The sequence below is a fragment of the Phalacrocorax aristotelis genome, chromosome 2 (assembly GCF_949628215.1).
Source record: "Phalacrocorax aristotelis chromosome 2, bGulAri2.1, whole genome shotgun sequence".
NCBI lineage: Eukaryota > Metazoa > Chordata > Aves > Suliformes > Phalacrocoracidae > Phalacrocorax > Phalacrocorax aristotelis.
In genome coordinates this window covers 141,954,492-142,092,006 of record NC_134277.1, presented here as the reverse complement: position 1 = coordinate 142,092,006, position 137,515 = coordinate 141,954,492, and the positions used below count along the sequence as shown (strand labels likewise).

The 137,515-nt window shown below is 40.7% G+C and overlaps 4 protein-coding genes across 12 annotated transcripts; 3 read left to right on the top strand and 1 right to left on the bottom strand.

The window, feature by feature from the left end:
* The first annotated feature begins 3,180 nt into the window (after positions 1–3,180).
* Positions 3,181–29,406, top strand: VIRMA (vir like m6A methyltransferase associated). Its single transcript, XM_075085409.1, has 24 exons — positions 3,181–3,288; positions 5,870–5,985; positions 6,226–6,312; positions 6,703–6,751; positions 7,368–7,536; positions 8,273–8,395; positions 8,939–9,226; positions 9,878–11,030; positions 11,946–12,437; positions 13,227–13,381; positions 14,825–14,907; positions 15,368–15,461; positions 15,573–16,117; positions 16,704–16,939; positions 17,677–17,929; positions 19,111–19,328; positions 20,572–20,704; positions 21,300–21,452; positions 23,348–23,508; positions 23,763–23,859; positions 24,903–25,069; positions 25,234–25,565; positions 26,442–26,585; positions 27,048–29,406. The coding sequence occupies exons 1-24, from the start codon at positions 3,226–3,228 to the stop codon at positions 27,203–27,205; spliced, it is 5,469 nt and encodes a 1,822-aa protein (XP_074941510.1). The 5' UTR covers positions 3,181–3,225; the 3' UTR covers positions 27,206–29,406.
* Positions 29,407–30,395: 989 nt separating this feature from the next.
* On the bottom strand, positions 30,396–46,733 carry LOC142053581 (RING finger protein 151-like). 6 transcript variants are annotated; one of them, XM_075085411.1, is made up of 10 exons: positions 46,698–46,733; positions 45,404–45,487; positions 44,602–44,703; positions 42,039–42,154; positions 40,890–41,115; positions 39,547–39,686; positions 37,566–37,728; positions 36,112–36,232; positions 34,948–35,190; positions 30,396–34,063 (listed from the first exon to the last, which is right to left on the bottom strand). In XM_075085411.1, the coding sequence occupies exons 5-9, from the start codon at positions 41,093–41,095 to the stop codon at positions 34,954–34,956; spliced, it is 867 nt and encodes a 288-aa protein (XP_074941512.1). In that variant the 5' UTR covers positions 41,096–41,115; positions 42,039–42,154; positions 44,602–44,703; positions 45,404–45,487; positions 46,698–46,733; the 3' UTR covers positions 30,396–34,063; positions 34,948–34,953. The 6 variants fall into 6 exon arrangements, with proteins under 6 accessions (XP_074941512.1, XP_074941513.1, XP_074941511.1 ...); XM_075085412.1 differs by lacking the exon at positions 46,698–46,733 and adding an exon at positions 46,406–46,622 and having other exon boundaries at positions 44,592–44,703; XM_075085410.1 differs by lacking the exon at positions 46,698–46,733 and adding an exon at positions 46,406–46,607.
* A 196-nt stretch (positions 46,734–46,929) lies between these two features.
* On the top strand, positions 46,930–114,726 carry RAD54B (RAD54 homolog B). 4 transcript variants are annotated; one of them, XR_012659266.1, is made up of 15 exons: positions 46,930–47,022; positions 49,943–50,096; positions 50,783–50,957; positions 90,102–90,302; positions 93,392–93,679; positions 95,769–95,931; positions 96,655–96,880; positions 101,744–101,951; positions 102,494–102,633; positions 103,812–104,102; positions 105,494–105,669; positions 107,881–108,142; positions 109,494–109,560; positions 109,844–110,049; positions 114,290–114,726. XR_012659266.1 is itself a non-coding variant. In XM_075085403.1 (15 exons), exons 2-15 carry the CDS (start codon positions 49,959–49,961, stop codon positions 114,505–114,507), a joined length of 2,754 nt encoding a protein of 917 aa, XP_074941504.1. In that variant the 5' UTR covers positions 46,930–47,022; positions 49,943–49,958; the 3' UTR covers positions 114,508–114,726. The 4 variants fall into 4 exon arrangements, 3 of the variants coding, with proteins under 3 accessions (XP_074941504.1, XP_074941505.1, XP_074941506.1); XM_075085403.1 differs by having other exon boundaries at positions 109,849–110,049; XM_075085404.1 differs by having other exon boundaries at positions 46,949–47,033; positions 109,849–110,049.
* On the top strand, positions 66,350–73,479 carry FSBP (fibrinogen silencer binding protein). The gene is made up of 2 exons (XM_075085406.1): positions 66,350–67,503; positions 71,971–73,479. Exons 1-2 carry the CDS (start codon positions 67,133–67,135, stop codon positions 72,494–72,496), a joined length of 897 nt encoding a protein of 298 aa, XP_074941507.1. The 5' UTR covers positions 66,350–67,132; the 3' UTR covers positions 72,497–73,479.
* Positions 114,727–137,515: the final 22,789 nt, after the last annotated feature.

The window sequence follows — 137,515 nt, the reverse complement described above, 5'->3', positions numbered from 1 at the left end:
ACTGTCTTTATCTCAACCCACAAGTTTTCTCACTTTTACCCTTCCGATTCTCTCCCCCATCCCACTGGGGGGGGAGTGAGCGAGTGGCTAGGTGGGGCATAGTAGCCAGCTGGGGTTAAACTGCAACAGTACCCTGAAAGTATTTTTAATTCCCATTATGTCTTTTGGGTTCTTGATCAGCCCCCACCTGGTTTCTTTTTTTTGGAAGCTGCTCATCGCTAACTGCTACTGTAGTGCCATTACCTTTTATTTTTCTCTTTCTTGGGTTATGCATTCCCCAAAATGCCTGTTTTCCAGACACAGTTGCCATTCCACCCTTTCTTTCATGCCCTCAGTATCTGGTCTGACAACATGCACCAGTCATTCAGGTTCCTGTGCTGGGTTGCCCAGGCTCCTGGCGTTTGTGCACTCCCATTCCAGTTGCTTCTCCCCAGCCTCTTGTTATCCCCGGCCTGGTTAAGCACAGTCTTTGCATGAAGTGTCATCTTCCACATGACATCAGTGTTGTTTCCTACAGGAATGTACTAGGGTGCTTTGGGGCACAATGACCTCCCAAGGCTCCTCCCAGCACCTTGTTGCTGTATTTCTCTCTGCTGATATCCCTTCTGTTTCCTGCCTGCTGTCTGTCTGTCTAGTTTCCAGTCCCTTTGTTAATCTCAGAGTAACTGTTTCTCTCTCCTCTTTGTATTAGTTCTGGTTTCCCACCACGTGTTCTTTTGTGTCACTTTCTGTTTCAGGACATTTCTGAAACTACTCACACCCGCCATTACGCCAGGGACCTGATTTTAATGCCACCCCCGACCACAGCAGCAGCCTTACGCGCCCTCTTGTTTATTTCCCCCATGTTCCTGAAACTTCCTCCTCTCACCCATCGACCCCCTTCCTCCCCATTTCTTTTGAACAAACCTGTGACTTTGCACTTCTCGCTATCTCCAGATTTTTCCTGCAAGTTCTGCACCTCCCACCCTGCTTTATTCCTCTACAGGAGGGTCTTCGATTCACCCCAATGCCACCTGTAACTCTGTTACCCTTCCTTTCACAGACCCTTGGTCTGTGCCAGGTCTCCCACCTGTATCACTCTTCCCTGTCACTGCTCATGTTTTCTTTCAGCATATCAACTTTTTACAACTGGAATGGGAAAATCAGCAGAGCTGTAACATTTTGTTGCAACGTGTTAATGCACCAACTGCTAACTGAATTCCGTTTTCTCCACTTTCATCAGCCACTATATATCTCTCTACCAATACCCAAATTGTCCCCTGAAATCGTGCATCTGGGTGTGACATTCAAATACGGCTGCTTTACCTTGCAGCAAAGAAACACCACTGCCTTCCAAGCCCAGCCATGTGCTGAAATCAATGATGTCACATTCAGAGCCATCTGAATTTAATCCTGCAAAGCTGATTCTTCTCACGTTCAGAGCCGTAGCTGTTACCAGCAGCGAGGGAGTCACTGCAGATAAAAACGCAGGGCTGGAATTCCCCCGCTAGTTACTGAAACTACTTGCATTAGCTGACCTGGTTGCAGTACTGTTCCAGGCTGTCCCAGGAGAGGAGCCATCTGCCCAGGACTGCGTTCCTCTGGCACAATGGTACATGCGATGATGCCCATGTTTGGAGTAGATCTGCAAAGCTACTTTTGCATAGAAGTCTCCAAAGAGCCCATAAACATAACCAAAATAAGCCACGTCAAGTGTCACTAGCAGCTGTAAGGATAAATTTATGCTGCTTTAGCAAAATGCATGCACATTCAAGTTTTGTTTTTCTACATATAAGATTTATATTTAATTCCAGGAGTTTAGATCTGTTTATCTACCAGGGCAAGAGGGTCCCAGCTCAGGGCAAGAATGAGAGTGGGCAAACCTGCCAGCATGGCCAAGGAGGCCCCTTGACCGTCAAATTCCAAAATGTTTCTGTGAAGGGATCTGCAGTATTTTAACCTGTTGGAAGGTTATGGAAGGTTATGGAGCTCTGTTGGAAGGGTATGAGGAGGCAGTACTGCATTTTCAGTGGATTCAGAAGCAATTCCAGCCGACGAGGCTCCCTGCACTGCCACAAAACACCTCTTCAGGTGCGCCAATAAAACTGGCTGTGGAACGGCACGCTGCGGCCCAGCTCCCCAGCGTGCCGTGTGGGGATGGGAACTTCCTGAACTCGTTTCACCACTGAAAATGGATCTATCGAACCACACCCTTGTTTAAACTGATGCAATGTTTCCATGCAAAGTCCAACCTAGAGGACTGCCGCTCCTGGTGGAAGGGAAACTCTGGAGTGTTGCGAGAGCAGCAAGGTTAGCTACCGAAAGAAAAAAGGGGCTCGCCAATTCCCAGTGCACACACAAAACAGCTTATTTTATTAAGCTGCTGTTCCAGAAACAAGTCATGGATAAGGTATAATTATCACCATTAAGGAAAGCACAGGGATGCGGCTGACGCTCCAGTTGGCCGTTCAGAGAGGTTATACAACCTTTTCTAGGCTTCCTCTAAAGGCACATGGCGCAGCTTTGCTATTACTGGTGTTATAAACGTAGAGCTTGTACACAAAGCTTGTGTAACCACCCACCACTTGGCTAAGATCAGTTCCACATCGTTCTCCTGGCCGTGGCTGACTTTGGCTTCATGGCATCCCTAAGGCACGTACAATTTGGCTGCTGTTGCAGAAGGGCACTGGATGATCAACGAGAACATCAGGAGCTGCCGAAGGGTTGCAAGAAATTGCTCTACCCGTACTTGAGAGACTTGCTTACATCTGAAAAGGGTTAGTTTTAAATACGGAAAGGCTGCGGAGGAAACCTCTCAAGCAGGACCGCAGTTAGTCAGCGTTGAGCTGGAGTTGTGAAACCGAGCAGAAGCCAGCCTTGGAGCGGACCGCGGTGGCGCACAGCCGACTTCACGGCGATGCACCCCGGGCTCCGGAGGGCAGGGGCACGGCCCGGGGGGCGGCACCCCCTGCCCACAAACTCCAACCCGCTCCCGCCCGCAGACGGCAGCCGTGGCTCACGGAAAGCCGGCTGGGCCTCTCCGCTCTCCCCCGTCCCGGTGCGCTCCGCAGCGCCGCCTGCCCCGGCCCTGCTCCCCTTATGGCGCGGAGGACAACGGGTCCCGCGCGGGCGCGGTAACGGCCAGCGCCCGCCTCGCGCCACCGCCCTGCTCCGCCCCGGGCTCGGCGGCGCCCCGGAAGCGCTCGCCGCGCCGCCCGGAAGCCCTTCCCCCTCGGCCGAGCCAAGATGGCGGTGGACACCGCGACTGAGCTCCTGTTTTTAGACACGTTCAAGCACCAGAGCGCGGAGGTGAGGCAAGGCGGGGAGTGGCGGGGCTGCCGCTTGCCTCGCATCCCTTCTTCTCAGTTACCGCCGGGGCCTCCCTGGGCGGCGGTGGCGGCAGCTGCGGGACGGGGGCAGGCCCCGGCGGCTGTGGCCATCGCCTCAGGGCGGGGTGCGAGCCCGCCCCGGCCGGGTGCCCTCCGGAGCCTTGCTCGTAAGGTAGAGGCCCGTACCTGTCCGCTTGAGGGGTGCCTAATGCTTCTCTGCAGCCAGTGAGGATGGGTGTTTGTGTGCATGCGAGGCGCTGCCTTAGATCTATGCAGCCTGCACGCATCGTGAGCAAAAGGACTATTTCAGGCTTCCTTTGACGGTGGGAGTTCGTATAAATATTCCACCTTGAGGCTGTTGGGATCCTGAGTATCCTCGAAGCTGCTTGTGTTGCAGCAGGTTTGCTCAGGGCTCTGTGTTCTTCAGGGCGGAAGAAGGGGACCACGAGCGGGAAAACATAAAATGTAATGTAACCTGAGAAAGATGGTGTGCTCCTAGACAGGTGTCAGGGAAAAAAAATGAAGCATTTTGAGCTGATGCTGCAATTAAAAACAAACGCGAAGCTATTCTGGAGCCCTTTCTAGCTGCCAGGATCAGGGGGACCCACATGTATTTTTAATTTTAGTGTTTAAGACCGTACTGGGCAGGAAATGCTAGCCACTGCTGTTCCCCTGGATAGGAAGCACTAGCCACTCCTCTTCCCCTCCTGGACAGTACGTTCTCTTACTAAAGGTTTTTAATTGTGTATAATGTTTTCTGGTGCTTTCATTGTTGCCAGTGACATTTTCCAAATCTGAACTATATTGAATTTTCATCAAACAAATGTATTTTACATGTTGCAGGAAAGCCTTCTTTATGTTATAGAAATTCTTCAGCTAAATGTAATGTGAGTCTTGCCTTGGAGCTTGTAGTTCTTGAAAAGTACTGCTGAGTTTTCTAATAAAATTATTTGGCTTAGCTATGCAGTTTAACATGTACAGCAGCTCTGATGTAGGGTTTTTTTTTTAATGTTTTGGAGGGAAGGTGGAATGGATCCACTTGCCATTCTGATGATGTTGAGGTATGGCTGTCAGGGCATAATCTCTTACCATTTAAGCAGGAATTTGCCTTTCTTTGTGCAGTGCTGCTGGGGATGCAGCCTCCTCAGCAGCAGCCCTTCCTCCAGAAGTCTGAGTACATGACACATGTACCTCTTTTAAAGGTGAAGCAAAGAGCTCCCACCGCACATCATTCCTCACAGGCTACAGTCACCTCAATCCTGCAAATAAAGCTATGCTCCTGTTGTGGTGGGGTTCCTTTCGTTCTACCATCCTGCTTGTAATATGTCAGCCCTTAGGGTGACATGTTGTGTTTGTGTGCTAAAGGATGTACGCATAGATTTCTTATTAAATGACAGTAGTATGTGCCCAAAAGCCCACACTTAAATATTCTTTTTAAAACTTTACTTGCTTTGTTTATTAGTTTTCTAAAAATCTTAGTATTTTGTTGCCTTATGGTGGTAATTTAGGGGTTTATTTTGCTTTCTGATTATGTTGAAAGTTATATGACTTTTGACTGCAGATCAGTTTGGTTTTTAATCTTAATTTTTTAGCTATGTTGGTAGACACTTAGATCAGTTGTTTTTTTTTGTGTTGTGGTGTGGTTTTTTTGGTTGTTTTTTTTTTTCTAGTGCAGTCTCTGCTAATCCAATTTAGTAAATGGAAACATTCAGCAAGAAATGTGACTCTGAGCTTCTGTTCAAGAAAGTATTTATATGCTTACAGTTGGACATGTAGTTGATCCATGTTTACTATTTTGTAAGTGCATGTATGATAGAGATGATGTATAAATTTAATAAGACAGTATAATGAATCTAGCGACAGGAGACTTTCAGCATTAATTTGGTGGCTGCTATGTGGGAAGTCACTGTGACTATGATTAATTCCTAGTTTGCTCAAACATCTTTTAGGAGTGCTGAAGCATAACGTTTCTTTATACTTGCTATTTCTGTGTGGTAAACAGAAATGCTCTCTGCAGAAGGTTTTTAGGTGTTGTTGCAGAATTGGAGGAATAAGCATCATACAGCATTTTTGTACTGGTCTAGTAAAACAGATTTACAGTATCATAATTTCTAATATTATGTTTGAAATAGAAGGTTTGCTAATGTTTAAAATTAAAACACTTTTTCTTTTTTCTTTAATTATAAAATTAATGTTTTATTAAAAGGGACCGTATACGCAGTCTTCAATAATTTAAGTTCCAGTTTTTACCTTTAACAACATACCTTCTGTTAGAAAAAAAACCTGTTACTGTTTAAAAAATTCTCACAAATAAAGGGAATAAATTTTGTAAATAAACCAGTAATGCTTTCTATTAAAAAGTGTTAAGTATATGAAAGGTGCCAGAAGATGATAATAAACCCCCCTTTTCTTTCTAAGTGTTTCACAGTGTTTAGCATTTTACAGAATTGAATTTTGTAATTATTAGGATTGCAACCTTAATTTGGTTAATAAAGAATATGAGTACGTTATGTTGTTTGCATTTTACATTTCTTAGACTTCCTTCATTCTTTGTTTTGTAGCAAAGTACCAATATAGATGTGGTTCGTTTTCCATGCGTGGTCTACATAAATGAAGTACGTGTCATTCCTCCAGGAGTGAGAGCTCACACAAGTTTGCCTGACAATAGGGCTTATGGGTAAGTGAAAGATTCTCCATATCTGATTAGGAGCCCCTTCCTGTTGTTTTTTCTTGAACTTGTGTATCTCAATAGAACTGCCTCTATAAAAAGGTAAAATGCATTTGTGTGTCTGCTGAACTTGTAATTATTTTGGAATTATTTACACAGTGTAATTTAAAGGTGTTTTTCCCTTGTTAGTCCTACTTACTCTGATAAGGAGCTTGAGCGATTTAATTTTTATTTTTATTCTGTTTCCAGAGAGACATCCCCACATACGTTTCAACTAGACTTGTTTTTCAACAATGTCAGCAAGCCAAGTGCCCCTGTTTTTGATAGGCTGGGGAGGTAAGTACTTTCAAGATTAGTGTGGGACTTCATTTTCTTCCTGAGAATATTTTAGTGCAGAAAATGCACAACAGAATATCTGTGTCTCCCGTGACTTTCATGTTTGGTCTGGTTTTTGCTAGTTTGCATTCTTGTGCTTTTCTTCCAGTCTGTGGGAGGACAGAGGTTCATGCTTAAAAGAAAAAAAGTTTCTGTTATTTTTAAACTTGCAGAGCTCATAGATATTAATTAAAAATATTGTGTAGAAATAAGTGATTTTGCACTTTCGCTTTTAAGAGCATGTATTTATTCAGTGTTTTATTATTGGCTTGTGTTAAGCACTGCTGTGTTTCATTTCTGTAAACATGCTTTATACTAATGGAAAAATAACTTTGTAATTTTATTTAACAGCCTTGAATATGATGAAAACACTTCAATTATTTTTAGACCCAATGCAAAGGTAATGCAATGTGATTTAAACCTCCTTTTCTACATGTCTGTCATTTAAATATAAAGGTGGTTTTGTGCGGTGTGTTACACAATAAATGCTTTACACAGTGCTAAGATCTTATTCTAAAACCTGCCTGTACTAAAGATACTCATTACTTTAGAGTCTGCATCTGTAATGGTCTGAGTTGTAGAAGATTTGGTTGCTTGACAATTCCTATGGAGACTAACAGCAGAACTATCCACTACTTATGAGCAAAGATGAATCAGAATGTTGTGGCTGCAGGCCACAGCTAAGCATGTCATTTTCGGTTCTGTTTGGGTTTATTTCATTCAGATTAGTGTTTATGTGACTCATGGTAATAGTTTTTTTTTATTAGTAGTAGGCTGTAGTAGATTAGGCAATATATTGGAAGGAATTTAATGCTTTTAGAGAAAGATTACTTGTTGTAATGACTGATATATTTAAAGTCTTCTCAGTTTTCAAAATGTAGGGTAAAGAGATACTCTAACGTTCAGTAGTTCTTTCTTGCTTTTATGCCATTGCTGATACAGTGATATTAAAATAAAATAACTTTTCTGAAGGTCTCGTGTTGTTTTTAAGTGCTTTTTCTTTTTAACAAAAACAGGTCAACACGGATGGATTGGTTCTAAGAGGGTGGTACAACTGTCTGACTTTGGCAATATATGGCTCAGTTGACAGGGTAATAAGTCATGAGAGAGAGTCACCTCCTCCACCCCCACCTCCACCACCACCTCCCCAGCAACAGCCTGGCTTGAAGAGAAACCCGAAACACGGTAAGCCTTATGAGAAGACATAGATCTCGTTGTTTTTTTTTTTTTAATCAACATTATAGTATTCCATCTTGAAAAAAAACCACTAGTTATTTTACATTTTAGATATCAGTGACTTCATTTTTCTAGCATTCTGCCTTTGTCCTTTAGTTTTGTATTTTCTTTTAGATTTATATTGAATGGTTCTAAGCAGATTCTTGTCTAGTGCTTTTTTGAGAGTGGGTTCCTTATACTGGTATTAGAGTGGCCTTGAATGGAACCCATGAGCAAGTTTCTGCTTCAGTTTTGGTTTTAGATTTAAAATTAGAACTGTCGTGTCCAAGGTACAGCTGTTGGGCTGCAGAATTTTAAATACTCTGTGTGGTAAAAAACAGTTGTAAACTGTAAAAAACAGTTGATTAAAGTGTAAACTTGTTTTTTTAAAGTAACTCAGATATTGGTAGAGTTACAGTATCGTGTCAAAGCCAAAAATAGCAATTACCCATGTTAATTTTAACCCAGTATTATATTAAAAAGCATCAATAGTGTTAATAAGCTTGCTTATTGATGTAGTTCTTGTTTACATCAAAAGTTACTTTAGAAAACTGCCTCGTATACTGTAGATGCAGAATATGGATCAAACAACAGCTGGGAAATGAAGGTGTTCCCTAGTCAAAAGCAGCACTGAAAAACTAAAACGTCCTGCTTCTATTCCTGTGATTCCATTAAATGCAAGTTTTTATTTTCACAATAAATATAGTTGATGGAGAGAAAGAAGACCAGTTCAATGGCAGCCCTCCAAGACCACAACCTAGGGGACCAAGGACACCTCCAGGCCCTCCTCCTCCTGATGATGATGAGGATGAACCTATGCCAGTGTCAGGTAGAATGAGAACAGATTCTGTTTTATCTGCTACACATCGCTGCTTAGCTTGGAGGAGGCAGAATTTTGTGTTCCTGCCCAGTGTGAAGTTTCCTGTCTGCTGTGGCTCCTGCTGGACAGATTCAGTTTTAGGAAAGGGATTTGAAAGAAAATCTGTTTGATATGTTAAATCTATCAATTTAAAAGTTAGTAGATTTGAGAATATCAGCTGTTGACCAATACACTGCTTGAACATGCTGCTCATATTTTATGTAAACGTTCTCATGACTCAGGTATTCATTGGCCTTCTCTTCCATCCCTCTGCAGCATCTGCCGAGTTCTCTGGTCTCCTCCTGGGTTAAAAGTGCCAAGAACTCTACATATTTCTTTATAGTCTTACTGAAATAAGTGATTGTTGCTTGTGTTCAGTCAAATCACCTGAAGATTTTCTTCAAGATGCTTTTTTTGTATCTCCACTATGCATAATGCAAAATTCTAAAACGTTTTTGAGCATTGGATTTCAGAGAAGTACTCTTGTTTCTTAAACTTTGTATATATTTTTAGTTGTTGGGGAAAAAGAAGATGATGTGGACCATAGGGAGGATTACTTTGAGCCCATCTCTCCTGATCGAACATCCATTCATCAAGAGAGCCAGTATTCTGATGATGGAGAAGTGGAGGAAGATCAACCAGAAGAAGGAGATGATGATGATGATGTGGATGTTGAGGAGGAGGATGACGATGATGATGATGACGATGGGCATACAGTAGAGAGTATTGCTGACGAGGAAGAGGAAGAAGAGGAGGAAGATGAAGATGAAGAAGAGGGTGAAGAGGAGGAGGAGGGTGAAGGTAAGTGAAGTTGTAAAAAGTTAAGGAAGAGAAATCAGGTTTATGAAATTTTGATAGCACTACCATTCTGATGAGTAGGTGTGAAAAGAACTGGATCTTTTTCCTTTGATCAGTGCACCGTTGCCTGACTTACTTATGGTTCTGCCATCTCTCAAGAACAGTGTTTTGCTGTGGAGCGTTTATGCCTTTATAGTAAATCTTCCTGTTACTTTCTATAAATAGAGGAAAATAGGTACAGCTTTTATAGGTGAGAATGAGCATTTGATCTTGTTATTTGTTTCGTTTAAAAATGTAGGAAAGCGGTGAAAGAAATTACATCTTAATTAAAAATCAGGAAAAGTTGTGTATGTAGTAATGTCAGTAGTCATCTTCTTATATTGAAGTTCCCACCCATGCCTGTGCACTCTAGTGAAACTTTTTGCTTTATACATTCTTTAAAATGTCTCCATTATTGCATAAAATAATCTGTCAACTGGGGCTTTCACTTGTACCTGGAGAGAGAAAGCTTTCTCTATGCTAGCATATGATTGTTCTCTAACCATTAATATTTGTATAAATAAATTATTACTTTTTTATTTTGAGCAGATTCTCAGCAGTTATGAACTGGTTATTCATTGCTGATTTTATTTCATAACTGAATCTTCTTTTTAGGAGATGATGGATATGAGCAGATTTCAAGTGATGAAGATGGAATTGCTGATCTGGAACGTGAAACGTTTAAGTATCCAAGCTTTGATATTGAATATACTCCCGAGGATCTGGCATCTGTGCCTCCTGTGACATATGAACCTTTTGAAAGGGAGCTTGGACCTCTTTTGTACTTCAATTGCCCTTACAAGACTGTATTTGAAAACGAAGTTGGTAAAATAAAGGACCAAGACCCTGAAAAAGAAAATTCAGGGGCAGTGGAAGCCTCAGTTAAATTAACTGAACTGTTGGAATTATACCAAGAGGAAAGGGGTGCAAAGTGGGTCACTGCATTAGAAGAAGTTCCAAGTTTAATAGTAAAAGGATTGAGCTACCTGCAGGTGAAAGACACAAAGCAAGACTATATTACCCAGCTGGTAGACTGGACCCTGCAAGCTTTAAACCTTCAGGTAGCTCTCAAACAGCCCATTGCTTTGAATGTCCGACAACTGAAGGCTGGGACAAAATTGGTGTCGTCGTTAGGAGAATGTGGGACTCAAGGAATAACAGCACTCTTGCAGGCAGGAGTTATTAATGTGTTATTTGAACTGTTGTTTGCAGATCATGTGTCATCCTCCCTTAAACTTAATGCTTTTAAAGCTCTGGATAGTGTTATTAGTATGACTGAGGGAATGGAAATGTTTCTAAGGGGTGGTGTAGATGTACATGAAAAAAGTGGTTATCAGAAACTCCTGGAACTCATACTGTTAGATCAGACTGTGAGAGTAGTTACTGCTGGTTCTGCAATTCTCCAGAAATGTCACTTCTATGAGATTCTGTCAGATATTAAAAAGGTGGTTGATCAGTTAGCAGAGAACACTCCTTCTCTTCCTAATCACACGGAGCCAGAACAGGACCAGGACTTGGCAGGACTTGAAAGAACGAACCAAGAATATGAGAATGATGTGGAGGCTCCTATGGACATGGACCATCTTTTGGAGTCTTCTAACATAAGCGAAGGAGAGATGGAAAAACTTGTTAGTCTTCTTGAAGAAATCTTCCATTTGATGGAAACTGCTCCTCATACAATGATTCAACCGCCTGTGAAATCTTTCCCAACCATGGCACGCATTACAGGCCCGCCAGAAAGGGATGATCCTTACCCTGTCCTGTTTAGGTACGGCAGCTGCAAGCTCACTTACTCGAGTGTATTTCTGTCAGGTTGATATAGGGTTGGTTTTGTTGTTTTTTTTTTTTTTTTTTTAAGGATGACCTTGCTGTCTTAATGCTTTTCTAGATGTTTCTCTTTGTACTTTATTGGAGGATTCTTTACAGGTCCATATTTGAAAACTGTTATAGATCTAGAGTGTTTTCCCCTTGTTGTCTTGGAACATGTCTGTGCATATAGATAAAACAAGTCTGGAATACCTCTGTCTATGCTGAGCTGGTGGGGATATAAGCCAGCCATGGTTAGGAGTCGTGCAGTGGTGTCAGAGTAGCTCACTGTTTTACAGCACAGGCAGAGGAGTCGAGGCCTGCCTGCCTTCAGCCATTTAAAGGATCCCATGGGTTATTTCTCTGTTAGCAATTTTCTGTCTAGAAAGTATTTCTCTAAATGCTAACAGGTTTCTTTGATAGTAGTGGTGTAGGTCATGGCTGAATATAAGTATCTACATGCAAAGAGTCTTCAAATCACCTCTTACATGTGCTAAGAAATCAATCATTATAGCATATTTGAAACATTTCATGCATGATTGATGATTCAGATACAGCAAATTTAATAAAATATAAAGCGTTATTTTATTTGTAGGTAAGGTGAGGGGTTTTTTGTTTTTGTTTTTTTCTTTTGAGGTCAGAACTTTGTATTTAGGGATTTATTTCCTGTAAATATTACAGCAATTATGTTTTGCAAGATTTGAATATTGTACTACTTCATAATTAGTTATTATTTCTCATAGTCCACAGAGCGATAAGTCCTGAAGCTAGGAGGCATGTAATTTTATAGAGTGGTATTATGCAGTGTTGGCAAATGATTGTAACGTTACTGATTACTTCCCTGTTTTGTGTTTGTTTCTTTTTTTCCAACCCCCAGATATCTTCATAGTCACCATTTCTTGGAATGCATTACTTTGCTACTGTCTATTCCAGTGACAGGTGCACATCCAGGTGTGCTTCAAGCTATACGAGATATATTGCGCTTCCTGGCACAGTCACAGAAGGGTCTTCTTTTCTTTATTTCCGAGTATGAAGCAACAAACTTGTTGATCAGAGCACTTTGCCAGTTTTCTGATCCGGATCAAGAGGAAGGTCTCCAGTCAGATGGTGCCAATGAGGATACTTTTGCCCTGTGGCTCCTGCATTCAACACAGACGTTACAGTGCATTTCAGAATTGTTCTGCCACTTCCAGCGGTGCACAGCCAGTGAGGAGACTGACCACTCGGATCTGCTGGGAACACTTCACAACCTTTACTTGATTACCTTTAACCCGGTGGGAAGATCTGCTGTGGCTCATGTATTCAGTCTGGAGAAAAATCTCCAAAGTCTTATTACTTTAATGGAGTACTATTCCAAAGAAGCTTTAGGGTAATTTAAGCATTATTTATATTCTTGAGATTTTTACATTTTACAAGTATTGTATGTTTTATAAATAATTCAGTAAATCTAAAATATTTTTTTCTTTTAAATCATGATCTTTTTGTTTAAAAACAAAATAAAACAACTTTTTAAGTAGAAGAAAGTAATAGAAAAATCAGGCCTGTCATCTGTGATCAAGTACTTAATGCCCAGAATCTGTGTAGGTCATTGTCAAAGGTGTTGTGACATAGGTCAGACTTTTGGCTATGTGAAAAAAAATCAGTAAGTAGGCAGTTCTCATTCAAGCATAAAATTTGACTGTGAAATGAGCAAAATATTTGAGTGGGGAAATGGCACTGGACACTTTTCTGGTGTAGGACTCTCTCAGTTCTGCAAGTTCTTATAATGTTAGAAACAGTCATCATTTCCTCTGGACAGGCATTTTACTACTTCAGCTAGCAGTGCTTTTAAAGCAAGATTTGTAAAAACAGACAAAGTAATGGAAAAATCTGTTTGCTACTTGACTCCAGTCAGTGGTTTCAGCTCTCATCTTTTGTGGATGCTGAAATAAATGTGAAGTAAATGTGAAAAAAACCTTTAAGTTTTCAAAAAGCATAGGAGAACATTTTTTGGCATTTGGGTTTTTGGTTTTGTTTGCTTTTTTTTTTGTTAACTATATGGGGCAAGTATTGGTGATGGTAAAAGTTCTGAAGGTAGGTTTTTAGGGATCAGAGAATGAAAATCTAACAAAACCCAGTTGCATTAGTTGAGATCTAAAGAAAATCCTTCTTGTTCCAGAGACTCAAAGTCTAAGAAGTCAGTTGCTTATAATTATGCCTGCATCCTTGTTTTGCTGGTGGTTCAGTCTTCCAGTGATGTCCAAATGCTGGAACAGCACTCAGTGCCTTTGCTGAAGCTCTGTAAGGCAGATGAAAATAACACGAAATTGCAAGGTACAGTATGTGCCATTATCCGCTGAATATTTTGAATGTGTAGAAGAAACATTTTACATGTGAGTAATTGGTGCTTCAGAATCATCTGGTTTGGATAATGTATATAATGAAATTCCTTTTCCAGCTCTGTCTGATTAGTTGAGTCACTGAGATAATGTGTAATTTTTTTTTGTTAATGAGAGTTAAATAGGAAATTCTTTACAGTTAAATTATTTTTCAAGTAATATTGGCTACCATAACTTCTGGATAATTACAGGAAGTTTGAAATTATTTCTGTGTTGAAAATAGAGCAAATTTTAGTAAAAATGGACTAAACTAGTTGGTGAGCTGATTGTTACTTTTGTTGTTTCCTTTAGTGATGTAGCCTTTTAGGGTCTGTGTATACTAATAAATAATCCTGGGACTGTTCTCTGGCACTTAGGCCAGCTGGCATGGAATAGTCCTTGTTACCCTATTACTAAATCTTTTGAACTCCAAACTGCATCTCAGGGTGTTCCCTGGCTTGTTTTGACTGACAGATGAGGCCCAGGTCATTTGGAATGGAGCCGATGGTCACAAGCCTGCTGAGGACTATTCTGACAACTGAATGTTGAAGCACTGGTGTCCAGAGTTGTGCTCTGCACTGCTTAACTGACTCGTGTAGACATACCAATAATTTCTTCCAAAACTTAAAAGCACTTAAAGAAATCAGAATTCTTCAAAATTTTAGTTTAATTCCCTGCTCTGCCATGCTTTTCTTTCTTTTCTCCTCAGCTGATCATCAGACAGTTTCATGAGAAACGGGGCTAGTTTATTAAACCAAATAATGAAATCAGTCTGGGAAGAGTTGTCAATTCATATCCAGTTGACCTTTGAACCTTCACATTCTTTCAAATATTTTCAGGAACAATGGGTTTTAAAACTTTAAATCTCTTGTCCCAAAAAATTATGACTTCCAGGTTATTCTGGACTAAGAGAGACCCTGTTAATCTATAAGGACTTCCAGAGGGAATATGTGTTACTCGTGCAGAGATTGGCTCCATTTGGGCATTTAATAGGAGTTTTATATTCACTTTGTAATAACCAGTTATGTACATTACGGGGAACGTGCTTTGGTCCTTGCTCTTCATGGCTTTTTCTTTAGCTGACAGTGGGACCCTTAGTGTCTTTTATAAAATACGTTTAATTGCAAATAATACAAGTAATAAGATGAAAATTATCTGAGTGCTCAGGTTGACTTGAGCTGAACTTTGTCCATGTAAGTGAGGTGTGTTGACTGTTCTGAAGTCTTATTTTTGTTGATGCTTTTCAGCTGGCTACAGCTGCAATGTGTGCCTTGCAAATTTCACACTTGGACTTAGTACCTGTTATGTAAATTAAGTATGTTTTTATTGCAAGAATCTTATGTTCATAAATGCACATAAATATTACTTGTTTAACTCTTCTTTTTTTTCTCCCCTCCAGAGCTGAGCAAGTGGCTTGAACCTTTGAAAAATCTTAGATTTGAAATAAATTGTATTCCAAATCTCATTGAATATATCAAACAGGTTAGTAAAATACAGCTAGATGCTATCTTTTTAGTTGTGCTCTATGAGCTTAGACCTTTTTGTAGTTTGGTATCTTATCTTAGGTGTGTATTAACGTATGGTATTTAAAAATATACACTATTATAAAAAATAGAAGTTTTTGTTAAAGCTTATGATCTAGGCCAATTCTTACTCTCAGTTATATTTATTGAAACAAAGTCTAAGGTAACTATGTGATGCAGAGATCCAACCTTTTAAATCTTTTAGCATACCATAAAACCACAACACAAACGTTGACCCTCCCTTTTTTTGCTTCCACATTATTTGTGACTGCTTTCCAAAAGGTGGAATAATTGAACTTAAATTTTGCAGAATGCTTAGAGTAACTAAATACAGAATCTGAATGCTAAGCTAGTGATATACTTGTTGTAAAGTTCTTCCTTGCAATACAGGTTTTTTTTTTTTGTTTTGTTTTTTTAAGAACATTGACAGTTTGATGACCCCAGATGGAGTTGGTCTTCCCACTGCACTTCGTGTTCTTTGTCATGTTGCATGTCCACCGCCTCTGGTAGAAGGTATGGTTGATATATTTGTATGGCTTAACATAGAAATCTTAGGTTTCTGAGTCTTCTACTTAAACATGTCTCAAGTTAGACATACAGAAATGTTATTTCTTTTCCGTACAGGTCAACAGAAAGACCTTAAATGGAATCTTGCAGTTATTCAGCTCTTTTCTTCTGAGGGAATGGACACCTTCATTCGGGTATTACAGAAGCTGAACAGTGTACTTATTCAGCCTTGGCGACTCCATGTCAACATGGGCACCACACTTCACAGAGTTACTACTATTTCTATGGCCCGCTGTACACTTACTCTACTTAAAACAATGCTAACAGAACTGCTGAGGGGTGGATCTTTTGAATTCAAAGACATGCGTGTTCCATCAGCACTTGTTTCTTTACACATGCTCCTGTGTTCTATTCCTCTCTCAGGCCGCTTAGATAGCGATGAACAAAAAATTCAGAATGACATTGTTGATATCTTACTGACTTTTACACAAGGTGTTAATGAAAAGCTTACCATTTCGGAAGAAACTTTGGCGAACAATACTTGGTCTTTAATGCTGAAGGAAGTTCTCTCTTCAATTTTGAGAATTCCTGAAGGCTTTTTCTCTGGACTTATACTGCTTTCAGAACTGTTGCCTCTTCCCCTGCCCATGCAGACGACTCAGGTATAATTCAGATTTACTTAGTTTTTAAAGAATTGTAATTATGTATAACTCTTAGATCGTTTTCATAGCTGCAGAAAAAAACAGATATGTGAAAGGATGAATTGAAAGTTTCTGTGAAGCACGTGTTCCTGTATCTTCAAAGAATCTACATCTTTTTCACCAGAAACAAAATTGTTCTTATTTGGTACATCTTGTTAAATTAGCGATCTTATGTTGTTCTTTTGTCCCTTGTGAAATTATCTAGACTCCCATTCTATTACTTAAATGATTAGCTATGAAGCCTTTGGATTTAACCCTGAATGCCAAACTCTCAGTGTATTAAGGCTCTCCTTTCTTTTGGCATGGATCTTGAATTTGTGATCTTTCATAAGTAAGCATAAAAGGTGTGTGGCAACCCATGCTCCTGAAGGCACACCTAGTTTGCTGCAATTGTGCCCTGTCATTCAGTGATAATAATGAAAATGGCATTGCATGTTTTTGATGAGGATAGTATTAGTACTTAGTCTTTGTTTATACCTTGTGGTAGAATTCAGGTTTTATGATACAAGTTGAAAGGAAAAAACCTCCTGTTCTTCTGTTCCTGCAGGTAATTGAACCACATGATATTTCAGTGGCACTCAACACCAGGAAGCTGTGGAGTATGCATCTTCATGTTCAAGCCAAACTGATACAAGAGATAGTTCGATCTTTCTCTGGTTCATCGTGCCAGCCTATTCAGCATATGTTGAGACGTATTTGTGTTCAGTTGTGTGACTTGGCTTCACCTACTGCTCTTCTTATCATGAGGACTGTATTGGATCTGATTGTAGAAGACCTACAGAGGTATCTTTGTTTTCCATTGCAAATATTTCTTTAATGGACTGTTAAACTCACCTTGGTTCTGTACAGTAGATTTAGCAGGAGGAAAATACCTTCAGAAATATTACTTATTCATTATGAACTGAACCAATTCTCAGACAAGTACTATATACTCTGTCCTGATAATGCTTAGCATTGCCAAGGAACCGTGTCATACTTTTAAGTTTTGATGTAGACAGTTTCACACTCTGTTTATGGGAAGCATTTTAGGAAGGTTTTCTTCAGGTTGTCCCTTATGTTGTATGTGAATTTCTTCTAAAGGGCCTATCTGATATAAATAACAAAAGTAGGCCAGTAAAGGTTGCTATACTGATATTTGCGTGCTAACAGGAAACTGTGTAGATGTTTGTAAGCTGGAGGAAGTTGAATGCTACCATTTCAGAGGGTTTTGAAACAATGAGTACTGTTTATTTAAAAGCATGATTATTCACGTAGCAGTAGATACTGTTTGTGTAAACGCATATCAATATACAATTAGGTGCCCTATAGTATGTTAAATGCATAGTAGACTAATTAATTTATTATGGAACCAGAAGTCATTTGGTGAAGTCAAGGAGTTTTTGAAAAGTAAGTTAAACTGTAAGTTTAAGTACAGGTGCTTTTTCAAAAATGCAGAGTTATATGACTCCTGTAGTGGTGGTTTTCATAGTTTTTAAGATCACTTCAAAACAGCTTTTCAAAGCAGATTGATATCCTTTCAGCAACACAGAAGATAAAGAGAAACAGTACACTGGACAGACCACTCGACTGCTTGCCTTATTGGATGCCCTGGCTTCACACAAAGCTTGTAAATTGGCTATTTTGCATCTTATCAATGGAACTACTAAAGGTGATGAAAAGTATGCAGAGGTTTTCCAGGAGCTATTGGCTTTAATGCGATCAGCTGGGGACAATGTCACTCATCAACAGAGCGCTGAATATGTAACTTCCCTTTTGCAGTCCCTCTGCGATCAGGTATTTTCTATATTTAATGCATAACGCGTGTTGATAATTGTGGGAGACAAATTAAATGAGGCTATTTCTTAGGTGTCTATTTTTTTCCAAAATAATAAAAAAAAAATCAACATTGTTAAAACACAAAAAGAAAAAAATGTGTATGGTTGGCTGCTTTGACAGACTTGCTGTCTTGTTGCTCTTGAGTGTAGATTCTTTCATTTTATGATACCTTTTTTACATTATGTGCACTATTCTGGTAGCTCATTAGAGACCAAAAACTGAACGCGGTAAGATTGGCTATCGCCTCAGCTCAAAGAGGGATATAATTTCTCCCTGTGGGAAGGTTTTTGGAACATGGGCCACTGGCAGAATTTGAGTTCTCACTATGCAGTTTTCACCTAGTTGAGTAAATATGTATCTCTGTTGTCTAGCTGAAACTCTTAAAAATGTATTCCAAATACAAAGATATATATGATATGCTGCTACCATAGACCTACACCATTAAAAAAAAGCATGTTACTAGAGCAAAGTAAGAAATGTTATCTGAAAACTGATTCATAGACTAGCCCCTGTAGTTTTAGTAGTGTGCATAGATTTGCATGTCATTATTTGTGTTACTAGTTGCATGTATTGATTTGCTTTAGTGCTTACCCATTTATGCAAAAGACATTTGGGCGTTGTTGGTCAGTAGAGATCAGTCAGGAATTTGCATGTAAACAAGAGCTCTTTGCCCACGCAAATTCATTGTGAAAGTCAGTCTTGTTTTATTTTATGCAAAACATGGAGAGGGTGTTAGATCTTAAACTTCTTATGGTCTAACAGGTGTCTGCAGCCTCTTAATTTTGATGAATGTTTTGAGATTAAGGGGCACTGTGACTACCTCGGCAAGAAACTGTGTGCAAGTAGAAGATATTATCCACTGACTGTTTGGCTTTTGGTTGTGGCTCTGCTATTGATTTTCACCCTTTGAAGCTTTTATGTTTTTAAGGGTTACACGCCATGATTGATTTTTAACAGAACCAATTTTAAAAAGGTACACTGGATTAATGGTTTACTGGTCAGTAACAACTGTGAAATACTGGAAAATGATAAAAGGGTAGTGAAAGAACCTAGTGTTTCTGACTTAATGTATGATTTATCTTATTGATGGTATACAGAATGCATTTTTTTACTATGTGTATAATAATAACTTTTTGTAGGATATTGCACTCATTTTACCAAGTTCAGCAGAAGGCTCAGTGTCTGAATTGGAGCAGCTTTCAAACTCCTTACCAAGCAAAGAGCTGATGCCCTTAATTTGTGACTCTCTGATGGAAACGTTAACTAATTCTGAGAGCAGTTACAGTTGTCTGCTGACATGTATCCGAACAATGATGTTCCTTACAGAGCATGACTATGGCTTCTATCACTTAAAGAGGTATGGTATTTTAAGGTATCTCTGACAGCTTAAAATGAATGAAAAACTTCTGCAATGTGAAATAATTTCCTACTCATCTAGTAGGAAATGTGGAGGGTATGCTACCTGAACTTTCTTTTCTCTTTGGGGCTTCCATGTTTTACTCAGTATTTTGCTCTTCCTTCACTTGAGATTTTACCTCTGAATCAGTCCTGCAGTATGCACAAAGGAGCACTTTCTTTCAAGAAAGAAACAAAGGATTGAAAAAAGGTTTGTACCCTCCATTTCCCCGCTCTGGAGGATTAGAATGAGATCTAGTGCTCATATCCTTCCCTTCTGAGTCACTCGGTAGTTAGAGACTGGGGACATCTGGGACGTTGGAGAGCTGTCTGTCATTCCCTCTGTTTTGAGGGGATTCAGTTTGAACTTCACCAGGGTGTTCTGACCTCCAAGCAATCAGGGCATTTTGAAATGAGGAGATAGATATATTTTTAACTACTTTTATTGACTCCTCTCCCTTTTGAACAGAATAGAGACATGAATTGGACAGTATTGTGTTGTTTTGACACTTAATTCCTTGTCCTGTCTTTGGACCTGTTTCTGTCCACTGAAGGTGAGGTGCAGAGAGGCAGGAAAGTTGTAAGGTTCCCAAAGACAAAAAGGTAGTACCTGGAGCCTTGTCAATAAAAGGTTGTTCAAAACACTCTTCTAAGCAGTGCTACAGAACTGTGCTGCTCAGACTGCAGGAAGCTATACAACCCGCAGATGAAAAATAAGTAGGTTAAAGATGCTGTTGTTTCTATGATCCCATATGTCTAGCTGTTAGCTTCAAGGTACAGCCTTGCTATTTCTGTGTCGATTACCTTCCTGGTTAGTTCCTGCAGTTAGGCACCGTGGGATGCAGTGAAATTGTGACAGCAAGCTTCATATGTACAGCCCTTGCGCAAGCAAAATTTCTTCTGTCCTATCCCGTTTCTCCCAAAGATGAAAATGTAATTTCCTGGAGGTTGTAGAGGTACTGCTGCAGTACGTGTAGCTGTATATGTGCAGTCTGAAATACCTGCAGACAGCACTGGTGAAAGCAACAGTTTAGTACAGAGAAAATAGTGAAGCTCCAGCTTTGTAACCAAAACTCAACCTGATAATTATAAAATTTACCAAATTTATTTTGCATATATGTTGTTTTCTTGCAACAAGTTACAGTGGAATGGTCACAATGTAGGCACTAATAAAGTATTTTCTCTCTTTTTCGTTATAAAAACAGCTCTCTAAGAAAACACAGCAGTGCTCTGTACACGGTATTAAAACGAGTAATAACTAGTTTTAGCAAAGACACAGGTGAACTGGCCTCTTCTTTTTTGGATTTTATGCGACAGATTCTAAACTCTGATACGCTGGTAAGTGAGTGTTTTGAATACTTAGACAAACTCAACTTAGTTTCCTTGAGACCTGCAGCGTGAGAAATCTTCAGGAACAATTATTTCAGAAAGCAGCTGACTACGCAGATTGCCGCATGAGGCTTTTCCATCAGTAGTGTTAGTGCCATCTTTAGTTTTTAATGACATTTGTGAAAGCTGGGCAGAATACATGTTTAATAAACGAGGGGTTTTAGTAGGAGGAATGGCATATTAATTCCTATTGATTTCTTAAGTGAATACCATGCTGTTGCTTCCAGGTTTTAGATTCATGGTATTCTGTTAAGAGAGTTGCTGTGTTGATATGTAGTATCGAAAGAAATTGAAAATACTTGTTAATTCTGTGATGCAAACCTCAGCTTATATAGGAAAGGATTGCATTCATCTTGATGCAGCATCTAAACTTGCCTATTGAAGTGTACTTCAATAAAGTATTTAGCATAACGTTTTTAAATCAAGAGACTACTATTGTTTTGCTAGATTTGCTCTAACGTGCATTTGAATTCTAAGGGCTTTGCAGTCCAGAAGTATATTGAGTATTTAAGTATACTTACTTCCCACTTGTCAAATATTTCAGGGATGTTGTGGAGATGATGGAAGCCTTATGGAAGCAGATGGATCTCATCCAGGCAGAACACTAGGTCTAACTACTGCAGAGTTAAAACATCTACTGCAGAACAAAGAAGAAACGCCAGAGAGCCTGCTGCTTGATCTGGAGAAACATGTTATGGTAAAAGAATTTAAATAAGCAAGTTGATGTTGCGGTCTTGTACCTGAACGTGCTTTTAAAAAAGTATAGACTGTCCCTCCTTGGTGAGAAGGGTGCGCAATTCTGTGGCGTACCTTGCGGAATTGGTAATAGCTGTTGCCATTATTTTAATACTGATGTCCAAAATCACCTATTCTGACTTTATTGTTTGTATTGTGGTAATAGTAAGAAGTTTCAGGTAGGGTTGGGATCCCCTTGTGCTGAGAGTATTCGCACACCAGAAGAGCATAGGCAGTTAATTGTGTGATGAAAAGCAGTGAGTGCATACAACAGAGCACAGTGGATAGTGGTGAGCAGATTGTTAATGTAATAAGCAACAGGAACCGCTGCTTAGCAGTGGCTTGGTGTTACTGGTGACCAGTAACCAGTGGAATACCCAGGAGTCAATAGTGGGGCTGATACTGTTGGAGGTTTTCATCAGAGACCTGAATGATCAATAATTTATGGCTGACAGTAAGCTGGGGGAGTGACTAATGTGGCAAAGAGCAAAGCCTCAATCCGGAGGGACCTCAATAAACTTTTCAGGATTGATTTAGCAGAAAGCTTGTGTGGATTGTTAGGAAGGACACAAAGTTCTGCAGTGAGAGCAGGATAACCCTGTACCTTGATGCGGCTGGGCTGAAAAGGGCTGCGTGGTTCTGGTGGATGTTAGTTTGAACATGGGCCAACAGCGCATGGTCACTACAAACAAGGCAGACTGTGTTCTAAGCTATCCTGGAAGGAGGATGGTCAGCAAATCAAGCAGCCTTACTGCCTCCCTCCATTGGATGTTGGTGAGCTCTCATGTGGAGTGTTGCCTTCACCTTTGGCCAGCTTTGCCCTCTCACCAGTTCTAGAGACATCTAGGGAAACTGAAGAGGGTTCTACCAAGGTGGTCAGGGACCTAGAGGACATGTGCTATAGAAAACAGCAGGAGGAAGCTGGGCTTGTTTAGCCTGGTGAAGAGCGCTAAGAAGCTATCTCAGAGCAGCTTAGAGCTGTTTCAGGGATAGTTACGAAGGCGGTGGAATCAAACTCCCTTTGATAATTCCAGATGATAAAACAAGGGGCATTGGTCCCAGATTGTGGGTTCAGAGGTTCAGGTTGACATTAGCGCGGTGGGGGTGGGGAAATTACTGTGAGAGAAGTGCAGCACTGGAGCAGGTTGCTCAGAGTAGCTATGCGCTCTCTGTCACTGGGGCTTTTTCAGAGGTGGCTAGATAAAGTTATGGCTGACCTGACTTGGCTTTGATGATAGTCCTGCTTCAAGCAGGGGGTGATTGGACTAGAGAACTTGGAGAAGTCGGTGCACCCAATGCTTCTGTGATTCTAATTGCAAACTTAACTCTAATATTTAAATCTAACCCTACATAATTGATGGCAGCCGTGCAGTAGATGGTTAATTTAGAGGAGTCCCTAAAACAGCTGCTCCACAGCCTGTTGGTTGCAAATGGCTTTCCAGTGCTATGCTCCCTCCTGTCCCTTCCCTAGCTGCCTGCATCTGTGGTAAAAGATTAAAAGCCACAACTGCGCTGAAGGAGAAATAGCAGATATTTAAAATGTTGGACTGCTCTAGCAGAGAGCTTGTTAGCTGAAACCTGGGATGATGCCTTCTTTGGGACTATGGGACTATGTTATGGAGGTTATTGCATCAACTGGAAATGGAGACTAGAATGTGCGTGGTTTGTTTTATAGCATACTGAGAAGCTCTCTGCTGTTGTTTGTGTCCTTGGGTGTCTTGGTTTCACTACTAGTGGATGAATAGACTGTTCTGTGTAGTGCCCCCACCCCTTCTTTTTTTTTAAATTTAACTAACAGAAGCATATTTCCTTCTCTGCGGAGGGGAAAAAGTTCTGACTTGTGCCGTGTTGACTTAGGATCGTTCTAAGGAAGATGATGGCCTTGAATCCTTGCTGGACAACATCATTGGAGTGAGGCAGATGTTGGAATCGGCAGGTGATTCTTGTCCGCTGAGTGACCAAGATGTAGAGCCTATTCTTTCTGCACCAGACTCTCTTCAGAATTTGTTTAACAACAGGTAAAATGGTTAAGTGTGTGATCATACTACCTGTGATTTACTTAAGAAAATGCAATGATTTATGCATGAGTATATTATGAAGAGGAGCTAAGCAGCACTGTTGTCACTACTACCTACTAGGCCCAGTGTATTCAATTTCAAGCAAGTATCAAGGGTAAGGCAATAGCATTCACCTCAGGTTCTGTAATGCTGCGTACACTTGCAGTTGGTTGTAGTTCATAATCAAGTAGGCATTTGACATTGTTTTATTGCAGGACTACCTACGTGTTGGCAGATGTGATGGATGACCAGCTGAAGTCCATGTGGTTCTCACCCTTTCAGGCTGAAGAAATAGACACTGATCTGGATATGGTAAAGAGCTTCATTAACATGACCGAAGTGGATTTAAAAATGGGGGTGAAGCTGAGCTAGTAGCATCAGAAATTCATGTAGTCAAAACGGTTTGTTTTCCTGAGCTCACCCTTGTAAATTGACCCAGATACAGGGGTTGGTATTTGTTAAAGTCTGTTACCAAATACCTTCAGGTTCACTCAGAAGCAGCCACAAAATTGGCACCTTCTGCAGTGCTCTAATGCAGAAGTAATCTCCTTTAGAGGAACAGTTGTTGTGTCAGTCCTAACCTGCTTTTGTCTACGTTTAACACAAACTGCTGAAAAGCCGCAGCAGTGATGCAATGTGGTTTATTTTCTTTTCCTTGCTTCTCTTCTGTCATAGCAGTAATATCCAAAGAGCCTGATAGCTGCCTTTTTTTTTTATAAAAAACCTTCGCTCTGATGTGACGTAAGTGGAAAAGATGGCAGTAGTAAATTAAACTACTTGCACAAAAGCTTTTCACAGTATTTGATACTTGATTTTTATAATCCAAGCTTTAAAAGTGATTTTGAAAAATATACAATAACTTTTTTTTTTAACTAAGCAGTTGGCAGTGTCTTAACTTCTTACATGAGAAATAATCACTTTCTGTTGAATTAATTGCCTTCATTCTTTTATAGTTTTACTCTTTTAAAATTTACATGCAAAGGTACTTGTGTTTTAATTTTTTAAGCAAAACCAAACCTGTTGATTCCTATATGGAAGCAGCATTAATAAATTTATAGGACTGTAGCTTAAGCAAAAGAGTGCCTCACTGTAGGTTAGTTAGTGGCAGGACAGGTGTTCATACTTTAAATACTCGACTTTGTTGAGATTCAGAAGCTACAGCTCTGCTGCTTTTTTGTTTTGTTACTGCTGCTTTTTGTTTTGAGCCACACTGCTGCATTAAAAGGTAGAGGATGGAGCTCTTTTGCTCTAGCAGAATGACCCTAGCTGAATCTCATCCATCCTGGTGAAGCCTGTCTTTTTTCTTCAGAGGAGCTAGTAAAGATTGTTGTGATAAAGCTAAACTATCATTGCAGGTAAAAGTTGACTTAATTGAACTGTCAGAGAAGGGCTGCAGTGACTTTGACTTGCAAGCTGAACTGGAGAGGTCATTTTTGTCAGAACCATCATCTCCTGGCCGTACAAAAACCACAAAAGGGTTCAAACTGGGCAAGCACAAGCATGAGACCTTCATAACTTCCAGGTAAGATGAGTTTAATGAGTGAGCAGTTAGTGTGTTCGGCACTGTTTTGTGTATTCTCGGAATGTCAGACACTTTCAAATTGCATCTCCGATATGGAGAATGCCTGACCTTCGGCATGAACATGTTCTTACGTTAACTAAATAAATCATGTTTTGTCATGACAGTGGAAAATCTGAATACATAGAGCCTGCAAAGAGAGCTCATGTTGTGCCACCACCAAGAGGAAGAGGCAGGGGAGGATTTGGACAAGGAATTCGACCGCATGATATCTTCCGTCAGAGGAAACAGAATACGAGCAGGCCACCCTCCATGCACGTGGATGATTTTGTCGCTGCAGAGAGCAAAGAAGTGGTTGCTCCAGATGGGATACCGCCAGCCAAAAGGCCACCAAAAGTGTCACAGAAGATTTCTTCACGTGGTGGGTTCTCAGGGAATCGTGGCGGACGAGGAGCTTTTCACAGTCAGAACAGGTTCTTTACACCACCTGCTTCAAAAGGTATGTGGTCTCCTGTGTTAGAATTGAAGTAAATGAATGATAAAAATGCTTCAGTAATACTAATGCAATTTACTAGCAATTAATCATCCCTGGTGTGAGATGCCCCTGAAGCAGTGTTGTTGAAATAAGTTGCTTGGCACTAGAAGGGGTTCTCTCTCGAGCAGAATTTGAACCAAGGCTGCCGAGTTCCTGTGTTGCCTCTCTCCCCCTCTCTGTTACAAAATGAGTTAGCTTTTTTCTTTTAGCAACTGTTGGAGTGCTTCAGAGATGCAGTCAGAAAAATAAAAAGCCCTGTCTACCATTTGTGATGTGGTAGTTCCTGAAATCAAACATCACAATATATCTCTGGGTTTACATGAGGCTTTTGAATAAAAGGATGGAAGAGCTTGACAGGAATAAGATGCAATTTTCAGTGAATCTAGAGAGTCTAGCTCTACAGAGTGTTAAGTTTCTCTCATACATAGACAAGGTTGCACTCCCTTCCCTTCAACTCTGTAATTAGGGCAAGTTGTCCTTGCAAAGTAGAAACAGAAAATACTTCCATTTAATAAAGTTGTAAATACTAGGATTTATTTTACAACGAAAACTTAGAGTATAGGAGTCTACCTTAATGCACTAGGTAATGTAATTTTTTTTAAAAAAACTTGAGTTCATGTCTGGAAAACAGATATTTTCCCCTGATTCTGTGTATAATACAGTAACTTGTAGCTTTTGAGTTAGAGTACTGAGGGTATGTTGATGCAGAGTAGCTTTATCTATTTGAATTATGCAAATACTATGTTTACCACCCTGAGTATTGTGAAAATTGAAAGGGGGGGGGGGGGGGAAAAAGTGATGTTCGCTCAACAGCGTGTGGGTTTTTCTCTCCCTGTCCAGGAAATTACAGTCGTCGTGAAGGTGCTCGAGGCTCAAGCTGGAGTGCACAGAGTACACCCAGGGGAACCTACAATGACAGTAGAGGTGGTCAAAGCAATTTTAACAGGGGTCCACTGCCACCATTGAGACCATTAAGTTCCGCAGGTACATGGTATTCATATGGGCATCGAACCGTAGAAAATTCCTTGAATTTCATTTTCGCTTTACAAATGAAACCATGCAAGGATGCTGCAGACACCTTGAAATTCAGCAAATGTTTTAAGCATATATGAACAGTTGTCACTGAGACTGTGTCAAATACATGCTTTCGTACGAACTGCCCTGTAATCCATAAAACTTGCTGAATTGAACACTCGATCGCAGAATCTTAAGTTTGCATTCAGATTTTTGCAATTCAGTTGTCTTCGTACCTACACGGTAATTATAGAGCAAATCAAAGCAAAAAATGCTTGCCTAAGAGAAAAGTGAGAATTAAAAGGAGAAAACAGACCCCGTTTGTGTCTCATCTTGTTTTTGTTTCTTATGCTTTCACAGCAGCTACTCCGCCTAGGGCTTTTTTTTTTTTTTTTTTTTTTTCCAACTGAGTATACTTTTCTTTGCTTTAAGGCTACCGACCGAGTCCTCGCGATCGTGCTTCCAGAGGCCGGGGAGGAATTGGACCGTCTTGGACAAGTGCTAATAGTAGTAGCAGTGGTGGCTCAAGAGGAAAGTTTGTTAGTGGAGGCAGTGGAAGAGGTCGACATGTACGTTCCTTCACACGATAAAATGAGGCCTCATGGGACAGCCCAACCATGTGGACTTCTGTGAAGATGACAAAGAAAGTGGCGGCACTAAAGGACCAATTCAGAGTTACTGGTATCTGGAGGACACCAAGAGAATATTTTTGTCTGAAGAAAAGTTTTTGTTTGATACAAGACTTGAAATTTCAATAAAATTCAAGACTTTTTGTGTACAATTGTAAATTTTTTGTTCCTTTTGAAAGAATGTTTCAATTTTTTTTGTGGACTTCAGTAGACAATACTCAGTAAAGAACCTCTTTGAGTTAAGACTTGAAGGACGTGTAAAATGTTCATTGTGCCAAAAGAGAGGTACAGGTGTTTTGTGTGTGATTTATTTACTGCAAGAAAATGAAAAAAAAAAAAAAAAAAATTATGTAAGGCAATTTTAGTTTTTTCTCTCAGGTTTAGAGCTATTAGCCCTTTTTTTTTAGCCAGTCTGAGTTATTAATGAATGAGGTCTGTCTGAGAGCAGTTGAAGTAGCAGGTGATAGAAGATTGACTGAAATGAATTAACCTGTGAAAGAATACAAATATAAATGTAATTTATGTAGGTTTTTGTTGTACATCTTTGGTAATGTGATTAGACACTTAAATAAGATCCCACACCTGTTAAAATGACTAGAAAATCTGTCATTGCCTTCAGGGAGAATAAGATCACGTTCTAGCATTTACTTTGTAACTCCAGCTCATGCGTTGGGAGCGCAGGAGTCATTGGAGAACACGAGTATGCTTTGAAGTTAAAAGGCGAGGTACCTGTACCCTGGGAGAGCCTGGAGTTAATGAGTTGCCTGCCTCTCTGCTGGCTCACGTGGGTGAGGAGAGGGTGTAGAGACAGATGTAGAAATGGAACACCTACACAGTGAAGCAGTAATACTAAACCTTCCCTTTGCATAAATGGTTTGGATTTTTGTTTCTGTAATTAGACTGAGATACAGTGCAAAAAGAAAGCATTCATAAGGAAATGTTACCACTAGAGTCACCTCTAAATTTATTTTCATATTAAATTCAGTGATCGAAGAAAGCTTTTTACATGTTTGCATTCCTTTGGGCTCCAAGGGACTTCGTGGAATTAACCAATTCTCAATAACCTTTTATTGCGTTTTTGGATGGGGTGAGGAGTGGTAGCTTTTTCTAAAGGCCGCATACAACTTTTACAAATGAGGTCCGCTATCAGACTCAGCTGAGCTCATTTTTCACTTATGCTTTGGTCTCTTGACATTATGAAAGTGCTATAAAGGGGTCTTCATCTACTTAAAGAAGGCCCAGTCGTAACATTCTTGTTTTATGTATTCTTAACTTACTTTGGTCAGCTCGTCTGCCTAGAATCGTAAACTTTAAGACCTTATTTTAAGTGTTTCTGAAGTATGATAATGCTTTAAATTGATATTTTTTTAAGCTTTATGCTGCCTGGCTAAATCAAGGAACAACAGAAGGCCCCTTTATGTGTACTTTCTCTGTGTGGAGACCCTGGGGCAGCGTCCCACTGGTCTGAGAGGTGATGAGTTTGCACAAAGTCAATTGACATAACCTGTGAAAGTGGTGAACTTCTTTTAATTGACTGGGTGCAGTTAAAGGGAGTGGTATCGGTTCATAAAGGTACGCGTTTTAATGTTGTCAAAAATAACACGAACAAAAATTTGCATTGGAAGCCAAACAACTTTCTGAATGGTAAAATAAGAGGGAGATGTAATTTTACTAATAATGCAGTTGTAATGAGTAAAATGGGTAGAGCTCTCACAGCCATTACAGGTATTAATGCTATTTTTTTAAGGAGCACTGCATAAATATTTTTAAAGCTGAATAGCTCCTTTAGACCATGTGTTTAAGGTTGGTTTATTTTTTTAAAAACTTTACTGTGTTGGAAACTAGCAGGGATATGAACGATTTGTTTTCTGTCAGGGAATTTGAAATGAAAAGTAAAGTGTCGAGCATGGAATAATATATAAATATTCAGTACTGGTTCTTGAAAGTTTAAAATATACGGCATGTCACACTAGTTGTTTTCAAACTAGGAGGAAATAAAGGGTTGGTTAAATTGTTTGATGTATGCAAGCTCTGTAAATTTAGTTAAGCTTGAAAAAGTATATGTTTTGTTGTTTTTTGTTTTTTTTTTTTTAAATTACTTTAGTTCTGTGACCCTTCAATGCAAAGTGGTTCCCTTCTTGGATAAATTCAACTTGAAATAATGCTGTTTAAAACTTGGAGTTATTTGGTCTGAGCTTTTAAACTGGATGCCTACCATAAGTAAATGACACATTAAGTATTAAATTTTGCTGCTTATACGCTGCCCAAAAAGAAACTTTCAAGGTTGGTTTCCTGACTGGAGCAGCAGAACACTGGGAGTGTTTGTGTATGGGATAAGGATGAGACAAGTTGTGTGCCCTTTTTGTTTACTTCCAAAATCTTCAGCAGCTACGCGGTCTTTAGTATTGCATGCTGGCTGAAGGCCAGATGCAGATGGATAGGTCTAAGAGGATGAACAGGTTATCTACAAGCTCTGTGCTGCTCTCTGTACTCGTGACAGGCAAGCTTTCAGCCTTTCTTCTCCCACTGAGTTCCCCTCAGGTAAGAGAATATGCTTGAGAGTGTTAATGCAGAGCACCACATGCAGCAAATTCGTGCCCTAGTGTGCCCTGTGTCCACATTGCTCACGTTCAGGCTAATGCAGCCCTTGATTACAACTCCTGAAGTACAAAATGCTAAAAACACTCTTTTTCCTGTTCTTACTTGTTCATATCCCCTGTGGGCTCTTGTAGTGTGTACGAAAAACCTGCGTTGCCAATGCCGTCCCTTTAGTTGATGGCCAGGGAATTATTTTTTCCCCTTCTTGCCAGTCTATTAATCTGCTGTCTGTGCACAACTGGACAGACAAAATGGCTCAAAATGGCTGCTCATCCCATCCCATTCTCAAACTCCCAGCTCTGAGGCAGGAGAAAAAAAGTCCTTGAGAAGGGATACTGCTTGATCAAATGCCCACCCTGCTCATTGCTACATATCCCCCGTTTGGCAAACTTGGGCAACAAGCGCGCAGCCTTACCTGCTCCAGTGCACCCACCCCCCCAGTGCAGTTCATTCATGGCTGTGCAGCCAGCATATATACAGTACGCTATTTCATCCCATAAAGGGGATACTCAAACTTCACAGGACCAAGAAGCGAAACAAACTGCATCACAGCTAAGGTACAGACCCTTTATTAGTTCAACTTTTATACAAAGTGTACTTCAAAGTGATACAAATAATGTTACTGTTTCTTTTACAGACTAGAGATTAAGGTCTGTCAAGCACTGGTTTATCCTTCTTCTGTATATAAAGATAGAAAACGTAAATAGATTGGCAGTGAACCATTATGCTGGAAGACAGTTCAATGTTTATTTGTTAATAGAAAGTTGCATAGAATTGTAGGTCTTTATAAAGGCATGTGGTAAAATCTCCCTGACCTACCATACTTCATCCGATAAGCAGTGCGGGAGAAAGGCAAGGCTGGTACTGCTCCTCTTAAATACCATCCAGCACTCCCAGGTACGCGGGCTGTAGGAAAGCACCATGCCAGAAACATCCGAGGGGACAGCACATGGAAAATTTAATTTGCAAGGCTACCCCTTCTACATCTCTCAGGAACTGTTTGCCACCTGGGATCTAGGAATGTGTTAAGCTTCCCAAGAACGTTTGAGAGAAAACCACTTTTGGCCAAAATTCTTCACCATATTAGGTATTTTGCTTGATCATGTAACTCCGTTCCCTTCTGTGCTGGCAAGAAACTCTTGTACATTCAGATAAATAAATTAATTTATCTTGTATGAGACTGTTAATCAAGTATTAGGATAATTCTAATTAAAAACTGCCACCTCAATTAGGAAGTCCAGCAAAATTCTTCTTTGCCACCCCTGCACCTGACTCAGACGCACGGTTCTCAGTTCCATCCCTTTTGTTGAATCTCATTAAATCTACTGGGAGTTCTCCCCAGAATCACTGTTCCCATTCCAAATAAAGTAACATGAGCAGCAGTGCTCAGCGCTGGCCAAGACCACTGACAATTTTTTGCTTTGGAAGGAGTGCAGGAGAACAGGAGAACACAGCTTTAATGCTGAAGGAAACAGAGGAAACAATATTTTGTCTTGAATTTGACTTCTTAAGTGGAGAAGTCAGTTAAGGGAACTAGTTTTAATGTATTTGTAATTGGCCTCTCAGGTCATCAGAATAAATATGTAAATGTTTGTTTTCTTTCAAAGACAAACTTTCCACTCACTTTAAAATACTCATTTCTCTCCATCCTTCGTGTTACTCTCTTTCACTCACGTCAATGCAGGATAAGGATTTGCTCAACTCCTGTAACACCTTGTAATCTCACATACATAACTTAACACCCTGCTCTCTCTGAGTTTTGCTTGCGAATCTCCCAGTTTTGGTACTATTACATTTAGTATCCGCTTACATGTGGCTGAAGATTTAATCTCTTTTCAATTCTAATGCTGTGTTAATCGCAGCCCCTTACACTGGTAAGCTTGCTGGTGCACAGGCTGGTGCAGCTGCACCGCTGCTCTCGTGCTGAGGGAAGACAGTCGGACCACACTTAGTCTTTCTCTCCAGTCTCCCTGCTCCACAGTCTTTGCTCTCCCTTTTGTAGCTGCAAAGTGCTATTAGAAGCAACTAGAAATACAACTGCTTGCGTGGTTACTGGTCCACCTGAGCAGACTCAGCACAGTTCCACCTGTGAGGAAACGGAACTGATCGAAGTGTGATTTAGTATGAGAATACTAATACCAGTAATTCAGTGCTGGAACCCTCCCGTAATGCACTTTTAGCAGTATCTCTCATATAATCTTAAGATATGATCATGACTAAGGAAGTAGCATTTCCAAATGAATGTCTTCTCTTACACCAAGTCTACTACAATATTTGGACCCTTAGTTTTTATAAAAAGGTTTAATAGACTATTTGAAAGAAAGAAAAAAATTCCTCGCTTCTGCCAGCTGTTACTAAGAGCTGTGTAATGCATGAGCCTGGAAAAGCTAAAACTAGATAAATATTAACATCATGGACTATTTAATTTCAGCCTAGGTAATTTTAAGACAGGTAAAATGATGACCATACTTAAGCGTACGCCACCCTGTGAGTGGTTCATTAGCAGAGGAAATCTTCAGTGCAGAACAGGTATCAACGTTGAGGAATGGGTCTGAGCTTAAAGTAACTGGAGAGATCCGATGCTCTTAGCTAGTATGTGCCCATCTAAAATACCTCTGCAAGTGCTTCTCTTCTGCCAAAGGAAACCCGAGCCGACAGGCCATTCCAGCAGCAGGTGGGCCCCAAAGCGTTGCCGCATTTCAACACGGGAAGTTCAGACTCTCCAGAGCTGGCAACTAGAAGCTACACAGACTGTGCAGCAGAAAGTCCCTCCTTACCACGTAGGATGCGTTTTCTCACGTGGTTTCATGTCCGTCACTTAGGAGATAGACAGCAGACCAAATGCTAAGTAAATATTAAACAAACCCTCTTTCCTATGCTAGAATGAATTTAGTCATAAGTGGGTGAAATTCCTAGAACAAACAAGTGTAGAGATCCTATTACGGAGAAAGCGCAGAGCTAAGAACTTGCCTTTTTCTCTGGTCAAAACAGAAAAGATTGGGTGATCACTACTGCCCTCCAATGTGGGAAAGATGATCCAGCTCATCTGAGTTCTATAGGATTTTGAAGGAATTTTCTTCTTTCACATTAAGCAAAGTAGATAAAACCACATCACAGAACCACAGTTACAGTACACAGAAAAGCACTTCCTGAAAATATACTGATTCTAATAGCATGAAATCTGGTGTTGCCAAGAAGCTTCAAAAATTAGTGTGAATGCTGAAGTAGGCACGGACCACAGACACTAACAGCTTGCTTACTGAGAACACAATAAAAGCATTCTTACCATCTACCTACAGCTTTAATACGCACACTGACATATGTGAACTGACCACTGAACGTTTAGTGTAAATAAAGATCTTCCCAAATTACAGCTACTGTTTTACTGTTTCAGATTGTTAAATGCGGCTGCTTAAGAGATATGCTATGTCACGAGTTGGTGAGAGAGCTATAGCGACCTAAATACTGTCAATGATTGTAATTTAATCTGGACTATAAGGACTGAGAACAGGTAAGTATTTGGACATAACCCTCCCTATGAGTTTTCTTTCAGAAAAAAACCCCAACCTCTTACAGAAGAGTTATTTCTGTCAGTTTTTAAATGCACGAGACCTGAACCTGTGCATATCTGCTTCAGTGGTACTAAAGAAACAGCAAGTTAAAAGGATTTATTAATGCTGGGAATTAAGACAGCTCTGACCACAAGTCTTTGTAATGTAGTGTATGTGCTAAAGAAGGATGCTGCCTCTCTCTTTGGTTATGCTGTTAATCATAAAAGCACTGCTCTGAGTGACAGCAAGGCATGCACAGTAATGTATTTGCTTTCTAACCTATAAAATTAGCTTATTCAAATTGTTGCACCTGCACACATTTTCCTGAAAGTTCAGAACTGATTTAACACATTCAGTGAACAGGAGACCAGTACTCCCCTAGTTACTCCACTGACAAGCTGCAACAGAGGACAGAATATGGCTTAATTCTAGCACTGAAACCAACATGGACAGGCTGTGTGAGAAGTTTAGAGAAAAGTCTTTGAACCGTACAGATTTCTCATGCAGTCCTTACAGATAAATGCCCCTTTGATTCAGTATTTGTCGGTCTGTTAAAACATCCTAGCTCTGACACCGTTGCAAAATTGAGTACTAATAAAGACGTCTGAAGTCCAAGTGACTGTGCAAATATTCATCTGTTGTGGATATTAATGTTCAAGGAGCGTTAAACCTGCCAAAAGAAAATTAAGGATACTCAAGGTTTTTATATATGCTTTAAAGATACTGAGTACTGAATGGGCTGGTCTTAAGCTTAAAGGACCCTGTAGAAATAGTTGATGCTTTCACATATAAAAGCTTCAAGTTTTTTAATAAAATGCAGATACCCTCCCTCAAACTTCAGGTTACTTGCACATCTATTTAAAGGGTTTTAGATCACCCTATTCTATTACCTTGGGCTTTACTATTAGCCTTATAAGTGTGTATCAGCCTGGGAAATTAGAGAAGCTCTAAAGTAAAAGCCAACCTCACCTGAAGCTGTTACATAGCAGTAGAATTACAATTTAAAGTGCTTTCTTTTCACCTTTAAAATAGACCTTCTACAGACTACAAACAAAACCTATTAGTTTCTATCACTGGCTTACTAATTCTGTTACAGACTTTTCCCAAAATCAAGTGCATCCCAAATATCATTACTGATGATGATGTTTTCTTCCTGTTTCAAGTATAAGCATAAACTAGACTTAAACGGACTTTAATGGACCAGGAAGGAAACAAACTTCAAGTGTCTTTGAATTTAAAAGGTTCTAGATTTCAGGCTTGAAAGACTCTTGTAAATGATGCAGTGAAGAGGTAACAAATCAAGTTCCTTCCCCCTTTTTATAAAAACGTTAGCTAAAAAGTTATTTGCCAACTACTGGTTTTAATGCCCAACGTTCCCTAAAAGAAAATTCCCCCATTTGTTTTTATGCCCTAAGAGGAAATAAAGTAGCAATCTAGATTTAAAAAGAAAGCAAGTAAGTCAGAAGTGATATACAGTTTACCAAACATTCACAGAAAGTAGAAATGTTTGCCAGATCGTCACAGAAATTAGAAGAAAATGCTTTTTGAGCTTACTTCTGCTTAGATAACTGTAACTTCCCTAGGTTTTCGTTTTACACTCTCTAGTCGAGCTAGAGGACGGAAATTTGTTGCCTTCCTGCTTCCTTCCGTAGTAGTTAATCGACAGTCCTTCTGCAGCCCCCTCAGCAGTTCCATTAATTCCCGTTTTTCCAGCTCTGCCTGCTCCAGCTCTTGACGGTGCTGTCTTTCTGCAGCCATCAGAGAGCGTATATCTGACATCATTCGTGACATCTGACTCTGAAACGCAAATACAAATTTACTGCAAGAAACAAACCCTTTTCTAATGATGGTGGTATGAAGCTGAATTGGCCATGCGTGTAGGGTGAGTGATTATAAATAAGAAGCACCAATGATGTAATTTTTTGATAGCGGAACAAATGTAGACAATTTGAGACACAATCCAGCGTTCACCTTCTGGGATGGTCTTGTTTCAAAGATTCCAATACAGTTTTCCTAAAAGTGCAAGAAGTTTCTTATAAAGTATAAGAAACAGTGGATTTATCCAGCTGCTGCTTAAATTTTGTATTTCGAGACCCCAACCAAAATAAGGTTTTGGTTATGTTCAGATACATTCTTCAAGGATTTAACATCAAATCCAGTAAAAATAAATATGTAAATTATAAGGGACATCCATTTCTGTGATACAATAGGAACTGGATAAATTAAAAGATAAGATGGCCTTGCTCGTTACTTAAGTTTACAATGCAACTTCCCAACCTTTTGACCACAGCTGAACCACAGTGTCTGCAGTAAGGCTCTGTGTCAACACAGGATTAAGCCACTTTGGACAGCACTAGAAAAGGAGCTGGATATTTAACTACATCCGATTTGTGATGTACACCCTATGTTTAGACACTGAAAACGAGTTTCAGACTGATTTGCCAACGTGTTAGGTACACACAGAACAACGCAGCCCTGGAACAGGTTAGCTCCAAATGAATTTGAAGTAGAAAAACCACATGAATACAGCACTCAGCCCATTCTCAACAGAGCTGATAAGCCTAGGCAAAGCGTTGTGCTAACATCTGTTTTGCTTCCCATACTTAATGCAGTTCTCACCTGTATGAGACTACATTTACAAAATAAGAGACTACTACAGGGAAAAGCAAAAAGCTAGACGGTTAGGAGAAGGGGAAAAAAGAAAATTATAATATTTACCTTTAGTTCTTCAATTTCATTTTGCAGAATACTCTCTTTTTGGACCATATGCCTTCTCTGTGAATCTAACCTTGATTCCATCTCATGTTTTGCCTCCTCTACTCTGCAGATCATTTCTGACCTAAAAAGTTTATTTTATCTTGTTAGGTCTTGTAAGCACGGAAAAAAAAGATTTTCAAATTCCAGAAAGCCTTCTCGCAGCCAAACAGCCTGCTCCAATTCCCATTATACCCTACAGGACGCTTCTCTAAAGGCATGGCAGTACTATTTATTAATTTAAATAAAACTAGCATAAAAAAGTGCCTTGTGACCATGGACAGCCCATATAGGGAACAACTGTATCACATTCCTGAAATAATCCTGGGAGCTCAAGAGCATGTATTTATGACTTTAAATGATTTACTGCCTTTTACTTATACTATGTGCTTCCTTAGTATTACTAAGCACAGGTAGTCAAGATAAAGAGTGTGAATACTGTAGTATTGCTAAACATGGACTTTCATGGAAGACATTACATGAGAGTCTGCAGTAAATTATTATAACCTAATCCCTCACACAGACTCACAGCCAAAACCCAGCTGTTACTGCACTAGCCTTTTGAGTTCAGAAACTAGGCAGCAGGATCCCTTCTGTCTCAATGCATGTGAAGCAGATTTGAGCCTGACTTCACAGCAATTTTCAACACCACAAGTCTTAGACAGTGAGTTGAAAGACAGAAATGGGAAGGAGCATGAAAAAACCCCATCAAACTGGAACCTCATGGAAAGGGAAAGCTACAGAAACATATATAAAAGGAAAAAGGATGCCGGTAAGAAGAGTTATATTCACCAACTGTTATTAATGTGCCAGGATTTTAATCAAACTTGAAAATTAGATCCTCAGAGGTTAAATCTACCAGTTTGTACCTGCCAAAATAATTAGAGATTTTTATCTTCAGGATCTGTAGAAAAATAAACTAAACATAATTATTAAATAATGTGACTTTGGGTCTATGTCAGGCCAATGGAAAACCGAAATTAACAGCTTAATTCCAGTTTTTGTTGGGTATTTTGTCATTTTATATAGTCAGTTTGCAGTTCAACTGCAAGCAAAGGTATTTTAGGATTTATCAGAGATTCACAGAATGCCCCGAGTTCAAAGGGACCCACAAGAATTATTGAGTCCAACTCCTGTCCCTGCATAGGACAACCCCAAAATTCACACCATGTGCCTGAGGGCGTTGTCCAAGTGCTTCTCGAACGATGGTAACTTGGACAAAAAATAACAGCAAACAAAATCAAAACAGTCAGAATTTAAAGTCTATGCTGACACGTAATAATACTCTGGCCTGTTAGGATCAAGTAATTAACAGACTATTAAACACAGACCGAATCCAGTGCTAGTATTTGAAGTGCTTTATGCAGTGATTTTAGGCCCAGACTAACACAAACATCAAAGAAACAGAAGATTTGTACCGAAGTAACTCCAGCTCGGTTCTTAGCTCTGCTACACAATTATGCTGTGTGTCTTCTGCACTGAGGATGGTGTAACCACAACCGTTGGGGCACTCACGGCTCCGGTACTCACACACTGCCAGGTGACCATCTAAGTTACGTCGTTCAATCTGAACTGTACAACCTGAACAGGGAATAGTAAGGTAAGCCAGTCATTTACAACTAACAAAAGCATTTTAATTAATTCCAAATGAAATCACTCAAGCAAGCAAGCTGCGATATCGGGAGCTACGCAACTGTCAGTCTGTTAAAGTAATGAAAAAAGTTATTTCTTTAGAATGTGAAATGCCATAGTCGTAACATGCTTAACTGGTAATAAAACATTTTAAAAAGTTTTATTAAAGTATTTTTCAATCAACAGAAAACACTGAAAAACTGAAAGTAGGTATTTTCTGTAGTCTTCTACCACTGGTCTGGCATTAAAGCAACCTCAGTAATGACAATACTGATGCCAAGCTAAGACTCTAGCAGCTTGCCTGCACTTCCACCACAGGCTGCAGTGACCGGAACTGAAGAAGAATGCACATCTGTAAAAAAAATTAGATTATCAAATTTAGGAAAAAAGGTCCCAAGACAGATGAGAAAGATGTGGGTGAGACGGAACGTAACCTTGTTCTCCTCACCCTTGGTTTGTCTTGTGCAACATACTATACTGCATAAATAAACAAGAACATTTATTTATCAACATTCAGTAACTGATGCAAAAATAGAAGCATGTCCACATAAATTCTAGGATACAAGATTTACAAATCTGTAGTGATTAAAAGTAAAATGTAGAGAATAGAAAAATGAATGCTATATCAATTATTGCTATATTTAACACTCTAAACTTGAAGTTTGTAGTCTTAATGTTTAATCTTTGAGGCGCTGTTTGCTGTAATACATACCATAGCTCCTTGCGTTTCATTTGAAGATAAAATCGATGTAAGAAAACTGAAACAATGGAGCAACGAAACTTGCCAACAAACCATACCAGAAAATTAAAACAGACAGCCCTCTAGAAGAGCTTTACTAATAATTATATTTAGTTGAGGCACTCAAAATACACTCCAATGTATTCTTGAGAAAGAGTTCAAGAGATGTCAAAGCTCTCGCGCCCTGAATGCCAGACATCAGAGATAAGGTGTGGTAACCATAAATGCTACTGTTTCTGTAGAAAGTAAAACAGGTGAATCTGAAGGATCTGCAGGAGTCACTTAGTGCTGAGAGGAATTATAACTTCCAGTGGAACAATTCTAGCACCTTAATCTTATTATTGATTACAATGGGAGACTTGACTATGCCCTTAGCATCATTAATTAGAAATTAAATTTGTCTAGGAACATATGACATTTTGAATAAAATGGACTGGGAAGTTTTAACAGTATGCTTCTATTTAGCAGTTATGTTTCTTCCTAAGGAGGTGTAGCTTCCTTAGGAATAAATAAAGTTCTTAACATGAACACAACAATTCTAACCAGAATTTAAGTTAAAACAATTCTCATTTCCAAGATATGCTTTTGTTAAAACTATGAGACAGAGCGAGCAGCTACACATGCACCAGGTAACCAGCTGCTTTATAAATAAATTGTGACCCATAAGCGTTCTGTAGGTGCTATTAGAGCTATCAAAACGAACAGTCAAACTTGAAACACAAATTCATAACTGGACAGAAAGCAAACGCACCACTGTATCTTCACAGATTTGAAGTCCATCATTCTCATTCATTTTGGTTAGTTCTTGGGTAATAAATCATTGCTAATGATCATGACTGCCATAAATTGGTAACAAATTTTGTTCAAAAAGACAGCTGTAAAGAGCAGATCATGCGACAGCTTTGAATTTCTGTTTGGAAATAACAGCCATTATTGTCATTCTGTTGACAGAAGATGACAAAACACATGTTTTCTGAAGATAAAGGATTCAACTTCTTTGAATTTGAACAACTTCAACTTCTACTCACCGGCATTGGAGCAAGGTATCTGACTGTATTCACATTCCCTTTCATGCCTGTCTATAGACTCCAGAGAACAAACCATTTCACAGCCATACTCTCTGTTTTTGCAATGTAGCTGAAGACGGTTTAAATCATTTTTCATATATCTAAGTGAAAAAAAAATTAAAAACATTATTGAAAAAATGGTATTTTCAACTTTTGGGGAAAAAAAGTAAGATTCTAATTTCCATTCGGAAGACTTATGAATAATCAGTTTAATCTTCTTTTCTTAGAATTCAAGTGACCATACTGGAAAAGAACAGGCTTCAAAATAAAAACGTTGAAGGAAAACTCAGTCTCCAAAGTTAAACATGCAAATGCAATCTTTATTTTTGAATGATTTTTTAACAGTGTTCTTTCAGTAGCTCAGCAGATACTACCCATAACAAACACTTAGGCCACTCATTCACCATTTAAGCTTTATGTTTCTAACCATGCCAAATCAAACTGACTACACTGAGTACAGACAAAACAATCTATAAATTAAACTCTGGAGCTCTGTACACTATACTTCAATTTTCCATACAGTAAAACCTCCTTAGTAACAAAAATACCAGAAGTACTAATGGAGTTAATTTAACATACTGTGGCTGAAGGTTTTAAACACAACATAACTGTTAATCTGAACAAGATTAGACAACATAGGGGTTAAATAGCAAGGAGTGTCTACTGATGAAACTCTGTGTGCTGCCAATAGCAGGAATTAATAGAACAGAACAGTACAGTTGGAAAGGACCTACAATGATCATCTAGTCCAACTGCCTGACCGATTATGGAAGACACTTGTGAAAACAGCCTGCTTTACATGACAAGGTGGCTCAAGACAGATACTCTCATGGCTAAAAACCTTTTTAAAAAAAGATTTGAAGGTGAGAAGTTTGGTTCATGTCTACAGGAATTATTCATTACAAACCTGACTACAGTATCTAGGCAAGACTGAAAAGAAAACCAAAATATACAGTGTTTACTGACTGTTGCTGTCAAGAGTTGCTTTGCCTGCTTTCTCTAAAAAAGCATGGGAAAGTTTTGGTGCTGTAGGAGACATTCAAAATAATATCCAGGCAGATATCTAGAATCATCACATGGAGAACAAACTAGAGTGTTAGTTCCATTTTGAAATGTTAATACCTTGAAAGTTAGCTATAATAAATAGAAAATGCTAATGCTTTCATGCAAGTGGTCAGTTTCTGCCATAGGCATAATGAGTAAAGACAATTTGAGTGACAAAATGACAAGAGAGGAAGCTGTGCAAGCAAAGATGAGAAATCCTAAATTCATGTATTTCAACAAAGAGCAAGACTATTGTATACCTGTAGAGAGGTCGTAGCAAAGATACATCAATGGTTTGTCTGTCTTCAGGGCAGTTACTGTGATGAATGAGCCACCCATGAATACAAGCAGTACAGAAAGCGTGTTCACAAGGAGCCTGTAATGGATCTTCTAACACATCGCGGCAGATGGAGCATAATAGCCCTTCATTCACGTAGCCAACAAAACGCTCAATATCATAACCCATGCTCTCCACACAGTTTCAACCTATTAAAACAACACAGAGAAATGAAGCAGTCTCTGTGCTGAATCTGTATGGCTAGATCCACAAAAGGGCCTGGAAGCAATCCGAGAAATATGGAGAACTTAACATGAATACAGAGCTTTACAGGTGAGAATTCAAATTCTTACATACTTTGGGGACTTTCAGAATTTGAGGATTGTACTGCTGGATGCCAGACGCCCAATTTTATATCAAGATTCTCTGAATTCTGAAAGCAAAGACTTTAGGAGATATGTGAGCCACTTTTGTTCTGAACTCTGCTATTGTTCTAGCAGCCACTGTGAAACATATAGTTTCTATTTACTTGAATTCTAGCTGAAGCAGAAACATGCAAATGTTTGCTTTCCATTTTAATGCCTTTTCTATAATGCCTAACAAACTTATAAAACAGTGTCCTTGCAGACAACAGCTGTGGTACTCTCAGCCAGCAGATCTTATATTTGTGAACTGCACATCACTTAATATGTTGCTTTCATATTGGAAAAAAAAAAAGGCTAAGATTCTCTACTCGTTGTAGACTTCCATTCCAGAGGGAACAGCATGAAATCTCCACACGCCTAAAGAAATACTTTACATTCAGGAGGCAAAACGGCAGCTAACCCTGAAATCATGAGGAGCTACTGTCTTCTCCTACAGGGTCTATTTTATAAAGCGGGAGTAACCTTTAAATGGATTTGTACATTTTTTTACGAATTAACAGGCAATCTGCCTTCATTAAAATCCCATTGTAAAAAGCCTAGCAGAATTTGGTAAGACTCCACAGAACTCACTTAAACAAAAATGTTTTAGACTTCGCATTCCTCCCTAACATACAAAATTACTTTCGTAACCCCACTGAGACTCATGAAAGAGTTTTCCATTAGTTACGAGGTTTTTTTAAATAAAACCAAAAAGGAAGATATCCTACCTTTTTAGATTTTACTACATATACATGTAGCTTTCCCAAACAATTCAGAAAGTTTTCTGATCAGTAAGACATGTAATGCTTCCTTCCTTCAGTTTCTCTTCGCTGCTTTATTATGCCTATGAGAAAAATTAGAAAGGAAAAGGCTCAGTAGTGTTTCCTAAGTTACTGAGTCCTGTGTCTAACCAGCCAGCTGCTGAATAAATGCTGTCCTACCAGTCCATTAAAACAAAGCTTCCGAAGCAAGACACTGTAAAACTTAAAGTTCAGCAGAGGAGATCTGACTAGCCTGGGGGGGCAGGAATCATCAGTCTCTCAGTTATTACTGATGCAGATACTTATTACAAAACTGAACACCCTGCTGTCATTTAATTTTGAAGTCTTACAGATTTGTTTGTAAGATTGAAGACAACAGTATTCAATATTATTGAAAAGTAGCAACTGAAATCTGGTAAAACAATACTCCTTAAAAAGATGGAAGTTTCTTACCTAACCTGATTTTATACGGGCATGATACACAGTTCATTTTTAAAACAAAAGTATTACAGTCGAGTTCATTGTATTGACAAGTAACATTGCTCTGATGCTCTGATGTGTAGCATGACTAAGGTTGCTCCCTTAAAACAAAAAATTAAAAAGGATGTCATCACTTAAATCGCTTAAATTGATAATCTAGCAATTGCATTATGACATTCAAAGAGAATCTCAACCTGAATTAGAACTGTTTAAGAACAATAAGGATCTCTAAGGACTAATGTAAAATTTTGCTCTAAAGGGAAAAAAGAACTTTGCAATTCCTCTTCATGAATACAGTATAAATCTGGAATTTAGATGATCTTACATATCTGAGTATCAAGTATATCTTCACTGATTATTAAAGGTGCTTGTGTTAAAAGGGTATTTGCTAAGATTAAAGTTAATAAAACATGTAATAAAAGCATACATAACACAAGCAAGCGTGTGTATTACCCAAATACAAACTGCATCATCTGCTACACGGTTTCCACATTGTGTTGTCATTCCACTGGCAGGTTTATTGCGCAGCCAACACCATGGCTTGCAGAGATGCTTGAGCTAGCTTTAGGTTAGCTGGGACACCTACCAGCCAGGTCCTCTAGTGACAGCATTGGCACGGCAGCAGGGAGTGCAATCCACCGAGACTCCTGACAAGGTCCCAGGCAGATTTCACAGGCTACATTTAGCTCTGTGCTTCCGTGGCTACATTGTCACCAAGGCCACAGGCAAATTAAATACACAGGTATCTGGGATATGCTATTCCTTCAGCCACAGCACAGACATTTTATATCTTAGAAGAGCCTGCTCAAGAAGATATGTTATGAAGATGATAGAGTGTTCTTTTCACACTGTTGTTTCCTTGCATGTTTTCACAGGTCTCCTGCAAAGACAGGGAATTCAGGACTTTGCTAGCTCAGCGTGAGCCAAATGAGCATTATGTTCGCACAAAGCTGTGATTGTAAGGACAGCAAGGACCTCCATGGAAAGTTTAAAAAGTGGAGAACAATGCTAATTATCAGTAGCAGAATGGGAAGTCAAGTACTAGTTCCTGATACTGATGAAAGCATTGAAACATATAGTATGCTTATGCTGGAGGACTGTTACACAGCATATATACATTCTATAATTTGAATTGTGAGCCTAAGATTTTGATGTGGCTTGGTGGATGCCAGAGGATTCAGCTTTTAGAAAACTTTCAAAGAGATATAAGATATGTTGACAGAACTGTATTTTTACTGGCCTAGGGTTTCTGCTCCAGTGGAACTGTGGATGCTGTAAGCTACATTTTGCACACACGTTGCTGATCCCTGAGCACTAAGGCTTCAAGACCCTCTTCGGCATATTTTAGCAAGTTTGAAGTCTATCAGAATGCAGGAAAGTATTTTTATAAAGTGGGAAACAAAAACTTTATTGGTGCTCGACAGAAAAATGAATTACAACAAATATATATACTTTTGTATATATAATTACACATATATAGATATTTACATATATATCTATCTCTACAAAGCCCCAGCCAAAACCAGAGTTCAAATGGAGAGTGGTTGGGAACTTTGAGGCAAAAAAATACAATCAAGGGGGTTTCTGATGAGAACTTCAGTATGTTTTCAAGGCTGATGTTGGAGAAGCACTATCCCATGCAGTGACAGAATCCTTGTGGCTTGGAGTCCGAGACCTACAACAACAGTTGCCACTGAACACTGGGACAGACCTCTTCCAGTAGAGGTTTCCTGATCTGAAGAACCAGAGGCGTTTTATCTTCTGCCAACTTCAAGAGATGCTCTTTAGTCAACAGATAAGCAGAGCGAGAGCATCAGAAAAATGCCATGCACCCTAGAAGTACAGATCACTTTACTCAGTACTTCCACCACAGAATGACATAGTTTTCAACCTATGCCCTTCCTCAGAAACTTCTCTCTTCTTGACTTGGCCTCAAAAACTCTTCTTCTATTTCTATTACAATTCACCGTTGTCACATTCCTTTTTTGTTTGCACCTAGAAACTACATTATTTATAACTGCCTTCCCACAATCCACTAACATTTCCAAACCTTTCCTTGTCTTCGGTGTCTCTGGTCCAGAATTTTGCCCATCACCTGTCCATTACCAGTGACACTGTCCACAAAGATATCAGGAATTTGCTGGTGCCAAATCTGGAACGCAGAAAAAACCCAAACTATTAACTGCTATTCTACTTCCATCATTTCACATATATTTTATTTCTCCCCATGGTTTTTGACATGCAAAATTTTCCCCCAGATTTCACAGATATGAAGTCCATTTTAGTAACTGCCATCCCGTGCTGTTTGCCAGGCAGAGGCACACCTAAAACCAGCCTTGAGCTATGGCTTGCACTGCCTTCAAACAGATTTTTTGTGGCTATTAATAGCAGAGAGGATACAGATGGGACGTAGTTCTCAACAACATAATGGGACATCTTGCTAAGTGTCTGGCACCAATCAAAACTATTCCATTGTCAAAATCAGGACAGTGAGATCAGATTAGTGACTTGCAGTTTCATTTCTGCACTTCACTTTCTGATTTTTAAAACTTGTTTCTTTTCCATGTGACAAAATGAGGCAGCGCTCGAGTGAATCACAACAGAATTAGAGATGTGCATCACTAAGCATCTCCCAAAGGGCCACATGGCTGGAAGAACAACCAACCTATGCAGGGCCCAGGGGTGAAGTGACTTTAAAACATGCCATTGCTTCAGCTTCTATTTTCACAAAGATACACTGTGCTTTAAATACTGCTACATAGAAACAAAGTTTTAGGGTGTTTTATGCCATTCTGCCGCAGTCACTGTAAGCCAGTTTAAGTCAGCATCAATGCCCAAAGAGGCAGACTCACCCTCTGTAAGAATGTGACAGTACAAGCTGATTCTACAGCCCCTTGATGTATCACTCTGGGTAACTGACCTGATTTAAGACTGAACTGGAAAAAAAAAAAGGTTTTAACTTAGACAGTTGTCCTGCAGTAGCCCAAGCCAATCTATCCGCTAATTAATGCCCTCCTAGCTGCCTTCTACTTTCTCCCTTGAATCTGTTAGAATGTTTAATTTGGCCCTTTCCTAAACTGGCTCAGACAACTAACCATACAGAAAACTACTCACTGATTTGCTAGGCTAGAATTCCTTGTTAGGTGGCTCAGCAAAAGCTCCAATGACTGTGGAAGTGGGGCAAGACAGCGGATGGGAAACCATAGCCAGGGCAGAAAGGAAAGCAAGACAGCAGCAGTGTCTGTGGCCAAGGCTGCTGTAGAGTTATACCCCCAGCTCAGCTCCCTGGACTGCTACGCTGTGGAGTCTCATCAACGTTTGTGTAAGAGAAGGGAGCAGAAGAGGACAGGAATGGATGGAGAGCAATACCAGCTTACACCGATGTAAAAGAATGACTAAGTCAGCAAAAGCTTCTATAATAACTAGTACAAGATATACAGTTAATTTGAGGCCTACGTTTGTACCAGGAACTACCTAAGAAACTCGAACTATTTGGACAAAGAACATTTTTACACACGCCCCCGCTTGCGGTCCTGCTGCAGAACCACCTCGGAACAGAGGGACAGCTCTCACGGACCACCTTGAGGCGCTGCAGGGCTGGGCTCTGCTGCACAGAGGCAAGGCCGGGGCACAAGAGCTCTCCTCAGAGGCTCTGGCCTTTGCACAGGGAGAAGGAGGGACCCCGGATCGTGCCTGGGCAGGACCTTCAGGATTTTGGTCACAAGGAACAGAACTGGCCTAGCAACACCCGGAGCACAGCCGGGTAACACCAGCCAGCGTTAACTAAGCAGGGTAACACCGAACCGCGGTGTTAAGCACGCCTAGGCGGACTCGCACAGCGAACACACACTTACCGTTATCTCCTCAGGAGGACAGCAAAGCCGCCGCCAGCCCGGCGCACCGGATGAGGGCGCGAGCGCCGGGCCCGCCGGCGGCGAGTGACCCCGGGCGAACGCCGAAGCCCCCGCGCAACGCCTGCCGCCCCACGACCCGGCTCCGCGCAGCCGTCCGCTTCGGTCCCGCCGCAGCACAGCCGCACACAGCCCGCCGATGCCCGGCCCGGCCCGCCCCGCCGCCGGCGGCCCTCACGGCGGCCGCAGCCACCCGCTCACCCCGCCCGCCGCCACCGCCGCCGCCGCCACTCACTGTCGCAAAATAGAGGTTACTTTTACGGCCACTCTTGCCCGACGGCCGCGCGGCACGCCTCGGAGAACGCGGCCCTGCCGCCATGCTGTGTGTGGCATAAAAGCCTCGCGCATGCGCCTCTCCCCAAGGCGCAGAGCATTATCTTCACAGCTCCGCCCTGCGCACGCGCGCCTCAGAGCTTCCCGGGCGGGAGGGCTCGGGCATGCGCAGTTGGGGTTACCCCGCCGGGCGGGAGGGAGCGGCTGCGCAGGGTGCATGCGCGGTGCGGCCAGCGGGCTGACGGGAGCCGGCGGCGGGACAATTGAGTGCGGCGGAGGTGGCTGAGGTGAGGCTGAGGTACGGCCCGGGTGGGCGGTGGGGTCGCTGGCTTCCCCTTACGGGGACGGCGGGTGAGGAACCGGTTGGGTGCTTCCAGCCCCTTTACTCGCCTGTAGGGAGGCCCCCCACCTCCCCGCGGCCGTTACCGGGCGGCTGAGGCGGGGTGGGCCGGGGGTCCGGCTAGTAGCGATTTGAAGGGCATTGCTTTTCGGACCTGCTCCAAATCCTTACGTTTATTACTTATCTGAGGTGGTTTTTCACTAATACTAATATCCAAGGCGATGCAGTTGCTGCCTGTGGTTTAACCGAGTAAAAGTTAATCCTGCCTCGCACCTTTGTAATTGCCTACAGAAACCATCTCGTCTGGTCATCTATGCCGGTAATGTCTCTTCAAGTGTTCAGGAGAGCAGCCTAGCCTGTTAAATATATGCTGAAATGGCTAATGTAGCTATCTTTAACAGGACTCCACGCATACTGTGTTGAGTTGCGCGTGTAAAATTTTTACCTACTCTTTGTATGTGTGTTTTGGTTTAATGCAGCTGTTAAGATACCTTTAAGGAGAGAAATTCAATGCTTGCAAAAACAAATGCGTTCATGAGACGTTTTAGGATGTGGTTTCATGGTACGTTTAATTTGGCCAAGCTAGGTTGCTAATAAAAGGCAGGAGCAGTGTTTTTCTCATTGCCTCCAGCTGTTTCCCTGCAACCATACCTAACGGCATCGCGAGTACAGGGTGATTCAATGTGTTGTTGGTTGTCTCAGAGGAAAGGGCATATTTGCTTGTCAGTTGGTTTAGCTGTAATGTGGAGCTATTCCTTGCCCTAGCTACACCTACTCTGATCCTATTTAAAAGCTCTATCGTCAATCAGTTGTTGCACATCCATAATGGTCTTTTTTCTGTATAGTACTGTAAAGAGACAAAATATAAAGCTTTTTAAAAATTTTATATTTATTATATTTTATAAAATCTTACATTTTGATGACAGAGAGAGAGGTATTGCTGGAAGCAATACTACATTTAAAAAACCACAAACCTCTAATGTGTTTTACTTGCAAGTAAGTAATACTGGTAATGTTCTTACATGTTCTTAAACTTAACGGCAGTCAAGTTACTGAGTCATCAAGGGTCATGTCTTTAAAATTCTTAATAATCCGCAAATCTCTTAATGAGTCTGTTTTTGTGGTTTAAGATCAAATGACAGCATGAAGTCCACGTGGATTTGGAAACCAAAACACTTTAATCACAGATACATGCAATTTATGAATTGCACAACTCGGCTGTTCCACGTGAGACGTGACAAGCTCTAGAAGTGAAGTGGGCAGAGTCAGTTGTAGCAGTTCAGCCATGTAATGCATAGTCCTCATGTAGAGTTGCTGGATGTCCTGGGTTGTCTTCCCAAGCGTTACCAGGCATTACAGCATTGGGTAGAGAACCTGTTCAAAATCACATGGCAACTGAAGCTGGCTGTGGTCAGCGCTGGCACTCACAGTCTGCTCCTCTGGAGGGTTCTTGACACCTTTGCAGCTTTCACAGTGACCATCGGTTGTTTACACTGCAGGTCTCCGGTTATAATAGCTAACCTACTCCTGTATTGCACAGGGTTACTGAAGTTCATACGCTGACACTGTTGCTGAGTAGGCCTAACTTATGTGAACTGCTGTTAAGACAGTTAAGAAACCTCTTTCCCTGTATTTTTAATCACAGCCACCATGGAAGTGACAACAGTTCTGGCCAGTTTGCCATTAAGGTTTACGTCTACTAACAGCATCCTATATATGCTAATCATTCAGATATGAAGGAGATAGCAGTACTCATGTTAGTGTCTGCATGTTTGCAAAGTATTTTAATAGTACTCCATTACTACTTCTGTGCAAACCTTGGAAGGAAAGGTTGTCGTCCCCTAGTAAGCCACTGGAGTGCAGAGTAGCATCAAAGAAGTGCAGAGATGCACTGGCGGCTGCAACAGGATGCAAACATGCTTTCAAGACGTTAGGGAAGTTTGTGTCTGCAATCCCTATCATGGTTTATTTTTACCCAATAGCTGAGAGGATCAATTAGAATAAACAGTCCATGTATGAATGGAGAATTAAACCAAAGTATGTTCCATAAATTGCTGTACCGTGCTTGTCTCCATTGTTCCAGCTGCTGGGTTATTCTATGGGAATGCTTTTTTCTTGTTTTGTTTCTACTACTTTGAATTACTGAGATTATAGCTTGTTATTCTAGTATGCTCTGTCATATTAACATGGCTATATGTTTGGTTTTGTCCTGAGGTTGTTTAGGGGATTAATGGCCTTTTATATTTTGAGGAAAAACCTATAGAACATTCTTTCCACTGTTCAAGTGGATGTAACATGGAGTGATAATCTCCACTGTAATTCTGAGATAATTTTCTGCTGAATTCTATTTTTATTATAGTGAATCCGAATGACCAATACATTTGACTGTTTAATGCAAAATACTCCTCCTGGATATGAAACATATTCAGCATTCGTTGTTCATTGTGCACTAATAACGGGCTTTTCAGAATTGTTTTAAGTGTTTAGAATAGTTAGTCCTGCTTCAAATTGTCTTTCTTTTAATGACCTGGTAAAAGTTTGTTAAGCAGCCCTACGTTGCACATCTCCAGAGTGTTTCTTGCCATTGAGAACTGAAGTATTGGCTTTTCAAATGAAAAAGGACGTGTTCAACTGCAGAATTTGCTATAGTGGATCTTTCTTATTACTTAAACAATGCATTCCAAGGATACTACTTTTTTCTAAGTTGTATTATGCTCATGAATTAAGAGTTATTTGAAAATCTTTTATGCTATCTTTTGTTTTAAAATAGAGCTTATATTGTTATCTATGGATATATTTTTATATTTAAAGACTATTCTGACTACAGTTGTCTTTATCTGCTTCCTTCCTTCCTCTCCACCCTCCAGAGCAGTACAACCAAATATGAGGCGGTCTGCAGCTCCAAGTCAAGTGCTGGGAAATGTAGCCAAAAGGCCAAGGTTTATACCACCAGGAAAAAGTATCACAGCTTGTCTCAAGAATGAAACTAAGGAGATAGACCAAGAAATGAAATTAAAGGAGGTAAACTGAACAGTGCACTAAAAAGTGTATTTGTTTGTATACTATTGTTACTAAAAGATAGCACTCGAGCTCACCACAACAATCTCTGCTTAAATAATCGGTCTGTTAAGAATAGATTTTGATACCTTTGCTCATACTACATTTGATCTTGCTTCGCAGGTGGGTTTCTCTCTTGTGAAGTGGATACAGAAAAATGTTTTTCAGATAAACAGAAGTAATCAGTATTGAGCCCAAATACAATTCTCAGTGTAGCTGAGGTATGGATTGTGTCTTGGCACGGGCTTTGTTGGATTCAAATGTTTGGAATGCTTTGGCAAAAGCAGTTAAAAACACAGATACTTAGTAATTAAATGCCAGTACATCAAGTTGTGGTTCTGCTGTAAAGAACTTCCTCTGAAACCTTTAATATCAACCAAAAAAAGTGTCACAATTTTTGATTTTTAGCTACAAAATTCTATTGAATTCAATTCATAAACTACTTGTGCAAGTGGTGTTTAGTATAGTGTGCGTATGATTTTTATTGTGAACGCTGGGATGCATATATTTGTGTAGGGATGTATATATTTATGTAGATAGTTTGATAAGGAAGATTAGCATCTATTAAGATCCCTTGTTGTTACTCTTTTCTCAAATTCTCTTCAGCTGCACGAAGGAAATGCTGTTGTGAACTTGTTTTTCTTTTGCAGGTAGATGAGAAAGAGGGAAGTGCTTCATTGCTTTCTAAAATGTACAGCCAGAATCAAGATGCAAATTTTATACCATCTGTGGAGTTAAGTGGAAAAATGAAGACTACAAAAGCATGTTTCAGCATTAGTAAGTGTGGCAAGGTGGAAATAAAACCACTAAATATGCCCAAAGCAGGTAAGATGCTCTTTCTTATTTACTGCTGTGCGTCATAGAAGAATTTTAAAGCTTATGAGTGAAATGCTACTTACTAAACTTTCAGGAAATAATAATACAAGAGTCATGCAATGGTGGCATTATTTGGTGTTCTACTGGGTAGAGAGTGAAAGAAACTAACTTTAAATGGTTGTTTTTAAGTAGAAAAGGAAAAAAAAAGGTTGTAATTTTAGAAGCCAGTTGGTAGTGCTGCTATTCAGGTGTGTGTCTTCCAGAAGATTGCTATAGTCAACTCGCTCTAATCCACAGTAGTATCAAGATGAGGGTTGAGATACCCTAGAGGAAAAGTGTTGCAATTTGGAGACCTTGTTGCCCTCGTGCAGAGAATGCTAACCACTCTGAGCGGATTCACATTTTTCAGATTTCATGAGGGTTTTTTTCTTCAGTGCCTCCAGTGGGCACTCAAGGTTCAAGCGTGGGCTGCTAACTCTAGTGTAGCATCAGAGCAGAACTGGCTTTTTTTAATTCATGCATGTGCACTTACTCATTTGTGCACTTACTCATGTTACTCTGAAAAGCTAGGTAGTGAGCACTGCAAAGATACTGAAGTGTCTGAACTGTAGCAAATGCACTTTGATGGACCTGAATGACCCTGGGGTTGAGTGTCTTCGTTTACCACTCTTCATGTGCCCTGACCACAGATAGGGCACAGGGATGTTCTGCCTTGTGTGAATGCAGGTGTGTGACCTCAGGAGCCAAGTGCATCTTGAAAGCGGTGAACTTGAACTGGGTTACTAACACAGCTGGATGAAAATCACTCTTAGACCAGCTCAGGCATTTCAACATTTGCCTTACAGTTAATTCACTGTTGTTTCCTCATAATTAATTGCATTGATAATGATCTTTCTTTTTGGTTTTGGGTTCATTTAATTGATAATTATTTTTTTTTAAAAAACTCCAGACTCATTACACAGAGCACTTCATGACTCCTTATCACCTTGATTCCATAATGGCTGGAATTATAATTCAGAAGGCTTTAACAAAGTTGTATTTAATTTTGTTTCTGATAAGAGTTGCTAAATCTGGAAGCCTGATAGAAGCAAAGTTGCCATAGCTCTGTGGCCCAATGTCCAGCCAATAGTGAGACTGAGCATGTATTCTCAATAGGTGTGTACAGTGTATATATACATATACGTGTGGCTGGTGGTATAGAGAACACAGCACTCATGCAAGTGCAAGTAATGCCAGTGGACAATTCCTGTTGCCCCTCTAGCTGATGAGGGTGAAAGTCTGTTTGTGGAGAATGCATATACATATATCTATATATATGCACAGAATATGGATCCCCCCAGTAACTGATCTTACGCAGTCTGTTCAGTAGGTGGCTCCTTCATTTGTTGAACTCCCCAGCTGCTGGCACATGGGCATGTGGACCACAAAGGCCCACAGCTCCCAGTACGGTTGCTGGTATTCAAACCTGTGCTCCCACAGGCAAACACACTATTGATCCCTCCAGTAATTGGTCTTAAGACACTCGGTCTACTTAGTAGCTGGCTCCTGGATCCATTGGTCTCCCAGTTGCCTTGTGCACAGGAGAAGCATTCATATGAACGTGTCTCTCTGGTAGCTAGACGTAGCAGTAGCCAAGCCTGAGATTTCCCGGTCTCTCCAGTAACTCACATGAGCTTCCTGGTTGCTCCAGTAGCCAAATCTCAGACCCCCTGGTCTCTTCCAAGCCTCTTATCCTGTTTGCTAACTAGTGCAGCTCGGTGTTTGCCAGTGGTCACACACATATACCCGGGCAATATGCATGGGCTCTGACCTCCTGCTTGCTGGCACTTCAGGGACCTGGGCCCTGACCTGTGTGTGGTCCAGCTCCAGCTGCTGGCAGGTACAATTCATACACACTTATGCAGGCAGAATAGAGTCTCGACCCCAGGAAAATATATTTAGAAATGTAGTTTAATAAGATGGGACAGACTGTGGCAATAGGGTGCAGAGCATTCTGGATCAGCGTACTCACCAGTCACCTGTTTAAAGCTGGCCCCTTTTTTCCCTGTATTTTCCCATGCTTGTTCCTTCCTGAACTACCTTCATATGCCCCTTTTGCCTGTATATACAGCCATGCTGTATTTCCAGATGCTCCTCTAGCAGCTTATTAGTTCCAGGGCCCAGAAGGGAGCAATTCCTTTAACTCTGTAAGGTGCTCTGGAAAAGCCCTTCCCACTGACTCTTCTTGTTGGGTTTCGCCCCCCAAAAATGGGGGTTGCTCAGTCCCCTGTGATAGCCCTGAGAGGATGCTGCCATTATCATGTTATGTGATCCAGAGTATATGCACTCTGTTTGGCAGATCTAATGGGGAAAAATTCAGCCTCCTTGTATGTCTGAAGTCCCTCTGGTCTTATGGCTTTATCTGCTGCATGCTGTAATTTCCAGCTGTTCTGATGATGCTCATACTTGCAGAAAATTTTCCGTGTGTATGAGACAAGTTGTTTAAGTGGTCCTGCTTACCTATAGGTCCTATACCCTACAGGTACATCTGCAAAAATTTGTGTCTGCTGGTTCTGTCTAGCAGTGCACTTGCAAGATAGCTAGTGGATTTATTTCCAAAATAATCTGCCTGTGGCCTGGAGGGCAAAAAATATTGTGAAGTAGAAAAGATACTAAATGCTTTTTCAATGTAATGAATTCTGGGTGTAGCTGGTATGTGTTCGCTGTGATGACTTTAGAAGAATAACCAAAAAGTTGTGGAGTGAGACTGGGTGATCTATTTCTGTTCATGTTGTGCTGCTACCCTTCTGAGTCATTTTGTGCCAAAGCTTGTAGAATGGGGCTAACCGTGCAAGGCTTTGTAAAGCTACGATGAAATGTGGTATAAAATAAGGATGTCTAATGTCAGTGTTAATTATGGTCATCAGGTTCACTGGTGATGCAAGCACTGTCCTGTGAAAACAATCCTGCACTGAGGCTCCGTTAAATCTTAAGTAATTTCTTAATAACTTAGATTTTTCCAAGACAGCTTTTGCCCTTTACGTCACTTCTGTCTGCTATTCATTACAGCTAATGTAGCAATTACGTAGATTGTGTAAACCATAACCTCCTTTGTAGTGTGAAATGAAACTGTTTTGTAAAAGCTGTTTTTGGTATGAAGTTCAGAAGTAATGGAAACCAGTTGTGAAAGCCAGAGTCAGTTTGGGTTTTTTGTTGTTATTAATATTGTAATGGAATTATCTGACTGCCATTCTCTTTAGCCAAAGATGACTTCTCTGACTTCCCTGGCTTCTCTGTTAAAGGGGCATTAAAATAATTTAAAGATTGAAAAAGTCTGTGTGTATGCATTATTTTGGTTTATTGTCTCCGTATCATTTAATGCAGATAATTAAACTGTTTGTTAGCTTTATATCATGCTTAAAGCTGCTGTGTTTGGGTTTCCAGTGCAGCAGTGGAATGTGTAAATAAATACCCCAGTTTCCATTGAAATTCTTCTGAAACACCTGTGGGCCATTGGACAACTGCGCTGTTGATAGAGCTAATCTTTCTGAAACCCAGCCCTGAAAAGGCTGTGCATTCTTTCAAAAAAACTTATCTGACACATGGTGTCCATTTCCTGGAGCTGACAAATAAGATTTTGATTAGATAGCATCAATCTAAAAATTATAGCATATCTGGCTTAAAAAAATACTTACTTTTCTGGGCTTCTTTTCAAAATAAACCTTTTCCTAAAATTTCACTAATAAAATTAAAGTGTAAGGGAGCCTGAAATTCTATGAGATGAGTTATTTCTAAATATGTTTTAATAAGATTGTAGTAACTGTTGTTGAGTGAAACCTACCTATGTGTTCTAATTTTAAGACAGATTTGGTGATACCAGGATTTGAAGTGTAAGGTATTGAACATGTTGTTCAACAGGCAGCTTGCTAATCGTGATTATGAGTTGTGAATACTGGAAAATTAGGTATTTCCATAAATACTTATCTTTGTTGGAAAATAAACTTTATTACTGCTTTATGAATCAGTGTTTGCTTGTTTTTAAGAGGCAAAGAGCACAGCCATCTCTTTGGTATGTTTGTTTTGTATTCGGAATACAGTACTTCTTGACACTGACAATGGATGTGTGGAGGGGAGGTGATTTATTTGACATTGTCATTAATGCTTTTTTCTCACATGCCTCCAGAGAATTCTCTCAGATAAGTCTGCTGCACACTTTTTAAAAATGGAAGTTACTTTAACATTTCTAAAATATTTAACAGTAATTGAAAATGAAAATCATAAGTGTGCTTGGAAGGATATTATGGCAGCTCTTAAAAGTGGTTGGTTTCTGCTTGTTTTCATTACGTTCTGAGGACCTATAAGCAATAACTAAAAAATACAAATAAAATGCATTTGAAGAAATGATGGGCAGGCAAATCTCTGAACTATACTTAGCATCTCCTCGGTGTTGTTGGAAAGCGGGATTGGCCACAGCTGAGGTTTTTACCTACATTGCATTCTTCACCTTAACCTTTTAAATATCTATATTTTTATTTATATTAAAACCCATAGTTTAATTTCTGCTTATTATCTGAATTTACAGCTTGCTTTCTGTTGGTATTTTTAATCTAGGAGAATGTTGCTCTTTTTCTCCTTTGGGCTTACTATAACATCCGTGGAAATGAATAGCTCTTTCACCTACACACATAGACACAAGATTCTAGTTGGACTGAGATTTCATTGTTTGAACCTGGTGTAGATGAACAGAAAAGCAGGACATAGAGTCTCATTCTGTTACAGCTCACTTCTTGTTTGGTTTTTGGTTCAGGAGTGCTTTGTCTTTCATCCATCACTAACATCTATTAACGTGTCTTCCAAGAGGAACTGTGTCCAAGTCATACTCAAATACTAACTTTGAGCTAACAACGCACACGGATTGTAACTGTGTTTCATAACAGGGTTAATGTGTTCACCCTATGTCTCTCAACAGATGTATCTCAATGTTTTTCATGCCTAGGATATTAACCATGTTTATTATTTGCATATAGTTTTGAATAGATTTTCTCTGTCATCTCTGGGATGTTAATGTTTACTGAGTACATTGGTCTATAAGGTTTAGACTCTTTGCTCATTTAAGTCACTTTTATTTTCATAATAGGAATGTTTGTTGGCTCCTGCAGCTTTCTAGAATGTTGTTACAGGTTAGTCTGATACCTCCTGTCACTTGGTATGAATAAAAACCCTCTTAACCAATTAACTTGAATATTATAAGAGAAAATTCATTTTTCATTTAGTTACAACAGTAGCAATCAATTGCCTATCACTTTTAATCAGAGGATTTAAAAATGTTATTTTCATGGTTTGTCATATTACTTGATTTCAGTCTTACTACCTACTTTTGGTTTCTACATAATACAACTAAAAACATTCAGGCCTGACATCTCATAATGAACCATATTATTGCTAGAATTACTTGGATATCTGCAAAAGTAGAAGTATTAATTGTAATTTCTGTTATTGCATTTATTTCTGTTATTGCACTTCACAGATTGAGCTGGAAAAGATATTCCAGTCAGGAGTATTTTTACCGTCTGTCTATTTTAGTGGTGGAGCTGTGTGTAGAGCTGCAGTTCAGTAGGCCCCTCAAATGTTTTTTATAAACAGTTGGTTAAGCAGTTAAGTTTTTGGGTAAAAGATACTGCATAAACATCTGTAGCTCTTAATAAGAAGTACTTGGTTGTACAACACCTTAGTTGTACTAAGGTGGTACTGGATGCCCAAGTGCAAATAATCTATTACAGCTTTGTTTGCAAGTTAGATTTTCAAGTTTGTAAATTTTGTTATAATTTCTTATCAAAATAGTATCAAATTACTTTGCTAGCTCTTTATGACTTAAAATGATGCCCTGCTCCCTGCAGTGCTATAGACAGAATAGTCTGTAACAGTGGACAGACAAATGAATAGACAGTCTGTTTCTAAATTCAGAATAATTTCTTTACTGTTTACATGTTATCTGTACCTGTTTGATCAGTTAATCTCAGGAGATGGGGATTGGTTAAGAAAACTACATTGATGTAAATGTATCGGAGGAGAAATTGTCTGTATCTCTGATCTGATGCTGGTTGCAGAATTGTACATTTATACATCATCCACAATAGGTATACATGCGAATTGTCACCTATTGGCCCAGTACCCCCTGCACAGCAGTTGACATGTTGCAGGTAGGCTTCTCACTGACACTTCTGTGATTATTTAGTCCTAGATGGCTTGCGTTTTCTGGTCTGCAGCTCTGGGACTCTCTGGCATCTCCTCAACACAACACCTTTTGCTTGGTGCTCCTCCTTGGGATGTGCGATGATGTCTTCTACTTTGCTGCTGGTGTAAGACCTTCCCTAGCATCTCCCCACCTGATTATGCACACTCAGGTTTCCCCTTGGCTGTGGTCATGCATTGTTTTCAGTTATGCAGTGAGGTGTTATGACAGCAATGCAGGGAACAGCATTTTAGCAAAATAACTTTAGTACTGTCATCTTAAAGTGTTCAAAACTCTCAGGACTTAAAAAAGAAGAAAAAGAGAGGTTCTTTAGTCTGCCATAGCTTGCTCTCATGACTCTTTGGGGTTTTTTTTTGTTGCTGTTGGTTGTTTTTTTTTTTTTCTCATTTCCTCGTCCTATAGATTTGTCACCTTCTGTGCAGTAGTGCCCAGAACTATGTACTGAACACAACACTGTCCTCAAGGGCTTCCACTTCTGTGCTCAGAAGCACCAAATGCAGCAGCTATGACTTCCCTAATTTAGTTTTAAGGTCTGTCAGGGGAGAAACCATTACTGGATTGTAGCAATAGTCAGATAACTTGGAGTCAGTTGCCATAGACGGAAAGCAAGCAAAAGAATAGTGTATGTGTAGGTGATACATGAGCCTGATGAAGAAGTTCACATCCCTAACCGGTGTTAGTCATATTGAATTTGGGCTGCCCACCAGCTGAGCAGTTAGATACGCTGTGGTAGTAGAATTAGCAACCAAGAGTGAGACAGGAAGAAGGAACGTACATCAGCTTCACCACCAAAGGCAACATATCGTATAATGTTCAGCGACTGCAAAGGTGCTTTCCTGGACAGGATAGCCATCTGCAATGCAGTATAATACTGCCATAATAATGAAGGCTGTATGTATGATCATACCTTGCTGTCATGTGAATAACTAGCCTTTATATAATGACAGATGATATAACCAGGATATTCACACGTTTGAGAAAAGGGCAGTGAATTGACAGTGAAATATACTTCTCATTTGTTCTAGTTAAGTGTGCTCTGATATGTGTATTTGAACTAATGGAGATAAGGAGAAGGGAAGGAAACCAGAAATCAGAAGGTTATTACATGGTCAGAAAATAAATAAAAACAGAGTTATATCTTTCATCTAACATGAAAGATATCCAACATTTTCCAAAAAGTTGGAGGGATTAAAGTGAAAGTTTTGCAGTAGTGACTTGTCTATTGAATGGAACTGTCGTTGCTTCTTTAAAATGAAAAAAATATGAATTGTTAGGTTCTTTACTTCTGAGTAGTGGTATATCCGCTATTGAAGAGAGCTGTGCAGCACGGAAAGATGATAATCTTTTATGCATTCTTCTTTAACCTGTTACGTTATTGAAAATTAAAATTTGTAAACAAGAAAAAAAAAGACGTAGTCTTTCTTGTGCAGAGGCAGAGACCTAACGTTGAAACTGCGGATATAAAGAAAACTCTCCTTTCCAAGGGGGCAGCAGGGGATGTATTGGGAAATGAACTTACTATCCCAATATATTTATTATAATTTAGCTCCCAGGATGTGCAAACACGTGGCATATAGTCTGCAATATATAGAAAATGAAATTATCTAATACTGTAACTTTAAAAATCAGAAACTCAGGAAATAATCTGTACAGAGACTATTTTCAGGGATTCAGGTTTAGCCGTAACAATTCTTTCAGTTTCCTCATCTGTTCTGCGGGAAGTTGTACACATTGTTTCTCTTCTTTTCTTATTGATTATCAGAATTTATTATCCAGGTGTGTGTGTCTAAGGACTGAAGACTGGCAAAAGAGAGATATATGGCTATTCTGAATTTCTTGGCTGTTTGTCTTTTCGACTTTCCCACCTTATGGAAGGTCTGGATGTGAGGGATGGTTTTTTACTTCCCCAACCCTCCTTTCTCCAACAGATACAAAGGTGGATTTAAGGGAAGATGGAGAGAATGTATCTATCAGGTGGTGGGCCAAGAAATGCCTTATTGAAGGGAACTAGGGTTTTTTGAGCTATCATGAGTATTATTACAGACTTGGCCTGGATCCCTTCAAGGAGAGTCGCCAAATCTTTCCGTAGCTATGCTCATTGTTTGGATCCCCTTTGTTGCCACGCCAGCGTAACTAGAGTGCGGTCCCAGCTTTTGGCTTTGGACTTAAGTCTTCCCCTTAAACAGAAGCTTTGTCACAATATGACTTTCCTAAACTCAGCAAGATAGTGGTAAGATGGTTATCTCACTGTCCTCAAAATATCTGCTGAGCAAAGTTAGAAGAATGGAGAAAGCTGCTCCTATGTCAAATGCAGGGAATAGCGAATGGGGAAGTATTTTGAGGTTAATATTTAAAAGCGTAATCTCAAAATTTTTCACCACTCTACGAAAAGATGGGAGAATTGCAGAAACTTGGCTTCTCTTATACCGTTTCTTTTTATAGAGGCTCTCTTGCTAATGGGGATTTAAGAATTAAGCAAAATGTCCTGAGAAAATAATATTTTTAACTCTTTCTGTATTTCTCTGTATTTCTTTGTATTAAAGTTGCCTGGCGGAGAAGGACCTAGGGGTGTTGCTTGACAGCTGGCTGAACATGAGCCAGCAGTGTGCCCAGGTGCCCAAGTAGGCCAACAGCATCCTGGCTTGTATCAGGAATAGTGTGGCCAGCAGGAGCAGGGAAGTGATCGTGCCCCTGTACTGGGCACTGGTGAGGCCACAGCTTGAATATTGTGTTCAGTTTTGGGCCCCTCAGTACAAGAAGGACATTGAGTTGCTGGAGTGTGTCCAGAGAAGGGCAACAAATCTGGTGAAGGGTCTGGAGAGCAAGTCTTATGAGGAGAGGTTGAGGGAACTGGGGTTGTTTAGTCTGTAGAAGAGGAGGCTGAGGGGAGACCTTATGGCTCTCTACAACTACCTGAAAGGAGGTTGTAGTGAGGTGGGTGTTGGTCTCTTCTTACTGGACACTAGAGATAGAACAAGAGGAAACGGCTTCAAGCTGCATCAGGGGAGGTTTAGACTGGATATTAGGAGAAAGTTCTTCACTGAAAGAGTGGTCAGGCATTGGAACAGGTGGTAGAGTCACCACTCCTGGAGGTATTTAAAAGATGTGTAGATGTGGCTCTTCAGGGCATGGTTTAGGAGGCGTGGTGGTGTTGGGTTGACGGTTGGACTTGATGATCCTAGAGGTGTTTTCCAACCTTAATGATTCTATGATTCTCAGCGGCTTCTGATAAGTCATCAAAAAGCTTATTGGGAGAGAGGATCAGAGAAGATACAAGCATGTATTACTAACTGGACACGGTTCTGAATTTGTAAAGAATGGTGCTCTTTGCTTTTCTTTTTTAAGGACATGACTTACCAAGTGAAGAGCTAATTCATGGTGCTGTATGGCCACTTAGTATTATAATTTAGACTCTTGTAGCCTTAAGCCAAACTTAGTTTGAAGGATGGTTACAGATCTGAATGTGTAGGCCCTGGAATGTCAGACTGAGATGAAGATAAATTCTTTAAAATTTGGCATGGGGTGCATTTTAATTGTCTAATTTGAATATTTCCAATTTCATTGGGCTAAATATTGAGAGAATGCCTTACATCAGCAGAGGGGACAGAAGTGTAGTTAGCTTTTATGCTTGGAATTTTAGCTTATATGCGCTATGGAGTAGACCATGTGTAATTCAGGCTAGTGTCGATGAGTGGTGTAAAGGTAATAATTATATCATTAACTTCTGTGTTTTCTGTGCTTGTTGTAAGATACATGACCCTTGTTCTTGCAGCAGTTGCAAGAACTGTTAGATGTTAGAAGTTAGTACATGCCAGATGGTAATTGCAGAAATAGATGCAGAAAAAAGAGGTGAAGCTTCCCCTTGTTCTCCCTGCCCCCGGTGCAGGACAGAGGCTTGGAAATGTTTAGAAACAATTGTACAGGAGAGAGGAAAGGAGTGGTCTGAGAGCTTCAGGTACAGCAGGGCTAAGAACAAGAAAGTGCAAAACTGATGGTGAAAGTGTTGACAAAGGTGAGAAAAAAATCAAGTGAAATGAGAAAACTATTTGAAACACAAATGAGCTAAAAGTATTTCTAAAAAGTCTGGAGAGAATGTATTTAAGCACTGGAACTTCCAGGTGAAGTAGTCTTGCAACTTTTGGCTCAGAAAACTGTGTCATCTTCAGCCCTCTCCATAATGAATAATGTCTGCAACCCTTAGTTTTGGAGATCACCCATGAAACAACTGTCCCTATGAGAGACCTTTGGAGTTGAAAACTTTTCTCACCCACCCTTTGCTGCAGCAGGCTCTTAAGACAGGCAGATCGAATGACTTGGCACCATCTCACTGTCGTGTCAGTAAAGAGGACTATATGATGACCTAATGGAACTTTTGCAGCCCTTACTACCTATAGACACCCTCAAGTCATCTTAGGCAGCTGCCAAATTTGTTTGCAAAACTGAGCAACTGCCTCAATACTTGCCAAATGTTTCTGCTGCCAGTGTACCCCAGTGTATTCAGTGATGTGTAACTTAGCCCATTCTAGCTGCTGAATCTTTATAGTTTCTCATAAGCACAGGGGTATCAGGGTTTCACTTCAGCTTTGATTCAAATCTTGCAATCGTCCTCTTGTTCTTATGATTTTCAGGCTCCTAGGTGATTGCAAATGCTAAACCCAGGTCTCTGCAGAGCGAGTTTGCTTGCACATTATTAACAAGAACAGATGTCCTTCAGACTCATTCTGGGGCTACCAGTTTGTGGGCAGAGCACCTTCCTAGGTGCTCTGTTGATTTGGTATTTTTTGCACTAGAAGGTGCCAGTCTGAATCACTTAAGCCAGTGTCATTCCCTTCAACATTCAAGTTTGCTGTCTGATCCAAACTACATCTTTTAAGATATGTTCTTTCTTAAGGCATCCTTGTTCTTCCTTAAGGCATCCTTAATTATCTCAGATGTTTTTTATCTCTGAATTATGTACTATATAGTGATTTTTTTTTTTTAAAGTCTGTCATGGACAGATTCTTTTGAAGTTCTGCATGACTAAGGATCCTTCCTTTCTCTATCCAGGATGCTCCCCTGATTTAAGACACTCTCCTTTACAGGGTGTTCTGTCTCATAATGTGCCCAAATTTACATAGGCCACTTGATGCAGCTATTGGCCATGATACAAATTTGTCAGTTGTAAAATTTGGGCCCACTGAGCTTTTTCAGCAGTTCATAGTCATTTGGCTACTTTAATCCCTGACTGCATTATAGCTGTGATTCATTCATCTCTTGATAGCTCTCCAGGATGCACTATTTGTATAATTTTTTTGGTGTTAATTCTAGACTATTCAATGGCAAAAACCTGAACTTACCTCTTACCCGTAGCTTTGAGTCTTATTTCCCAACTGCTGAAGTTCTGCAACCTTAGCAAGGGGCTGTTGCTTGTTTTTTTGAATAATCATGCTAATTTTTCTTTCCCTAGAAAAATACTCTCATCTGCTCTCACAGCTCCCATTTTTCAACTTTTAAATATGAAGATTTCGTGCACCTGAAAAGTGGGTTTTTAAATATTAACATTTAAATTGGGAAGCATTTGGGTTTTTTTAAAGCAAAGAATCGAACAAATTAAAATAAATGCTGAATCCAAGACCTTTTTCTTTTCAGAATTCTGAGTAGATTAGTGAATTCCACCTAGAAAATATGAAGGAAAAATGAGCTGTACCTTGTGCATAGGATTAAAACAGGAGGTATAGAAGGCAGTGATGTGGTGGGTGCATGTATGACTATTTTCTTCAGCAGCGACCAGAATTTCCTCCCCACTACCTATGGTTTGCTGTCGCCTCAATTATGCTAATACAAGGTTTTGTAGGGTGCATTGCAAACCATATTCCTGAAGTGATCTTTTTCAGTATTTCTTTTGTGTGAGTTATTTGTCCTGTGGCATACTGCATCAGGGAACTGCATCAGGGCGGTTAAAACTAACTCAGCTCAGAAAAAAAATTATTAATTTGCAGGCAAATCAGTTCTCTGATCTGACTTGCTGAAAAGATTTGTGAGTACTCATATCAGCTCAGTGAAGGGGCAGGAACATGACAGGGTTGGGGGGGAGGCAGAAATTCCTGTTTTGGCAATGTTCTATATGTATGTTGATTTAAACCAATTATTAAACTTCGTGCTTGGCAAAAAAACCCACACCCCCCCAAAAAAAACCCCCACCAACCAACAAAACAACCCAACAAAAAAAATATTGATTAGTCTGTAGCTGGATCATCTCCCTGAACTGGCTGTGCACTGAGTTGCATAAGTGCTAGTGTTGGTGGAAGGTGTAGGATGAAGTGTGGACTGCGGCAATGTTTTTCCTTGTAATTGTATTGGAACTACACCTGTTGTTTTAGCTCAAAGAAGTCTATATGTAGCATTAATAGCCAGGCTTCTCACCTTCTGTGATTTCTCATCCAAGTACTGATATGACCTTAGGCTGATGAGCAGAGCTATTTTAAAAAGGAAAAAAAAAATTTTAAATAAAGGGAAAATCTTGGTTGGCAGCCAGCTTCATTTTTACAAGGGTTATTTTACACTCCTGCAGAACAATATGTAATTCAGACTGATTCCTTCAGGCACTTGCTCAAAAGAAATCTTTGTAGCGGTATTTTGCTATAATTGCATTAGTGTGGAAACTTGGTCTCTCTAGCAACACCCAGCAGTAAGGTGATGAAGTAATACAAGTTTAAATAGGTGTACCTTAGGAGTTGCTGCATCTGGTAGCCCAGTATGGAGGACACTGCTTGCAGCTCCTTGTGGCAGGCCTGGCCTGCAGTGAGGCTGAGGATGTATTCCCAAGAGGAAAACACGCATGTGAACACACTAATACACGTAGATATATATATGGCCAGCCATATGGAAAACACAGCACTTACGCAAACATAAGCAGCATCGATGGCCTCATCCTTTCCCTTCGCTGGCTGGGATGAAAGCCTGTTTGTGGAAAATACATATGTATACAATACGGATCCCTTCAGCAAGTGTCCTGAGACTCTTATACTGCCCAGTAGCTGGTCCCTGGATCCCCTGGTCTCCCAGTTACCTCACAAACCTGCACTGGGTCTCTCTGGCAGCTGGTCCAGGTTTATGATCTTACCAGTAGCCAGTCCCCAGGTGCCCTGGTCCCTCCAGTAGCCAAATCTCAGACCTTTTGGCCTCTCCAGCATCTGGCCCAGGCTCATGGTCACTCCAGTTCTTGGCTCCCAGGCCTTTTATCCAACTTGCTGACTAGTCTGGCTTGGTGTTTGCCAGCAATCACATGCTGCTATAGGTATGCAGGCAGTATGTGTGGGCTCCCAAGCACCTGGGTCTCTGGGACCCGTGGTACAACTCCAGGTGCTAGCATGCACGCATCTGTGCAGTCATGCACGCATCCATGCAGTCATTCGCGCTGAGTAGAGATTCCCCTCACCCAGGAAAGTAGTTACAAGTGTAGTCTAACAAGATAGGACAAGCTGCAGTGATCAGGTGCAGGACATGGCTGGACAACTGTACTGAGCAGCCACCTGTTCACATGCATGTGGCACCTTTTATCCCTTTTCCCCCCGGTATTCTCCTATGCTTGTTCTGTCCCAAACAGAGACAGAGCAATCTCTCCCTTTTCCTGCCTTTGGTTCTTCCTCTAAATATCCTGTACTATGCCTTCTGCAATCCCAAAATACTCTTGCTGGCATCTCATACCCTATGAGTCCCATACCCCAGTGGGCAGTAACCCCCCTCCCGCAGTCTGCAAGGTGATCTAGAGTGAGCCTCTCTCGTGGCTGCCTCACCCCGTCCCACTGGGCTGCTCGTGTTTCTGACAGCCCTGGGAGCAGCCGGGCTGAGGGCTCAGTTTCTTTCATTTGGGTTATTGGGGTTCCCCTGCCTGACACTGTTCGTCTGTGCTCTTGGTGGGGAGAAGCCTTCAGTCACACAACCTAACACTGACTTCTTTCTTTTTGTCACTGAAAAGTCAAGAGACTGGGCTCTGCACAACTGCTTCAACATCAGAGGGTACAACGTAGGGCTGCCTGTGACTTGACTCTGATACTGTCAGCAGCCTAAACTATCTGAGGCATGTTCTTTTTTTATATTTATTTTTTGACAGTTACTAAAGAACAACCAAGTGCTTCAATTACATAAAAAAAAATAATAAAAAGATAGCCACCAGCTTTCTACTCAATGTTAGTGAAGAGCAAGGCGTGGGGAAGTAGAGAAGGATTAGGTGTTTAAAAGTGAAGGTTTTCATACAGTGCTTCTAACCGCACAAGTATTTTGTTTCTGCACTTCTAGTGTAATGGCCTTCAGATTATAAAATGCTTCATTTAATTTTGCCTTGAAAGCAATTCCGGCAAAGTGGACTGGCCGCGATTCTGTTAGGTGGTGCGGACGAGCCGAGTCTCAGAAATGGTTCCAAATGTACTTGTTATTCTAGATGCTAATTGATTTTTAGCAGTTAAAAGTCTCCCTTTGTTTAGTTGGAATTTGTTTTGAATACAGGTTGTGTCTGCTTTGCGTGTTTTCCCCCCAGAGCAAACAAGTTTATACCTAGATCTTTATAGCCTTAAGATATTTCAAACTATAATTAGACTTCTTTCACCCCCCTTCCAGGCTCCCTTCTTTTCAAGGCTGAACATGTTAAGCTTGAAGCTGTTGCCACTATCTCAAATGGTGTTTGTTTCCACCCTCCGGACTCTTTCAGTCACGCGCCTCATTTTTCAAACTTAGGTTTTGCTTTCTGTATTTGAGAGTACCTTTCCTTTCTCCAATTCATTGAATTAGCGTAGACCGCAGAAATTTAGAGCCTTGCGTGCGTTTTTATGTGAAGACTCAGTTTAAGGCGCTATGTTTTTGACCAAACATTAGAATTGCACGCACATAGGCTGTACATCTTGTTAATAAAAATCAGATTTTTATCCTGAAAGGACGCCTGGAAGTATTATTGTAAAAGTAGGTTGTTTCCTGGTGGATATTGTGAAAACCCCCAGCATCCACACGCTATAATGTGCTCCGTAAATCTGTCACGACTGACCGTAGCCCTCATTGCGGGCAGCCCGGGCCCTGGCTCCCGCCGTTACCCCCTCCCGGCGGCCCAAGGGCGACGGCCCAGGCGCCGAAGGCAGGCGTGCTGTCGCAGGGCACGGCTGCGGGCCCAAGTTCTAACAATAAAAAGCCGATTCCTCCCGGGCTCGCCGGCGTGTTCCCGGCGGCTGGGCCGCCGCGGGAAGCGGCCTCTTTAAGAAGCCCCCGTGTAGGTAGCGGGAGCAGGCTGCCAAGTGTAGGAGAAGCTCAGCTTTACTGCGAAGCCCGCGCCTGAGTGTAACCTAACCGGCTGGAGGCTCCGCCGCCCCTGATTGACAGCAGGACCAGCATTATGCAAATGGCGCAGGCGAGCGCGGCGGCGGCTGCCGGGGGCTCTGTGCGGGAGCCGGCTCCGGCTCCGTGAGGGGAGCGCTCCGCGCCCGCCGCCTGCGCCTCCCGCTCCCTCTAACGCTCAGCGCGTTGCACAAAGCAATTGTTGCTTTTTTGGGGGACGTCGTTACACGTAGAATCATCTCGAGCGCGGTTTCAGTTTGAGATACGTGTGAGAGAGCTAGGGAGATGTGTCAGAGCTTGTTACTCAAGCTAAATTAGGTAATTTTTAGCTGGGTAACGTGCTAATCTTTAAACCTTTGTGTTCTTAAATCCTGCGTGTGTTTGGTCTCTTCATACAAAAGTGTATTTTGCTTGTTTCTTCTCGTCTTCTTCAGTCTGAAGCCTTATGTAGGTCAGGCTTGGCTTAAGCAGATTTCCTGAACCTGCGTCAGCTTAAGCTGAAGGAATTTTAATAAACCCTCCCTTGTAGGCGTGGGCCTAAATGAGACTAGCCTAGTTAAGCCTGATCTTTTTCTGTTTGTGAAAAAGAGCTGAGCAGAGCTAGGGACTGCATGGTGGCTTCAGAAACGGCTTCCTTAATTCAAAGATAACAATGGTTGGGAAGGCCAGATCTTCTAATTTTACCTTATCTGAAAAGCTTGATTTGCTAAAACTCGTGAAGCCGTACGTTAAAATTCTCGAGGAACATACCAATAAGCATTCTGTAATAGTGGAAAAAAACAAATGCTGGGATATCATAGCTGATAACTACAATGCCATCGGAGTAGATCGCCCTCCTCGTACTGCACAGGGCCTGCGCACGCTGTACAAGAGGCTCAAAGAATATGCCAAACAGGAGCTGTTGCAGCAAAAGGAGACTCACTCAGATTGTAAAAGCAGCATTTCCGAGCCAACCAAGAAAGTTGTGGAGATGATTCCACAGATTTCCAATGTGTGTTTAAGGGACAGGAGCGGTGTTCAAAGGTGAGACGATTCTTTTTATTTTTGTTACTGAATGAAAATTATGGCGCCTCCTATCTACTCTGTAACGCTTTGCTTGTGTTCAGGCTCCGAAAGGAAGTGTTAATCAGAGAAAAGCCCCAACTGGGGAACAATGACAAAATAATACTGCTTTTGTTTTATGGGAAGCTTTATGGTGACTTAGCACTGCATTCATTTTTTCAGGTCTTGTTCAAAGCCTGTTTCAGAGTCTTTGTCATACTCTGGAAAGTGAGGGTTAAGAGAGAATCAAAGAGAAATAGTAGCTCCAACCTCTACCCCTCCCCTACCTTTTAATAGGCAGATTATTCAAGCACTGGCAAAGTGATGGCTATTCTCCTCCATTTAAGGTAATACTGCAGTCATTTTGCAACATATGGCACTATTACCAGTTTATAAAAGATTTTAAATAAAGTTAGTTCACAGAGCTAAGAAACCTTACCCACACACCTTTTTTTCTGTAATTTACTCTGATGTTTGCATGTTATGTTTTAACCAATCCTAATCCTTTTAAAAAAAAATTGACTTCCCAGACCACAGTGCCTTTGTGAGTGCAAACGTTTTTTTAAATTATACTTTTCTTGTATTGATGGTGGTTCCCTGAAACTGCAGCAAAGCTAACTGCAGTCTAAACTCCAAGCAGTTCTGTATCATACATTCGGTAGTTTAAATACAGAGGAAAACTGAGAGGTACAGCACTAGGAGTTTTCTTTTTTTGTAGGTTTTTTTTTTTTAACTGCTCAGTAAAGTGAGACACACTGTCTAGATTTGAGCCAGACATAATACAGGCAGGCAGCATGCAGGCTTTCTCCCACAGCTGGCTAATGCCCCTCATATCTGACTTGCAACACTCTGCTGGTTCTGTATTGGTCCTTGAGGGATCAAAAAATGCCTGGGTCAGGTTTTGGTTCCTCCAGATACAAAAACTAAGCCAGGGAGGAGGGGAAAAAAGGTCAAATAACTCCCCAGCAACCTTGAGAAAGCTCTGATTTTTGTTATTTTCCCAAGCAGATTAATGGGAATCTAACTTTCCGTATTTTAATCAGATATACTGATAGTCACTGCAGCAGCGTAACACTCTAAGAAATGCTGGCATGCGCGCACACGCTGGATTGGATTCACAGTGCCACTGGTTGAACTGAATGGTAACAATTGTCTAAATCCCAACATGCCAGATGCTCTAAAAATATGCTGTTGTGGGTCCTTTGCGTAAAGAAGTCTGAAGCAACTGGGCTGCACTGCTGCTCCTGGTGAATGCCCCTGGAGGAACTGTTCCAAAGAATTCTCTGGAACAAAACAAGGCTTTTAATTGCACTAATAAAGGTTGCAGTGTCTTGACTACCAACTTTTGTAAGGAAGGAAAAAAAAAAATAGTGTGAGAACTTTGGTTTGTAGATCGGCTTATAAAAAGCACTGACGCTTTTTGTGAATGATTAGGAGCTAATGATCTCCATAGTTTGTCTCCTATAATTTAAACATTTTTTTGCAGTCCCTTATGGCTCTGGGAACATTGACTTGATTACTGCTTACCCAAAATGGTTGTTCCTAGGAACAGCCAATACGCTGTGTGCTAAAGGATAAGAATATAACTTAAACGATTTTTTTTTTTTCCTGCTGAAATACATCATTATTTTATAGTTCTGATTTTAACTCTGAGTTGCATTTTACCCTAATTTTCAAAACCCTGTGTTGGGTTTTAACTCACCGGGATATGGCTTAGGTTTTGTAGGACGGAAATACAACTTATAATGAATCCAAATTCTTAATCGTACCTTTGAGCAATTTCTAGCTCACTTAGATTTAAACGAAACCTGGTGAATCATGGGTGCCTGCAGGGTTATAAACACCACCCCCCAGTTGTGGTAACTGTTGTTTGTCTTTCAGTCAAGTTGTCAGAAACAACATCAGTAACCACCATACAGGCGGCTCTTTTGTTTTCAACTCCTTCTTTCTCACTTTGCTCTCTAATTGTTTTCCTCTTAAGAGACTGACTCTAAAAAAAAAAAAAGCCTCATCAGAGTTACCTGAAGATTTGGTAATTTTCTAGTTCTGTGTGGATTACACTTTAAGAGATGGATTTCTCACTGTTTGGAGGCTCTAGCCTATGTTAGACTGAATCTTACCTATCTTTCTTCTCTTTAACCTCTCTCACTTTCTCTTTCTGCGCTCTCTCTGTTTCCTTTTGTCAGAATGACCTGCTTCTCCTGCTGGTTGTTTCCACTTTTCTCAGGCTAGAAGCTGGCCAGGAGCCAGCAAATAAGAAGGAGGGAAGCTGTATTAGAAGCTGTGGTTGTGAAGAGGGGGAAGCCCAGAATTACAGTCAGCACTGGGGAAAACAAGTGAAAATTTGTGTGCAGGGTAATACTTCCAATGCTCAATGACCGGAGTAAAAGGAATGGGAGAAAGAGGTATATAGGAAAAGGTGAAGCTTTGTGGCATGAGGAGGAGGCTGTAAGGTGATATAATTGATGCTCTATGGGCAGCTCAGGTAGCAGTCGATAGAATTAAGATTATTGTGGCATTTTCTTCAGGGAATAAATGGAAGGTCTGTTTTCAGTACCTGCTTCAGACGGTCCTGTTCTCTTCTCTTTTTTTCTTTTTCTTTTTTTCTTTTTTCTTTTTCTTTTTCTTTTTCTTTTTCTTTTTCTTTTTCTTTTTCTTTTTCTTTTTCTTTTTCTTTTTCTTTTTCTTTTTCTTTTTCTTTTTCTTTTTCTTTTTCTTTTTCTTTTTCTTTTTCTTTTTCTTTTTCTTTTTCTTTTTCTTTTTCTTTTTCTTTTTCTTTTTCTTTTTCTTTTTCTTTTTCTCCGACCCTGTTGAACATTTTTATAATTGAGTATTGAGAAGCTTTCATGCATTTATTCTACAAATTGCACTTTCACGTTGATGGACGGCAGACTAGATCACGGTCCTTTGGAAATTGCAGCCATGATTGCTTTTTTCTTTTAAATCAAGAGTTTTGAAGACCATGGGAGATGCAGAAGAGATGATCATGCCACCTTTTGATTAAGGAGTTAGTGCATTTACGTGAGAAGTAGGACGTACAAATTAAATTTCTCCTTTGCTTCTGGGAATCTGAACCCACATGTGCTGCTAACCAGGACAGTGTTTTAATAATCAGATAGTGTTTCTCAATTTGTGGATTGTAGGGCTCACAAGGAGTTTAAAATATGTAAACAAACCACCTCTCACACCCCTCCCCGCCCCCCCCCCCCAATTGAATAGACAGCAACTCCAGTTCTTGAGGGTTGTGCAGCATCCATGAATGTTACATTAATCATGGATCCACTCGCTGCCTGTAGCTGCTAGCGGCAGCTCGGTTCTTCAAGGCTTGAGGAACGTCTCAGCTGCAACTGCCAGTTACAAGCTCTCTTTTAGACAGTCATGGCCATGATGATGCACTGTTTTCGGTATCGGTACCAGGTTACTATATTCCTGTCCCGATATTACACTATATTGGCCTTCTTAGTCATGCTGAAAGTATTCTTCGTAGATCTGTACTATAAAATAGATGAAGCAGCTGATCTGGCTTTAAAAACATAACCTGAATAAAGGAGTGATGTGCAGAAGTGTAGGGTTTCAAACACAGCTGATGGTAGAGAAGTAGGCAGGAACAGCTTGAGCCATTATTATCATCAAAGCCAATGTAATGTCAGATCATTATTTGAGGTGCTGCTGACTCAGGGGTTTACACAAAGACAGATGAGTCAAGTGGGTGTTGTACTTCTGAAAACAAATGCATAGAACTATACGTTGTTCTTAATGGAAACATTTCTGTGTGTTCTCGTGAAGCTTCAGAAGAATCTTGAGATCATCAATTCAAAGAGGAGGAGCAAGGATTAGCTTGATTCCCTAATCTACTGGCAGGGTCATCATTTGGGTTCTGGTTTCTTCTCACAAGGCTCTTTGTGTAGTTTTATTAAGTGATTGTTTTACATTAAAAAAAAGAAAAAAACCCAAACGAAAGACAAACAAAAAAAAACACCCCCAAACAAATACTTGGATGCATGAATCAGAAACAGGGAACACATAACAGAAGGAGATGAGTAAGTTTGGGAGATGGAAATGTTTCTGCCACAGTCTGCTCAATCTAAATTTAAGCCCTTTTAAAATCACGTTATATTTTACATACACTCTTTCCTCTGTCACTTGCTGCTGCTTTGTTTTTATTCCCATTTGTCACTAATAGCCCCTCTTGCTTCTTCAGTGTCAGAAGGAGGGCCTACTGGGGTAGTTCTTTGTTGGCTATACTGCCTTTATAATGATAGAACCTGAGCAAGACAGGGCTGTATATGTGTGGTGGAAAGAAGGAGGGGTAGAGGTGATGTTCATGTAAGGAACTAGGCTCCCAAGCATAGATAGCAGAGTAGTATTTCAAATGAAGCTTTGGTTAGAGCTAAACCTTTTAAAAATAGTTTTTAATGGATTATTTAAATATGATTTTGTGTGTTCTAGTGCTAGTATCAATAAAGAAACAATTGCTGGTACCAGTTCACCACAGGCAATGTTGGATCACCATCCCGCGACAGTCATGATGGAGTTGCAATCGGAAGACGATGTCAAACCTCCTCCTTCTTTGATTATAGACTCACAGCAAAATGAGAACTTAGAACAAGAAGAAGAACACCAGCTGGTGCATATTATGGAAAGGTCTCCTTCAACATCAGTGTCTTCAGTTGATATGAGAGTGATGATGTCTCCCTCTCCTGTACCAAGAAGAGATGAGTTTTTTAGGCTTGAGGTTGGAGAACGCTTTAGACCAATGTGTGGGTATGACCCACAGATGTTACAAATGCTGAAAGAAGAGCATCAAATAATACTAGAAAATCAAAGAAAAATTGGTCTTTATGTCCAAGAAAAAAGGGATGGTTTGAAAAGAAAGCAGCAACTGGAAGAAGAACTGTTGCGAACAAAAATCAAAGTAGAGAAGCTGAAGGCAATACGACTACGCCGTGATCTGCCAGAATACAGCAGTATCTAAATATTTTACTACTTCTGTCATATTCTTTGAAATACTTAATAAAAAATGCTTTTGCCCTAGCAAAATTGTTCCTTATGTTAATATGGATGGATCAAAATCTGGGCTTAAGAGATGAAAGCATATTTTCCATGTTGTTGTTGATGTACCTTAGAAAAATACCTGTATGGATTTGGGTGCGCCAGCTCTTCTGGTCTGAAGAATAATCAAATCCTGTGTATTTAAGTGTTTAGGCTGATAAAAATCCAAACTTTTAAAATATTTCCACTCATCTCTATTAGAGTTGTGATGAGCTAATGGCTCAGCTTTTTAAAAATTTTGATCGTATGCATTATTTTTTCAAATAATTGCCTATCCTTTGATGTCCTATTGAAGTTACATGTTAATAAATACATAGAAAAAGGAGGAATAAGAGGCTATGTTTAAATGTCTTATTCTTTTCAAGTTGGTAAATCTTATGACAGTGGTGAGATTTTGCTGATATATCAGGTTGGAAGACACAATTACTGAATTGTTATATTTTTTTAATGTTCAGTAGACAGTTGAATAAATGTACACCTTTTAAAAGGTTAATACTTTTTATTGTTTCCAGTGGAAGAGTGTTTCCATAGGATGTTATAAAAATAGAGACAATGAATGCAACACTTGGTTTTTAAAACTGCATGCATGTGTAATTTGTGTGTACAGTTACCATGATCATATATTCAGTTATAGTAATTATACTGGTGATCAACCACAAAAATGTCTCTAATTTCCTCATTTGCATGCATAATTACTACAGTGCATGTGCAACCAAGGCAGTTGCAGGTGCCTTTGATCAGTATCACTATGACTATAAGCTACCAAAATGAAATAGTTTCTGTATGTAAGTAACATGTGACTTGAAATCAACAGAAGATTCTTTGTTATTCTGGGTACCTTTTATAAATGCTGCTGTTCTGGTCTTTCAATTAGTTTCAAATAAAATGCCCAAAATGAAAAAGAAATTGATTCTTCTGTCTGTCCTCGTAGCAGCTGTTTCCTCTGCAGTTACGATCAACGTTCATAACTGGAAGAAAAATACATGGAAAGCACAAGCCCCAGATGATTTTTGAAAGCAGCCCTGAGGAGGAGGACTTGGGGCGTTGGCTGATGCGAAGCTCACCATGAGTCAGCAATGTGCACTCACAGCCCAGGTGGCCAGCTGTATCCTGGGCTGCATCAAAAGCAGCATGGCCAGCAGGTCGAGGGCGGTGATTCTCACCCTGTACTCCACTCTTGTGAGACCCCACCTGGAGTACTGCATCCAGCCCTGTGACTCCCGGCGTAAGAAGGACGTGGACCTGTTGGAGTGAGTCCAGAGGAGGGCCGTGAAGATTATCCGAGGGCTGGAGCACCTCTCCTGTGAAGACAGGCTGAGAGAATTGGGGTTGTTCAGCGTGGAGAAGAGAAAGTTCTGGGGAGACCTTACAGCAGCCTTCCAGTACCTGAAGGGGGCCTACAAGAAAGCTGGAGAGGGACTTTTTACAAGTGCCTATAGAGCTAGGATGAAGGGTAATGGCCTTAACCTGAAAGTGGGTAGGTTTACGGAAAAAATTTTGCACTATGAGGGTGGTGAGGCACTGGAACAGGTTGCCCAAAGAAATTGGGGGTGCCTCATCCCTGGAAGTGTTCCAAGATCAAGCTGGATGGGGCTTTGAGCAACCTGGTCTAGTGGAAGGTGTCCCTGCCCATGGCAGGGGGGTTGGAACTAGATGGTCTTTAAGGTCTCTTCCAACCCAAACCAGTATATGATTCATTTCTTCGTAATTCTTAGTCTCCTGCCTGTTATGAATGGATCCACAACTGCCTTAGACCTCTGGCTCCTTATTCCCTGCAACAATACTTTCTCCTTCCTCTAACCTTTAGCACAAGAAAAGGAAATGAAGCACAGCATCAAGGACAAGGAGAGAACACAGGAGGTGTAATTCCTCCTGTTCCTCCCTTCTCAGAGGGCCCCAACAACAGAAGGAACAAAAGCAATACAAAGGAGAATATTTCTTCCTGCAGCTGCTTGTAACTGTCGCTCCTGTCACCACTGTTTTCCCAAATTTGCTTCTTTCTCCATTTCTGCAGAACCTCAGCGTGCGAGCATGGGTCATTGATCTGTGTCAGTAGGCTCTGAATGAGGTAAGCCTCACACCTCCTTGTCGGTCTTCTGAGTGAATCAGGTTGCCTTTGTAGCCACAGGGATAAATGCTTATTAAAAACTGAAAGCTGGAAGCATGTAGGTTTAACTGAGGGACTAGTGCAGCTTTAAAAGAATTGTAGTTAAAATTTTATGATAGTGATATGAGAGAAATCTTGACTGTTGGTGCCCAGGATAACTTTAACAGGTTACAAGCAGAAAGGGTAGAGGAAGCAAGTCTTCTGTTCACAAACTGAGCGAAAATACAGACAGTGAAAACAGATGTTGTCAGTATGGAGTTCCCCAATATTTTTCCTCGTCCAGTTGTTTTCTAGAGAAGAGAGCACTGTAAGCATTTGTTCTGTTGAGTATTTTTGTGTGTGTGCTGAAAATGATGATGCCTGAATAAGTGGCCTCTGTCGCTGTACAGTCCTTGGCTTTATGCTGCATTTTTCAGTTCAAGGACGTCAATCTGTTTTTGTATAGCTGGGAGCACTTCAATGAGATACGCACTTCCCTGAATTTACAAAAGTCAAAATATTGGCCTTAATAAATAAATAAATAAGGATTTTACTTGTTCTACGTTGCCATCTGAAACGCTGCTTCTCAGAAAAGAGACACAGCACTAAATTCTCTGCGCTCATCTTAATTTGGAAATGCCTCGTTATCCTTTCAGTTGAAAATCAGAATTCTGGTTTCCAGTGGGAAGGAATTAATTTCTGTTTGTTGTTTCCATCTTTACATATTATGCAAATGAACATGTTTTTAATAGTTCAGAAAATAATTCCCATACAGCTCATCATCTTGCAGTGGTTTTGAATTATAGCTACTCTTATGTTGGCCACCAAAATGCTCTAGAGACTTTAGAATATTTTCTGTTGAATTCTCCATTCTCCTTGAGCTAGATGAAGAGGTGATCTCCAGGTTTTCTATTGGTATGGTATTTTTATTTTGAGGACTAGAATCAGAGGAATTTCCAGTCTTTGAAAGCTTGCAGTCCTTTCTGAACTGAAGGACAAAGTAGATGCAAAAACAGGACTCCAGGTAGAGCGAAATCTCCCTTCTGTTCTTGGTATTGGAAGGGGAAGGATGCAAATAAGTAAAATAATAAAATCCACTGGCCTGGTCAGAGCTGTCTCCCTATAATCAGCATTTTCCTGTGTTAGGCTGTTATGTCTTTGTCTCATTTCTTACTGGAAGGCCTTTCATTCTTATCTGGAGGCAGCACCTCTAGTTCAGAGATCTCTCATGCTTCTCGTTTCCTTTGTTCTTGCTTGTGTTTCTTTTGGTTTTTGGGGGAGCTGGCGGTGGGGGGAGAAATCTCTTGAGTCCCTGTGGAGCTTGCTTGTTTCTATACCAGTGACATGACATTTATCTCCTTTCACTACAGAAATGTTTCCTCCTTCATGACACTATATTGCTCTGTCAGTGCAATATGGTGCTGACTATATGTTATACCTCTCCATGCTGGTGGATCTGCATTTCTTTCTCACCCCACATCTGCTTTACAGTATCAGGTTATCTCTCCGAGTCAGGCTTCTCACTTCTCGGTGCCTGTTCCTGGTTTTTTAATATGTATTCCTAATGTGGGTACATGCAACACAGCTGCGGCTAGTCCTTCTGGACCTTAAAGTTCTGTGAATTTTTCCTGTTCCAGCAAATGGTATTTTGTTAGCATGTGTGAAAGGGGTGGTAGGAAGCCTTTCCCTTCTTCATCCCTGTTCTTACCCTCTTACTCCCTTCACTACATCTGGCAGTGCCATTCCCTGTCTGCATGTTTATAATGTACGTAGTACAAGCAGAGTAATTTTAGGCAAGGACAAATTTCTACCATATGTTCATGTCCTTCTACTAAGATAACTGAAAATAAACAGGCTTCAGGAGTAATTTAATTCCCAACATCTAATGGACTTATGTTTAGAATTAGAGTAAAAAAAACCTGTAACTGTGATAACTTTGTAATAATTGTGATAGCATCTTGTGTAACTTCATCTATCTGAGTAATTGTCTAATGATCAGTCTGTAATTTTGTCGGCTGCTCCCTAATTATCTTGCTTTTTTTGACCCTCCCTGCTTCCCGCTGTAAGCTTTCGACTCCTGTGGAATCGTCTCGGTTGATGTGCTTGCCTTAGATCAGAATTCTGACCAGGTAAAAATGGCAGGAGGGAGGTGTACTCCGAGACCAGGAGAGATTACTTACAGCTAATCTTGCTTGTCATACTCCTGTTTTCTAACATCCTCCGCTCACTAGCCCCAATTCCTTTATTTCATTTATATTTTTACACATTTTCTGGCTTGAGATTTTTTTGCATAGACTAAAGCTTGCATATGATCATCTTTGGGCAGACTTTGTGTCCACTGGATTTCCAATAGGCAAAGCTATTAAGTTGCTTATAATTATGAGACAGTTGTTTCTAAGTGGGAGAAGCAAATGGGGAATTGCGGTACCCAGGCTGGCTGGCTGAGCTGTCTTTTAAAATTTCTTGTATCTTATTTTAAAGTGCTTTAGGATGGCTCTATTTGAATTTTAACTTTGGTAAAATCATGAAAAGGTTAGTCATGAAGATGATAAAGTGTTGTTTTCCTCTCATGTTGATTACTTTCCTATTTTGCACATGAAAATAAAGAGAAGCCTTTAAAAAGAATGCCTTTTAGCATTCTTCAAGGTTTTAAAATACATGAAATGTAGTTTATCAGTGTGTATTCCTAACAAGTCATGCTTTTATTCTGTTTTTAAATATCCATGTCTTAAATAATTTGAAAGATCTCATTGTGTAAGTCTTAGAATAAAAAAAAAAAGGCGTGCTGTTTACGGTAGTTAAAATAATAGTCTGTTAGCTGGGTGTGTAACACATGACTAAATTTCAGTCATTCTGTGACTATATTTCTGTGTTTTATCTACTAAAAATGAAAGCGTTCACCTTGATGTCAGCCAAGTTGCCTGGGTAGTGATGGTTGCTCTTAAATGGCATTCAGTTAGTCTGGGCAAAATTTCCTCCATAGGAAAGATAAAATTTCCTGAAGTTTCACTGAAAACTAGCTAACAAAATTAATCTCTGTGAATTCCTCCTTGTAAAACCTACAGTTGCTCAGTGCTAAAGTAGTTGAAAACATTGCTTGTGATTTGTGTGTAAGAGGGGGTGGATAAAGGTCAGAGAACGCAGGGGAAGTTCAGCCCTCTGTAGTCATTGCCATTCCCCACTGCCCCTGCCTTTCTTCCATGCTTTGGGATTTCACAGTATTTTGTCCTAGAAGAAGAATAGAAGAATAATAGAATAATAGAAGAATATAATTTTCACTGAATACTTAATCAGCAGTTACTCCACATGATTTGTGACTTCTATTTGCTGTTTAGCTAAACTGCAGACTTGAAAAATCCTACTTAATTCTTTGTATTTTATGTATGCAAGTAGAATTAAAAAAAAGTAATTGTTTCCTGGCCATTTCCTGTTGGCTCTCAGTTTTCATCTGTAGTTAGCATAATCCCAATAATTAGCAAAATTTAACATAAATGTCAGCTAAATAATAATTCCGGTGGATTATGGTGTCCTGCCATACTCAGTTGATGTCAGGACTCAGTTTTGATTAAGGCTCAGTCATTTCGTTTACAGTATTCTGTGTGTCGCCATTTGCTTAGTTGGTATGCTTTCCTATGATCCGTGTCTATATTGCTAATGCTTTCTCAAAAATGTCTGCTTTTAAAGCTCAGAATTTTCTGGATGCCTGAAATAAGGAAATCAATAAGTTACCTTTTTTTTTTTTTTTTACTTTAACAGTGAAACAATAGGACAAAATATTTATGTAGTTTGGGGATGGGAAGGAGGGGCTTTGGGCTGCCCGTGGTTAGTTACTACCTTATTTGTTTCCTCTATTGTATCAGATAAAACCTTTTGCAGTAGTCTGGAGTCGTATCTATTTTTAATCACTGAACGTGTCATGTGAAAGAAAATAATTTATCATAACTCTGCAGCACTCTGCAGGTAAATTTTACTTAGCCCGCTTGTCGATACTGTTAAGAATACCATTCTGTGAACTCGAGAAATGTTTGTGTGGCATGTACCAGAAATACAGAAGTAAAATTGGGTATGTATAACATTACAATTATTGTGGATACATCCTCTGTCATACTATGGCATTCACTTAGGGGTGCACATGTAAGCCAAACCCCATTATTTTTCTTATCAACTCTGCAAGTTTCACCCAGGTGATGTTTGCATTGTTTTGCATTGTAAGGAACCTTTGGCAGTAGGTTGTACATCACAATGGACTTCCAGGTGACATTGGTAGCACCAACTATCAGTTTGGCCGAGCCACTTTATGCTGGGTTGCTGCCTCTCAGGCTGTAATGTGTGTATTCTAGATATGTATTTGTGTTTGTTTATGTCTTTTTGAAGTAGCTCAGCTTTTTTCCGTTTACCAGGTCGAGGGGAGAATATGCTGGTTTAGATGTACTGAATTTTTGTGATCTTCCCTTTGTAGTGTTCTAGTTTCTCTGTGCTTTTGAAAAAGCATTTGAAATTTGACGCCAAGCTGGTCTTTGGCCATTAAAACCTCACTCAAATTTGTCTAATTGATAAGGTGTTGGTGAACACAGACGTTGTAATTTTCAGTACAAGTTTGCTATACTTCAGATACAGTCCCTAACTGAATCCTAGGAGAGTCTGTCCAACCTGGGCGAATTGCACTGTTGAGAGGAGAAGAGTGATTTCTCAGCTATGAACACCTTGAATGAAAGCAAGAAAATGTGTCCCCAGTTTTGACACTAGTAGGCCAGACAGCCTCAATGAGGAAGCCACTTTGTTTAGATCCAGAGAGGGTGAGAGATGACAGCAAAGATCTTGAGCACAACTGCCCTTCTTTCAGGACGGTAAGGATTTCAAAGCTCTTGGATTATACAGCTGGATAGGTAATGGCCCAGCTGTTCTGCGAAAAGTTCAAGACTAGCAATAGCCTGGAAGATATGGCTGCTAGCTCTGTGATTCAGAGTACTGCATAGCGTGTGCATGGGTGAGGGCTGAATTAAGCTTGCTTAGGGAATTTAGCCATTGTTGGTATAATTATTTCTGCTGTACAAAATTTGTTCCTTTCTGAAGAGGTTTTGTTATATAGCTGTCTCAGCTGATTTGCGGTAGTTGAGTTTTGAAAACATACGATTCCTAAGTCAACTTCCAAGACAGTACTAAAGGTGTTTTTCAACAGTCCAGAAGTTAAATATGTTTTGAGAATTTCACATACTTTAGCTCTGAAGATACAGTGGGCATCTGTAAAGATTGTTTTCAGCTGAAATATAGCAGAGATAAATTTGATCTTTTTTAAAATCTCATCCTTCTCTGGTGAGTATGCACATGTACATACGTAGGTACACACACACACACATACCCAATGAGATATGCATGCAGTAAGTTGGTAAGAAGAGCTGCGTGTGCTGCAGAGGCTTTCAAGTGACGTCAAAGCAGTCCCTTGGGAATAGCAAGTGGACCCAGTCTACAGATGGAAAGCTGCCACATCTCCATTTTTGCTAGCATTTCCTTATATAAGTGGTCAGCTCAGGAGCAAAAATAGGCAGGGTTGATACAAAGTAGACTCTGTTAAAAGTATCCTGAATTTATGGCTCCCTGCATGGAATAATCTTATTAATTTGCATTGGAATTTCTGTGCCATTTAAGTTGTATTAAATTTTCTTGCATCCAGAACCAGCAAAGACAGCACAGTAAGCATCGCTTACCTCCACAAGGATGCATTTCTCCTCTTCCATTCTCCCTCATCTTCCCTGTTCCAGTTTTGCTTTCCTAGTAAGAATTACAACTGGAGTTCTAGGTTATTGTGCTTAAGCCATAAATATTCTTTTTCTGCTTGGACTGCTGAATGGATTACATTTATGTACATCAAAATTATGTAACTTGATTTGGAAACATTACTCTTTCCCTTTCCAAATATTTCATCAGCCACTCTGCAAGTAATCATGGCTGCGTAACACATGAAAATTCTCAAAAAAATGACTCATCCTTTGTGTGCCTCTTTCCAGGGTAATGTCATAAATTTTAAACAGTCCTGTTTAAATAATTTAGGACAGGGATATATTGTGTTTCTTACTTATGACAGTGGGCATAAGTTTTATTGATTATTTTTATTTTAAGGACTCTTTATTATAATCTGGGGAAATCAAAGACAGCCATTAGCAAACACAAACAGTACATTAAAAATGCTTTTCCTTCTGATATGTGCTAAAACAGATGTTAATACGAAGGACACGTAATCTTAATAAATCCCTTTCTGCCTGCTTGCTTTTTGTTGCAGATCTAAAAGTCTTTGCATTTTAGGAACAGAGATTTTGTACAGCACAGAAGTATAGTTTTATTTTTAATAAAAACCAGTAGAAGTAATAGCAAATGCTTAAGAGAATGCCAAACTATATATTTTCAGAGTACCACGTATAGATTTAGCTGTGTACTTTCCATTAACATTTAAACACAAAAGGATGCATACATCTCTGCAAGCTGCTTCAAAAACTGTCTGCTTCTTGAGATGGCTACAATCAGTCTGTGACTGTGTAATAGTCTAACAACTATTTCTTAGTAATTTGGATTTTTTTGTGATTTAAATATTTGGAATTTTCCTGCTTATATCCCATTTAGACTAGCACTTTTTGCAATAACATTCAGAATTTACAGAACCCAAGTATAGATATTGCTTTCTGACATGTCTTTTGCATTTTTTTTTAAGTAGAAGAGCCTTTGCTTGACAAACAAAACAACTTTCGGTGTGGATGGCAACATTAAGAAGTCTAGTAAACAGTAAGCTTGGATGGCATTTGACTGGTTCCAATGTTTTACTGAGCTGATCTGGCTCAATGCACTGAATGATGCCTGCAGCCTTTCAGAATTCTCAATGATGCTGCTTTTTCCTTTGATAATAGGACTTGCACATCTATTTCTGTGGGCTTGACAGAAGCTTTCAGCTTAGTTCATTAAATTTTTACAGTGAAAGCTGGAGTCAGTTGGATTTTTAGACAGTTGAGAGGTTTAGGAAGAATAGTTTTCTACCATGGAGCTATAATTTTGAAAGTATATGCTCTCCATCTTCCCTTCTCTGCAGTTGATACCCTTAGGAGGTAAATGTATTGTTAAACGGTGATGAGAGGATTATTCCTACTTGTTCAAATTAAGCACATCTGCCATCTCTATTATTGTATATAGAAGGTTCCTGTTGGAAAAGAAAATCAAGGTTACAAACTCAAGTATCCAAAAACTTGCAAATATGTACAACCTGATTCCAGCCTTGTGATGCTGTTGGGTATAGTCATTAATTACATGATTATAGATTATATTTTAGTAGGCTTCCTTGGCAATTTGAGTTCATAGAATGGACTGAGTCCACTTAGTGAGCCACTATTCAGTATTTTCTTTCCACCTCTTTGTTCAGTTAGAGACTTAGGCCTGGTTTTCAGCACACTGTTCAAACTATTTTGAATTAATGAGCTAATGTTTTTTTTTTCTCTGGTGCCCATCATGATAGTATCTGAGTGCTTCATAGATGTAATTACATTTCACAACATCCTTGTGAGATAAGAGGCTGGTATAATCTCTTTCTAGGAGATAATGCAGGAGTTGAGGCACAGAGAATAAAAACAAAAAGCCCTGTTATTGGAGGTGCAGACTGAATCAGCTAGGACTGCGTTATCCCAGTGCTTTAGTATACTGTACAGTTAATCTTTTCAAACCACAACTTCCATTTGCACTCGTGAGTGTTCACTATTACTACAAATGGGAGCGAATCACAAGTCAGGTGCTCAGACAAATGTTTACTGCAGAAAAGTTGTGGTTAAATGGCTTTCCTTACGCCCCAGAGGAACTCCAGAAGACATGCAAATAAAATCCAGTTCTCTAAGGCACTGTTCAGCTTATCTAACCACCAGAGGGGACTTTCTGTCCTTGCAGTCTTGGCCTCCTTCATCACACACCTTTTGCAGTTTGCATCAAAGCAGCTGAGGGACCGCGTAGGCAGCAGCAGCCTCTTTTCTCCTGCTGCTCCTGAGCGGTTTGGTTCTCTGCACTGAATGATCAGGAGGTCCTGCGGCAATGTAGTGCAGCATGTTTTCTGTAAAGACTTTATCATTAATGCATACGCACAATGGGGCAGATCAAGTCGCTGGAACAAGCGTACTTTTGACATCTCCAAACTTTGCTCGACTTCACAGCCTTAAAACTATTCACTTAGTGGAAGCTGGGATTTGGGGGATGGGGTAGGGGTGTGACGTAGTTTTGTACCATGGGGTTGTAGATGTTAATCTTTTGGCTTTTAGAGCAAATTAACATTTCTGAACAGATTATTCCATATAATTTGATGTTTTCATCTGTGTAAGACAGGCAAGGTTGAAACTCTTATCTTTACCCTTTGGGATAATAAAGTGAATGACTGCATTAGGAGGTCGCTGAAGTTGGTGTAGACCATTAATATAGTGGTATGCAGCGTTCTGACCAGTGAGTCTTGTACACGTTTGCCAACAGCAAAGAAACTGAAAGACTGAAAATTTTTCAGGTTGATGAGCAGAAAGTACCAGAGGGACTTGGGGGGGAAAACGATACAATGATCCAAGCTTTAGCTTCTGCTTTGCCTTCACTGACTTGTCCACTAGAAAATATTTGCCCAGTTCTGGGTGTCCCCCCCCAGTCCTAAACTCAGAATTAATTTGGGTTTGTCTTGCAGGGGATGATCAGTCAAATGGATACAGTTCAAAAAGTTAATTGCCTCCATCTCTTATGTTGCACCTAAATCTCCCCTTGCTCTCCTCCCCCAGCCCTATCCATGTGGAGAGAAGCTGCTGAATCCTGTTCTGTAAAATTATAGTTGTTTTATGTTGTCTACCTTGGTAGTCTTAAAATTCAAATTAGGGAAAAAAAGTTAAACTAGAAGGGTGGGGGAAGAGGAGTGGGTCCTGTTTACAAGGAGGTTGGGTTGCTCTGAGTGCCCTTCTGGGCTCACCACTTGACATCGTTTATGTTGCAGTGCCATGTTGCCCTTAGCTGATTTCTTCCACTGTCACTCCTTACTTTATTTTTCCTGTCACCGTCTAATCAGCTCCTGTTCTCATTTCTTCCACTCAGGTCTTCCCTTGATGGCTTCCAGCCGTATGTTTTTTAGCGAATCTTGAATTTTGAGGGACAGAGATGAGGGGCAGTAAGTTTTCTTGCCCCAGTTCCTGCTCAGAAAATCCCAACTCTCTCTACGCTGCTTGACTCTTATACTGGACTCCAGTCCCAGTCTGCCCTGGTTATTTTCCCCATCCCTCCTAAAATAATCTGTTGCCTTCCTACTCTTCTTACTCCCTGCTTTGTTTCTAGCCTTTCCCTGGCGTGCTGTGATTCCAGCTCTGGCTTACGGTCTTTTACCCCATTGTCAGTTTTCTACCAGTTTAACATCAGACTTCCTTTCTAGCGGTAGTCTTTCTTTTCAGGCTTATTCTCCTAAATTGCTCTTCCTTGTAGCTGGTCCTTGTCCCCTCTGCCATCTTTCCCTGGTTGGTGTCAGGAGTGGAGATGATGTCTCCAAAGGAGAGGGACCAGGAGAAATTCCCTACTGGCCTGCTTGGAAGAGACTCAGCTTTGGTCTGAGCAATGAGAGCTGTGACTACAGAGAAAGCTATTCTCAGCCTCAGTTAGAGCATGTCCAGTGTGTAATCCTCAGGAAATTAAGCTGCAGAGAATGTGAAAACTCCCTTTATTTCCAAGAGCTTTTAGCTTTCAGGAATGGAAAAAGTTTTACCCCAGCCAAAAGAAAAAAGAAGCACTATCTTCTCTCCATATTTTTGATTCTCCAGAGTACTGAGTTATTAGAGCCTCTACAAGGAATAATAGTTTATTGTGATGGAAACTGTATTAATCTGTGATTTTTTGTTCTCATAAAGAGTGATTTTTCATTCACTGAAAGTTTTTATGGACATTATGTATGTATGTGAATACGTGTGCTTAAACCGAGACAGCTTGCATGGAAGACGTCCTATGGATTTGTGAAGGCCTGACAAGTAAACTAAGATCTACTAATGGAGATCCCCATAGCAGTGCATGTTCAGCAATCTAGAGGCTAGTTTGGTTGGCGCTTCAGATGAAAGATATGCATATATGACTCTGGCAATCAAAAAAAATTTGGATCATTTGCATTTTTGTTTAAAAATAATTTTGGATGTAAAACGTGTTTTTCAAAGAAAATATTCCTGCTTGAAGTATCAGTCTTTAGGGGAGTTTTTAACGGTGCTGATATGTGTGAGATTAATTACATATACATTTTGTGTTTGAAAGAGTAGTACAAAGCACTGGGTTGTAATCAATTGACTCTGAGATGTAATCCCAGCTGCCATTGATTCCTCTGGTTTTAAGGCAAATCAGCTCAACTCTTGCTGGTTGTGCTCCTCATAAAAGTCTCAGAAGTGCTGTGAGAAGAGTTATTACATATTTTTCCATCTTCAAGGGACACTAATATGCATTTACATGATAGCTTAATATTAAGTTTATCATTGGACTGAAATTGGTTTGCAAATGATGGATGATGCTATCTCTGTTTCATATTTCTTTAAATATTCCTGGGATATCTTAGGAGTGTTTAACATACAGATCTTCATATGGAACAAGACATTTAACTACTACATAAACATCAGTTCTCTAAATATTATAAGTTAATTTGATTAAGGAACTTTTTGATTACTTCCTCTGCTTAGAAGATGAAGATGACGCTGGCTCTGTGGAGCAGATCGATGGCACAGGTGCAGAGTGGCTGCAGAGGCTGCAGCAAAGCGCTGCCATTGAGTTTCATAGAATCATACAGTGTCCTGAGTTGGAAGGGACCTGCAAGGATCATTGAGTCCAACTCCTGTCCCTGCACAGGACAACCCCAAATTCACACCATGTGTCTGAGGGTGTTGTCCAAGTGCTGCTTTAATATCGTCAGGCTTGGTGCCATGACTGTCTCCCTGGGGAGCCTGTTCCAGTGCTCCACCACCCTCTGGGTGAAGAACCTTTTCCTAATACCCAATCTAAACCTCTCCCAGCACATCTCCCTGCCATTCCCTCGTTCCTGGCGTTGGTCACCAGAAAGAAGAGATCAGCACCTGCCCCTCCTCCTCCCCTTGTGAGGAAGCTGCAGACCGCGATGAGGTCTGCCCTCAGCCTCCTCTTCTCCAGGCTGAACAAACCAAGTGACTTTAGCCACTCCTCATATGGCTTCTCCTCTAAACCGCTCACCAACTTCATGGCCCTTCTCTGGACACTCTCTAGTAGCTTTATATCCTTAATGTACTGTGGCGCCCAAAACTGTACACGGCACTCAAAGTCAGGCTGCACCAGCGCAGAGCAGAGCGGGACAATCCCCTCCCTCGGCCGGCTGCCATGCAGTGCTTGATGCACCCCAGGGCACAGCTGGCCCTCTTGGCTCATAATTGTGCTTATTGCTAGGGCAATAAACACAATTATGAGTTGTAATAATAAACTGGTAAATAGTCAATGCACAGAGCAAAGTTTTGTTACAAACTTTGCACTTAACATGTTACAAGTTAGCAGGTGTTTCTTACTTTCTTTACCTTAATCATATCCATCTTGTCAGTTGCTCCCTGTGATTTTTTGCTCTGCCTCCTTCTCTTTTTTAATTATTCCTGAGCACTATAGAGCACAACTTGACTCAAAGTTGTCTTCTTTAAACTGTAGTTTTTGCATTGTGACAGTGCGTTTTATTTAGAAGATTCAGAGCAGTTGAGGAAAAACTCCCCATTGTTCCATACACACTTACAACATGGAAGTTCAGGTATGGATGTGTTGAGTAACTTGACAGGTCGCGTGGTTTCAAAATCACCCCAACCTAGCAGCGGCTGCCACAAAAAAAGGGGCAGACTGCCAGCCTCCTTGTTCCAAACCGCCCATAGCCCTTCCCTGTATTGACTGTAGTTGCTGATGGGGTTCATTGAGCTGGCTTGCCTGCAGCTGGTGGGTGAGAAGCAGAGGGGGAGAGAGAAGGAAAGGTGAGCTCATGGGTTTTGGCAGCAGCCTGCAGTTTGATGGGGTTAAGCCATCCATTAAACCACACCTCAGGCCGAGGTGTCTAATGCCCTGCTCACTGGAGCATGCTGTGCTCCTTATGGTAATGCATACTTACCATGCGACAAGCTACAGTGTGTAGTCTACTGAAAATGCACGTTTGAGTTACCTTTTGTAGTCTTTCGTAATTCAGCTGCTTTCTTGGTGTGTTGGGAGTAACCTAATGCACTTAATCAATGCATTTTCTCTAGAATCTGCTCATCAGAAACTGGTTAAACTAGTTTGCCATTGGAACGCTCCCCGTCCCCTCTCCTGGATCCTCTCCCGCTTTCTGTAAATCATCACCTTCCTGAGGCTGCTGAAACTTTTCCTCACATCAAGTGAGGAATATTCGTGTATATTTTGAGACTTAAGCCTTTGCTTTCTCAGCCAGAGAGAGGGAAAGCTTTTTGATTTGTGGAAGTTTTTCAAAGCCTTATTAGCCATGTCTTTAAAGTTCCCAAGCCCTTCATTCTGGGAGGAGAGACATGCCACTTGCTGGAGTTTCTTCATGGTTAAGAAAACTGCACTCTCAGGCTGGGTGGTTTGCTCTTTGGGAGAGAAATGAGTGGGCACGATTTCCTGATCTTTCTCATACTGTGGTGTACACATAGTTCCTGTTACTTATTATTTTCAGTCCAAACTGATTAACAGCAGAGCTCAGAATTTACAGTTGCGGTTTATCTTCCAGGGTCTCAGCATACCCAGCTCTATTTAAGATACTGTCTACGGTCAGTGAGCAGCAAGGGTTTTACTGTTGAAACCGTTGCTCTCTGTACCCCTGTATCAAACACTGAACTTAGGCCCTGTGCGTAACATACCAGTCTCATTTCAATTCCTGAAAAGTTCCTGACACTGTATTTATTGAATTTGGATATTCTGCTATTGCACTGGAATAAATCTTTGAAGTTAAATAGGTGTGATGCTGAATACAAACAAAAATGATAAGATAAAAAGAAGGTTGAATGCAAGTACCTAACCAGGATTGTTAGTGAACAGGGTTAGGTTTTCTTTTCAAGGGAAATCTATGGAAGATAATTTTGAGAGGATGTAATTACTTTTACATGAACATGTTTAATTTTAAAAAAAAGAAGAGTACCTTAACACTTTCATCTGAAACTATACTGTAGTTTTACGTAAAAGGAGTATGTAGCATAGAAACAAATTATTATTGGATATTTTTATAAAGAGAAATGATGAAAATTCAGATGACAAATTAAGGAAAGACACCTGAGCGTTGCAGAAGCTGTTATTTTTCAGTTTTCCCATAGGAACGTGGTAGTATTGTGTTGAATATTCGTGCCCAGTTTGCTTCTCACTGGGGCCAGGTTGCTTTGGAAATAATTTTCGGCAAAAGTCACTGTTACAAAATGCTAGCAGTTTCCAGCTCTATTTCTAAATTATTGGTTTTCTTATTATTTTAAATGCAGTAGGGATAAAAAGAGTTTGAAGAATTGTTATTGACCTGAAAGATAATCTACTGGTGATTCAGATAACACAATGCAGGACTCAAAAGAGCAATGACCATAAAACAGATCTCAGGGGTCACCAAACTCATGTGGGAGGTCACAAGAGGAGACAAGGAGGTGGTCATTTGTTTATGGATGGCCATCCTTAAGAAAGAATAAAGTTCTGCAACGAAATCTCCAGTTCTTGCTGTAACAGTTACTTAATACCTTAATACACGAAGAATGAAGTTGCTGATTAAACTAAGAGAATCAGTTTGAAAAGCAAAGAGAAAACAATCTTGTGTTTATCTTGTTGTGAATCAGTTTACAATTAGAAACTCAATACAGGGTGAAATTAGTCTTTTGTATTTTTAGCAGTTCCCTCCCCTCTTCTTCACTCCTCTAAATCTTACCACTGTGATTACTGAAGATCCAGTAGCGCCCTTGTACCTTTTTGCAAAACTGCAAGGATTTATTCTTGCTCGCTGGCTCATTTCCCAAGAATCCCCTACATCTGCAAAGGAGCTGCTCTGTTCCGTGCTCTCATCCTTCTGTGGTGTGCCGGCATCCAGTAGCTGCTCTGTTACCGCTTGGTGATGGGGGCATCTGTAGCATGAAACACGGCAGAAACATCCATCTATGGAAAATCCTATCTACGTTAGGCACTGTGTTAGCATAGAGTTCTGTACAGACAATAAAACTTTTAGAGAACTTTGGGAAGAAAATTCACTTCAATAAATATAGCATTTTTCGTTTAGATAATACCTTTTTAGTAAATGCTAATCCGAAAAATTGCACTTACGTAACTTGTGACTGTTTTGCATTTTTAAGAATATGTAGACTTGACGTAGAAGTGATTAAGTTGCCTCTTTATTGCACCATTATTGTGAGCAAAAGTTTACTCTTGACGCTTCTCCTTTACATGCCGGCACACTTGGAAGTTTTGGAAAGGTTAGTCTGTGGCACAAGCACTTTCTTGTAACAGATTTGTATAGTGTTGAATCCCAGATGGAATCAAAGGAGCAAACCAATTTAAGCCTTTAACCAGCATGCAAGGGTATTTTAATGAAAATTAGTCTGATTCTTCCTTTGAAGCTGTGCATGTGCTGAAAAGGAATGCTACAGATATTCCTTTAGGTAATGCTGGGGACTTATCTACCATTACTTATGTCAGATTGCTAACTCTTGAAAGCATGTGTTTATTCTTAATCGATATTATAATCAACTACTGTCTGCTCTGTTATGACTTCTTAACCTTATTAACCTAAATATTTCCTATTAATATTTACATCTGTGACACTTATAATTAGGTAACAGCTAACAAATCTAAATCTAAGCCTAGTAACAACACTTGAGTTGCTGCAAACTCAAGGGATGGTCTGTTTCAAGATTTGCACAACTACTTACTTGTAAAGGGTACAAGGAGAGGAGCTGAAATAATCTTGTGCATTATTACAGTTATGGTTATTCTGCCGCTTAGTACTAATGACTTCAGCTCTAGATCTGGTTACTGGTGTCCTTTGCTTCCTTTCCTGAGTTCTGTGCTCCTGTCCTTGCCTCCAGAGCATTGCCCAGCACTGTCTTACCAGGACCCTATTTTCATTTTCTCCTGTGGTCGTCTTGTTTTTTTCCGGTCTTTCCTTTTTTATTCTTTCTCCACTCTTGTTGTCTTGTATGTATATCAAATCAGGAGCTCACTTACTAATGTACCAAGTAATATGCTTTTCCTGGAAGTGCATGCTTTCCAAAACAGTTTAATGGTTCCTATTTTGGGATGAGTCCTTATGTGCTGTTCCGTCTCAGTCCAAACTTAAGCATCCCAGGACAGGAAATACACTACTTTGTTTATATAAGATGAAATGCATAGATTGTCTTTGATTTGTCTGAAATGCAAATGACTGTACACTTCGTCAAGAGAACCTGAGATATTCTTTGTTATTTTATTTCCCTTTTAGATGCAGCGTATTTGCCAGCATCAGGGACGGCAAAGGAAGAAGCAGCTCAGGAAGAACCTGACTGCATTGCAAAATATTTCAGTGTTGTGTGGTGTAGGGCATCAAAGAAAAAGCACAAGAAGTGGGAAGGTGATGCTGTTCTTATTACAAAAGGAAAGTCAGTAATTTTGAAAGATATGGAAGGCAAAGACATTGGAAGAGGTACTGTAGATTTGCATACTTGTGGAAGTGAGCAACTGGCTTAAAATTATTGTGCTTTCAATAACAGGGACACAGCTTTTTAGATAATTTAGAGTTCTCCATACCAGTGTCAACCACAAGATGAAGAAACTGGTTGGTTTTTTTTTTTTTTTTTGGGGGGTGGGGGGGGGGCGGGGTGTACAGAGGGGAGACTGCAGGAAAGCTTTATCTTTCTCACATATAAGGCAGATGCATGGGGGAGGCTGGGGCAGGCTGAATAACTTTATTCACAGTAACACCAAATGCTAGTCCAAGGAGAGGATCTGGAAATGAACGGCTGTACAAATTCAGCAGAGATGCCAAATCAGGGATGAGTAGTTGATTTTGCTTGCTCACATAACGCATTGGAGAAGGTGATAAAATTAGTGGAAAATGTACAGGTAAGTTACTTGTACATAGTCCAGTCAGTGGTATGGCAACTGGTAATGTCAGAGGTTGGATCTGTACTTTTCAGCCAGTCAAACAGCTAAAAATACTATCTTTGTCGGAAAGACAAGCAAACAGCAACATTTTCCAGCCAAGCCAAAGTCAACTGTGTAGCAATTTTTAGTCTTGTAGTTTTAGCAGCAGCTGCTGCTGTAAGACTCAGTTTGGGTTGATATCAGAGTTAAAAATAAGACTTGCAAACTATAGGCTGCAGTCATTTTTTACTGAAAGCAAAGCAAGAATTAGCTTTGCTAGCTGAGCCAAAGACATTTTTTAAGGGAGCAGGATTGGACAATGTTGCTACAAAACACAATTTGATTGATTTTAGGTCTGAGGTGGCTTCTCTGCTCTTTTGTTACAACCGTGACATTGTGAGCCTTGTTAGGACCAGGCAGTTTTGATTTGCAAATCAGACTGTGACTTAGAAGTTAAGTTGAATTTATTTATAGCAAAGAAATATATGTACTGACTTGCTTGTTTTTGAAAAAGGCAGAGAGAAAGACAGCAATGCCTGGAATGCAGGAGCCACCACCCTGTTGTTCTTGTGTTTTTTTTTTCAAGTCCTGTCTTCTTGAATTAGCAGAAAACAGAATAGAAAAATGAATATTCTAATTTTTGCTGCTAAGTCTTTTGCTGTGTTTGATGGTGTCAGGGAGCACAATGTTACCAATGTTATTGGTGCTCACTTGCCTGTTCAGAGTTGCTTTCAATGCTTATAGATTCTAAGAAAATAATCATAAATTGACCAATTTAAGAAGTGTAAATTTTAAATTTCTGCAATTATTTTATAGGCCCATTAAGTGAGAAGGAAAGGTCTGGTAGTGGTGCTTACCTCTAAAATTACGTTTAATACCAGGAAGTTTATAGTGAATGTGAATGAGCATCCAGGTTGATTATTTGTAAATGGGAAGAAAAGGGCAAAGGGAACCTAAAACCAGCCCAGGCTGTAGCTTGTTTTCAAGCCAGCAGCTTTTCTCCCCTGCAAATATCCTAATTCCTTAATAATGTATTACAAAGAATTTAGGAGGTGCTCTCTTGTAGTTTGGTGTATGTTGTAGAAACCGTTATTTCTGTCAGCTGCGTAAACGTTTCGGCTTTGTAGGTTTGCTTTTTGCCTTTCCTAAGTTCCCATCTACCCTTAAAGCCCATTCTGTCTTAGAATTAGACTCCTCAGACCAGAATCCAAAAGATCCTGCACAGGGATACACCTGTATTCAGTATGCTCAGCTTGAAGCTATGTAGACACAGTAACAGAAAACAAAAATGCAGAGCAAAGGAGAGATCATAAATGCCCTCTCTAGGCACCTCATTTAGGAAGGCATGTGCATTCTCTTGTCTTCTGGCATCTTTAGCTCTCTCCTGAAAGCAAGTGTTCTTTCAAGAACCAAACAGTGTGCTTTTGCTTGCATTTAGAGGAGGGGAAGAAAAACATCTCCCTCTCCCTTTTGGCCAGACTATTTTTCAGCATTTGCATAGACTGTGAAACACTTCAGTAGATTTATTCTCTTAAAGGAATTGAAATCTAGATCTTCACCTTCCAAGCCTTTGGTAAAGGCACATTCCCAGAAGTGGGAGACCTGAGCTTTGCAAACAGCTCCCAGCAGTCTTTATAAGTAGTGTTTGTTGGATAAAATATGCATAAAACCTTGGGCAGTTTTGCCTTGTTCACAGGTGAGTGCTTTAACTGCTGGTCTACACAGACACGATTTTTATTATTTTGGCCCAACTAAGGACCCAAGCCTGTTTATTCAAAGTGGCACAAATTCAAAAACTGGGGTAAAGAATGTTCCTGCTTCTAATTTTGAGGTAAAGATGTGGCTTTGACTTCCCTGATTTAAGTAAAGAAACTCTATACGTCTCCTGTTTCTTATGTGAGAGCTTCAACCACTAGAATGCTATTTAAAAGAAGAGACCACCATTCTTCCTACGTCTTCATCTCAAAAGAAAGTGGCAGCTGCAGCGATATTTTGTAATGAGACTAATAATATGTGGTACCTGCTCTGAGAGAATGCCCACCCAACAGAGTCCCTGAGGGGACATAGAGAAATGCATGGGCTCCCTGGTAGGTTTTTGAATGAGCAAACTATTGATTTGATTGATAAATCCTGGCAAAAATCAGGCATATATGTAGAGGTAAACACCTCAGATGCATATGACTCCTTAATTGTAAAAAGTAAATTTAGAATTATTTTTAAAGTAGGATTTCTGTCTAGATCAACAACAAGAGGGGCTAGTGGTGTTCATGTCAGGGCATGAAAGGAAGGAAAAAGGACCATTAGTTTTGAGCAAGTTTAAAACTAAGGTAAGCCGCTAGATTTTATGATAAGGGGCTGTTTTTTTGTAAATTCCCTTAAATGGATATTTGCATTCAGTAGAACTGATTGTGGGTGATGATAGAATATTTGTTTACATATTCTGGTATCTAATTATGATTATTATCACTGAAATGTCAAGCTCTGTTAAGGAGGGAAAGGCTTATTGGGTTCATATGTGTAGCAATTCAAATGCCTAAGAATCAAATACCTGTTGACAGTTTTGGTTTTTCTTCCTGCAGATGAGTACAGGTATTAAGGAAGCAGTATCTGTTGTGTTATCCTAATTGCTAAATTTTTATATTATTTTAGGTACTGGATATAAATCTAAAGAGCTAGACAGTCTTGATGAAGGCCAAACACTGATGGTTGGAGGAAAAGAAATTGAAGTGATGGGTGTAATTTCAGCAGATGACTTCAGCAGTGGCAGGTGTTTTCAAGCTGGGATAGGGACTTATGACACAGTCCCAACTGCTTTATCTCAAACTAATATGAAACCATTCTGTAAACCATTCAAAAATGTCTGTCAGACCAATACTAAAGAGAACATGCTCAAAGATTCTCAAAGCTACAAACCTCGCCACGATCCAAATGCTTCAAGTAAGATTCAGATTTTTAAGTTTCTTTAAGCATCCTCTGGCTCTCAAAATAAGTTGAATCTGTAACCAAAATTTTCTTGTTCCACAATGTATTACTAAAGGATTTCTGACATACAGTACTAGTATTTCTGTCAGTACCACGTTCGGATTTTATCATGTGTGTTTCTAATGAGTGAAATGCTCTGTACTGCACGAAGTTTCTCATAATTGTTTCAGATGGCTGTAGAAACAAGTTAGAGTGGTTTCTGAGAGTTTTGCCGAGAAAAATTAGTATATTGATCAGAGAAACAGCCTGACACATGCTAAAAGCTCTAAATGAGTTCCAGCTTACCACTGGGGTCAGTGAAACACTGACATAGTATGGCAGTAGAGGATTAATTACAGTGGAGGATCAGTAATAGCCAGGTTAAGCCAGATTCAAAGAATTGCTTCTGACAGCACCTGATCTTTCAAAGCCAGCAAATGTAACTACACTGCCCAAACTCAGCCAGATACATTTTGGAGTAAAAGTTTTGTTTTATAGTGCTACAAGTACCATGTGCTAAAGAGCCATGAGACTTCACAAACTGCATAGAAACAGGCTGCTCTAGCAGTTGTATAAGAGGTATCCTGTAAACTTCTGATAGCTGCAAGAAGTGGTGTTGCTTATCTAAATGAGAAGTACTCTTTTGTCTGTCAATAACAAACAGTTTAGGAGCCATATTCTGCTGATGGCTTTATCTTTCAGATGGAAGATAAAAATTAGTTTAGAAAATATTACTAAGCAAAGCAATGTGTATTTTTAAAAAAAAAAAAAAAAAGCTTTCTTGCTATAGTTATACCTCCATCCTACTTTTTGCCTCATATCCTGATACTATGGGACTTACCAAAGCTGCTACCTGGCTGCTATGTTAATAAACAATGAAATCCCAATGAAGTGGTAATTAGTGATATCCTTGGCCCTTTCATAAGAGCAGCTTTATTAACACCAGCTTCTGGTCTGAATTCAAGTTGATTATGTTGTATCTAAGAATGTTCCTTCCTGTGGTTCCAATATGATTCCTGAGCTTTTAGTCCATTGCTCATGTAAGCCTTGTTTCTCCCCATCTCTGAGGCTGCAAAATTTTGTCAGAAAAGTTATCTTTTTGTCACTACTGGCTCTTATATATACAGGAATGCAATTTGATGGGATCTGTCAGAACTCAGCCCATTGTCAGTAGGAAACAAAATCTCCCTGGATGATACAAGCCGTCAAACAGGCTGTTCCCATGAATGAATTATCAGTATAGACCTACTGTAATGACATAACAATACCAGCAGCTATAAATTGCTTTCTCATTCTGTCCTCTGACAATACAACTTTTCAGTGAGGATATGTAGCATCAATATAAGCAACCCAGTATGGACATTGTCTAGCAAAATTACGACATTAGAGTCTGTAAACGAAATATGGCAAGCAAAACAGTTATTTAGATGTAGCCAAAGGATATATATCCCAATACTTCGTGCTCTCTTTGCCTCTGTATGTCTTCAAACTTCTCAACTTCTTTTATTCATGCACTGTGGCAGCCTTTGTCAGCTCAGTCTCAGTCCTTCCCTATTTTTTTTAACAAATCATTGCCTTTTTATCTCTGTTTCTCAGGCAGAGAAGTCTTTCTGGGCAGCTACAATAATATCCCCTGGAAATATAGCATCTAGACTTTATGTAGGTCATTGTTTATGTTCTTTTTCTTAAAGTTCAAGAAGTCTTTTAGAGCTTCTTCTGATTTAAGTCTGTGCGTTCAAAGTTGTCTTGCAACGTTTATTAGGTAGTCAGTTTCACCTTGTCATAAAAAAATACTCAGATTTCTCAGTTTGTCACCTCTACCTCTGACAAAAGTGCAAATTATTTGGGAAATCTCTGTAAAAGGAGTTTTTGTTTAGAAGGCTCTCTAGATGCTCTGTTGGTAAATCCATTTTCTGTCTGAGAATGGTCAATATATTTAACAGTATTTTTAGCAGTCATTTGCTGTTTGACTTTATTCTGTAGCTGAGTTAGAAAAATAATACCCTTTCTAACAGACTAAAAATAATGTTTTGGTGCAATACTTGCGTATGTTTTGAACTTCAAGACTCTCTAGTTATGCCAAGACCAAGTGCAAATCATCAGTGGATGTTCAATAAGGCTGGTTTACCTATGGTGGATGTAGTTGTGGATCCTTACATTGCAAATAATCTCCGACCTCATCAGAAAGAAGGAATTATATTTCTATATGAATGTGTAATGGGAATGAGGTAAGACGATAATTCTCCTTTTGGCTTTCAATTCCTGTAATATTTTCATGCCCATGTTCAAAATGAGACAATTTGAATGGGAAGATTTGAGCAATTGTTCAATTAATTAATGTTAGTAATTTTCCCCCAGTAAAGGTTGCACAAGATTTTTCTGACTTGTATGTAGCATCATGCTTGCTGTGACTTTGCCAGATGTCATGAGAAGCTAGTTCGTCAAAAGGCCTGTCAGTTCTATTGCAAATACCAAGCCTTGTAAGCGTGGATACAGTCTAACCCATGCTAAAGCACACCGCTTTCTGGGATTTATAATTCATATAATTAATAATTATTCATATAAGTTATAATTCAGGCATTTATAATACAGAAGCTGTTATACCAACCTGTTGGAAAAAATACAGTACCATTTTCAAAAGTGTTTTCTCAAGTCATAGATTCCTTAAGGTATATACAAGTTTAAAAAATACTAGATAATATTTTTAATTCTAAAAGAAGATTTAAACTGTTTGATTTTTTGTTGACTAATGCATTAATCTACAAAACAAGGAATTTCACTCAAAGGTCTTCTGATATAACTGAATGAAAACGTACAGTAGAGCATAGTAAGTATGAATAGGTTCTTTATATTTCAGAAAACAACTGCAAGAAAGCAATTCCCTAAACTAGTTGTAAATAATTATAGATATGTCTTTTAAAATGTAACCACTGCCTAATTATGTCTTACAGAGTTAGTGGCAGATTTGGAGCTATTCTTGCTGATGAAATGGGCTTAGGAAAAACATTACAATGCATTGCACTTATCTGGACTCTTCTGCGTCAAGGGGTCTATGGATGCAAACCTGTAATAAAACGAGCACTAATTGTCACTCCTGGGAGTCTGGTAAAAAACTGGAAAAAAGAATTTCAGAAATGGTTGGGAAGTGAAAGGATCAAAGTCTTTACAGTTGATCAGGTAAGATTTATTTCCAAAAGGGGATTAGGTCATATTTGGCTCAGAATATAGGACTTGTGTGGTTTTTTTTTTTATTAACCAGAGACCAAAACTAGTACTTCTCTATTAATATTTAATTTTAATAATTTATTTCTCCTTCAGGTAACTGTCCATATGGCCATTTAGCTATCAGTAAGCAGGTCATAACTCAAGCTCACCTGCCTGTGTAGCATAGGTCTGTCTTCTGTTTCCTCAGGCGTCACCTTTGAAGATATAAAAGGTGACATGCTCCTCATGTTCCTCTTCAGTTTAAAGACGAGCTTTTTGTTATCTGTTGAAGTGCACGGCTTCCCTGCTTTATATACCAGAGCATCTACCTTGACTGACTTGCGCTCTGTTTCTGTGGTAGTTACTTTTGTTCTGTACTGGAAACGTTTTCCTCTTTGTTTTGTCTGTCTGTTTCAGGTTACTTCAGAAGGTTATTCCCTTTACTGTCACTGTCAAGAATTAGGTTTATGTAGGGATGATTTAAAGTCCCATGAGTTACAAAGCCTAAAGGCTCAGTGTCAGATAATGTGAATATCTTTTGTCTCTAGAAGAAAGCAGACAAGTACAAATCTTAAAGAGGCTGATGATGCTGATCCCTGTCCCTGCTATGGTGGAGCTGTTCCCACTGGTAATGGCACTCCCAAGTTACCATAGGGCCTGGATGAATCCCATGTGCTGACGAAGTATTTAATCTTTCAGTCTCCTTGGTATACCTTTAGGGTTTTGCCTTTGGTTTTGAAACACAAAACCCTCTCTGTTCTTTACTGCAAAGACTAAAAGTTCTAGCGCAGACCCTGGGCTTCAGTGATCTTTATTGACCACATCAGACAGGAAAGCACCTGGCAAGGTAGAAGACAGGGGAGTTCAAGGGGTGTGGCTGTAGTACCACTGACTGAGAGCTTTCTCTGGAGGAGAGCCACATCTTGCTCTGGTTACCCAGTAAGCCTTTCTTGCCATGTATATTTTCCTGTTAAGCATGGCTCAATATCTCAGTTAAAGGGTTGGGTCCCCTCAGGAACAGCATTTGTGAAGCTGTGAGCAGGAAACTGGCTCGTGCCTTGGTTAACACTTCTGAAGCTTTCAAATTCAAGCTCTACTTTTTATAACTAACCATCCCGTATTTCTTTTCCTAAGGCTTCTGGTCCTCATGTCCATATGGGCATTCATAACAGAAAGGAAAGAGAAGTTGTTTAGCAAACTGTGGTTTCTATATGTACATTCAGCAATCTGCCGTACCCCTACTTGTTCCTTGCTCGTGTATTTTTGAATTGCGCCAGTGGGAGGAAGTGGAGAACTTACAGTCTGCATTGGTGCTTGCAACAAAGATAAACGTATTTACTTTCCAAAGTTATTTTTAATCTAATAGTTCCATACAAGTAGACTGAAGAAACAAATAGTACTTCACTCTAGAGATGACCCGATTCTTATATCAACCAGATTTGCTTTTAGTTTCTTGCATTATCCTTATTGTCTGTACGGAAGGGTGAATATTTCAGATGAAATTGAAGTTTTCAGACTGTTTTTAAACTCTTTTGTAGAGCGTACAAAATTTTGTAACAACAATTATGTCTTTGAATTCCACTCATTATTGTCAAACCCTTTAAATTACTGAACCTACTCATCTTCCACTGAGGACAATCCACATGTAATAGGTGCATTATTTTGCATCATTTGCTTTTCTTTGTTACTTGCTTCAAGGTGTGGAAACGAAGCAAGCTGACTTGTCAGGAACTGTAATGTAATATAGGTTAGGATGAGAGATATGGAAGTTTCTAAAAGAAGTGGATACAAGGCAAAACATAACATGGCAACATTTTTACTTGAAAAGGTAGTTAGAGGTAATTGAACATATTCTTGCAGTTTTTATGAATAATGTTGGGAGGAGAAACCCTGAATTTGCTGACAGTTACTATGACCCAAAATGACAGTAGCTTTCATTTTCTTTTCATTTAAATAACTAATATTCTTACTCATCTCATTGGAGCCATTTGGATTGAGGACACTCAGCAGCTTTTAAAATTGTATTCCCAAATAGCAGGGAATACATTGTCATGCAAAAGGAGGACACAATATGACTTGCCTGGAGTATAATGAGGTATTTCAAAATAATTTACTGTCTGTCTTCTCTGGAAAAACAGCAATTACCATACTGTTATTTCTCCCGTATAACTTAAAAGGAAGAGCTCGTCTCAGAGTTTTTTTTCTATTTTCTGTTTTTTCTATTCTTGCCTATAAGGAATACATTCAAAGAACTGGCAGACTTCTTAAAATGTGTTAGGCCTGTTTTCCTCACTTTCACGCTGAAACACTGCAAACTGATTCTAACCCTTCAGTAACAGACTTTTCAAAACAACAGGACATGATCTGCTTTTAAAATCTAGTTATAGTTTACTTCTGTTAAAATGCAAATGTCACGTAGAGGATGATGCTTTTAAAATGAAGGGGTCCCCACAAAGGTTGCCATAAAATCTTGTTACTCCATGTTATCGTCATTTGAGACACGTTTGAGAGAATAACTCTTTTATCTGTTTGCAGAGTATCACTTCTGCTGGGATTGTTTTGGGTTGATTTTTAAGTAAAAATATCTGGAGAATCAAATAATTCAAAGTTTACATTGCTTCATGAGTCAGCATTTTTTAATTTACACTTCACTGACTATATTGGATTTGGGCTAGTGCAAAGAAGGGTCTGTTCAAAGAGTAAGTCTGGGATGTTATGGAGCTCTAATTCTGATTGACATTTTCTCCATATGTAGCTCCAGGCAACGCACTTAGACCTGTCAGGTTACTTTGGGTAATTGTGAAAATGGAGGCTATAATACATACATATCTTGCAGTCAGTTAAGAGGATAAATTAATTACTTGAAATTAGCTTGTAAATTTATTTTAATTTTTAGTCCATCATCCACTGCTGTTATTATATACAGCAATGAATATATTTGGCTGCAGGGGGCTTATGGTAATTCAGGACTCTCCTGCTTTTTTTAAGGGGTCCAGAAAAGTTGATCCAGGGGAGGGATGTTGGAGGCAGTTCCCCAGTGCCCTCACCATTTTCCCTGTATTTTTAGCTCACACCCAGCAAGTGTAGGAAAACAAAATGATTTCTGAACCCTGGGTATCTTCTGATACGTGACTATCCCCAGAGGAAGTCAGAGAGGCATTGAGCCTGTCTTCAGGGCTGCAATGTGGAACCTGTATACTGGGCAGGGACAACACTGACTGTTGCTTACAGGGCTCCTCTGTGTCTCTCTTCCTGTGTTGGGAAATTTTCTGGTCCTGTTTTGAAACTGGCAGTAAAAATACTGACTGGAAACTGGCAGTTAACTACAGTTCTGGAAACAGCAGGAATGCTCGGGTCCCGTCCAAACACCTGGGGAAATCGGTGCATGCCCTTGTTACCTGCACCTCAGAACTCCCTGCTTCCTCCGACGTGCGCTGGGCTTCTTTGTAAGCAGCATGTGGGGACTGATCTAATGCAAGGTACTTTGTGAGATTAATGTGCCAGATTCGGCCCATAGATTCATCTGAATCACCTGCTAGGAGGCTCTAAAGGTTGTGATAATTAAGTGATTCTGCTTTTACAGTGTATTACACCATCTGGCTCCAGACTTAGTTGTCTGTGTTTGGTAACTGATCTTGTTTGGAAATAAAAATACCTTCTGAGGCTCTAGCTTTACTTGCTTTCACAATTAAAGAGGTTCTTCAGCTTGTCAGCTGGGCCCATAGCCTGCTTAGTTAGTGAACACCGTTAGGCAATAGGAAGGAGCGTGCAAGGAATTAGTGTCTGGAGCCAAATGGAAAGGTAAGGGATGCGCCCACGGTAGATTTTTCCATTTTTATGCGTAATTGCAAGACAAGTAAGCAATCCTAGTACATTCACAAATCTATACAGAAATGTAACTATTTCTAGGAAAAGTTTTTTCTAGGAAAGTCACATTACGGTGACTTTTTAATTTAGTGTGTCTCTCTTTAAAGCTGGTGTTGTCTCTAAGGTCTAGAACTGCACAAGTTCTATTCTGTTCATACTTGAGTGCTATTATATGGGCAGCTCTTGTTGGTTTTCCTTATTGTCATGTTTGGTAATAAACAAGTAGACTTAGTTCTGGTTATTTTATTTAGGAGTTGAACAAAAGTTTTGATGTCTTTTGAAGGAAAAGGGTTTGAAGGGTATCTAAGGGTGAAGGGGCTCACGGCCATTTTCTGACCACTAATACAGGGTTTAGAAATCAATTGCATTTATTAACAATAGACAGGCATGTTTTTGGGGGCTAGTTTTGGGCTCTATTTTCTCAGACCCAGGCTGCCCTTACCTGACGGCCATCCCATCAATGTTAAGGACTTGTAACAAAGTTAATACCATATTCAATTCAAAACTACAAGAGGAGTTTTAGGTTGGTGGAATGTGGTAGCTTCCTACTGGATCACATCACTGCACCCTGCAGCTTGAGGTCCAAAGTGAATGTACAGGCAGTTACTTATGCCTCTTCGTTATCTTGGCTTTAATTATTCATTTGAAGCTTACCTAAATGCCAGAACTGGGAAGTTGTTACAAGGAGCCTGTGCTTTTCACCTTCACAGTAATGTGTCTCAAAGGATTTGAAGGCCTAAAAGAATAATAAATTTTCTTTTAATGAGGTGGTTAAACTCTAAATTGCTGTATCAGATCCCATATTTCATATGCAAATTAGGAAAGAATCAATAATCCAGACTCATGGAGGAGATAGTAAATGTCTTGTGTCATGCTGGAAAAATTTCTGTAGACCCTGGATATTTGAAGAACATGAGGAGTGATCTCAAAAGAAATAGTTGCATGACATATTTTCCTTTATACCTGCAGGACCACAAAGTAGAAGAATTCATCGGTTCTCCGCTTCATTCAGTTTTGATAATCAGTTACGAGATGCTGCTGCGATCTTTGGATCAAATTCAGGCTACAGAATTTAACCTTCTAATCTGTGATGAAGGACATCGCCTGAAAAATAGCTCTATTAAGACAACTACAGCCCTCACTAGTCTGTCTTGTGAGAGGAGAATTATCCTTACTGGTTAGTATCTGTAGCAACTTTTGATATTTACCTGTGCTAATAGTATTAGTTTGGGGTAAAGGAAAAAACTATTTTAAGTATGGCAGGAGCACAGTATAAATTTTGCCAATTGGTATTAAATGCACAAATCTGGGGTCTTGTAAAAACAGATTATTTCCAATTTTTTTTGTTTAAATAAATCCAAAATTTGCCTAACTTCAGGGACAGGCAAGGAGCCTGGGAACTTCCATAAGGGAATCAGGACTCTGTTTACATGCAGTCATTGTTTTCCTTTGTAGTTATTTAATAAAATTGATTTAGAACTTGACTTTTAATTCCTTTGTCAAAGCTGCAAGATGTGCAGTCTGTTTAGTTAGGGGGTCAGTAGTTTATTAATCATGATAAAGATCTAGATTAATTCAGTACTCTGAGTAATTTACATTGAAACAAAACATCTGTTTTCAGGATGCATTCCCAACATTAAACCCTGCATTCAACAATTGTACTTCAATAATTTTCAAGTAAAAGTTACCAAATGAAGGATTATTTTTTTCTCTTTCCAGGTACTCCAATCCAAAATGACTTGCAAGAATTTTATGCGTTAATAGAGTTTGTGAATCCAGGAATACTTGGTTCTTTATCCACATATAGAAAGATATATGAGGAACCAATTGTCAGGTCTAGAGAACCTTCAGCAACAAAGGTATATTTTTTTTAAAAATCCACAGTTATAGAATAAAGTTTATAGACAACACTATGAAAGTTGCCTTCTATGGAATAAAATAAAGTTGAAGTTTAATAGTAGCAAAAGCTTTTCACCTTCCTATTTGAAACAAAATCAGTTGTTCTCGAAAGAGAGCTGGAGGAATACGTGCATGTTGAGACCACGTCATTTCAGTCACCTGTTGATGACCTGGCAAAAATTGTTCTCACAACACCTTACATTCCCAAAAATGCCATGCAAATTACCATATGATGATGCTTCATTCATTCTTAGTTTCTCCAGAGTATTGCAAAATCTGCATGATTTTATTGCATCAATCAAGAAATTCCAGAATACAATTCAAGCCTTGGGTATCTTCTGGGACATTACCTTCCTTTGTATAGGACTTTAGAAACCAGACCTAGAACTAAGGTAATGCAGTGGTACTAACTTGTCGTGGTTTAACCCCAGTCAGCAACCAAGCACCACACAGCCACTCGCTTACTCCCCCCTGGTGGGACGAGGTAGAGAATCGGAAGAGTAAAAGTGAGGCAACTCATGGTTTGAGATAAAGACAGTTTAATAGGTAAAGCAAAAGCTGCGCACGGAAGCAAAGCAAAACAAGGAATTCATTCGCTACTTCCCATCGGCAGGCAGGTGTTCAGCCACCTCCAGGAAAGCAGGGCTCCATCACGCGTAACGGTTACTTGGGAAGACAAACGCCGTCACTCCAAACGTCCCCCCTTTCCTCCTTCATCCCCAGCTTTATATACTGAGCATGATATAATATGGTATGGAATATCCCATTGGTCAGTTGGGGTCAGCTGTCCCAGCTGTGTCCTCTCCCAGCTTCTTGTGCACCCAGCAGAGCACAGGGAGCTGAAAAAGTCCTTGACCAGTGTAAGCGCTACTTAGCAGCAACTAAAACATCTCTACATTATCACCACTGTTTCCAGCAAAATCCAAAACATAGTCCCATACTAGCTACTACGAAGAAATTTAACTCTATCCTAGCTGAAACCGGGACATAACTGGAGAAGAATTGATCATTACAGTCCCTTACAGAGAGAGTGGTATCATACATTTAAAATATTATTTAACTACCTAATTAAAATCATACAGAAAATTATTGTGATGAAATGCAAGATTATAATTAATTTTGTGCTTTGTTCTTTTAGGAGGAAAAGGAATTTGGAGAAAAACGAGCAGCAGAACTCACGCGCCTCACGGGACTCTTTATTCTTAGGAGAACACAGGAGGTTATAAACAAATTTCTGCCCCCCAAAATGGAAAGCATAATCTTCTGCCGACCAACAGCACTGCAACTTGAATTGTATCGAAAACTGCTTAGTTCTCGAGTTATTAGGTCCTGTCTACAAGGCAGGCTAGAAAACAGTCCTCACCTAATATGTATAGGAGCTTTGAAAAAACTTTGCAATCATCCATGTCTTCTGTTTAAAGCTGTAAAGGTATCTATTTGCCTGGGGGTGGGTGCCTGCAGTTAGTTATTTCAGCAGGCAAAGGTCACTAAAACTATGTTATGGTCAATGTGCGTGTTACTTAAGGTCATTTCCATGCTCTCTTCCCACATACAACTTGCTTTAGGAGATCTGCTTTCAAAAACATAAGTGGTAGGAATTCTGAATGTACTCAGGGAGGTTATCTCACCAGTTTTGTATTACCTTATGGTATTTTCTTGTTCTTCTTGTATTTTCCCTCTTAATCTTGTCTCTGAATATTTGTAAAAATACATATAATTGTGAATTGTGAATTCTACAAAGAACACTATTAGCTAGAGATTATCCTGTGTACTCTGTCTGCTGGTACCTCTGAAACCCTCCTGTCCACATGATAATTTCATTCTCTCAAGCTCAGTGGCACTGGGAGCTGCAGGCTCAAGATGTCAGCGGTACTAGATGTCTCCATTTCGACTTCTCCTGGGATTCTAGCACGATGTACACCTTGTTATTTCCATAGAAATGTTCTCATTCCTATAGGTATATAATGCAATAGTTAGAACTTGGTAATATTAACTTCGGTGGCCACTAGTCAGGTCCAAGTAAGGTGAGTGGAAATGTAAATCTTTACTAAAAGACTTTCTTCATGACTTGTGGCAATGTTCACAGCACACATCTCCCTGTGACTTTCAGTGCTGCCAAGTAAAGTTCATTGCCTTTATTTCATAGTGTAAGCATTAGCATTTTTTTTGTGCATGAAAGTGTAATTCTTGAGAAACTATAGGGATGGAAAGGACTATATGTGCAAGTCATTTATAACTGTTGTGGTTTTGCCGTTTGAGTAGTTTGCCTTCTTCCTCCCCCTGAGACATTGATTTTCAAATTACAGCAAAATATTACATGTATTTCTTCTATTTTGTTGTTTTACTTGTTAGCTTTTCTTCATTTCCAGTTGTATAACTGCAATTACAACATCATCCTAAAAAAAGCCAATGACTGGGAAATTCCATAATAAGGTGTTATGGAATTTAGAAAGAATAAACAGGGTATTGATTTTTTTCCCTGAAGTTTTAGATATGGCTTTGCTGTGGGTGTACATCTGTGTGGTTGTTTAAGTGGAGAAGTAGAAATAAAACACATTTTTCAGTATTAATTATTTCAACTTTCTACTCAGCTGCCAGCAACATCTTAGATTAGAGGTTGTAAACCAAAATAAACGCTATCAGTGTTTTAAAACCGTGCTTTCAATCCAGTAGTGGGAGGTTGTCATGCTCACATGATACACTCCTTTGTGGCAGCTTTTGATGCCTCCGTTTGTCTTTGTAAGAAAAATATAGCAAACTTAAAAAAAATCCAAACATATTAGAAGGTTTATAGAACTTGAATCCTTTTATTTTCCATAGGAAAAAAGCTGTGATCCTATGTCTGATGAACATGATGAGTCCAGTCTGTACGAAGGTCTAATAGACGTCTTTCCACAAGAATATACTCTGGATACTTTCTCTGAAACAGAATCAGGAAAACTGCAGGTGCTGGTGAAGTTGTTAGCAGCAATCCGTGAGCTCAACTCTACTGAAAGGCAAGTGTGAAAGACAGGTAAAAGGGAGATAATGGGATATTGTTTTGCTTTTCAAATGCATGGGGATGTAATATTAAAAATAAAAGCACAGCAACTGTTTGCAGAGGTACCAAGCATATTTATGCATTGCATTCCAGGTTCTTCCATGTTAAATTACGAAACTAGGATTTGCAGCTGACATAATTTTCAAAGTTGCTCTTCGTATTTTTTCTGGATAAAAATCGTAGTATTTTTTGACACTGAGTTCCAGCACCCAAGTTTGCTGTAGCTCCTGTACTATGCCATATTATCTTCACTTGCAAAGACTTCCCAGTGCTTTGTATCTCCTTGAGGAGAAGTACTCATGTATTAAATATTTTAAATTACACTAAAATATTTTCAGTTACTAGGTGATAAATTCTTTCCTCTTTAATCATGTTTAACTGCTTAGTGCTTGCTCCCTTTTCTGCTCAGGGCAACAAGACTCAACAGGTGAACCCGCACAGGAACTGCTTATTTCCCCCGTGGTAAATGCCACTGACATGTAGGAAAACCTCTGTTTATCATGGAGTAATAGGACGCACGTGGTTAGTTCCTGTGGAATTGCTGATTCATGGAAATCTCACATGACCTTGTATCCCATGATGACTTTTCTATGTACTCATGCCTTAAAGCCCAGCTATTCCAAAAGTATTTAGCTTTTAACTTTTATTTAAATTGATGCTTAAATAGGACACGCTGTAGCAGGAAGTAACAGCAGACCTCCTGGCACTGATGTAGTGGAATTTGTTCCTGATGCTCTCTCCTTACAAATCAGAAAGCTGAGCCTAAATTCCTGGATGCTATAATTTATATGCCCAACATCCATTGAAAACAGTGACAGCTAAATATCTAAATGTACGGGCTTTAGTTCTTGTAGGTCAAAAGAAATAGAGGTATCAGGAAAAAGCACCTTTCCCTGTATCAGTGCTACAGCTACTGAGTTACAGCTGGCCTTGAGGCATTATTTTACACCTTTAAAAGTTTTGTTGCTTTAATTCAGTGCTGATAGTGTCTCTTTTTCTTTTGTTTCTCTCTCATATTAGTACTAAAAAGTTTTTGCTATATACAGACCAAATTCCAGTCCTCTTGTAAAGCTTATATTCTCTTTGAGTAAAAACAAAGGTGTGAATTTGGGGTTGGTTGACAAAAAAAATCAATCTTGCAAAGTCTTTACAAACAAGTCTTGGATGTAGTTCGATTGTATAGTCGACTGTAATAATAAAACTTTAAAACAATTTAAAAATGTTAATTTACCAGATTTTCCTTGAAATTATTTGTCTAGTTCTTCAGTACTTGTTTTTAATCAGCAGTTATTTTTAAAGACGTAGCACCTTTGATGGAATTTTGAACATTTAGTTTACATTATAATAGACCTCCAAACAAGGTCTAGCAGAAAATGCCCTAACTGTGCTTGTTATTTATGCTTAAATTCAAAAGAACTTTCTTTGTCCCCTCAGTAGAATCATCCTCAATATCTGGGAGGATAGAAATTCTAGATCTGCAGAACACTGAAACTTATTTAGTCAAAATTACAGAGAAAAAACACCGACGTAGTATGGGTTGTTAGTGTAAGGGATCCAGAGACTGATCTTGCTTTAAATACAATAACAACAACAAAAATCCAGACTATATTGTTTGTTATATCTTTCACCATCCTTCATCCCAGTTCTTTTAAGTCATAAAATGTAGGAAAGAGTCATTGCTTTCCTATTTGACTTTCATGATTTTGTTTATTAAAATTTTCTCAGGTTGTCTGTAGAAGATCACAGTAGCTTTTCCAATAAGTAGTCTCATATATATATTATTTATTAGCTGCTACAACACCCTCTGCAAATGCTGCCTTAACAACAGCTATTTTATATAAATAGACATATATTTTTAAAATAAATCTACCTCTGTGGTTGGTTCTGGATCCCTGCAATCTGTGCATTAAACCAAGTTCTGTTGTGAAGGAAAACATTCATTATTTAACATTTGAATGCTTGACAGTAGGTATAATACATCCAAAGCTAGTATGTGCTTCCAATTAATAGGAAATGTTTTATGTCTCAGGAAATAGGAGTAGATTGATGTGTAATTTTTGCTTGATTTGTGATTTTATTTTCCCAGATGTCTTCAGTAATTTGTTATTGGACTTTAACTTTACCAAGATCTAAGATGATAAGATGACTTTGTTTTATTGTTTGACAGAGTTGTACTGGTATCCAATTACACTCAGACATTAAACATATTACAAGAGACATGCAAACGTTACGGATACACTTATACTAGACTTGATGGACATACTCCTGTCTCCCAAAGACAACAGATTGTTGATACCTTTAATAGTAAATTCAGTCCAGCTTTTATCTTTTTGCTGAGTTCAAAGGCTGGCGGAGTAGGACTGAATCTGGTTGGAGCATCTCATTTGATCTTGTATGATATCGACTGGAATCCAGCTACAGATATTCAGGTCTGTTAACAACCGTGTACATGGGGGTTGGGATGAGCATCAAATAATTTCTTGATTGATTTTGAAATGCCTGGCTTGACATGTCTTATTGCAACCCAATTATCACATTGCATCTGGACAAGTGCAATACTGCAGGAAAACTGTTTCTGAGAAGAAAATAATTAATGTTTCCCTGTCATATTATATCTATTGGGATCAGTAGAAGTCCCCTTGCAGTAAAAAATTAAAAGATTAAATTCTGGTTTCTTGGGAGGAGAGAGTCGTGTATCCCCTTTTTCTCCTGACCTCTTTTTAACTGGAAGGTTGCTCTGTTTCTAAAAAAAAGAAAAACATTATTAGACTGCATGGCAAATGTTGCTGTTGATTCGCAATACCTGAGAAAGAGGGAGAGGTTCTGATTAAAATTAAGAGAATGAGAAAATCACGTGGCAGTGGTGCCAAAAGAAAGAACACAAAGCCAGTGCTGTGCTGTTCTTGTAATGGCACTGTTGGATCAAGGGGTTATTTAGTTGGCATAAGAGTGTTCAGTTAAAATAGTCCTTAATGATAACAATTTTTTGAAAATCTTTTTATGAACACAGTAAGAAATTTCTAATTGTAGAGAAATGCTGTGTGCTTCATACCTGAAATAAGCTCTGATTCTTGGCCCTGCTCCTGTTCTAAGTGTGAATTAGTACCTTCATGTGGTCATTCATCTTGTTGCTTGAAACACAGTCTGCTAAATCAGTTAAAATTGCTACAGGTTGCCAAAGACTGCAGACCATGTTGTGGGTACTTGTACCCAGTATGTAGGTGTAACCCTTACCTTTTTAAAAACATCATATAGCAGTACTCAGTTACATTTTGTTTGTTTAAGAATTAAAGGGGGTGTGAAACACTAATTTTACAATTTTAAAAGAAATGGAAAAGTCATTTTTAAAGATGTATTATGGCAAAAAATAATTTTGAAGATGGGGGAGAAAGATGAGTATTCCTGAAATGTTAAACACTTGCTAATGCTTGGAAAACAAATACGAAGAGGGGATTTCTGACAGGAAAGAAATGACCCCCCTACTTTCCTACTATAGTGCACAGAAAGAAAGGAGAGCCTAAATGGCAGAAAGTAAATTATATTTAGGTTTGTTAACTTTTTTTTTTACTATACTTTATTTACTAAATTCATTTATAGCTAATACCAGAAGATTTCTATAAAAACAGTCAGAGACAGTTATGGAGGAATGCTTTCTTTGGACAATAGCTTTTTGAATGAGTTAGCAGAACCGGTACTTCGATCAGTGGAGGCTACAAGTTTTAGTTGACATACCACTGTATAGCAGGCTGTTAATGCTCTTCATCTTTTTGTTTTCTTCAGGCAATGGCTAGAGTGTGGAGAGATGGTCAGAAACACACTGTATATATCTACAGACTGCTAACCACAGGTCAGAGATGGTGCTCAGATGTACCCTGTTGAAATTTTGTCTGTAAAAGAAAGGGAGGGAGTGTTTTTGGAAATAATTTGTTCTTTAAAAATATATATTATTTGTTCTGAATTCAGTTAAAATAATGACATCACATTCGTTTGCTTTTGCTGTGCTTTTGTATAAATAACTGAAAATAGTGGTTTAGCATTTCCTATGAATATTGTTATCAAGAAATGTATTTGACTTTTCTTGAAAAGTATCGGTCAAAAATTATCCCAGTGAATCTATTTTTGCTTTTCAGTACAGGCTCAATAGAAGAAAAGATTTATCAAAGACAGATCAGCAAACAAGACCTTTCTGGGGCAGTTGTAGACCTTTCCAAGACAACTGAACACATCCATTTTTCAACTGAGGAGCTTAGAAATCTCTTTACACTTCATGAAGATTCCAGCTGTGTTACCCATGACTTGCTTGAGTGCGACTGTATGGGAAAGAAAGACCATCAAAGTGAGTTTTTTTGTCATTGTCTCTGGCCGTGGCTGAGAAAGTACATCCATCCTGAATATACGGTCAGTCACTGGAGAAGACTCTGATGCTCAGTAAAATAGGGGTGAAGGAATGCAGTTCATTATGGGATTTTCCAGATATTGGCTGATTTTTCTAATCCATTGGAGCCCTTCACAGGATGGAGAGGAAAGACTCATTCCTTGCAGTAACAACCAATTTGTGTGTCATGCCTCCTAATTCCTTGAAGTAACTATGACCAGCTCAATTAGTGATTCGTTACAACCAAATGACATTATATGGTGGTTTATTTCTAAATATTCAAGGACAGTAATGGGTAGCTGGTAAAGGTTAGTTCAAAAGCTGTTTATCTGAAGACAGGTATACCAGCCACTACCAGATGAAGATCTTGATAACGATACAAGAAATCACTGAATATAACCCTTTATTTCACAGTTATTAGCTATAGCTGATGCAGGATGATTAAAATAGGTTGGCAGTTATAAACGCAAGTGTCGTGGTTCAGCCTCAGTCGGCAACTAAACACCACGCAGCCGCTCACTCACTCCCCCCGCCCCTGTGGGATGGGGGAGAGAATCAGAAGAGCAAAAGCACAAAAAAAACCAACTTGTGGGTTGAGGTAAGAACAGTTTAATAATTACAATAGAAATAATAATTATAATAATAATGATTATTATAATAATGACAATAATGATAATATAATAAAATGGAAAAGAAAAAAAAGGAAAAAAAACCCAGAAACACAAACAATACAACCGCTCACCACCCGCCGACCGACGCTGCCCGTCCCCAAGCCGTGATTGCTGCCTCCCTCCCCAGCCAGTGCCTCCCAGTTAACATACTGGGCATGACGTTACATGATATGGAATATCCCTTTGGCCAGTTTGAATTTGCTCTCTTAGCTGTGCCCCCTCCCCTCCCGGCTTCTTGTGCACCTGGCAGAGCACGGGAAGCTAGAAAAAGTCCTTGACTAGTGCAAGCACTACCCAGCAATAACCAAAACATCAGTGTGTTATCAATTTTGTTTCCATACTAAGTCCAAAGCACAGCACTGTGCCAGCTGCAGTGAAGAAAATTAACTCTATCCCAGCTGAAACCACAACACCAAGTTGCAAATATTTACACGTGCCATTTCTGCAGGAACCTGTCTCTCTTGTTCTTCTGGCATATCAAAATTGTTTTACTACCTTGCTGCATACAGGTGTATAGGTTTGTTAGCACTATTACAAAAAAAACCCGAAACCAAATATAAGTTATGTTTACATCCCATCCATTTTCATTTTCATAGGTCATTGTGCTGGTTTTGGCTGGGATAGAGTTAATTTTCTTCATAGTAGCTGATATGGGGCTATGTTTTGGATTTGTGCTGCAAAGAGTGTTGATAATACAGGAATGTTTTAGTTGTTGCTGAGCAGCGCTTACAGAGTCAAGACCTTTTCTGCTTCCAGCGCCACCCCACCAGCGAGTGGGCCGGGGGTGCACAGGCAGCTGGGAGGGGACATACCTGGGACAGCTGACCCCAACTGACCAAAGGGATATCCCACACCATATGACATCATGCATATAAAACTAGGGGAAGAAGAAGGAAGGGGGGGGACGTTCGGAGTGATGGCGTTTGTCTTCCCAAGTAACTGTTACGCACAATGGGGCCCTGCTTTCCTGGAGATGGCTGAACACCTGCCTGCCCATGGGAAGGAGTGAATGAATTCCTTGTTTTGCTTTGCTTGCGCAGGTGGCTTTTGCTTTGCCTGTTAAACTGTCTTTATCTCAGCCATGAGTTTTCTCACTTTTACCCTTCCCCCCTCTGAGCAGGGGGGAGTGAGCGAGCAGCGGTGTGGGGCTTAGTTGCTGACTGGGGGTTAAACCACAACAATTTCCTTAAAGGAAGAAGTGTCTATTGCCCTGGTATGTTTCTTTCCTTTGGGCATGAAATATCCATATACAGTATTCACAGATGCGATAATGAGTTACCAATACTGATACCTTTTAAATGCATACAGATACCACAATAAGAAGAGCCAAAGAAATGCCTGCAAGAGTGCGTGTTCATCAGATATGAGCATGAAATTAAGTAAAACAGACCCAGTAAGACTGTTTTGGTTGATGGTTTGCATGTCTCCAGGTAGCAGGCTAGTTATGTTCCTTTCTCATCTCACTCTACCCAAAATGGGAGGACTTGGTTAGTGAAAGACCGTGCTTCTGTAGCCATAGAATTTGACTTTCTCCTGTATTTTTGCTGCACATATTGATTCCATTGTCTTTGTATCTTTCATTAATGATTGAAAAATTAGACCTCTGTTTTTGCATGAGCATTACTTAGATGTTCTAAAATATACCAGCCTCCACTTAGCTACTATTACAGTATTCGTGTGAAAAAGTCACCTTTAATGTTAAATGTTAGCTAGATTTTCTCACTGGTGTGCAGTGAGGCAGGTAGAGCTTCAGGACTGCAGAAATCCAGAGAGATTTGATAATATTATGGTGATGAACACTGGTGCATATGATTTTATTTAGCATTTTGTGATTGTCTTAACACTCTTGACTGCTTATCTTATGCTTTGAACACATATTGATTCCATCAATTCAGCCACAACGTTAGTGTCTTGGATCTCAGACAGTGAACGTAACCAAGACTTCCTCAAGGGTAATTATATCTTGGTCCTAGTGAACCGAACCTGTTTGGCAGTAAATCAAGGCAAAACCTGAAGGTCATTCTTAGACTTTGGTGGAAGTGATAAAGTGAGGGGAAGGTTTGACTTCCTAAAGAGCAGAGGACAAACTGGCTCATCAGTTCCCTAGTCAAGCTGTTGTCAGTCATGGTCTTTGGTTTGGTCACCTCAGAATGCAGCTACCGCTAGTTGCTCTCTTTGCCTTTCCTAAGAACAGAAAGCTGTCAAATTACTTCATCAGGGAACCAGATTCCAGGTGAATGGGGGTAGATGCTGCCACACAGAAAAGGCCAAGAACTTTCACTGATTTGTCTCCTCTATTTCTAGCAAGTATGTGTCAAAAGAGGAGCCATGCAATATAATACAGTCTTCACAATGTATGAGCTTTTCATAACGATCATCATTAGATATACCAATGAGACTGGATATTCTTGACCGAGCTCCTGTTGTCCATTCATGTTGGACGCATCTTTAGCAAACCAAAGGAGTCTTGAAGCAATTAACTGTATGGATCATGCAGATGGGTTACTTGCTATTCTGCTGGCTTTCAGATCAGATCAAGTTTTACTTGATCATAGTTTAGTTTATGGAGTTAGGAACACAGAATCTGTAAGGACTTGAGTAGTACATATCTTCTAAATTTCCTTCTGGCCAGTAAAGTCCGTTTAAGTCTAGGGCAAATGTGCACCATGTGTCAGTCAAAATGAGTGTCTTGCATATATGAGTCTTCATGGGTTCTCCAAAAGTTTGAAAAACCCAGTCATCATGCTGCTCATATCACTGGTCTTTCCTAAGGAGCATGTAACACTGCTATGAAAACATTTGACAACAGGTTTTAAACCAATAACAGCGGTTATTGGTTAAAATCAGCAGACCAATTTCTTCGTTTGTCACATGCATTATTAGATGAATCATGAAGCCAGCAATGTGTGACATACCCTGCAAGGACCTGGTACTATTTGGGGCATTAGAAACCTTTGTTCAAAGTTAATTCCTCTCTTTGTGCTTCACAGGGAACAAACTTTTCCTTACTGTGATATACAGTATTGTGTATATTGAACAACTTGCCATAACCTGGATGTACAGAGTGCACTAGAGATCCAGCTCTAGTGTGCTAAGTCAATGAAATAGCCGTTTAAACTATACTTAGCTGGTTGAAATGACTCCTCTGGGAGGAAATAGAAGCTAACGTGAGTTTTGCTGCAACATACTTCCAGATTCAGATTTACTTAAAGATTGGGAGCACCCCAAATGTCACAGAATTAGGAAGAGAGAAGAAAGGAAGTTATCAGATAAGATATTTCCTTTCCCATACATTTGCAAAAAGATTTGTCTTTATGCTAGCATATGGTGGTTTTGATAAATTCAATCGATGAGCAGGAAACAGCCTTTTCCCTCCTACTGTGAATACATATGTTTGGTTTGCATTGACATAGAAGGATTATATGCTGTTCTATTTTCTCTCATTTATTATCACCAACTGGCTTATTGATTCAGACTGAAATTTTCTGTCTTGGTTATCTCTGATTAGCCTACTGCATCATTTTTTTCAGGTCCTTCCTCAGACAAGCCTTCTGTGTCTAGAAGTTGCCAGCTTGGACAAAACCATGGGAAACCTAATTCAAAGAAACCACTCTCCATGTCACAGTTGATGCAATGGAAACATTTCTCTGGGCAACATCAGGCTCTAGCTGATCCTTTCCTTGAAAGGGTAAAAGAGAATGTTTCTTTCATCTTCCAGAACGTAACCAGTCCAACTTCCCCCACCTAATAAAACTTCATTGTCTTTCCCCACCGCTTGCATCCTCCTCCTCATAGGTGTAGCAAACAACTGATGTGCAGTTACCTTTTGTTCTTTTTGCCAAGTTCTGTTTTGTGTATTTCTGACGAGGTTTCTGGGTAACTGTGATTCCTGGTATTTGTACAAAGTTACAGTTATTACTAGGTTAATCATACTTACTATAATTATAATACAGATTTTTAAAACTAACTTTGCTTTCCAGTCTTGTTTTTATGCGCATTCCTATGTATGTCTACTTTGTTTTATAGTTTTCATTTGATCATAATGATTTATTGCTTAAAAAGCTGGTAACTCTTCAGCCAAATTTTATAAGGTTAGGCAATTCTATATACATGTATATGCTATTAACAAGAGTCTGGTTGGGTTTTTGTTTTGTCAGTGAAAAGTTATGTCTCTGTGTAACTTTGGCTTTGTAACAAGGGAGATGTTTGTGCCCTTCAATTTACAATTTAATGAAACTCAGAGCAATAGCCACTGAGGTCCAAAATTCTGAGGCCACAGGTTGATACTGTGGCAAAATATTCTGGAATTCACCTATTGCTTTTACTTGAGAAAATAAACTTCATTTCTCAGACATACAGAGTACAGGCTAATCTAATCGCTAGCTAGCTAGTTTTAAGGACACTTTTTGCCAAACACTGAAATAATGAACATGTTTTCACTCAATATTTTTGTTATGACTGAATTTTCCTTCTTCTCTGAGGGCGCAGAAATTTGAAGGCAGTTTGCAGCTTTTAAGTGAAGTACTTTGAAAGGCCCAGGAAGACAGAAGATTGAATAATTTTCAGAAATACAGCAAACTTACAGAATTTGAAAGACCTTGAGCAAGAACAGGGCTCCATTGTGATAATTCTGCATTGTGCCACATGATATATGGATATTTAGTACATGCTGTGATAGAGGTGGCTAAACGCCCAACCAGCTTGCAGAAAACAGTTAAAATTGGTTTTTTTTCTCCATATCATGACAGTTAGTACTCTCCCTTTCCCTAAGCTGTCACTGAGTTCACAGTCCATCCTAACCCATCATCAAACATTTTCCCTGCATTTTGATGCAGTTTGGGAACTGAAAGCCATGTGCACTGACCTTTCTCCACCATCCACATTTATTTCAGGTTGGTTTTTTTTTTTAATTTTCTTTGACTCTAAATGCTGAATGACACCAGAAAATAATGAAAACCAAAATGAGAGAATAATTGAGAAAGTTGTCAGTTACGAACATCTTTTTGGCATGTAAATTGTGTTCTTGGTAACAATTAGAATTATGCTAATAGTTAGAGTTTAATTCTTTAACATTTTAGGCTGTCTTTTAAAGACCCTGTTCTTCACCCTGTATGTGGTGGAGCATGGTGGTCACGCTTATCCAGGTGCTGTGTTGCTGTGGTGCCCCTTCGCTGTTAGGCAAAGGCTGGCTGATATCTTATAGTTCCCACAGTTTATTTTAATTAGCAAGGGCAAGGTCTGCCTGCAGCTTTAGAACTCAAGAAAGAGAATCTAAACAGTCTGTATAATAATGATTATTGTAACTAATAATTATCTGAGACTGATGATACTTAGATCTATGCTGCCCGTAAGTCTCTGTAAGTTGTGCTCCTGTTCCTGTCTGTAGGAAGCACACTGGCATTCTCTGCTCTCTCTCCTCATGCTGTTCTCGTATGCGGTTTCTTGCATCTTCATGAACAAGTAGATGCCAATTTGGTTCCATCTCTCTTTTGTTTGTGGGGCCCTGGTTGTCTCCACTGAACACACACAAGCCCTCTCTGGTTTGGAGCAAACCAACTGACAATGCCATTGAGGAAACCTGGGCATTTAAGAGAAGCGTTTTTGCTCCAGGATTCACACCGTGCCATGTTTCATCTTCTGTGCCTGAGGCAGTCCCTCAGGGGTCTCTCAGCAGGCCTCCTCACCTCACCTGTTGAGTCCTGCCGTCAGACAATCCTACTTGCTGTCTCATCATGCACCATCTGCACAATACAGCTGTAGCTGCATGCTGGCAGAACACAGGCCTGGCAGAAAAGGCCTTTTATTTTTTGGCCTCCAGGGTAGTTTCATTTTGGCAGTTTTAAAATAAATAAAATAAAAGCTGGTGCTGGGCCACCATGAAGCTCTCAGGGTGCCAGAGGAGATGAGCCCCCAGACATATACCGCTGAAGGTGATCCAGGCTCAGATCATTGCTCTGGGAGGGATTTGTGGCAGATGGGCTGTCACACTAAGTAATGTTGCTTCAAGGCCAAGAAGTCCAAAGTGGCCTATAGAAACACAAGCAATGCCAGTTACAGCTTCAGTTTGATTCCTTGTCTGTGCCCTGCTATGCCAAGCTGCCCCAGATCTCGGGCAGTGGCAGCTGCATGGTGATGCTCTGTGGATGGCTCCTCCAGCATCCATCCGGCCAGCCAGACATAGACCCCTTGTTAGCCCTTCATGACTTCTGGGCATGATGGAAGCATGCATGTGCTTCTTGGTTGTTTCGCTAAGACAATACTGCCCAAAGAACAGGTTGGACGCGGCATTACACATGATGCAGATGGAAAATCTGATTCAGAAATTTGATGTATCCTGGAAAGTTACCTTTCTCACTGGAGGAACAGGTTGTGGAAAATACAGGAAGCATGAACGCAGACTTTAATTTATTATGCCATCTATGATCCTCTCACAGTAGTCTACAGCAGCCTGCAAAATAAGACTAGTCCATCCTGCTGACATAATCATACTATAGTAATCAGTGTTTTGATACAGAGTGCAGCACATGGATGTGTGAATTTCCTCACCCATAGGTGACAAATATCTACTAGGAAAAGTCCCTGTGGCAAATTTACTCTAATCTGACTGTTGACTGATAAGGTATATTGAGGATTTCAGGCCTCTACAAGGTCATGTTGCCCCTTCCCTTAACAACCATGAAACCCTAGAGGATGGGGAAGGCGGCTGGTGCTGAAAGGCAAGTATCAGGTCCTAGCAGATGGTCTCAGATGTGGCTTCTGGATTCACTACCAGTGATGCCAGCTATAGAAAAAACACTATGTAGTTCATGTTGCATGGTCCTACCAATTGCTTCTAGTCTCCTAGACCCAAGACGAGCTTTGCAGAATGGAGGAGGCAAGGGCTGTTAAGCCATGGCTGTGGTCTAGTGCAATGCTTGAAACATAGGTGTTGATTAATGTACTTGTCTGGCTGTTCTGGTTTTTGAAGAATGAAAGAGTTTTCATCCACCAAGTGGTGGTTCTTGTGGACCCACCCCAAAGAATAAGGCAGGTCTGCCTAGCAGTAAGTCTCAAAGGGTGGCTTCTTCAGTGCAGCATGAAAAACAAGAGCAGCAGAAACCACAGGTGTAAGCGCAATGGCAAGCAGTGTATTTTTTCAACAAATGCTAGCAGATTGCCAGTGAGTATTTGGCATTTGTTAGTGCAACAGAATCAGAAAAAACGTACAGAGCGTAGAGGTATGCCTGAGGCAGCAAGGGCAAGTGCAGTGCCAGCTACATGTCCCGCTGCCATTATAGGTGTGCAATGTTGAGGGTTAACAAGTCAAGGTGTGCTCCGTCTGAGCCGAGGTGTGTCGTAGAGCACTCCATTAAATGACACCGATTTGAGCTGCTTTACACCAGCAGGCCCAGAGAGGAGTGCTCTCCCTGTCAGGAGAGATCATGAAGACACGTGCTCTTAGGGAACAGTCTGCTAATCTTAGAATGGCTACTGCAGGGCTCTGAATCACACTGGGCAGGGAGGGTTGTCAGCCAGCCCTCAGATTCAGCAATCAATATTGTGTTCCTTGCCAGCTCTTAGCTGGAGGAGGGGATTTTGGAGAAATTCTGTTACTTCTGGTACAGGGCATACTGCCAAAGAGACAAGCGTACTGCATGTTCTCGACTGAGACCAGCCCCGATTTTAAAAAGCAGAAGGGGTGGTGTTTTATTTATTTCTGTATATTGCAGCAAGTTTGGGTTTTTTTATTTTTTAACTGGTTTCATATGACTGTTTTTGTTGATTCAGCTTTTATCCATCTTGGCTCAGATTTCTTCATGATTGAGATGGTGACCCTATATCATTATTCACTTTCAGAATAGCAGAATTATAACTCTATTCACTTATTGTCAGACCAGGAACTATATAACAAGCTTTGAGTATCATACAAGTTTGTATGGCAACTGCTGTAGATACCTCTTGCATTCTGACAAGCAGTTGACATCAAGTCTGGTCAAGGGTCTGCCTTTTTCAGAGATTGTGAAGTTCTTTGACTCATCATCTGGTGCAGAAAAGGTGCCAAATGGTGACTGAATGATTCTGTAATGGAACAAACTCGTGAGAATTTCTTAAAATGCCAAAAATGGAACAAGCTTTGACAACTGCTTGGGGTTACCACCAGGAATTTGCAAAGAGAGACTCCAGCCCTTGCAGGCAAGTTACACACAGAAGGAAAGTAGTTCTTTCATGTCTTTTCCATTGAATGAAAAGTTGACGTAAATCACGGTTGTTTATGTGTGGCTTAAATAAATGATGTGTTTGTGGCTAGAAGATCTGGGAAGGCTATAAAGAACAATGAGGAAAACCACTTTTGGCTTTAGAGAGTAACTGGAGAATAAGCTGAACTGAAATCTGTTTTTAACAAGGTCTTGTGTGTTATTACTGAGTACAAAAGCAAGACTGCTTTTGTAGACATAGGTACTTACAGGACTTAACACTTATGACGCCGCGTTCCACTCTTGAGGGGCAATACATGTTTGCACAAGCACCACGAGCCAGGACCCAGATAAGTAATACTGAACACTGCAACCAGGTTGCAGGTATTCTGCTAGAAACCCCTGGTTAGGTACATTGGTTACTCATACCTTTCACCCAGCTTTTCATCAACGTGTGGAAATCTAAGCTGAAATATGTCTGTTTAAAGGCATCTGCAGCTGTTGCTGCTTCCAGTCTCTTCTCTCTCAGCCTTGATGGCAGCCTGAGTTCTCCTTGAGCTCCTTTGTTTGCTTAGTTTGTTTTACACCCACTTGGCAACATATGCTCTTCATTCTCCTCTAATTCATTTCCTTCCAAATAGGCAAAATGTCAGCCACCGTGACAAAAGCCTGTGCTCCTGCAAGCAGCTTTTGAGGTATTTTCTGTCAATTAGCCAAAGATCTTTTCCCTCTCTTCATTATGACTGCCTTGGCCCAGGCTTTAGTTTTCTAGAGCATGAGTTACGTCACGTAACAGTGAGTTCCCTTGTGACCCTTGACTTTTTAAGGTTCCTTCTGCGGGATGGAGTTTGCTCAACAATAGAAGTGCAGCCTGAAATTTCCTCCCTCCAGTTGGAAGGTGTTGCCTTTGATGGGGCGTTCATCCTGTCCCATAGCTGGTTTGGACACACGGGTCCCCACAGCCTCATTGAGTCAACAGAGCTCTGTGCTCATCAAGGCTTGTCAAGGCTTATCCAGAACCTTGCAGTCTTGGGATCTGGATTGGATGTCCAAATTATTGCATTAAGGAGATGAACCTGTGTGGGTCGCTCATGCTAATGTTGTATTTGATATATGTACTACAGATGTAGAATGGGTTAGCAGTACTTCCTAACACTAAAGCTGGCCAGTGCTTCCTGCTATACAGCACTTGAGTTGTTTGTTACTTTGAAACTTTTCCTTTTTGGACTAGATCTTCCCCTCATTAGTTTTCTGCTGCTGGGCTGATTTAAGTTTGGGTCAAAAGCTTCAGCAGAAATGGCTGAACTGTTCCTAAGACTGTGGGTAGGAGAAAACAGTTGGTTTTGTCCTTATTCCAGAACTGGAAACCCTTCTGCTGAAATGCCTTCTTGCCTTCATCTTTTGGATTGGGACTTAAAATAGAGGTGGGAAGAGATGGGAGGAATAGGCATGACTTCTGTATTAGCATGTTTTCCACTGCTCCCCTTAGAGTCTGCACCAGTTTATAAATATTTGCAAGAAAAAGGCAGTAGGAATATGATGGTAACAACTTCTTTCTTTTGGGCAGCTAAAATGTCTCCTGATTTCTTCCACACCAGGCTTGTGTGAGACTCAGAACTGCTAGGTTCTACCAGTTTGAGCAAGCTGCATTCCCTTACGGCTTTTACGTGTGATCAGGCCCTGATCCACACATGCCACAGAGTGACAAAATGCAGTCTGACCCAAGTTGTTTCAGGGAATTCTTCCTATAATTCTTCCTTCCAGTTGCTCTCTGCTGGGCAGGGCACAAATGCAGCAGCTAACAGCAAGGAACTGTCTCATCTGTGTGCTGAATCAGCCTACCAACATCCCATCTGCCTCAGAGGAAAAAAAACCAGGTCAGAGCAGTAAAACTAGACCCAAGGTGGTATGGGATAAGGAAACTGGTGAGACCGGGTTTGGCACAGAGAGAGACAAGAAAGTGGAGGGACCTAGCGGAGCAAGGAGATGGGCAGGTAGGAGGGAGGGCTGAGACTGGGCAGGCAAAGGCTAAGATGGGGTACAGAGTCAGGTAGAGAAGCCAAAGAAGGCCAGGTCCTGCTAAGTGAGCAGGATAGGTGAGGATGAGATGGGGGAAAATCAAGTTTGGAACAAGGTACTGCTACTAAAAAGAAAGAATCATTGAATCTGGTGAAAGGAGGGTGGATGCTCTCCTCCAGATCCTGTAACGGATCCCATGATTCCCAAGTCTCACCATTCTGCTCTTGGCAAATGCCCATGAAGTCACTGGTAAAGCGATTGTTTCCTCTCAGCTGACATCTATAGGCTTTTAGAGTCATTGAATTCTCTTTCATATTCATTTGTGAATCACTGGAAATTTGAAAGTATGATCCAGATGAAAACCTTCATTCCAGCATGACCTCTTAAGGGATACAGGTACTATTTTGCAAACTGCAAGCTTTTGGGATTAACGTTGCCTTGTGGACATTTAACAGCCTTGTAGGTGTACATCACAATGAAGTCTTGCATGAACACATTTTCTGTTTCTTTACTTCATCCGGCCAAGAGGATGGACAGTGATCTGGGAATAAGATGAGTTGCAGCTGTTGTGAACATAATTTGTGCTTTCAATGTACATGGAAATCTGGTACCATTTATCTTTACAGGGCATTCTGAATTAGTGAATGTCTTTGACTTTTCATTTCTTTGACTTTTAGTTGCTGTCTTTAGTCTCTGTGCTCTACCTCATAAGTGCAGCTAATAACTCTTCATCTGGTAGCAGTGGTGTGAAGATAAATTAACCAAATTGTGTGCAACACTTGACTGTATGGGGGGAGGTCAGACACTGGCTTACATCAGGAATAGTGTGGCCAGCAGGACTAGCGAAGTGATCGTGCCCCTGTACTGGGCACTGGTGAGGCCGCACCTTGAATATTGTGTTCAATTTTGGGCTCCTCAGTACAAGAGAGACATCGAGTTGCTGGAGTGTGTCCAGAGAAGGGCAACAAAACTGGTGAAGGGTCTGGAGAGCAGGTCTTACGGGGAGAGGTTGAGGGAGCTGGGGTTGTTTAGTCTGGAGAAGAGGAGGCTGAGGGGAGACCTGAAAGGAGGTTGTAGCAAGGTGCATGTTGGTCTCTTCTCCCAGGTCACTAGAGATAGAACAAAAGGAAACAGCTTCAAGCTGCACCAGGGGAGGTTTAGACTGGATATTAGGAAAAAGTTCTTCACTGGCATTGGAAGAGGCTGCCCAGAGAGGTGGTGGAGTCACCATCCCTGGAGCTATTCAAAAAACATGTAGACGTGGCTCTTCAGGGCATGGTTTAGGAGGCCTGGTGGTGTTGGTTTGACAGTTGGACTTGATGATCCTAGAGGTCTTTTCCAACCTTAATGATTCTATGATTCTATGATCTAACCTGGGGTTTAGAGGGGAGATGGATCTGAACTCTTGTCAGAAGTGCACAACAAGAGGATAAGGGGCGCCAGTTATGAACTGTGGAAAGAAAAAATTCTGAATGAATATTAAGAAAAGAAAAAAAACCACAGCAAAAAATATGAACACTGAAAGAGATGTCTCAGAAGCCTGTGGAAACTCCATCCTTAGTGGTTTTCAAAACTGGACTGAACAAAATCCTGAGTGACCTGATCTAATGCTGAAGTTGTCCCTCCTCTGAGCAGACGACCAGATGGAGTAGATGACCTTCAAAGGCTCCTTCCAATGGAAGTGATCTCCTGGACTGTGTTAGGAGTAGGGAGAAAGAACAGATCTGCAATGTCTGTGACTGACCGACTAACAGTCACTGACTATCTTCAAAAGCTCCTTGGGATCTAAAATCTGTGAAGAACATAGAACAACAGAATCTGCTCAGGAGCAATGGGATTTTAAAATCTGATATGATGAAAGAATTCAGGAATCCTGCTTTGCGGAGGGAAACTCTTTTACTACCAGTATGAAATCAGAGGCCTGGAAAAGGTTGTGAGATCTCTTGCTAACTGTGTTGGCAGCTCCCCTAAGCCAGTGTTAACCAAGAAGCCTGCAGCATGCAGATGAACAGTGGAAGGTTGCCTAAACTGGAAAGCCACTTGAAAATGTAGCAGCAGCTTTCCTCAAGCTGCTTTTAGCAATGTTTCTACTCTTTTATCTATTCATTGAGTCTCTCTGTGTGTTGTTTCGCATAGCTGTACCATAAAGAAAAGCATAACCCAAAAGCAATAGTAATCCATATCTCTCCTCCCAGAGATGTTGCAAGATTTAATGGTCTGAAAAGGTCTTTAAGAAACTGCTAAAGTGTTGCAAGTTCTGAAATCTCAACCTTGGTTTGAAAGCTAAACACAGCCCAGAAATTACTTCGCTAGGGCTTTTGTTCCCTAGCAGCTATGATGGTCTCAGAATCCAATAGACAAATATTAGGAGGGAAGAACATGCTGGAGATGAAGATATTGCTGACCCTGACACTCTTATGAGCAAAACTTGTTTGGAAAGGAATTTCTGCTTGCTCTCTACTTCAGCATGCAGGCAACCTCTAGAAAGAAGCTTCTAAGAAAAATCCTTATCACCAGATGTTAAGCATACATTGTTGGAGGATGTAAAATTTCCCCCAGGACATGGCTTATTTAGTTCTACACTTACATGTGCCAATAAAAGTGGTCTCCAGACAACTTCTTTTCCTCTTTCTAGGAGAATTACAGAAGTATCACAGAGGTGAAAATATCACAGGTATAGCAGGAGAGCGATAAGAACAAAGATTTTGCCCACCTTCTAATTGTTTTTTGTTTAACTGGCTAGGCAGTAAAAGCCAACTCCCTGGCTACAAAGGACTGGTAGAAGCGAAGTTTGCTATGCTGAGCTCATCCCTCCTCCTGCAGCACAGCAGCCCTAGAAGCGAGGAGGGACACCGCCTGCCTTCAGAGCAACACCCTGCCTTGCAGCACTGGCAGGTTCACATCCCCCTTTGCTATCTCATCCCAACCGTGTCAAGACCTATGCTCCTCAGCTGGGACAAGTTCATGTAGGTGGTGTGTGGTGGTATAAATGCAAGCAAAACACTTCTTAAAAAGCAATTAAGATTGCTTGAAGCAGCACTCTTTCCAGCCTTGGCCACAGCTGTGGGTTTAGCTGCACACACGCTGTTACCGCTGGGAAAGAGGAGTGTAAGGGTGTGAGTGTCTAGATCCAGCTGGGGATTTAGCTGGGGGTTTGGAAGTGGGGAATTAAGGTGACTTCAGGCCGCCTCCTTCTTTAGCTTTGGTTTCCAGTTTCCCTCTTGCAGTTCCAGTCCTTGCAGGTAACAGGTTTCTAGGGTGGGTGCAGCTTGTTTTGAGCTTCATGTTCCTGCAAGCCTGATGCAGCTGCCTGGCTGGTTGGCCAGGTGTGCCAGGCTCGGAGGTTTTTGGGTGGCAGAGAGCTGAGACATCATGAGCATAGAGGGAGCATGTGCTGCTCCCTGGCTGCAGGTCTCACTGCAGCCTCATTCCTGGACCTGAAACTCAGTCGTGTGATGGGACTGTGGCCCTGACCGTCCTCCTGCGTCTGTGCCACCTGTAACAGCTGCCTCTGCTCCTGCTCTTACGTAAATCATTTTAAATTAAAAACCTTAACTCCTCCACGGCAAGCAATGCTAGCATGCCAGTGAGGTGCAAGAATCATTCTGGCCGGTGTCTTTGCTGAGTTTGATTTTAACTACTTGTTTTACAGACAGCATTCAGCAGAGAGAGAGGTTTTGTGCAAGGGTGACCTGAGGGTGGCAGCAGCTGCTCACAGGAGCGTTGGTCCGGGCTGTGCAACTGCTGAAGTGCCTGTACCAGGGGTGTGCGGGGACTGCAGGGCCCTTCAGGAGCGAGCAGGAGCACTGAGTTACGGGGTGGTTGCCCAAAGGAGCCCTCAAAGGTGAGGGTGACATAGGATCACTGTCATGCATCGGGAGTGCCTGTGACTTTGCTACAAAGGAGTCCTTACGTGAACCTGGTTGCTGCTTCCAGGCAGAAGTAAATCACGAACTCTCTACTTCTGGATCAAAATCAGTGAGGTACATGTTTGTCTGGTGACCAGCTCTGTTGTGAGTGAGTTATGAGGGGATTATACCTTCCAGCGAAGAAAGAGCAAACTGTGCAAATGCAACTGACGTAAAAGACCACAGTTTGTAAATCAAAGCTGCAGCCAGAGCCTTATTGTGGGTGTTCGACATCCTGAGGACCCAAGTGTGGGAACTACAGGTTATGGCACCAAAGGGGTCAGGGTACCAAAGAGCTGTCCTAGTACTGCTATAGGCACCTAAAAAACCCCCAGAGTCCTAAAATCGCTCTGCAGCTGCAGACTGAGCTGTGAAATACCTAAACATGCTAAACACCTACCCAAACCAATCAGCACCCCGTGGGTAATCTCACATCAGTGTTTTGTTGCCAAAGACTTGCCACAATGATTAAAAGGCTGGGAATGGTCTTGCATCTTTCTCCTGATGCTGTAGGCATCTGTGGACCCTAGTTGAAGTACCCAGCTCTCCCCAGGTGTTGCAAAGTATGCCTGTGCACCTAACTCAGGGCTATGGTTTCTCAACATGGGAGAGGCACAAAAAGGGTTGGTACTGTAATGCTGCATTTCAGAGCACCTGTGTCTCTGCAAATCTGGCTGATGCTGGCATTCTTCTCCAGGTCTTGCTTATGATCCAAGAGGGAAAAGCAGACATGACTGCGTAGAACTTCTCTATTCTTTTTGTTTCCAGGGCCAGCCAAAGACAGTAGGATCTTGTAAGTAACTTAAGGCAGCCTGAGGGCTTCTCTAAATTTCAATGCCTGGTAATAGTTCAAAGAGGTTGCTCCATCACAACCCATTATAACCTTCAGATGTGCCCTCAGTGGTGGTTAAGACCATGGAAGGTCCCAACTCTATCCATTACCAAATTTGGCCAATTTGCATCATTCTATCAGGATCCAGGATCTTGGTGTTTCATTTGGGAGGGCCAGAGTCCCATGGGACAGAATTAATTCTTACTGCATTACAATTAGGCAATAAAATCTTAAGACCACACACAAAATTCTTTCAGGCTACACTTCTCCTGAAATCCTTGAGTAAGAATTGAGTAGGAGAGGAACAATGCTTCAAGTTTGGCCCTTTGTTTTTTTTCCAAATCACTAATATGCTCAAAGCCAGTTTGAGCAAGCTTGGCATTCTCCCGCTGCTTTTCCCTGATGCTTGTGAGCCGTTGTACCTTAGGAGTGCTCAGCTGCAGACAGAACAGAGTTTAAGATACAGAGGGATGACCTGCTAAGGAAAGTATCTGAAGCTAGTGTGTGCTGCTCATTTTCTCTCTTCAGATATGACAGCTTCTATTCCACCTCCAGATGCTCACCGTGTGAATAATGTACATCCCACTAAGATATATCTGTTACAGCATCCAAACCAAACCTGGCTGGGTTGATTCCAGTGTGGTGACATCTGAAGTGCATTCCTAAGTACCAAGAAATACCATCTGAGAAAGGCTGTGGGGAAAAGTCTGATAATATGTGAGGAAACACAGAATCACAGAATCCTAGGTTGGAAGGGACCTCAGCGATCATCTGGTCCAACCTTTCTAGGAAGAGCACAGTCTAGACAAGATGGCCCAGCGCCCTGTCCAGATGACTCTTGAAAGTGTCCAATGTGGCCAAGTCAACCACTTCCCTGGGGAGATTATTCCCATGGTTGACTGTCCTCAGTGTGAAAAATTTCCCTCTCGTGTCCAACCGGAATCTCCCCAAGAGCAACTTGTGTCCATTCCCCCTTGTCCTCTCCACGTGACTCTGTGTAAAAAGGGAGTCTCCATCTTCTTTGTAGCTGCCCCTTAAGTACTGGTACATGGTGATGAGATCCCCTCTGAGCCTCCTTTTCTCAAGGCTGAACAAACCTTGTTTGTTGAAACATTTGTTTGCATCACTGATAATTGTCTATCAAAGATGGTGCTGCTTCCGTTTCATTCTGCAGTATGCTGGGCAGATAACTTTAGGTGACCATAAACCCCCTGTAAAGGTTATTTATTATTAGCCAAAGCTACTTGCTGCTTTGTTTTTCCCAGAGCCAGGAGAACCTGCTGATCCTCCTAGAGCTGGGACTGATGAGAGCTCCTGTTTGAACGAGTACAGCTTTTAAACAGTCTCTGCCAAAGGGGCTGATGCATAGGCAGGTTTAATGACAAGTTAAAATTAATTCCAATGTACAGCCCCTGGCTGCTACCAGCAGTTGTCAGCAGCAGGTGCTGCTTTGGGGTGGCTGAGGGTGATAGTGCTGCCAGCTAGAATGAAACAAAGTCCTTCTGAACCTGAGCCCTGAAGCTGGCCTGGAGACTTCCTGCAAGGAGTCTGCACGTGGGAGCTGGTTACTCCCTGGATGGCTTCTTAGCAGATTTTCTCCTGTGGGAGACATGAGGGGAAGGGAAGGAATCATTAGAGGGGATGCTCCAACCCACAGTGCAGTCATCTGCTGAGACCTGCTGCCCTGTGAACACCCCAGCTGGTGGCATGACTGCAGGCACACCCTGGCTTCATCACTTCTCACCCCTGTGAAAGGTGGTGGCTGCTGGACCATAGTCCCCACTACATTTTGAATTCAGTGGGAGGTTTGGCCCCTCAGATGAACAATCTAGCTGGACAGCTCTTCAGGGGTAGCTCCTGCCTTTCCAGGCATGAGATGCTGCCGTAGTCTGTAGCTGGGAGAGGGAGGTTTCCCTGGGCATGCTGGCTCCACCTGAAAGACTTCCTGTGTCCTGGCAGGAGGCCTACCTGGAGCCACCACAGGCTTCCAACGAGCCCTGCAGGATGTCTGCAATGGGAACTCTTTCTCTCCAAAAAGTAGTCTGTGCCTCTCAGAAGAAGATGCACACTGTGTTACTGCACTGTGGTCATGGGGAACATACAGGGAAATAGGTCAGGAAGGAAAAAAACAGGAGCTGGAAAAGATGAGAAGTTACAGTAAGCAGGTGTTCCTCTTAGACTGGAAATGAGTTGCTGGGAATAATTCAGTCTCAGTGCTGAGCTCCTTGGACATTCTCCAGTTCCTCCTCTGGCTATAGGAGCACCCCTTCGGCTTGCGGCCATGGCCAACGAGGGTTGGAGTCGGGGCACAGGGACTCATGCCAGCCCCTGGGCACAGTGGGGTGGAAGGATAATGGCTTTCTTTCACGCAGGCAATACTCAAAGTAATTTCTCCCCGCTCCTCCAGCTCCCCACATGATTTGCAAAGCCACGAAACATATGGCCCTTTGTTCTTACTGCATCTGATTTAAAAAATTTGGTATGTGATTTGCAATGAACAACGGTTGTGCTGGTGAGCTGTGCTGTTAAGAAGCTCTGATCTTTGCACTGCCTTGGAGAGAAGGCAGCTGCCTCCTGTCCTCCAGCCCAGCTCATCAGTGCTGTCCTGGAACACCATGGCCATGGCTGCGGACTGGGAGGCTGCGCAGGGATGCTGCCAGTGAGACCCAAGTCCAGGTGGGGTGGCTTATTTGCCATTGCTTTTAGACACCCCACTGTGCCCTGTGGGAGCCCACCTGAGTATCTTCCCATTGCCACCACAAGATTCCCACCTAATGCTGCTGTGGTTGGGCTTGAGGAGAAATAACTTTCAGCAATGGTTTGGCAGGCCATCACCAGTAAAGGGTCTCTCCATCCTTTTTTGGAGGAAAGTCACGCATCTGTGGTGCTAGAAATGTGTGTGAGAGGAGGAGTGCAGAGAAGCTGGTGTTGTGATTACTGCCTTGATGTGCTGCTCAGGGGAGGAAAGTCTGATGAGAAACCATCCTCAACGTCCTAAGTGGGTAATGCAGTGACGCCCGGAGTGAAGAGTGCCAGCATTTCCCAGATCACTTTGACATCCCTCTCAGTACCGGAGAAGAGTTTAGTGACGATAAAATGCGTTTTGTTATGTTAAAATGCAGAAATAAAAAAATGAATTTCTAGAATAAAAAAAAAAGTATTTGCAAATGTTAGAACAGAAACATACATTTATAATCCCTGGTAACATTGGTGAGGACTCCTGAGACGCCTTTCTGTGCCCTCTTGGCTAGCAGAATTAATCTGCAGTTGTTAAGGTTGTCCCAGTCCATCAAGTGCACCTTCGTGCTCCAGTATGCTCCAGGGGTTCAGAGAAGGGCCACCAAGATGACCAAAGGACTGGGAAGCCTGCCATATGAGGATAGGCTGGGAGAGCTGGGGTTGTTCAGCCTTGAGAAAAGGAGGTTCAGAGGGGATCTCATCACCATGTACCAGTACTTAAGGGGCAGCTACAAAGAAGATGGAGACTCCCTTTTTACACGGAGTCACGTGGAGAGGACAAGGGGGAATGGGCACAAGTTGCTCTTGGGGAGATTCCGATTGGACACGAGAGGGAAATTTTTCACACTGAGGACAGTCAGCCATGGGAATAATCTCCCCAGGGAAGTGGTTGACTTGGCCACGTTGGACACCTTTAAGAGTCATCTGGACAGGGCGCTGGGCCATCTTGTCTGGACTGTGCTCTTCCTAGAAAGGTTGGACCAGATGATCGCTGAGGTCCCTTCCAACCTAGGATTCTGTGATTCTGTGATTCTGAGTATGTGATGCCAGACAGGTGCCTTAATCCTGAATGGTCTCCCTTTGTGTATATCCTTATTTCCTGAAGATCCACTGGTTATAAATGCACTCTTCAGACTTCCCAGTAACATAGAGTGTTGAAAATTAATTAATTATGATATAAATTTCTGTCTCCTCATGTTAATTAATTTCAGCAAAGAGCGTGTACGCTGACCTCCCATGGCTGATGAAGCAGTTACTGGAGGTAAATCAGCTGCATTGATTGCAGAGTCTCCTGGTTTGTCTCAAGTGTAGATGTGGGAGCCAGCTACTTTTCTCCTCATACTTCAGGATGGCTGAAACAACTCTCTCTGCTAGCTTTGCTTAGCTAAGATTTTCCAGTAAAAGATGCATCTTAAAAACACAAGGTTGCAGACATACTGGGCTGACACCTTAATAACTGGTCAATGCCAAGTCAGGTGGAGAGATTTAATGTAATATTGCTGAAAGCGGTTTTAAATGTGGGATGCCATGTTGCACTCACCAGTAAATCTGGGAAGCTTCAGTGCTGGAGGCTCCAGTGCTGTTGTAATGTGGGGTCTGGAGACTGCTCTTGCACAGACAGTGTACATTAGGGTGTCAAAAGTTGTGAATTTTCCTGCATCCTGAACGGGTGTGCCTTGGGTTATTTATCAGCACTTGACGCTGTGCAAACTCCGTGACTCGCGTTCAATGTTTTAGATGCCTTTCAGAAAGGCATCAATTTTGCAGTCTGAAATTCCATGTAATTCCATGTAGCAGACACATTTGGGGCCAAGATCTGACCGGGTGGCTTTGTCAGCCTTTCAGGAGAACAGAAATGTTGCTAACTGTAACTACATATTTTGGCAATGGACCTTTCTCTTCCTGCCTGCTGTGACTAGCCTGTCTGTTGGTCATGCTGCCTGTCCAGCTGCTGATGGCATCTCAGAGAAAGCACTGAGGTAGGTAGTGTTTCCTTTAAAGACTTCTGAGCTCATGAGAATGAGATAGTGCATTCCCATGTGGTTAAGTTATACTCTTGCAAGACCCGGCTAGAAGTGTTAGGAAAACAACACTTGGTTGCTAGGAGGTGCTGTATGGGGATTAATTAATCAGGATGGTTGTGCCTTCTGTTTGCTGTCATCGCTAATGTAAAAGAGAGGTTTCCAAAGCTGAAAGTTGTGATGGACTCTTGTTGGGCCGAGAACTTTACATATAGAAACATGCACTAAGACAGTTGTGACAAATGTTAGTCATTATAAAATACTGCACAGAAAAATAAATCTAAACTGTGAGGCCCACAAGAGGTGCTCGGGCTCGATCTGCTCTGTCAAAGCTGTTCCTCTGTCTGCGTTGTTATGGTCAGCAGTGACACAAAAGCAGCTAAGACTGCTAGTACAAAAGATCTTTCCTCTTCCACTATATGGGGAAAAGAGGCTGATATTGAGATTAAAGATTTCTGGTCCAGTTTTGAAGCGATATGCTAAACTTCCTTAACGCACAAGTAAGAGATTTGGCTTGCCCCTTGCAAGAGCAGAGAATGCTACCACAGGTTGCAACTCCTTTACTGTAGCTGGTTGAGCTGCCCGGATGATCACTTTCTGATGTATGACCACCAATATTGTTTAAATTAAGCAAAACAAAGGGGGAAGTAGGTGGGAGAAGTCAGCAGGCAAAACAGAAAAGCCATGAGGAGAGTGATAAAACCTAATGGAGCTTGGAGCAGTCTCTTCAACTAGATGATGAGGTGTGCCCGAAGCCCCAGACTGTAGTAGACACAATGCAGTCTTGACTACACTCACACACAGAGGATTGAATCCACACAGCTTTGAAACACTTTTAGACATTAAAGTTGTTGGACAAGCAAGCTTGCTGCTAGTTGGCTCGAAGCATCTGTTCCCTGGGAGGTACTAGGCAAACAAAAATACTTAGCTTCCCATCATCTGAAGTCAAGTATTTCCTCGGCCCTATGAGAAGCATGTAGGCAGAAGGCAAGCATGGTGTTCAAATTCCCAAAAGCCCTTAGCTTGGCAACACTGTGTAGTGAACTTCAGGACAGCTGGCCCCAAGTGTCACATCCTGAACCAGGGATGGGTGCCCTAATTCTGCATCCCATGGGGCTAACACTCCTCATCACTGATCTGCGTTAAATGCTGTGTAAGGCTGGGATTCAGAGCCCCCCACCAGTGTTGTTTGGTGCCTGAACAGTTCAGTGGGTGCAATCACAGCAGCATGTCCAGCACTCGTTGCGGGTGTCAGGAAGGGAGAAGGCTGGATCCAAAAACGACCACATGAGCTCTTCTGGTGCAGCGTAGGGGGAATGTGGGGATTAATGTTCTATAACAAGCAAGCTGCAAAATCCCACCTAACCCCCTTGTGCACCTAAGAAGTATTTCTGTTATCTTTGACTCTCTTTTAGTCTTGAAAAGAGGGGCCTGCATGAAAATTAAGACAACCTTTTGCATAACAGTCAGATCCTTACACCGTTCATCTATAGGGGAGCTCCTTATCCTAAAGGAACTCAGCTCTGCAGCTTCCTCTTGGCAGGAGCATGCCTGAGCTCCTAATTTATAGAAGAATTGCAGGTGATAGGGAGCAACTTCTTGCCCAAACTGACACAGTGGGCTGATAATGTTCATGGAAATGGTCTAATATATAAAAGCATGAAGTAATCTAGTGGTTAAAAGATTCTGTTTGGAGGGGCAGGCTTGAACTTCAGCCCTGGGCTCTGTGTTGGTTCTTTAAGGGTATGTTACAGCAGCAGCCCAGGGAGCGTATGGCTCCAAGTCCCTTCCAGGGGAAGAGAGCAGTAATGAAGGTGTAAACGAAGCTGGTGAAGGGTCTGGAGAGCAGGTCTTATGAGGAGAGGTTGAGGGAGCTCGGGTTGTTGAGTCCAGAGGAGAGGAGTCTGAGAGGAGACCTTATCGCTCTCTACAACTACCTGAAAGGAGGTGGTAGTGAGGTGCATGTTGGTCTCTTCTCCCAAGTTACTAGTGATAGAATGAGAGGGAATGGCTTCAAGCTGCACCAGGGGAGGTTTAGACTGGATATTAGGAAAAAGTTCTTCACTGAAAGAGTGGTCAGGCATTGGAAGAGGCTGCCCAGAGAGGTGGTGGAGTCACCATCCCTGGAGCTATTCAAAAAACATGTAGACGTGGCTCTTCAGGGCATGGTTTAGGAGGCCTGGTGGTGTTGGTTTGACAGTTGGACTTGATGATCCTAGAGGTCTTTTCCAACCTTAATGATTCTATAAATCTATGATTCTAGAAACTGCTTTCTCATTTCTTGCACAAGTGCTCTACCCATGAGGCTGCTGTGAAGAACTTGTTGAAGTTCATTCTCTAGTTATTTCAGGATGGAAATGACTACTGTTTGGAGTGGGTTTTTTTGTTTGTCTTTTGCTAAATGGATATTGCAGAATGGTTTAGGTATGCACTGGGAATCTCTCAGGGACCAGGCTGTCATGACAGTGGGCAGTTTGTGAATCTCATCAGAAGAGCTACGATAACCTTGGCTGCAGCAGTGGCATCTGAGGGCATGCACAGTGCAGAATTTTAAGCACCTGAACACATCATTTGGCAAAATCCTATATGCCTATATCCTCTCAGGTCTGCTGCTGGGCTAGGTGGGGTTTGGTAGCTTGTCTTGTTAGTGTTAGTCCCCCAAACTCCCCCTTGCATTGCACTTCAAGGACTTATACACACATTTTCTCTCCCCTGCGTCCCTTGCATGAGTGCTAGACATGAAGACTGATACAGTCACTGCCTTTCCTGTACCCAGAGTAACATATAGGCTCTTACACAAGTGCTAGAAGTGATTATAGTCACTGCCTTCTCCTATATGCTGCATGCTTCCTTGCTAACTCCAGCACAGAAGGCCCACTGCCCACAGGTGAGAAGGAGGAAGGCTGAGCAGTTTTGTCTCCTCTGGGCAATAGGACATTTCCTCCTGGAGTTTGAGCCTGTGAATTTGAGCTTGTGTTGAGTTTGAGCAGCATCGTTGTCCCAGTGTTGCTGTCACTGCTGTGCAGCACTGGAGTATTAAAGCAGTGCTCGTGTTGCAAGCTGTTTTGCAGCCTGCAGCGACAACTATCTGTTATTTATAAAGAACAGGATTACTGAAATACTGCAAGATAGCAGCCAACAGACTTGCTGTGCAGGCAGTGGAGCTACAGTAAATCAGGCTGTGGAGTTACCCGTGCACTTCCAGAAAAGGAATGTTACGCTGCTGCAGGAATAACACATTGTCCCACTGATGCTGGCACCTCTCTTTAGGCAATGTAGCTTCTAGCAAAAGGTTTGCATAAAAGATGTTACTGTGCAAGCCTATATTTCATACCTATAATTTCCTACATCTATTGGTATCAAGGATTTATCATCTCACGCCCACCCATGTTAAAAGATAAAGCAACAATCAGGTGTCACACCAGCAGATGTGGCACTGCTCCAGGGTTTGCAGAACCCATACCGCTGCTGATTTATATTAGTTACTCTTAACAGTGGCTTTTAATGCAGCCAGGTACAAACTGGTTTTTACTTTGTACCTCTTGGATCATGGCCCTGATCCTGCAAGTTGTTTATCTTCCTGCTACTAAAATCAGCAGGCACAAGATGTCTAAATATTTTTCAGAATGTGGGACCTATGGGCCTGCTCTGCCTGCTGCAATTCAAATGCGTGGAAGGATCCCTATAAATATTTCAATGCCTCAGGAACAAACCGTAATGTGGCTGCAACACTATGTACAAATATGCCTCCAGAAGAATAACCACATTGCAGCAGCAATGGAGAAACCCTGCTCCTAACCTGCTGGTACTTATAGCTAACAGATGCAGAAAGACAAAGTACAGTTAACATTTTAGAAATAGGCTTTGCACCAATATAGGTTTTCAGTTTTCAATATGTCTTTCAAATGCAGCAGAAAATAAATGCCTATCTGCCCTCAGATTTTCCTCACTAGCATTAATCAAGCACACTTGACTTGCTTACAGATGAATTTGATTAGGATCATGTATACTTTTAGGAACTAAAAATAATGAATCATGACTTGAGTGTACGTGCTGTTGCAGCCGACGTTGCTGCTTGGTATCTGCTGCAGCAGTGAACTAGCAGAAAACTCCTAGAACTGGAATCCAAACCGTTGGCAGCAGGAGATGGTAAATGGCACACATGAAGTAAAGAAAGCAAGACCGCACAAAATGGAAAAGCTATAAAGTGCACTGTTATTTAAATGACTATATAATTGGCTGAAATTCTTTATTTTCTGACATAGAAAGAGCTATAATGGAAAACTCAACCCTGTCTACATGTATACACAAATATTTTTGCATATGTTCCAACCTGTGGCCCGCAATGTGTAGCTCTTAGATTTGTTACCTCTCTTACACTTCTTGTTTTATAGTGCCAACAGATTCTTCAGTTCATTGTCTATTAGCACTGAAGGAAAAAGACATCTTCCATAAAAAAAAAAAAAAGCATTTGAGCTGTGCTTCCTTCTGCATGTACAGTAGTGCAAATCTGTGCATGACCTGTGTGCAAATCGTTTCAGGCACTCGCTGCCGCACATGTAAATTCATGCAAAGCCCATGTGCACAAGCACCAACTGAGAAGCCGGCGGCGGATGCAGCATTGCGCTGCCTGTAAAAATGTTTGTTGACAAAAAGAAAAATGGAGAAAAGTGTTTCTGTTTTGACAGTTTATTGATATTCCACATAAATTATTCTGACCTTCTGTCATCCTCCTTTGTCTCTTTCTTTTACAGTGAGTTTTATTGTGTGGTAATCCTTATCCATACTCATCTCACCAGCGAGGTCCATGAGGACTGTCTGTGCAATAAAGGGATGCAAGGCGGTATTATCTGTTATTCCTATTATCATGACAACTGCCGGGGCCTTTGATAGATATGAAGTCTACTGAATTTTTTACCTAACTGCCAGCAAATGCCTGTAAGAGGAGAAGCAGGCATATGAAAAGGGAATAATACATAAAGAAACATCTGCATTGAGATAATTTGTTATTTTTGGAAAGGTCTTGGAGAACAATACATACATTTGGTATAGTGTCATGCTCATGGCACTACGGGCCTTTTATTCTACTGGCAGGCCTTATCTGGACCACAATAGTGGGTTAGACTGAAAAAACATATTGAGCTTTTGTCATGTTTTTAAGCTCCCTGCTGTGTGCACTGGCTGCAGAGCCCTCCCTGACCTTGCCAAGTTCTGGCACTGGGTTAAGAGGCACTACCCTCACTGCTATGCAATGCTTAAAAACCAGGTGGCACAGCTGGCAGGGATTACCCAGGTTGGAGCAGGTGCCTTTTCTGTTAGCTGTTTGCTTCTTTTCTTCTGCCATCGCCCCTGATAGCCAGGAACACCCCTGCGGCTCCCTGCGCTGTCGCTGCTTTCCAGTCTCCAAAGCCATCACTGCAGACCTGGCTGAGGGGTGACTTCACCATAAGCCCCCCTGTCAGAAGCACGCCCTGTGCCCTCAGATCTTCCAAAGCATATTTTAAGAACCACCTCTTCAGGAACAAAAGCTGCCTACACCAATATATTCAAACATCCAGAGAAGGTAACTGTGCTGCTAAAGAGCAGAGGATGCCCTGGAAGCAAGCGTTGGTATAAGATTTCCACATTAATTCAGATCCCTGCCAGGGACTGGCAGTTACATTGAATCCTGTCCCATCACTGTGATAACAATAATGTTCTATAAATGTTCGTGGCATTGCACAACTTCTCGCAAGATAAAATGCTTGGCTAGGGAGTCACCTTGGAATTGAACTGGTGAGACAGCACCTTAACTGGCCGGTGGGTGTGGGCTGATGTTGCAAGTCCCATGCTTCCACTGCTTGCTGGTTTATGAAACACCAGAACTGCCTTGAGGGTAGCTTTCTGGCAAATACTGAGCTGTTCGGGGAATACACAAAAGAAAGGAAAGTTTCAAAAGCAGAAACGTATTTAATACAAAGTTTTTATGGACTTCTTCAAGTGCAGATGTGCCAAAATGTTTCCATTGGAAACTTTATATAAACTGATTAATGTAAAGGGGTTCTGCAATCCTGACATCTCTCTCCTCTCTCCTGATAGCTGTTGTGGCTCATGACAGCTCTGTTCTGTGTACTGGAAGCATCAGCAGCTGGAAATTATCATTTGTTAGTCTTAGTCTTTCTGTATCTTATTTCAGAGACTCCACTGGTAATGAAGGCTCTTGCCCTTTTACCTTCAGAATGGCTTGGAATTCCTCTTCTAGGGCCAGAAATCACTCGAGCATCAAACTGATAACAAGGAGGGAAAAAAAAGCACAGTTTGTACAGCATTCAGACTCATTCTGGGCATTCCTCAAATTCCTTCAGAGGACAGTCAGAGGGACAGACATGTCATTGCAGCTCGGGGCTCTTTTTCACCACTGCTCTGCTATTGCATGATGCTCTTGAAACCTCCCCCCTTGCTTTTTTGGTTTCCCTTGCCTTTCTAAAGGTTTTACCCAAGAGTTTTCAGATGCCTCTTGGTCTTATGGTTACTTTTTAACGTCAGGGCTCTCTAATGAAACCCTGTCCTTTTCTTGCAGAGCTGGGCTGCTGCGTGTGGGTTTGACCATCCTTAGCTGCCCACTGCAGTTCCTGAGCCTTCGTCTCCCGTCTCAGTGGTACCAGCTGGTTGCGTGGTGGAAGGCAGCTTTCTCCAAATTCAGTGGGGATCTGCGAGTTTGGGAAACACAGCGTCTCCCTGGGCTCCTGATAAGGTGGATTCTGGAACATTTATTTTGATTCCTCCTTTACTGCAATGTCAGGTTGTACAGGACAGAGGGTTTTCCTGGTGGGTATTTGCCTTCTCAGGAAGGCAGGAGGAGTATATATTTTCTCTTCTTCCCTGGCTCACATGAAAGACTTCCATGAAAAGGCTGAGATGGCTTGAATCCATACATAGTAACCAGAGAGACTGCAGTGATGGTGTCAAGTCCCTCTCTGCCAGCTTTCCCTGTATGTCAGAGGAGTTCTTGGAATAAGCAGGGTCAAACAGTCAGCTACTGCCAGTGACATCCAACAAGGTGGCCTTTCCTTTCCCATGTTCC

What these genes read in the sequence shown, in the direction of transcription:
- VIRMA (XM_075085409.1), top strand. Translation starts at nt 3,226, where the DNA reads ATGGCGGTGGACACCGCGACTGAGCTCCTGTTTTTAGACACGTTCAAG. An exon ending in CCTTACCCTGTCCTGTTTAG is followed by an intron (nt 11,031 to 11,945) that starts GTACGGCAGCTG and finishes TCCAACCCCCAG; the next exon opens with ATATCTTCATAGTCACCATT. An exon ending in TATTCCAAAGAAGCTTTAGG is followed by an intron (nt 12,438 to 13,226) that starts GTAATTTAAGCA and finishes TTCTTGTTCCAG; the next exon opens with AGACTCAAAGTCTAAGAAGT.
- LOC142053581 (XM_075085411.1), bottom strand. Translation starts at nt 41,095, where the DNA reads ATGGGTTATGATATTGAGCGTTTTGTTGGCTACGTGAATGAAGGGCTA. An exon ending in GATACCTTGCTCCAATGCCG is followed by an intron (nt 37,729 to 39,546) that starts GTGAGTAGAAGT and finishes TTCCCTGTTCAG; the next exon opens with GTTGTACAGTTCAGATTGAA. An exon ending in ATGAAATTGAAGAACTAAAG is followed by an intron (nt 35,191 to 36,111) that starts GTAAATATTATA and finishes TTTGCGTTTCAG; the next exon opens with AGTCAGATGTCACGAATGAT.
- RAD54B (XM_075085403.1), top strand. Translation starts at nt 49,959, where the DNA reads ATGAGGCGGTCTGCAGCTCCAAGTCAAGTGCTGGGAAATGTAGCCAAA. An exon ending in GAGAACCTTCAGCAACAAAG is followed by an intron (nt 102,634 to 103,811) that starts GTATATTTTTTT and finishes TTGTTCTTTTAG; the next exon opens with GAGGAAAAGGAATTTGGAGA. An exon ending in GGGAAAGAAAGACCATCAAA is followed by an intron (nt 110,050 to 114,289) that starts GTGAGTTTTTTT and finishes CATTTTTTTCAG; the next exon opens with GTCCTTCCTCAGACAAGCCT.
- FSBP (XM_075085406.1), top strand. Translation starts at nt 67,133, where the DNA reads ATGGTTGGGAAGGCCAGATCTTCTAATTTTACCTTATCTGAAAAGCTT. An exon ending in GACAGGAGCGGTGTTCAAAG is followed by an intron (nt 67,504 to 71,970) that starts GTGAGACGATTC and finishes TGTGTGTTCTAG; the next exon opens with TGCTAGTATCAATAAAGAAA.